The sequence below is a fragment of the Schistocerca gregaria genome, chromosome 1 (assembly GCF_023897955.1).
Source record: "Schistocerca gregaria isolate iqSchGreg1 chromosome 1, iqSchGreg1.2, whole genome shotgun sequence".
In the NCBI taxonomy this organism is placed as follows: Eukaryota; Metazoa; Arthropoda; class Insecta; order Orthoptera; family Acrididae; genus Schistocerca; species Schistocerca gregaria.
In genome coordinates, this window is record NC_064920.1 from 1,101,072,287 (window position 1) to 1,101,216,465 (window position 144,179).

At 41.1% G+C, this 144,179-nt stretch overlaps 1 protein-coding gene and 2 non-coding genes across 7 annotated transcripts; all 3 read left to right on the top strand.

Annotated features, from left to right (window-relative positions):
* The first annotated feature begins 10,762 nt into the window (after positions 1-10,762).
* On the top strand, positions 10,763-87,502 carry LOC126282422 (glutathione S-transferase-like). 5 transcript variants are annotated; one of them, XM_049982090.1, is made up of 5 exons: positions 10,763-10,820; positions 37,611-37,749; positions 55,383-55,550; positions 79,774-79,916; positions 86,517-87,502. In XM_049982090.1, the coding sequence occupies exons 2-5, from the start codon at positions 37,614-37,616 to the stop codon at positions 86,682-86,684; spliced, it is 615 nt and encodes a 204-aa protein (XP_049838047.1). In that variant the 5' UTR covers positions 10,763-10,820; positions 37,611-37,613; the 3' UTR covers positions 86,685-87,502. The 5 variants fall into 5 exon arrangements, with proteins under 5 accessions (XP_049838047.1, XP_049838054.1, XP_049838066.1 ...); XM_049982097.1 differs by having other exon boundaries at positions 10,770-10,820; positions 37,566-37,749; positions 86,517-86,975; XM_049982109.1 differs by having other exon boundaries at positions 10,773-10,820; positions 37,614-37,749; positions 86,517-86,975.
* Positions 67,269-67,343, top strand: Trnal-caa (transfer RNA leucine (anticodon CAA)). Its single transcript has one exon. It is a non-coding gene; the product is annotated as a tRNA-Leu (tRNA).
* Positions 87,503-102,765: 15,263 nt separating the features above from the next.
* Positions 102,766-102,847, top strand: Trnal-aag (transfer RNA leucine (anticodon AAG)). The gene has a single exon. It is a non-coding gene; the product is annotated as a tRNA-Leu (tRNA).
* Positions 102,848-144,179: the final 41,332 nt, after the last annotated feature.

The window sequence follows — 144,179 nt, forward strand, 5'->3', positions numbered from 1 at the left end:
CTGTCATGCATGTATGAAACTGAAGACTATATTTATGTCCAAGATATGACAGAGAAACGGAGTACATCGCATACGTCTTCGTTCGTCTAGTCGAGGGTGCAGAAACAGGTTTTCCATTGATGAATATATTTCATCATCACACATGCGTTGGAAGCCCTCTGATGACTGTGGTATGGAGACGTTTTCTGTTAACAATTGCAGGCAGATTGTGCCCTAAGTCACACGTACAGAACACGCAATTGTAGATGCGTCGCTAGCACACAGTTGATACACCTCCAGAGAACTACGAAAAAAAATCGTTAAATGCGTGATAAATGGCATGCACCAACATCTCCCTCTGCCTGGAATGCATCATCAGTCTACCATTAAATCATAACTCACTGCAACCCATCTGAACCGATCACTCCATCCATTTTGTATCATCCTTTAACACAGGTCCATGGTTCTTTTTCCCAGGAAAACAGCAAAGACAGCAGCCAACTTTCATGTGTCACTGTTACCTCAATAGACATACAGTAGAATGTTGTTAAAAGCCAGCCGCTTGACCGAGCGGTTCTAGGCGCTTCAGTCCGAACCACGCGGTTGCTACGGTCGCAGGTTCGAATCCTGCCTCGGTCATGGATGTGTCTGATGTCCTTAGGTTAGTTAGGTTTACATAGTTCAAAGTCTAGGGCACTGATGACCTCAGATATTAAGTCCCGTAGTGCTTAGAGCAATTGTGAACCATTTTTTGTTGTTAAAAAATCCACCAGCGGCTGTTTGTAAGGTTTCTGTTACCTCACACTGCATGGCTGTGACTAGTGGAGAGCACAGAGAAGCACATTGCAAATAAAGTTTGTTTTGGTTTGAAGCACCTACACAGTCCTGCACAGAGTCAAAAAAGCTATCCATTCTGCAGTTGTATATTGCACTCACCCCAGCTGGTAATACAACGCTCTTTAGATAACGACACTTAATAAAAATTATAAGGCGGTTGCTGGCAACTCTGGGGTCGCACCTGTGCTTGTGTCGCAACGTATATAAATTTATTACTCTACGTTTGGTGGTCATCCACGCTAAACATTTTATCCCAACCGTCTTATCGCTGTGGACAAAAGAATGAGTGTTTCCCTGGTTTCAGGTGCTTTAATGTTAACTTTGTCTCGTATTCCTCTTGCTGTCGTATACTCGTTCCCATGCACAAGAATTTTTATGCACCAAGCATTACCCTCAATTCTCTCTCCCCCCTCTCCCCCACATTTTGGCGTATTTTCCCTCAATTTATAAGTATTTTTCGTCATTTTTGGTAATTTTATCGATTTTATGTCGCTTCTTCCGACAGGATCATGCCATCACTTGTTACCACCTACTCTAAAATTGCTTGTAAATGTAGTACAGTTGTCAACACCTAGTGCAAATGCACTATTTTTCTGGTCGGACGGCATAGTGTAGCACTGTTCTCGAATGCATCCAGTCACCGCCAACCACATATTACATGTTCTGTTTTCTGCATGTTTGTGTCCGTACATGTGTTGTGGATAGATTAGATTAGATTAGATTAGATTAATACTTGTTCCATAGATCATGAATACGACACTTCGTAATGATGTGGAACGTGTCAGGTAATGATGTGGAACCCTTGACCTGGAGTAGACCCGAGTTAGCGTTCGAGTGTGGATCCGCCACGCGTTATAACTGAAGCGACGTTCGGATGCGAATCCACAATATGCCACATCCGGGATAGGGTTTGAAAGTGTATCTGCCGTGCATTATATCTGGAGCCATGTTCAAAGACAGATCCACAATAGGTCACAACTAGGATAGGATTTTAAGGTAGAACCATCACGCATTACATCCAGATTAGATTAGATTAGATTAATTATTCATTGCATATACCCACAAAAAAGGGGATCCTCCTGGGTGTGGAATATGTCAGATAAACACATTACAAAAATGTAATTAGAGAAACTTAAGTTTCATTAATTTTAATGATCCTCAGTCAATAAACAGTAAAATTATGCACATGAATTAAAATATTTGCAGGTTTAATACTTACATCTGCTTTCATTAAATCCATTATTCATAGAGTAGCTAGTTACTTGGCTATTACAACCAAGTATTGTCAAAAATTAAAGTAAATTGTTCAATTAATGATCCTCAGTTAAGAACAGTCAAATTACGTACAAGCTTTAAAATTAAACTTCCACTATTTACTGACTTAAGATTTACATCTTCATTTACCCGACCAATGTAAATAAAGTGCCCTAACCTAACTTTCCTCTCCTGCATCTGGACAGTTTCTATGTGTTTGGGGGGGGGGGGGGGGGGGGGGGGAGGTGCACTTGGGCTTTTCATCCAGGACCAGGGTTCGAGTCCCAGAAAGGGTACCACCATTTTTAATTCCCTGCCACTTCCACTATGGGGGTGGGGTGGGATGTCAGCACAAGCCAGGGACAAAGAAATTCCAACCACAATTCGAAATTCCCGCCGAAAGTCGAAATTCCTGCCATTAGGATAGATGTGGGTGAGGGGGTGGTGTGGAGAGGAGGGGAAAGGTCTGGGACCCTCGTACAGGCTGAGAAAAACACGTGACATCATCTGGGGGCGGGGGTGGACATAGTTAGGCAGTGAGGTAATTATTGGTCAATTTAATTAATTTGCATATCAATTTGATATCAAAATTTGCTCTGATATCGCCATCTCTCCACTACTACCATTGGCTGGTGATATTTGTAGCTCACTCACTATCACGAATGAAGCTTACAAAAATGAAAATTCAGTTACTGAAATACTAAAGAGAATACGAAAATTAACTTAACATATACATTCTTCTTTTGAATTACTATATCTGCTGACATCCCATCCCCCACCCAGGAATTTGCGGGAAATTAAAAATGGCGGTACCCTTTCCGGAACTCGAACCCTGGTTCTACTGGGTGGAAAGCCTTTGTGCTCCCCCAACACACGGAAACTGTCCAGATGCAGGAGAGGAAGGTGATGTTAGTGCACTTTATATATTTTGGTCAGGAAAATGAAGTAAAGATAAGTCCTAATTACGTAATTAATCATAAATATTGGGGATAATTATACAACTCTAGGTGTAGCGCTATACAAGGATGGCCTAAAATCGCAATACAGTCAAAAATGGACGATACCATACAACTGGTGTTATCCTGCTGGGAAAACATTTCGTAATACCACTCAAAATTAGTGACAGACATACTCAAACTCTACCCATCACAAACAAGCTCGCGGGAAAAAGGCAAAGGTGTAAGGTACTATCTTTATTCTTTTTGGCTGGGAATATATTCAACTGACGGGATGCTGGTGTTGGACAGAGAGGAGTTTAAAAAGTGCATTACCTATGAGCATACAGCTGAGGACAGTATCTATTGTTGTTTGATGTCAGAATTGGCTACAGATGCCTGTTCAAAGACCATCCTACAGCCGAGGTAGACAAAGCCAATACATGATACCACAGCTAATGGGAAAAAATGCATCACAGTTCTAATTACACTTCAAAATTGTTGTGGAAAAATCAGCACTCTTAATGAACGGGTGATAATGTAACACGTGTACTGTGGAAATCCGTCCTCCCAAAACATTGTAGTGCGGGTGGTAGTTGAACATTCATTCTCATCAATAGGCGTTTACAAACTGTCGAAAACCGAGGCCCTCTTACCTCCCCTCATGCCTCCCCCTCCCTCTCTCCCTCCATCCATCCACCTACAGGAGGGGTGGGGATATAAAGGCTTTTTCAAATGGCCAACTGCTCTGCCAAGCACATTGTAGTTTTTCTGAGGCCAACAGCCATCTCCTCATGTTCGCTCGGTCTTCCGATATACCCCCTTGGACACTGGCCGCTTTGAGGCGATGCTCCTTCACCGACACAATAGCATGTACAGTCGACAAAACAATAGGACATAAAAGGTCGGCCACCCCAAGCGCAACTTGTTCGTCTAAAATATACCGACGCAGCCCCGTCCCCACACGCAGCCCCCATAGTCAGGGAACGACCACACACAGAGTAGGTACGGTCTCAAAGTTTCAAAAGGTTCAAATGGCTCTAAGCACTATGGGACTTAACATCTGAAGTCATCAGTCTCCTAGACTAACCTAAGGACATCACACACATCCAAGCCCGAGGCATGATTCGAACCTGCTACCATAGCAGCAGCGCTGTTCCAGACTGAAACGCCTAGAACCGCAAGGCCACAGCGGCCGGCCTCCAACGCTTCCATTAGGCCTGTCATTCTGCAACGGAGAACACTTTTATTTAATGTCAACGTAACTCTTTCTTGCAATCTGTTCAGACATTAGTCGACTCCATGCTATGCATGTTGCAGCACTTGTGCATGCTCAGTGGAGCCCTACATGATATTAGGCAGGTCTACCTGTTTCTTTGGCTCTTCAGTGTAAGTCAGCAGTGATGGTTATACCTCGATGAAGCAACTTGTTGTACACCACACCGTCGCTGCTCCACCAGATCCATAAAATTATCTTTTTTGGATGCGCAAAGGTCTTTGTGTGGAGAGATTCTGCTTTTACGTGCTCAACCATTCCTTTCTTTTCATTATATTAGCATAAAGACAACGTTTCTCGTCACCAGTAATGATACCAGGTAGCAATGGCACGTGTTGTTCATGAGCCAATTGATGACGAGCACATAGAGATGCACATAGGCCGGCAGGAGTGGCCGAGCGGTTCTAGGCGCTTCAGTCTGGAGCCGCGAGACCGCTCCGGTCGCAGGTTCGAATCCTGCCTCGGGCATAGATGTGTGTGATGTCGTTAGGTTAGTTAGGTTTAAGTAGTTCTAAGTTCTAGGGGACTGATGACCTCAGATGTTAAGTCCCATAGTGCTCAGAGCCATGTGAACCATTTTTTTGATGCATATAGGGGTACCAGCTGACATTGGCGAGTTTAGCTTCTTCGATCATGCAATACTCACACACCCGATTTTTGAACCTTCCTCATTGCATGCAAATACCGCACAATGGCTGAAATATCACAGTTAATTACTTTTCTAGTTCTCGAGTTCACTGATTTGGCTCATTCTCGATTAATGCGTTTAAACATTGTTTATTAAACCCTGAAGATCTTCCTGAACACCGAGAGTCAATGACATGGAAAGGATCCTACTTAAAGCGAGAAAATGATTTTCTTACCGTTCTTTGTCCAATGGCATTATTCCCATACACGGCGCAAATGTTTCTGGCTACCTCCACTGCTGCCACCCCTCTATTGAACAGAATTAGAATTTGTAAAGGGACTGTTTAGGTTTTTATGTTGGTAACGCCACGTATGGCTCTGTATAAAAATCGCTGACTGCACTTTGTGCAGTCTGTGGCTGGTTGGGCTCATTGTTGGAATATTCGCTTCTGTAATGTTGGGCAGTTGGATGTGAACAGCGCGTAGCGTTGGGCAGTTGGAGGTGATCCGGTAGCAGTGGTGGATCTGGGGAGAGAGATGCCAGAGTTTTAAGAGGTTACTATGAGCGGACGATCTGGATGTCCGTCTGAAAAAGGAAATCTGTAAGACTGGATGTCATGAACTGATATATACCTACCTTTGAACACTATTAAGGTAAATACATTACATCAAAATCTTTCATTTGCTAACTATGGCTATCAGTAGTTAGTGTCTTCAGTAGTTAGAATCTTTTATTTAGCTGGCAGTATTGGCGCTCGCTGTATTGCAGTAGTTGGAGTAACGAAGATTTTTGTGAGGTGATTCATGAAAGGTATAGGTTATTGTTAGTCAGGGCCATTCTTTTGTAGGGATTTTTGAAAGTCAGATTGCGTTGTACTAAAAATATTGTGTGTCAGTGTAGTGATGATCAGAATAAGTAAATAGAGAACTGTCTGAGTACGTCCAGCCGGTCGGTGTGGCCGAGCGGTTCTAGGCGCTTCAGTCTGGAGCCGCGCGACCGCTTCGGTCGCAGGTTCGAATCCTGCCTCGGGCATGGATGTGTGTGATGTCCTTAGGTTAGTTAGGTTTAAGTAGTCCTAAGTTCTAGGAGACTGATGACCTCAGATGTTAAGTCCCATAGTGCTCAGGGCCATTTGAACCATTTTTGAGTACGTTCAGTTTTGCTCAGCTGTTTGAAAATAAAATAACGTAAGAGTTTTTCCAGTATTGTCATTCTTTACATACAAAGGGGAAGTTTCAAATTGTTGAAACGTACCCATTTCTCCACTTGGCAGTCCATTTTCCAGCATCCACAGCTCCATTCACTACCTCCAAACGACAACACATGAACTAAAATACTAACAGTGAACTACAAAAAAAAGTTACAATCAATAAGTAAACCCTTAGAAAACGGAAACCAGCTTGTAAAACAAAAACACAACGAAATTAGGCATCACTACAATATACACTCTGAAGTGACAAAGGTCATCGGATAGTGACATGCAGATATACCGGGTGATCAAAAAGTCAGTATAAATTGGAAAACTTAAAAAACCATGGAATAATGTAAATAGAGAGGTAAAAATTGACACATATGTTTGGAATGACATGGGGTTGTATTAGAACAAAAAACAAAGTTCACAAAATGTCCGACAGATGGCGCTGGACAGCAAAACTTTAGTGACTGCGCATGACAATTGTGTATAAAAGGAGCTATAATGAGAGAGAGAATCAGATGCGCCAGCAGTCGCAGCTTGTTGACGTTACCTGAAAAGACGCTTTTAGTGAAGCTGTATTATCAGAATGGGGAATGTGCTAGTTCAGCGTTACGATCCTTTCGCCATAGGAAGGGGATTCGAACGGGGTAAAGGTCCGCTGACAAATGCAGCTGTGGCGAGAAGTTCGAAGCCACAGGTTGTTTAGACGATAGACCCCGTAGTGGCCGACCGAGCACAAGGCGTAAAGCTCCTCAGACAGTTCAGAAAGAAATGGAGACTGTAGCGAGTTCGTCTATGCACGGGGAAGTCAGCGCTCGTGGAGTCGCACGTCGCACCGGCATTCCATACACTACTGTTTGGTTGGCACTTAGGCGTACCCTCCGATGCTTTCCGTACAAAATCCATCGGCATCATGAACTGTTACCTGGCGATTTAGTGAAGCGGAGGGCGTTTCAAAAGATGGTGGAAGATGACGATTGGCTGAGTAACGTGTTGTGGACCGACGAAGCTCATTTCACGCTCCGAGGGTCTGTCAACACCCACAACTGCAGAATTTGGGCTACCGAAAATCCTAGAACTGTCGTGGAAATTCCATTGCACGACGATAAAGTCACGGTATGGGTTGGATTTACCATATCTACCGTTATCGGGCCTTTTTTCTTCGAGGAAATGCGTTATTCTGGTTTTGTAACTGCTGCCGTGACGGGTGAGAGGTACGCCGATATGTTACAGAATCGCATCATCCCCAGCCTGGCTGATAAACACCTATTGGAACGTACGATGCTTATGCAGGATGGCGCTCCACCCCATATTGCTAGACGCGTGAAAAATCTCTTGCGCGCGTCGTTTGGTGATGATCGTGTGCTCAGCCGCCACTTTCGTCATGCTTGGCCTCCCAGGTCTCCAGACCTCAGTCTGTGCGACTATTGACTTTGGGTTTACCTGAAGTCGCAAGTGTATCGTGATCGACCGACATCTCTAGGGATGCTGAAAGACAATATCCGAAGCCAATGCCTCCCCGTAACTCCGGACATGCTTTACAGTGCTGTTCACAACATTATTCCTCGACTACAGCTATTGTTGAGGAACGACAGTGGACATATTGAGCATTTATTGTAAAGAACATCATCGTTGCTTTGTCTTACTTTGTTATGCTAATTATTGCTATCTGATCAGATGAAGCGCCATCTGTCGGACAGTTTTTGAACTTTTGTATTTTTTTTTGTTCTAATAAAACCCCATGTCATTCCAAGCATGTCTGTCAATTTGTACCTCTCTATCTACATTATTCCGTGATTTATTCAGTTTTCAAATTTATACTGACTTTTTGATCACCCAGTACGTATGACGGTAGCATCACAACACAAGGTATAAAAGGGCGTGCGCTGGCAGAGCTGTCATTTGTTCTCAGGAGATTCATGTGAAAAGGTCTCCGACGTGATTATGGCCGAACGACGGGAATTAACAGACTTTGAACGTGGAACGATCTGGTAGTTGTAGCTAGTTGCATGGGACGTTCTATTTCGGAAATCGTTAGGGAATTCAATATTCCGAGATACACGGTACCAAGAGTATGCCAAGAATACCAAATTTGAGGCATTACCTCTCACCAGGGACAACACAGTGACCGACGGCCTTCACCTAACGACCGAGAACAACGGCGTTTACGTAGAGTTATCAGTGTTAACGGACAAGCAACACTCTGTGAAATAACAAGAGAAATGAATGTGGGGCGTGCTACTAACGTATCCATTAGGCCAGGCTAACAGCATGCCATCGCCTGCAGCGCCTCTCCTGAGCTTCTGTTGGATCCAAGACGACTGGAAAACTCTGGCCTGGTAAAATGAGCACCGATTTCAGCTGGTAAGGGCTGATGGTAGGGTTGGAGTATGGCACAGACCCCGCGAAGCCGTGGTCCTAGGTTGCCATGTCAGCCGGTGGTGACTCCATAATTGTGGGGGGGATGTATTTACATGGAATCGACTGGGTTCTCTGGTCCAACTGAACCGACCATTTACTGGAAATGGTTATGTTCGGCTATTTGGAGGCCTTTTGTAGTCATTCATAGGCGTCATGTTCCCTAACAACGACACCGTGCCACTGGGCCACAATTGGTCACAACTTGTTTGAACAAAATTCTGGACAATTCGAGTGAATGATTTGGCCAATCAGACCGCCCGACATAAATTCTATCTAACATTTATGGGACATTATCGAGAGGGCTGTTCGTTCACAACATCCTTCACCGGCAACACTTTCTCAATTATGGACGGCAATAGAGACAGCCAGGCAAAATATTTCTGCAGAGGACTTCCGACGACTTGTTGAGTCCATAAGACGCCGAGTTGCTGCACTACACCGAGCAAAAGGAAGTCCGACATGATATTAGAAGATATTCCATGATTTTTGTCACCTCAGTGTACACTGTCCGTAATATATAAGTCTTTAAGAAAAGCTATTTTATAGACCATATTCTAAAGGTGGCAGGGGTAAAACATAGGGAACGAAAGGCTATTTACAATTTGTACAGAAATTAGATGGCAGTTATAAGAGTCGAGGGGCATGAAAGGGAAGCAGTGGTTGGGAAGGGAGTGAGACAGGGTTGTAGCCTCTCCCCAATGTTATTCAATCTGTATATTGAGCAACCAGTAAGGGAAACCAAAGAAAAATTCGGAGTAGGTATTAATATTCACGGAGAACAAAAAAAACTCAGGTTCGCCGATGACATTGTAATGTCGGGTGATGCTGAAGGAATTAGATTAGGGAATGAGACACTTAAAGTAGTAAAGGAGTTTTGCTATTTGGGGAGCAAAGTAGAGAGGATATAAAATGTAGACTGGCAATGGCAGGGAAAGCGTTTCTGAACAAGAGAAATTTGTTAACATCGAGTGTAGATTTTTGAGTCAGAAAGTCGTTTCTGAAAGTATTTGTATGGAGTGTAGCCATGTATGGAAGTGAAACATGGACGATAACTAGTTTGGACAAGAAGAGAATAGAAGCTTTCGAGATATGGTGCTATAGAAGAATGCTGAAGATTAAATGGGTGGATCACATAACTAATGAAGAAGTATTGAATAGAATTGGTGGGAAGAGAAGTTTGTGGCACAACTTGACAAAAAGAAGAGACCAGTTAGTATAGGACATGTTCTGAGGCATCAGGGGACCACAAATTTAGCATTGGAGGGCAGCGTGGAGGGTAAAAATCGTAGAGAGAGACCAAGAGATGAATACACTAAGCGGATTTGGAAGGATGTAGGTTGCAGTAAGTAATGGGAGATGAAGAAGCTTGCACAGGATAGGGTAGCATGGAGAGCTGCATCAAACCAGTCTCAGGACAGAAGACCACAACAACAACAAGAAGATTCTTTTTGTATGAAGGCTTCTGAAAGCAATCTATGTTCATAAAATTAGTAAATAAATAAATATGCTTTCAGCATAAAATGAAAAACACGAGCCTTTTTAAGGCGCTCTTTGACAATCGGATTCCCTTCCCCTCCCCCTTTTTTTGACAAAATTCTGGCTGCGTCCTTGGCGTCTTGCATCGAGAAATTGTAAGAACACGCGTTAATCAGACTTACGCCTCGACAAATGAGTGAATTAGTACAAACGTTCACGATCGTGCTGTGCACTGCAGATTAAAAGGCGGATTTCAGCATCTGTATTTTCCTTCCAATGTTAGATTCCACTATTGGCAGACGTGTGCAAATACAAATTATATTACACAGAAAAAACGAGACACGAAATTTGAAATCACCAGTTTATAATAAATATTTAAAAAATACACATTATGTTGATGAGCATTTTCAACTTCTCACGACGTAATGAATAGTCCATTAAATTTCGTGCACATTAAATTTAATGAACACATTATGTTGTTCTTCATATTCACTTCTTTCGCTTTTAGTAGCAGGTATGACGTCTAATTTCAGTTGCTTAAGTACATTAATGTGTCATTTTTGAGAATCTCGCATCAGATTATCTTTTGGTTACGGACATCAATACATAACGCAGTTTCATACACATTTTATACATCTTCTAGACATTCTGAAATCAACTGCGCAATTTCCGGTGAAAAATTGCTCTGAATATGGTTGCTGCGTTGTGGCGTATGGAGGGGCACGCCAAGGCTAAATAAATGAATCTCTGGAAGCGTTCTTCAGTGTGTGCATAGCTTCGCGGCGAAGAGCATTGGTGCTGTTGCTGTTATATTCGAAGGTCTGTATTACGCAATAATCTGTGTTGTATGACTGTCCTGTGTACATACAATGACAGATGAGGATATACTTCCATAATATGCATCCAGGCTTTCTACACTTTCCACTGCAAATCCCTTTCATTGTGTAAGCTAGTAACCCTAAGTTCTTCGACAACTTATAATGCACTTTCACGTTAAAATATTAATGACGTCTGGAAACGAAATTTATGACATAAAGCAGTTAACAATGTGTTCCTGAAATATCATCATAATTATGATCGTCCTGTATAGCGGAGGCGTCTAATTCACGTAGCACGTGTTACGGGGCCCGCAGCTGTACAGCCCAGTACATTGGGCGGAAATTAACTGAATTGAAAACAGTACTTTTCTGGATTATGTATGCGTGGCTGTTAAGCATTTTAAGCACTACATGTAATGTCTTCACATAAAATAGTGCATATTTTGAAATGTTTTGGCGTATGATACTTTAGTTCATCATATTTCACGTATAACAAATAGGCACAAGAATTTTATTTGCATGTTGTGTTCCACTCTGGTCTGCCGAACTTTATTTGAAATTGTATCACAACATTGTCGACAGAAATGGTTCACTAATCATTGTTAAGAAAGCGCACCTAAAAACCATTGATGTATCATCGCGTCTAACGACTTACGCGGCTTAAGCGAAACAAAATAGCTGCCAAGTTTGGCGACTTGTCTTTGGAACTTAGTGTTGATGCAGCTCACTTAGTGTTATTTTTACGTTCCTTCACGGCTTTTACACTAATTGTTCATCCACTACTAGATGTTTCAACACATTTCTGCAAAAAAATTCACGGGTGATTAATGTTTAACCTAGTGTGGTTATTGTTTCCCGTAGCATATCATAGTGTTAGGTTTTAATTTATTATAAGTATCGAGAAATCTATAAAAGGCAGCACGTCTTTTCCATTAATTTGTTGGTCATCCACTACCATAGGTTTCAACATATTTCTGCAAAAGTTTTCATCCAAGCTTTAATGTTTAACCTAGTGTGATTATTGTTCCCCGCAGAATGTCGTAGTGTTAGATTTTAAATTATTATCAGTATCGAGAAATCTGTAAAAGACAGTACCTGCTGCGACGGAGAACAGTCAGTTCCGCTTTCTGGTAATTTGAGCGCTGATAAAAACCTGGAACAGCGGCTAATCCCAGCGGCTAATCGATTCTTTCCACTTAGCGCAAAACAAAAGTAAGAACGTCCTGGTCAGAGCCCGTATATACACTGTCTTAAGTAAGTAGTGGTGTAAAATTTTGTTTTATGACGGAGATATGTATTATTCATAAATGTTAGGCTGAATAAAGTATATGACTTGTGACAGTGCTAGTTCAGCTACAATTGACGTGCCCTAAAACTGGTTCGGTTACAATTAACGTGCCCTAAAATTGTCGTCTCCAACAGCATCTACGTGAGTATCCTATGCGTCATAAATACAGTGCTTAATATTTGCAATACGGCCGTTTTCTGTATAAATATCTTCTTGTTTATGTTTTGTCTTATCAAGGTTACTAATAAATAGATCTTCACGTGGATATATGAGTGTTAAAATCCATCTCTGTCCCATGATAAGGCGGTTTCTCGTATTCTTTCTGTACTTATAAAGAGTAACTGCCCGAAAACAACCTTGAATCTCATCAAGAGGACCAACTTGAAACGACCTGGAGAACTTTCTTATGTCACTGTATAAAAAATTTCTCATTCGAGAGAGGAACAAATGTGGGATGACATTTAACTATTTACTTATTTAAATTCCTTGCTTTGTGAACGAAGCTAATGAACGTCAAATTTTGAATAATATTTCTTATGTTGCTCAGATAATGATTCAAAAGTCAAAATGGAGAACATCTACTGCTGAAATTAAATGTTACTAGACGTTACGTTCATACATTATATGGATATAAAGGGAGTTATATTTAAAAAAAAAAATACTAAACTGGACCCCAGATTCTAAATACACGGTGCACATAAAGTCCGGGAACACTTTCGATTATTTATTGCACAAGAACCAAACACTGTACAGATATCATACATATCTCATTTTGAAGAGAAACCCTGAAAGTTGTTTTTGATGTATACCGCCACGGCGTAGTTAGGTAATTTGCCGATAGTCAGCGCTAGTCGCAAACATGGCGAGTCCAGGTGAGGAGCGAGGTTTCTTTCAGAGTTTCACTTCAAATGGCAATATGTATGACATCTGTCCGGTGTTTAGTTCTTGTGCAATAAATAATTGAAAGTGTTTCCGGACGTTGCATACACTCTGTACAACTGTCATGGAGCGACCTTAAATCAACCATGCTGTATGGTGGGATAGTGCCATTATGTGACTTCTGTATTCAGAAGGCCTGCAAATGCATAGACGTACGTGTAAATTCTCCCGATTTAGGCGGGAGACACTCGATTATTCAGTTATTTTTCCCAATTTTTAGCCATTATCGCCAAACCTGAGACATTCGTTCAAACTCTCGACTTAGTACCGATTACCTGAGATACGCTACATGTACCGGGTATAGAATCAACGTTTTGGGTGGTTCTGCTGTTTTCATTTCTGTGCTTATAGTGGTTATATCGCTTTGTGACGTCATAGACAGACAAATCATTTGTCTCGGACTATACTGAAAATGTGCCGCAGTTCTTGATCATTCGTACCTCCTGATTTTTGAAACTTTATCTCTGATTTTTTGTTTACGTTTGCAGGTGTTCTTTTGTAGTAACTTCAGTCTCGTTGGCTTTTACGTGGTAGATACTTTCAAACGTTTTCACTTGAGTTTAAAAGCTGTTTTTTTTTTCACGTAATCCACTGGCGGCGATGGTTGACACTTCCGAGACTACGTTCTAGGGCGTTGCATGTCGAACCACACGGAGCAAGGTGGTACAGTTGTGCTGGCACTGTAGCTCAGCGTGTTCGCTCAGGGACTGTTCACCTTCTGTAGTAAAAAACTGAGTGAAGTTCTCTTCGACCGAATTTGAGAGTTGTCCGTTAGTCGCTAGAGGCAAATGCAGAGATCGGGCACGGCAGATATGTTCCCTAATCCAAGCTTGTATTCCGTCGCTAAAGACGTCGTCGTCGACGGGGCGGCGCTAAACTCTAACTTTCTTTACTTTTTTGTCGAACCGCTGGTCATCATTTATTTGTTGCATACTTATCCTCTGTTTTGATTCTGAGCTTCGGATATGCACTGAATAGGCGTACTTTTTTCAACCTGAAACATGTGACCACATGTTTTAATGTCCAAACCAGGATATATTTTTGAACTCACTTAACAGGCTTAACTGTGTACTGGAACATTAAATATTATTTATTCAGTTGCACTTTTCAGTAGTCATTACTTTTTTCAGCAATTGTTTGTTTTAATTACATCATAAAATTCATACCAAGGAAGTTCCGAATTAATTTTGACATTTAGAAGATGTTTAACAGTAGATATTGGAAGTCTGTCCCTTTCTGCAGACCACATGTTCCCGATAACTGAAAAAAAAAGCTCTCAGCCGGAGCAGGTGCCCCAGGCAAATACAGCACACTTCAGATTCCTGTTAGTCCCGTCTTTGGATTTAAAAAATTCTTTAACCTTTGGTGAAGGAGTACCATTAATAACACTCTTTTGTTTTCACGTGGTCTTAAGCATCACCTTTCCCTTTATTTATTTTCCAGTCTCACAGTGTACAATAAACCACGTTCATTATTACTGTCAAAGCACAAACTCAAAAATTTGTATTCCTGTTGCAGGTTAACATGAAACGCGCAATTCGTTTGCCCATTGCTCAACGATGAGACCAAAAACGAGTAGATATAAAATGGTGGAAAACGCGTAGACAAGTCACTCCGCATGGTTCAAATGGCTCTGAGCACTATGGGACTTAGCATCTATGGTCATCAGTCCCCTAGAACTTAGAACTACTTAAACCTAACTAACCTAAGGACATCACACAACACCCAGTCATCCACTCCGCATGAGAAAACAAAATGAACACATTGCCCTTGTGTTGCCGAATGACTGAGAATTTGTGGCGGAGCCCAACGAATCACCGCTTGCTCCAAGACCTGCTAAGAGAGCCACGACCGTGTCTAAAAACGCAATGTCGAACATATAGCGCTAAATTTTTTTAAAAAAAAGAAAGAAAGAAGATCCCCGCTGGTCATAGGATTCTCAAACCCTGAACATTTTACAACCCCTGACATTACTCGGACAGCACTAAAAACCGGCACTATCCGGAATAATCACGGACGTGTGGTAACACTATCACTGGGAAACATACGACATTTATTTACAACACTTGCAATATGTACAGAAATGTGTTATAATTTTATTGGATGGGCTTAGAAACGTTTACAATTATGATGTAAACGCAGATTCTCATCTTCATGTCTCAACCTCATCGGTTCCTGGTGAATCGTTGATTGTGGTTCAAAAGCACAACTCTTATTCCTCACAACACTTCTATGCACCGAGCAGAGGTTGAGTTTGCAGAAAACTATAAAGGCTGGCGGAAGAAGTGAGCCGATGGCGGTGACATCAACCAGAGAACATAACTGTAGACCGAAACGTCATATGTTGTGTCTGCAGCATTAGAATGTTAGGCTCTCCGCACACGGAAATACTCAGAAGCAACTCGCCGCTTCCTGTGTAGTTAAAATATGGCTAGTCAGACGGCGCCACTGCTGAGTGACATACCAGTTAACTTACAGCGCGTTGCCAATCAGTTGCCGGCGACTCGGCTCCCGCATTGCCAAGCGATTTGAGTTGCGCTAATGTCCTCGCACACAGTACTGTATTAGTTTCATTTAAATATGAACAAGCAGGTTGTGAACATTAACTTTCTCCGGGATGTCGAAAAACTTTCCATTTTATACAATTGCAAGCTCCCAGGCTACTGCAGGAGAGATTTGACAGAGAAACCGAGGTAGTGAAGTGGGAAAAGAATTTCATATTACATGTGTAGTGTGCAGTTTATCTATAGCTTAAAATAAAATTATCGGTACAGCAACGAAGCGATGTACAAACAACTGTAAATCATACCTATAATATTCTTTTGTATGGCTCAGCTTCTGTCATTCCATAAAACTTCATTGTCGAATGGAAACGAACAGTGAAAAGCTACAAATCTCCGATACGTGTAAATACAGTGGTGTTAACATACAAATAATTTAACGAGCACAAACAACTATCACCACAATTCTATGTATATTAATCTCAGGATATTTGGTTTTCAAAAGAAAGGTAACGATATGTTATGGCGGGAAGAAGTCAGCTGCCCTAAATCACTGTAGCATTGTTTGTTCGTTCTATAAAAAAATACGAATTTCGAATCTGCCTGTTACAGCTCATTGGCGGCTACAAAAGGCCTGCAGTTTATACTTCTTTGGATCTCTGGATGAATCCAGAATTTTCGTTGTTTTTTTTTATTCCTGTGTAATAATAATAAAGGATCGAATCTTCCTCTCGAGCTCGAATATGAACTCGAAAAGCCCATTCTAACCAAAAGAGATTCGGTTGCGACAATCAATACTCCCTCTCCTTCACTCTTGCACACGGCAACTACAGTTTCTCATTTCTGAGTTGCAAGTTAGTCGGCTAGCAGTTGCCGATGTTGATGGCCGTTTGTTGCGTTGCTTTCCAGTCTCCCCGAGTGCGGGCTTCAGGGCTGTCGTTGAGACTTCGTTCTCGTATCATAGACCCTGTCAAGTGTATATAGAGCGGCTTCCCGATGGAATGCACAAACGATAACTATATCGACTTATCGGTGCTGATTGCATCCGATAACCAAGCTGCTGCAGTTGCTCGTGCGTATACTTAACGGTACTTTCAAAAGCATCATCCCGATAAGAATGGTTTTCGTCACCTGGAGCAACAACAACTTCGGGAAACCGGCAACCTTCGTCCAGAAGTAACGGACAGAAATCGTCTAAGGACTAGACATACTCCACAGAGGACGCGATTCGTGAAACCGTTCACCAGTCACTTCTGCGAAGAACCCATGATATTGAAAGGCAATTCAAGATAGCTCAAAGATTGATTGTGAAAGTATTGCAAGATGAAGAATTGCATTTGTATTATTGCATGGTAATACCAAAAGGCAAAATACCGCATTCGAAGAGTAAAATTTTGTGAATGTCTTTTGAACCAAGTGCAAGATAACGAACATTTTATAAATAACGTGATATGTACGGATGGGACGGCCGTTGTGGCCGAGCAGTTCTAGGTGCTCCAGTCCGCAACCGCGCTGCTGCTACGGTCGCAGGTTCGAATCCTGCTTCGGGCATGGATGTGTGTGCTGTCCTTAGGTTAGTTAGGTTTAAGTGGTTCTAAGTCTAGGGGACTGATGACCTCAGATATTAAGTCCCATAGTGCTCAGAGTCATTTGAACCATTTTGTTCTGGTCTCCACGTTACCCGGGGGAGTTTTAATGCACTAGATCTTTATTTCTGAGGACACATAAACGAACATGTTTATAGTGATCCATACGGCCTAAAAAGCTCTCGTGCATGCCGCTTCGGCAATGGTAGATAGAGGCGTGTTACTATGTAAAACACGTTAAGTGCTACTACCATACGTACGTATGACCCAACGAGTGGTGAAGTGTTTGCTAATGCAAGGTGATCGCTTTGAACACCGTCCTGAATTTGGATGAGGAATCGCATGTCGATGGCCCCGAGCGGCATTTTTTTCTTCACCCTGTATAATATATTTGTAAATTGAACTTCCCGAGAGTATGATAGTCCTCTGATTCCCTAAAGAATTTGCGCATTTTTTGTGTAGAAGGACAATATTCCTCGCCCTGCAGATTGAAATGACAACAAATTTTCGGTGCTTACACAATGCCGGCTCGCGATTACTGCTATTGGAGAGCACCGCTGTCAAATCTGATCGTCCCGTTTCGTAGTTGGCGTTTCTGCTACACTGTCTTGACCATATGGTGCGCGCGTATTTCCCCCACTTCCCTACTCCTCTACTCGCGAGCAAGAGCCTGAGCTGGCGCCAGTCAACGCCACCTAGGTGGCGTTGCGCCAGTGCTCATTCCCACATCAGAATCAGCGAGTTGCTAATCTCTGAACTAGAGTTTGTCAGCGGCGCTGCTATCGCCCTCATACTGTAACAGAGTAGTAAATCAATCAGCAGTCTCGAAACATACGCAGCAGAAACCTCCCTTGCGTGCGAATTGCTATAATAGCTGAAAAGGGCACTTCTACAAAGAGAGCTGAAAATGTTTGCGTAGTCTCCCTTCTGCAGTGTGCGTTGCTGGAAGGATATACTGTTTATTTTGTTTGTTTTTACCGAACGGCATTTACTCGCAACTTTTCTTGGTAACTCAAATAAGTAGTTTTAGCTCACTTGTTACCGTCGAAACAGTACAATTAATCCCTATACGAAAACTATGTAACACGACTTTTTTAATTTTTTATTATTTGAAGAGATGCGTTATAGTGCTTGCGTATTCCAAGTTCATTGGATAGCAAACAGCCAATAACAACCCAGTATACGCTACCTGCGCGGGAATTGGACAGCGAACCTGGAATACCAACGCGGTCAGTAAACACGTAGTTGCAGCAGAAGCGGTATTTCAGTGGCGTCTAACTTTGTTTCTATAAAGCACATACCTTCCCAGGAATACAGTGTGCTGTAAGGTATGTATTCAATTCTTTCCTCCCCGGGCCAAAATATTGTTGCAGCTTTCATATGTTAAACAAGCAATTCCATTATAAAAATGTCAAAAAGTTGCATGCCAATGAAGAAAAGTTTGACCGTTCTTCGTCGTTCATCCCTCATTTTTTCTAACAATGGAATTTAAAATCGTAGCTCCTCTGCCTTTAGTGTGTTTCCCAGTGAATAAATCTAGCTGACACATACGCGTCCATAGCGAGCGAGCTTAGTGATCAGTTGCAGAGTAAACAGAATTATCTGGATGGATGACTCTCACTATATAGCGGCTTTCAAACTGTCGCGAAACTTCCTGACGTAGCCACAAAATGTTTTTTAGAATGAATATTTTTCTTCGAAGCGCGTTTAGGAAATTTCACGGCAGCCTAGTCCGCCATACCTTCTTAGCAGTTCTAGACGAGCAATGCCCAAAATACAGTTTGCAAATTCCACACAATTGAAAACAGTGGGGGGTGCGTCATGAGTCGTTTCGTTTGTTTTCATTATTTCAAAACATCTTAACTTCGAAATTAAATTTAAAATGAACATAAAAGGAATTCTTCTCACAACTTTAACCAGTATCATATATTGTAATTGTTATTACTGTCTTTTTCTGTGTTTAATATGATGAAAATAAGTTTCAACCCTTTAACTAAGAAATAGGAAGTTACAAAATATTCTCCAGTCTGAGCAAAAATGTACTCAAAATTACAACATCCTGACTTGTCACACTATAAGAACTAAATTTTATAGGTATTCTAAAGATCTGAATTGTATGAGAATTCTGTAGTTATTTACAACTCTGGGGGACGATGATGATGATGATGTTCCCTCTCGCTCCCCTTAAACCCGTAAATTAGCAAAGTGCTTGAGAATGTACGTCGCACATAATACGGCACACTGTACTAAGAATACAGTATGTTGCAGTGTAGAATAGCCACCGAATATTATTTCTTATGATGTTAATGACTGGAAGTAGGGTCTGTGGTATGGCAACCAACTTCTGAAATTGTGATCCCCAAAAGGAACAAACACACAGGACGAATGTGCTGAATAAATAGATATATTCAATAGCATCTATATCGCCTCTTTTTTTTTTCAGTGGAAGTTCGTATCCAATATGCTCACCAATAAACTGAGAACTTCATTTTACTTTACGTTCTAATGTCGTTGTCGAATTTTTACTCTCTTTTTTCTGTTTCTGTGTTAAGAAGTTGCCTGTTCACAGAGCATTGATTATTTTACTGGAAGCCAATTACTCCTCACAGTATGAAATCAAGGTATACGTCCAACAATAGATTGTTGTCTGACGTTAGTGAACCGTGAGTACTCGATAAATAGATTTTCTCATTATGCGTAATAGGGGCACTTTCCTGCGTTGCACGGTGCCTGATAATTACCAAGTGTGCGTTTATTTTCTCGCATGTATTTCCAAATGATTGAATTTTTCAGTAATTTGTCAGTCCCTTTGGCTCTGGCATAAGTTGTTGGCCGCTCTTGGCTAGTTGCCTGTGGCTAAATGTGACGCAGTACGTAGTAACGGTAAACATGCGTGCTTCAAACAGACGATGGCTGCGCGCGTGGGAGGACGGAGTTCATTCTTGTCGAGCAGTTTAATCTCTGTGCATGTTATCATGCATAGAAGTGGATATACAGGGTGTTGCAAAAATGACCGGTATATTTGAAACGGCAATACAAACTAAACGAGCAGCGATAGAAATACACCGTTTGTTGCAATGTGCTTGGGACAACAGTACATTTTCAGGCAGACAAACTTTCGAAATTACAGTAGTTACAATTGTCAACAACAGATGGCGCTGCGGTCTGGGAATAGTACGATATTTTCCACATATCCACCATGCGTAGCAATAATATGGCGTAGTCTCTGAATGAAATTACCCGAAACCTTTGACAACGTGTCTGGCGGAATGGCTTCACATGCAGATGAGATGTACTGCTTCAGCTGTTCAATTGTTTCTGGATTCTGTCGGTACACCTGGTCTTTCAAGTGTCCCCACAGAAAGAAGTCACAGGGGTTCCTGTCTGGCGAATAGGGAGGCCAATCCACGCCGCCTCCTGTATGTTTCGGATAGCCCAAAGCAATCACACGATCATCGAAATATTCATTCAGGAAATTAAAGACGTCGGCCGGGCACCATCTTGCATAAACCACGAGGTGTTCACAGTGTCGTCTAAGGCAGTTTGTACCGCCACAAATTCACGAAGAATGTTCAGATAGCGTGATGCAGTAATCGTTTCGGATCTGAAAAATGGGCCAGTGATTCCTTTGGAAGAAATGGCGACCCAGACCAGTACTTTTTGAGGATGCAGGGACGATGGGACTGCAACATGGGGCTTTTTGGTTCCCCATATGCGCCAGTTCTGTTTATTGATGAAGCCGTCCAGGTAAAAATAAGCTTCGTCAGTAAACCAAATGCTGCCCACATGCATATCGCTGTCATCAATCCTGTGCTCTATATCGTTAGCGAATGTCTCTCGTGCAGCAATGGTAGCGGCGCTGAGGGGTTGCCGCGTTTGAATTTTGTATGGATAGAGGTGTAAACTCTGGCGCATGAGACGATAAGTGGACGTTGGCGTCATTTGGACCGCAGCTGCAACACGGCGAACGGAAACCCGAGGCCGCTGTTGGATCACCTGCTGCACTAGCTGCGCGTTGCCCTCTGTGGTTGCCGTACGCGGTCGCCCTACCTTTCCCAGTCTGTTGAAATTTTTCAAACAGATCCTTTATTGTATCGCTTTTCGGTCCTTTGGTTACATTAAACCTCCGTTGAAAACTTCGCCTTGTTGCAAACAACACTGTGTTCTAGGCAGTGGAATTCCAACACCAGAAAAATCCTCTGTTCTAAGGAATAAACCATGTTGTCCACAGCACACGCTTACAGCAGAAAGACGACGTACAGAATGTCGCACTCACAGACTGCGTTGTCTTCTATATCTTTCACATCACTTGCAGCGCCATCTGTTGTTGAAAATTGTGACTACTGTAATTTCGAAAGTTTGTCCGCCTGAAAATGTACTGTTGTCCCAAGCATATTGCAACAAACGGTGTATTTCTATCGCTGCTCTTTTAGTTTTTATTGCCGTTTCAAATATACCGGTCAATTTTGAAACACCCTGTACGAGTAGTAGTAGATCACCCCACTTTAATTTCGGTCGGAACGGCGTTCCGGCATCTCCCAGGGAATTTTTATTGGACTCAACTGGAACAAGTCTGCGCCGGAGATTTTAAATAATACACTTGTATGCAATGTAACTATAATTTGCCTCTGTGTCGTCACCAGTGAGCACGACAATGGGTGACCAACGTGATTGGATAGGCAGGCGCTTGGGGCGAGGTAGTGTGTGTGTGTGTGTGTGTGTGTGTGTGTGTGTGTGTAAAATTTGTTTTCAGGAAATATTGTTTATATTAAATCTTGTAGTTATTTGTTATTATTATAAGAAATTGTATTTCAAAATCCTGACTTTTGGAACAGAATTTTGTTAAATTGTTTTTCATTGTAAGTTCTATCACAAGTTTTTAGAAACTGAAACTTGTAATTTTTGCAGCTTGGGGGGTTGTATGATCCAGGAGGTTCTTTCCGCCAGCTAAAAGTTTAGAAATTGGGCACTGTGCCAGTGGACACATCCTGGACAGAAAAGTAAAGGATAGAATGGAACAGATCAAAAAACACGTTCTGAACTCCTGAACTTAGATATTATACTGTTTCATAGAAGAAATGACCCCCCATGAACCATGGATCTTGCCGTTGGTGGGGAGGCTTGCGTGCCTCAGCGATACAGATGGCCGTACCGTAGGTGCAACCACAACGGAGGGGTATCTGTTGAGAGGCCAGACAAACATGTGGTTCCTGAAGAGGGGCAGCAGCCTTTTCAGTAGTTGCAGGGGCAACAGTCTGGATGATTGACTGATCTGGCCTTGCAACATTAACCAAAACGGCCTTGCTGTGCTGGTACTGCGAACGGCTGAAAGCAAGGGGGAAACTACAGCCGTAATTTATCCCGAGGACATGCAGCTTTACTGTATGATTAAATGATGATGACGTCCTCTTGGGTAAAATATTCCGGAGGTAAAATAGTCCCCCATTCGGATCTCCGGGCAGGGACTACTCAGGAGGATTTCGTTATCAGGAGAAAGAAAACTGGCATTCTACGGATCGGAGCGTGGCATGTCAGATCCCTTAATCGGGCAGGTAGGTTAAAAAATTTAAAAAGGGAAATGGATAGGTCACAGTTAATATAGTGGGAATTAGTGAAGTTCGGTGGCAGGAGGAACAAGACTTTTGGTCAGGTGAATACAGGGTTATAAATACAAAATCAAATAGGGGTAATGCAGGAGTAGGTTTAATAATGAATAGGAAAATAGGAATGCGGGTAAGCTACTACAAACAGCATAGTGAACGCATTATTGTGGCCAAGATAGACACAAAGCCCATGCCTACTACAGTAGTACAAGTTTATATGCCAACTAGCTCTGCAGATGATGAAGAAATTGATGAAATGTATGATGAGATAAAAGAAATTATTAAGGTAGTGAAGGGAAACGAAAATTTAATAGTCATGGGTGACTGGACTTCGTCAGTAGGACAAGGGAGAGAAGGAAACATAGTAGGTGATTATGGATTGGGGCTAAGAAATGAAAGCGGAAGTCGTCTGATAGAATTTTGCACAGAGCATAACTTAATTATAGCTAACACTTGGTTCAAGAATCATAAAAGAAGGTTGTATACATGGAAGAATCCTGGAGATACTAAAAGATATCAGATAGATTATATAATGGTAAGACAGAGATTTAGGAATCAGGTTTTAAATTGTAGGACATTTCCAGGGGCAGATGTGGACTCTGACCACAATCTATTGGTTATGACCTGTAGGTTAAAACTGAAGAAACTGCAAAAAGGTGGGAATTTAAGGACATGGGATCTTGATAAGCTGAAACAACCAGAGGTTGTACAGAGTTTCAGGGAGAGCATAAGGGAACAATTGACAGGAATAGGGGAAAGAAACACAGTTGAAGAAGAATGGGTAGCTCTGAGGGATGAAGTAGTGAAGGCAGCAGAGGATAAAGTAGGTAAAAAGACGAGGGCTGCTAGAAATCCTTGGTTAACAGAAGAAATATTGAATTTAATTGATGAAAGGAGAAAATATAAAAATGCAGTAAATGAAGCAGGCAAAAAGGAATACAAACGTCTCAAAAATGAGATCGACAGGAAGTGCAAAAAGGCTAAGCAGGGATGGCTAGAGGACAAATGTAAGGATGTAGAAGCTTATCTCACTAGGGGTAAGATAGATACTGCCTACAGGAAAATTAAAGAGACCTTTGGAGAGAAGAGAACCACGTGTATGAATACAAAGAGCTCAGATGGCAACCCAGTTCTAAGTAAAGAAGGGAAGGCAGAAAGGTGGAAGGAGTATATAGAAGGTTTATACAAGGGCGATGTACTTGAGGACAATATTATGGAAATGGAAGAGGATGTAGATGAAGACGAAATGGGGGGTAAGATACTGCATGAAGAGTTTGACAGAGCACTGAAAGACCTGAGTCGAAACAAGGCCCCCGAAGTAGACAACATTCCATTAGAACTACTGACGGCCTTGAGAGAGCCAGTCATGACAAAACTCTACCATCTGGTGAGCAAGATGTATGAGACAGGTGAAATACCCTCAAACTTCAAGAAGAATATAATAATTCCAATCCCAAAGAAAGCAGGTGCTGACAGATGTGAAAATTACCGAACTATCAGTTTAATAAGTCACAGCTGCAAAATACTAACGCGAATTCTTTACAGACGAATGGAAAAACTGGTAGATGCGGACCTCGGGGAGGATCAGTTTGGATTCCGTAGGAATGTTGGAACACGTGAGGCAATACTGACCTTACGACTTATCTTAGAAGAAAGATTAAGAAAAGGCAAACCTACGTTTCTAGCGTTTGTAGACTTAGAGAAAGCTTTTGACAATGTTGACTGGAATACTCTCTTTTAAATTCTGAAGGTGGAAGGGGTAAAATACAGGGAGCGAAAGGCTATTTCCAATTTGTACAGAAACCAGATGGCAGTCATAAGAGTCGAGGGGCATGAAAGGGAAGCAGTGGTTGGGAAGGGAGTGAGACAGGGTTGTAGCCTCTCCCCGATGTTATTCAATCTGTATATTGAGCAAGCAGTAAAGGAAACAAAAGAAAAATTTGGAGTAGGTATTAAAATTCATGGAGAAGAAATAAAAACTTTGAGGTTTGCCGATGACATTGTAATTCTGTCAGAGACGGCAAAGGACTTGGAATAACAGTTGAATGGAATGGACAGTGTCTTGAGAGGAGTATGTAAGATGAACATCAACAAAAGCAAAACGAGGATAATGGAATGTAGTCGAATTAAGTCGGGTGATGCTGAGGGAATTAGATTAGGAAATGAGACACTTAAAGTAGTAAAGGAGTTTTGCTATTTGGGGAGCAAAATAACTGATGATGGTCGAAGTAGAGAGGATATAAAATGTAGACTGGCAATGGCAAGGAAAGCGTTTCTCAAGAAGAGAAATTTGTTAACATCGAATATAGATTTATGTATCAGGAAGTCGTTTATGAAAGTATTTGTTTGGAGTGTAGCCATGTATGGAAGTGAAACATGGACGATAAATAGTTTGGACAAGAAGAGAATAGAAGCTTTCGAAATGTGGTGCTACAGAAGAATGCTGAAGATTAGATGGGTAGATCACATAACTAATGAGGAAGTATTGAATAGGGTTGGGGAGAAGAGAAGTTTGTGGCACAACTTGACTAGAAGAAGGGATCGGTTGGTGGGACATGTTCCGAGGCATCAAGGGATCCCAAATTTAGCATTGGAGGGCAGCGTGGAGGGTAAAAATCGTAGAGGGAGACCAAGAGATGAATACACTAAGCAGATTCAGAAGGATGTAGGTTGCAGTAGGTACTGGGAGATGAAGCAGCTTGCAGAGGATAGTGTGGCATGGAGAGCTGCATCAAACCAGTCTCAGGACTGAAGACAACAACAACAACAACAACAGAAGAAATGAGTCGAAGTATGATCACCGACTTGTGATTATGTATGCAAATATCTAGGTACAGTGAACAAAGTTTTAACATGAAATCGCGTAAAACTACAAGTTGCTTAACACAAAATAATTTTGCAGACCGTAAAAATTACCGTTTAATTTAATACATTTTACTTTTATTTGAAAGGAAACAAAAATCCTTTAATACGAGGAGACTTCGCTTCTCGAATGAACAAATAGGCTTACATCTGTGGCCAGGGCGTAATCGTGTTACATTTCCGACCGGTGGCTCCCTGTCTCAATAAAAGTATAATCGGTTGTGGACTCTGTCATCTGCTTCAGTTTGATCCCAAAGATTTGAGGCATCCTGTATATGAAGGCAAATCCCAGGAATTTTTACAATGTTTTCATTAACAGGTATAGGGATTCACGAGGAAGCTGGTCTATTCCGTTTATAAATATTTGGTGCAAATTGGCTGAACTATGATGAATTACAATCTCCCGCCACGTTTTTATGCCTGTATGTTAAGACTGCTCTGAGGAAATACTGTACAGATTTTGATGCTCCCAGAACACATGCGCGAGTGCCCCATCGACATATGTTGTTGTTGTTGTTGTTGTTGCCTTCAGTCCTGAGACTGGTTTGATGCAGCTCTCCATGCCTGTGCAAGCTCCTTCATCTCCCAGTACCTACTGCAACCTACATCCTTCTGAATCTGCTTAGTGTATTCATCTCTTGGTCTCCCTCTACGATTTTTACCCTCCACGCTGCCCTCCAATGCTAAATTTGGGATCCCTTGATGCCTCGGAACATGTCCTACCAACCGATCCCTTCTTCTAGTCAAGTTGTGCCACAAACTTCTCTTCTCCCCAATCATCTTCAATACCTCCTCATTAGTTACGTGATCTACCCACCTAATCTTCAACAGTCTTCTGTAGCACCACATTTCAAAAGCTTCTATTCTCTTCTTGTCCAAACTATTTATTGTCCATGTTTCACTTCCATGCATGGCTACACTCCATACAAATACTTTCAGAAACGACTTCCTGACACTTAAATCTATACTCGATGTTAACAAATTTCTCGTCTTCAGAAACGCTTTCCTTGCCATTGCCAGTCTACATTTTATATCCTCTCTACTTCGACCATCATCAGTTATTTTGCTCCCCAACTATCAAAACTCCTTTACTACTTTAAGTGTCTCATTTCCTAATCTAATTCCCTCAGCTTCACCCGACTTCATTCGACTACATTCCATTATCCTCGTTTTGCTTTTGTTGATGTTCATCTTATATCCTCTTTTCAAGACACTGTCCATTCCGTTCAACTGCTCTTCCAAGTCCTTTGCTGTCTCTGACAGCATTACAATGTTATTGGCGAACCTCAAAGTTTTTATTTCTTCCCCATGGATTTTAATACCTACTCCGAATTTTTCTTTTGCTTCCTTTACTGCTTGCTCAATATACAGATTGAATAACATCGGGGAGAGGCTACAACCCTGTCTTACTCCCTTCCCAACCACTGCTTCCCTTTCATGTCCCTCGACTCTTATAACTGCCATCTGGTTTCTGTACAAATTGTAAATAGCCTTTCGCTTCCTGTATTTTACCCCTGCCACCTTTAGAATTTGAGAGAGAGTATTCCAGTCAACATTGTCAAAAGCTTTCTCTAAGTCTACAAACGCTAGAAACGTAGGTTTGCCTTTTCTTAATCTTTCTTCTAAGATAATACGTAAGGTCAGTATTGCCTCACGTGTTCCAACATTTCTACGGAATCCAAACTGATCTTCCCCGAGGTCGGCTTTTACCAGTTTTTCCATTCGTCTGTAAATAATTCGCGTTAGTATTTTGCAGCTGTGACTTATTAAACTGATATGATAGTTCAGTAATTTTCACATATGTCAACACCTGCTTTCTTTGGGATTGGAATTAGCGGCTGCAAAGCCCTGGATGCAAAGCTCACATTGTTAGCAGGTTGCAAGAGGCGCTGCTGTGTGCCGGAAGTGGCGAGTGCAGTTTAAATCATTTAATTTATGGTAAAGTGATAGTATTCAGTTATCATACGTCGTTTTCTGATTTTCAGTCACTACACCGCGCCGTACGCCTTACAAAAATTTACCGCCACACGCCTTTACACACACACACCACTTTATCGGCCAGCCAACCGATAGACCAATTTCGTTGCAGCCTACAAGAGTTCCAATGGGTTTTACCCAGTGTTTACAGCGTTGCGGTGACAAAAGAACTTTTGTCGTGCCGTTGGTCTAGCAGCGCTACACACTGCATAATTTGTTGGTTAAAGTTGGGGGAGGGGGGTTGGTCGGTTGCCCAAAGCGTCTACACACATCCGGTTTGTTGGGTCGGTAGTAATGATTAAAAATATGTAATAAAAGGAAACTTATGCAGCCGTCGTTTCGATGTTGTCACATTGCAATCAGTTATGATCCCACCAGTGGCTTTCGTAGAATACTGTAGACGTGCCAATTCTCCCGATATAAGCGGGAGACTCCCGTTTTTTCCTTCTTCCTCCCGATCTCCCTACCTTGAAGACCGATCTTCCGATTTTCAGAGCAGTTTCAATACTTTCCTTACTATTTGAAAATCCTGCGCCTTCGATATATTGGTGGATGACAAGGTATTGCTGCTACTTGACTATGTTAACTAATATTCTGACTAGCAAAAGTGAACACTTAGATTCAGAAGTTGATAATCCCCACTCTCAGTTCTGTAACTTTCAGCTGGAAGAAACCAACTTGGCAGCAGAGAGAATTGATATTCAGTGGGCGTTGGTAGGTCATATGAAATCGGCTGATGGGGTTCTTCAATATGATAAACTTGCAAAGGTGATGCTGGCTATTTTGTCAAGTCCACATAGTAATGCGGAATGTGAGAATTTTTAACACAGTTACTAAGAGCAAAACTCAGTTCAGGTTTGCTTCCAGAAACGTCTTTGGAGAAATTTTTAATTTTAAAATCATCTCAGAAAGGCAAGTGCTTTGAGCAGAAATTTAGTTCAGGGTTTTTTTAAGAAGGCTAAGTTACCTACGGCTGTGCTGAATAAGTAACTACCGTAATCAGACAAATTCAGACTGATAAACTATTCAGATTATTTACTAAGCCTGACAGGTACATCCTGCATCAAATTGGTTTAAATTTGGGAAAGATGTCTTACGGATATAAGATGCGATGCAAATATGGGTTGCATTATGAAATGAAAACGTGTCTCATTAAACAGTAGCCGGCCGCGCTGGTCCTGCAGTTCTAGGCGCTTCAGTCCGGAACCGAGAGGCTGCTACGGTCGCTGGTTCGAATCCTGCCTCGGGCATGGATGTGTGTGATGTCCTTAGGTTAGTTAGGTTTAAGTAGTTCTAAGTTCTAGGGGACTGATGACCTTAGAAGTTAAGTCCCATAGTGCCATTTGAACCATTAAACAGTGATTTATTCATGCAAAAAGTGTGTTAACGTCAAAACAGAAATCTAATAGACGTTAATTTGTTTTCTCAGATCGTAATTTCGAACTGTAGTTCTCTCGATAGTGCTTCACTTGAATGTGTGTGAACCCAAAGAAGCCTGCAGAGCTCATCATTTATGTTGTTCAGCATGTTGAATGATAAATTATACAGTCTGAAGGCTCAGGTATGTCCATTATTTAGTATTTACATGTAAATAATAAAGCAAATGGAACTGAGTTGTTACAGGTATTGAATTATTGCAACTTTAATCGACAGGGATGTGTTGTAATTCACAGTGGTACACCGCTAAAATTCTCCTGATTTTTAACTTTTAAAAGTTGGCATATCTGAGGTTGTGACTGCAAACAAGGTTGCAGACACAACATCGCCTTTACAGTATCCTACGAAAGCCAGTTCATTGACTATAGCCGCTGATGGGATCCGCTCAGCATCACTTAAATCCCGAAGATGGTGTATTGAGCCACCGAAACGGGGTGCAATATAACGACATCAAAACAACTTCTGCCAGTTTTTCATTTTATTATGTAAGTGAATGAATGATATCCCGCAGACCATCGCCGAGATGGACATAGGAATAATAATTAAAAATAGCCCATATTGCATTCGAGCACGGCTGAAAACGTATGATAACATATAACCTCTAAGATTTATACAGCGTTGCGTTTTTGGTTCAAACTAGCTGGGTTTCAGAACGCTCCGTTATTAGAATCTTATCGAAATGGTGTGCTGGATTTCCTGCAAATCCAGGCTGGCTTTTGAACGTTTCCTGAAAGAGAGTGGCATAGCGTTAACTAATGAACTACTATTTTCAGCAAAGTCATAACCAAAATTTAACGAGTACGACCACAGACTGGCTGCTGACTTCAACACTTGAATGGGAAAGATGTCTTTCGAAACTGGTTAATTTTACTGCTGCCTAGCCAGTAGAACTTCATCGTGAACGGACAGTGTGTTAACTGGAAGGAGCGTTTCTCACCGAGGCAGTATGATGTGTGATGCGACTCAAGATACTAAGCAGAAGCAACCCAGCATTGGTGGAGTGCATAAAAAGGTAGTTGAAGTTACTTAACTGGTTCAAACTGAGACAAGAGCTATACGACACCTACACCTACTAAATACATCTATCGTATCACAACAGAGATTGTAACAATTAAAAATCATGGATGTTAGATTCACTATATCTGAGTGAACTACCGGGCAATTTTAAAAAGTTAGCAGTGAAGACTGTGGTCGTTGTCGAGTTTATGTTTGATGGGTGCTTGATCGTACAGTGCTGTGTACGAAATATACACTACTGGCCATTAAAATTGCTACACCACGAAGATGACGTGCTACAGACGCGAAATTTAACCGACAGGAAGAAGATGCTGTGATGTGCAAATGATTAGCTTTTCAGAGCATTCACACAAGGTTGGTGCCGGTGGCGACACCTACAATGTGCTGACATGAGGAAAGTTTCCAACCGATTTCTCATACACAAACAGCAGTTGACCGGCGTTGCCTGGTGAAACGTTGTTGTGATGCCTCATGTGAGGAGGAGAAATGCGTACCATCACGTCTCCGACTTTGATAAAGGTCGGATTGTAGCCTATCGCGATTGCGGTTTATCGAATCGCGACATTGATGCTCGCGTTGGCCCATATTCTGCTAACTCTACTCTTGATGAATTGTGGTATCGTGTTGAAGCTGCATGGGCAGCTGTACCTGTACACGCCATCAAAGGTCTCGTTCACTCAATACCCAGGCGTATCAAGGCCAGAGGTGGTTGTTCTGGGTACTGATTTCTCTCAGGATCTATGCACCCAAACTGCGTGAAAATGTAATCACATATCAGGTCTAGTATAATATATTTGTCCAATGAATACCCGTTTATTATCTGCATTTCTTCTTGGTGTAGCAATTTTAATGGCCAGTAGTGTAGCTATTAGCCTATATCGAAATTGCATTTAACTGTGCACGGAGAGCAGTACATCTTTCCATTCTTGAGAAATTATGAGAGATATACTGGAGGTTGTCCACCATGTTGCCAGCTGCGCGGCACGTGCCACACGCGAAATGGGGTTGGGGGGGGGGGGGGGAGAGGGGGGGTGAGAGGAGGCTGTTGCCGCCTGCCATGCGGAGTGAGAATCTGACTCGGGATTCTTTTTTCCGTATTCTGACGATAGAGGCTGAAACAGGGTGGTGGGTGATCGTCCGGGAAAAATTGGGTGCCGGTGGTTTCAAGGACGCGCAAGTCACCCTAGTGACATTCAGTTGAAAGACTTGCACCAGGCTGTCATACCACATGACAATTTTTATTATTCTGAATACTTGTCAAGCTGACTATATACTACAAGCCGACTTTATACTACTTTGTGAAAATGAACAGTTGTATAAGTGCTTTTCTAACATAATGAACTCATAACTGTTGTATTCGTGAATGGTGGAACAAGAAATAAAACGAGGCGTGAGTAATCAACGAGGTTTATTCCTCCACAAGTGAAGACAGAAAACAAATGGAAGAATAAAACACTTAAATGACGGAGCTAGTGCTGCCATTGGGACAGTGAGGAGCAAAGTCCTTGGTTGAACCCACTGTCTAGAGTGCCAAGTGGTAGAAATCCATGAATAGGTCAGATCCATCCATTGTCAATATCCAGAGGACTGCTAACTGAACGGTGTGGCGCTGAGGTACTGGCAGCAGTGAAGTCAAAGACGAGACTACCTCCTCGTGCTGTGTGCACCTACAAAGCCCTGGCGGGGTTGGAAGATGCACACTGTCGAAGAGTCTAGGGTCTCATGCCACTGTGTGATTCGTGTGATACCACCGTGCAGTTGTTTGACATGGGTACACTGGCCAGGAGTTGCTCCATTACCGCATAGGCAGCTACATGCATGGGCCCCAATTGCGCTGTTCAACTGGGCGGCCCTATGGTTTAGCCAGAAATAGTTGATTGTGGGTTGTGTGAATCTGACCTGCGACCGTGTGATGGCAGGCGCCAAGGTTTAGACAGTTTTTATACCATAGACTTCCCCCTCAAAATGCCTCACTGTGATGGGCCACAGTGATGTTTGAGAGATCTTGACCAGAGGCAGGATGTTGAGGTCAGACTAGAATCTGGATGTGGACTTGACGGACCTACATTCTAACAATTGTTGCACAGGTATCTGGAAACACTGAAGGCAGAATGCACCTCCTACCTGTCCTGGTGTGGGGAATCCCACAGTGGCGTAGGCAAGTCCAGGTCCGTGGACACCACAGTAGATGTGCAAAGAGAACAGTGGCTGCAGCTGAGATGGAAGAAGGTGCAGCTACTGTGGCAGTGACTACAGCAGCGGCAGCTCCACAGCTTGTGATGACAGAGTGTGCAACGCCAGTGCTGCCGTGGCGAGGGGAGTGGTGCCCTTGGACGAGCTGACCCGGGCTCCAAAGCCTGTGAGAATCCTGCTGGTAGTGCACGACAAGTGGTACGAAACTTGTCGAGGTTTACTGCTGGGGGAGATGATGTCTGCCTGAGCACACACAGGAACAGAAAGACCCACAAAAGGATAGGGAAGACCTGCCCCTGCCATGCAAAAGTTCAGCTGAACATATTTCCCTGAGGCATCATATGGTATGTCGATAAGGACAGAACCACAGCACTTCCCTTTGAGTGTTAGTGCCTTAATTTTGACATTTGCGCTTTGAAGGTATGCACTAATCGTTCTGCTTCACCGTCAACTTGTGATGAGAAAGATGCTGATCTGATCTGGGTGATGCCATTTGCCTTATACAAGATGCGAATTCTTTTGAAGTCAGTTGTATATCGTTAGCAGGTACAATGGTAGTTGGTAATTCCTCTTGTCATGATATAGTTGCTAAAGCTCAAATTGTGCTGGTCAATGTTGTGGAACTTGGAGGGACCTCAAAAGGAACTGAAGTAGCCCAGCTAAATGTATGTGAATTTGTTGCCAGGGGGTGTCTAGTCTTGCCACTTGCAAAACTTTTGGTGAGGAGGAGGCAGGTTCTCAGCACATTCCTTGCAAGCATGATTATGTGATCAATGACTTTGTCCATCCCCAGATAGTTGCAGTGCCGTCTAGCCAAATGTTTCATATGAATGTTGCACCAATGTCCTTTATGAAGTAATTGCAACACCTGCTACCACAGAGATACCAGTATCAGCACCCATGTCTTTTTGTTTGGTGTGTGTAAGATCACATCATTATTTTAGACCGAAAAGGTGCTCTGTTGGAAAACCAATGCAGAAGGGACTGATTCAATAGTGATCAGTTGCAAGGGTAAACACTGTGGCTTCAGTTACCTGGTCAATGTGAAAGCAAGAGCTTCGTCAAAAGAATCAAATTCCTCGTCTGATCCGAGAGGAAGACGAGATATAGTGTCCACATTGGCGAGATATGCCCAGAAACGATAAGTCTCTAATTGGCCAGGGTAAGCGCTCATCATTTGCTTTTTTGTGCCCTCTGGATGGGCACAGTTTTGGCTAGGCTGAGTAAACTGCGAGGCTTGTGGTCCATTAGCAGGAAAAATTTTCATCCCTAAAGATGAAAGTTGGAAATGCCATACAGACAATTGCCAAGGCCACCTCCTCTAATTCACTGTAAGTTGCCTGAGCTATGTTAAGCAGTTTTGACACGAAAGGAATTGGACAGCCCCTGGTACTGATCCTGTGGGATAGCACCAGCTCAGTGTCGTAGGAGACATCCACCACGAGGACTATAGCTTTTACAGGATCACTGTATTTTAGTAAGACTTTTTTTACTGTCTGAAAAGCTGTTTATTGTTCAGGTTACCAGACGAAGGAAACATTTTTCCACCTGAGAGCACATAAAAGTGCCGCAATTTGAGCAATATTAAGTATGAAGTGAAGATAATACTAGATCTTTCCGAGAACAGGCTGGAGATCAGCGAGATTTTTCTGGAAAGGGAGCTTCGAAATAGCCTCCAAGTGTTTGGTGGAAGGGTGGACAAGTTGGAAGTCGTTGATGTGACGGGGGTATTCGATTTGAGCACAGAAAAAAATCACATTTCTCCCAGTTGCATCTGAGTCCTGCGTTAGTGAGGGTTTATAAGAGGCTTTCCAGATTGTGGATGTGCGTCTCTGGAGTACTGCCTGAGATATTGATGATGGCCAGACAATTAGACCAGGATATCAACTCCTCAAAAAAGCTTTGGAAGATGGCCTGGGTAGAAGGGTAGACGCTCATGCTGGAACGGCCCATTGTGAGTGTTGATAATGAGGAAGCGTTTCATTATGCCTTCCAATAGGAGCTTCAAATAGGCGTGCTTGAGATCTATCTTCGAGAAGCACGCACCCCCTCGTAATTTTCCATTAACTGTTCAGGGAAACGGAAAGGGTACAAATCCATGATAGACAAAGCACTGACGTTGGATTAAAAAATCTGCACAAAGGTGGAATTATCTGTTGAGTTTTCTATGACAAGAGATGACACCCACTGTCTGGCAGAGACAGGCATGATAAATCCCAGGTCCTGCTGTGTCTTCTTGAATTGTGTCAAGGGACCTGCTGTGCTTTGATGACTCGTCGTTAGGTGGTATCTTTCAAGTTAATGTTGCCAGAAAAGTCTTTCAGCATACCCAGAGTGTCCTCAAAAAGCTAACTCTTTATCACAGAACTTTGTGATGCTGCTGTTTTTATTATTATAATTTTTTTTTGGGGGGGGGGGGGGGGGGGGATGTGGGATCTATCGTTCCCACATTATCTGATATTTGGAGCCCAAAGATGTCAAAGGCATTGAGGCCAAAAACGTTAGGACTGTCGTATGAGTGAAGCACCTTGACTGGAGTTGCCTTAGATGTAGATCTGTACTGCATCTGTAGAAGACAACTGGCAAGGACAGCTCAGCAATTCCCTTTGTATGTGATGAGGTACTGTGTCAGAGTTCAGAGTTGTTAGGAGCCAGGCTTTTCAAACGTGCACTTATTGATCAATGTAATAGAAGCCCCAGTATCCGGCTGGAATTGGACATATTGAAAGAAAAGTTTTTTGGCTCGTGTACAAGCACAGAGGGATGCTGGGGATGACTGACAACCTTGGAAGATTTATACGTTGTGGAAGTGCTGTAGCAGATTTGAACCAGGAAAGAATCATCAAAAACTGATGGGTTCAGTAGTACGGTTTCATTAATATTGACCTGATGGATAGATATCCATTGCCTCAGAATCATGAGCGGCCATGTTAACAGATATTCATTTAATTTCTGTGAGCAAACATCTTGGATGTGCCCAATCTTTTTAGAAAACAAACATTTGTTTTGGTAGAAGTGACAAGTGTCCCTACCAGAGTAGCGCTGAGGGCAGGATTGCTATTTGCCATCATTATGCGGCTGCCTCGGGTGCATGGTAGGTTGTCTATGGTGCTTGATGTGTGGAAGAAACACAGAACCCTTGTGGAGAAGACCAATGGATGTTAAGAGTGGTCACCAGAGGCGGTGACTTTTCCAACTCAGTGGTGTAAAAAAATTTGTGTACCTCTATTATACCAATTACTTCCTTAGGCAAATTATCAAATATTTTATGGGCTGCTTACCGAAGTCTGGAGTCAGTAACATTTCAAAAAATGATTCCCATAGCATGATGTCCATGTATGACTTAATGTGGGGACATAAAAATTTAAAGGTGCTGGTCATGCCTCTTAACTCTGAGCTATTGCCATTAGGTCTGGGTAGGATGGTGCATAGTTCAAAAGAACTTATACCGTGCGATGACGGCCTGGGAGTTGAAATACTTATCGAGAGGTGCAATGACTTCTGGGAAAGGAATTGATTCAGACTTGAGGGGAAAAAGTTTTACACAAATGCAGAAGGTATCTGTGCCAACTTCAGTTTGTATTAAACTCGCTCCTCTCCGGCAGTGTTGACCTCACAGAACGGCAGAGCCAGTCAGTGTCTGCTGCCTTTCTCAACAGCATGAGTGTCGCCTGTTAGCAGGGCTTTCTGCAGAAGCTGTCACTCCTCCAACAGCAATGTCGTGTTGTCCACCAGTTGAGTGAAACTTAAGAAGCTCCTATAATGACGCAGGTTCCTCTTGTTGGGCAACTACCATAAAAATTGCTCAGCGATCCCATGTTGGAAGTAATTAGATACAGAAGTGGAAAGCAAAGATGTGCCACCATATCAAAAACGGAAACCAACACAAGAACCAGCATGTGTCGCCCCTAACTTGTAGTGGCGAATCGTGGTATGATGAGTCGTGTGTGAGTTGCGTTTGCATGAGAGTGTGCTGGGAGGGGGTAGTGCTGTGTGTGTGTGTGTGTGTGTGTGTGTGTGTGTGTGTGTTGTTGTTGTTGTTGTTGTTGTTGTTGAGGAAAACCTTAGTGACCAAAGCTTTGAGAGATTCTTTTTGTTGTGCCTACCTGCAACTCAGCATCTCTGCTATATGGTGAGTAGAGTAGCAACTTCCCTTCTCATAATACTCATATGATTAATGAATATTAAACCATTATCATCCTTCTTTCCATAGACTTTTCTCATACTGACTGAATTTCTTTTTTTGCTCTACATTCCTGTTTTCAATCTTGATATGTGATTGTGAAAGAAAGTAACAGTGCAGCCGGGAAGTTCATTCTGAGTCTTCATTTACAGGTCAATAACTTCAGAAAGACGGGGTCACATAACAGTGATGTTCACTAGCTGATACCACTTCAGATTCAGATTCTTTATTCATCATTCAGCAGTATTACATGCAGTAGACTTCATTAAAATGTAACCTATCCCTTTGAATAATAAAATTGAAAATTGCATACTGAACCACTAATTCTATGACGGATGTGTGGATGCTTCACACTGTAGCAGTTATCCTGAATAGGTGTTGCAATCTGTGTAGTGATAAAAATGAAAGCCATAAATTTCATGTGGTACCGCAACTGATGACACATTGTATTATGTATTATTATTTTTAGTGTTGATCAATATCCTTGATAAAACCATCACTTTTAAGATTGCCATAATAATAATATGTACAAATAATGCAGAATGTTTTTGTACATTACCATGAATTATTACAGAGTAATTATCATTGAGTAACTGATACTGATGAACCTTAATCCAAAACCAGCTGCTGTTTGAAATAAACTTGTCATAAAATGTGCCAATGATTCGTCGCAACTTGATTGTCAAGATCCCCTTCATTGACAGGTGGTAAAAATTCAACATAATCCAAAGTGAATCAATTTATTTTGTGTTCACTTCTGAGAAGTGTTTTCCATGGTGTACATGTATTATTATCATTGTCATCAGCTTTTGGTTATGAGGAGAAAACTCCAATCAGTTGTAAACATTTCCTTTAATAAGGCGATATGCGAATTTCTTAAAATTTTACAGTCCTTTATATGTCCTTTATATTGCAAGTACATATTTTAAATGTTATACAGTATCAAAATATAAACCAGTTTTGAAACGTTTGTACATAGATCTCTACATTTCAGTTTTTGTCCATGTCTGTACTTGCATAGCACCCTGTTGTATAAAGACTTTCACTCTGTCAGATAAATGTATTATATAAGCTGAGATATAACATTTTGTTTATGTCCTGTTTAACAGTTTACCAGTTTTGTTTTACTTTATTTATATACTGTTTCCTTTGCTATGTAGTGCATAGCCTTTTTAGAGTGTCAATTTGCCCACCTTGCATTCCAGAAGATGGCACCAAAGTACAAGTTGACTTACTATCCCTCCAAGGCAATAGGAGAACCTATCCGTTTGCTTCTGTCTTATGGCAAGATAGAGTTTGAGGATGACCGTTTTGATAGAAAGGACTGGCCTTCAATAAAACCAAGTAAGTTTTAAAATAAGAGTCTCTCATTATCTCACCTTTCTCTTATAATAAGTTGACATACTGTGTATTATTTCTTTTTCTTTCCTTGTTTAGGGAGAAATTTTTTCAGTGGGACCTTTTCTTTTTCTTTTTTTAAATCAGTTGTAGGTGTTTATGTCCTTCATTGATTTTTTTGAGTTCTTGAAACATCAATATATTGAATCTAATAAATTTTATTGTTGAGGGGTTGAAGAAATTGTCAAATGAGTGGAGTGATTTGTCGTTATATGCATATAATATCCAGTCTTAGATTTTTCAGCAATATATTCTGGACATTCGTGTGAAAAATACGCTCCTTTCACTCTAGAAGTCAGTCTTTTGTTAATTTTATTACGAGACTTACATAAATTATCAATTGCTGTAACTTTTTACAGTCTTTTACTTGGAATTTTGTTTTGGTAATCTTGGCTCATTAGTCTTAAATTTCCTCAGGAAATGGAAACAAGTTATTTATTCCAGAATGAAATTTTCATTTTGCAGTGGAGTGTGCAGTGATATGAAACTTCCTGGCAGATAAACACTGCGTGACATCTCTCTTTTTACAGAAGAACTTCTGTGAACTTCAGAAAGTGGGAGATAAAGTACTTGTGGAAGTAAAGCTGTGAGGATGGGTTATGGAGTCATGCTTGAGTACCACAGTCTATTGATCACTTTCGCATGAAAGTCAGGCATCCTGAGTTCGATTCTTGGTCCAGCACATAGTTTAAAGTCATTTATTGTTTTGCATAACTTCAGAAAATATATATTTAGCCAGTGAAATGGATGAATGTGATTGCTGCCTTTGTATTCTATTACATCCTATCTTCATATTAAGTTTTTAAATTTTACCTGTTTTTATTTTACAATGTCTGTATTGTATAGATTGGATTGTATGATGCACTCAATCTGTTCTTGTAGACACTCTGAAGAGGGCATGTTGAATATAAAACTTTGAATAGCATATTGAGATTTTGGCGGTGTTATAAACTTACTGTGCTTTATTTAAAATCCCAATTTTCTGACAGTTCACAGCACATACAAATTTGCTATCAAGCACAGATCATGAGAAACAAGTACAATGAAATTTACAAAATACGTTTCTTAGATGGCAGAAATACTTTTACTGTACCTGCAGTCATTGGCACTATGACAGAGCATTTACACAAATTAAATTTATTATTTTTGTAAGAAATGTGGAAGTGGCTCCACCAGAAGTTGATAAATGCTTTGGGTACAGCCAGTTTAGTGATGCATTTTTTGTCAGCATCAGTGATATTTCATCTGGGTTCTGATGCCATTCTCAAATGCTTCCACCAACTTTTTGAAGTGCTGAAGACAGCTACCTACCATAACTCACAAGATGGGAATGCAGCTCCCAACTGTAGTATTGTTCCTAAACTGACTGTGGTCTTCTGGTTTGTAACTATGTCAAAGGCTCCCATCAGTGCTGTGCTGATCTCATGTGCAAAATACTTGACCTACAAATTGCCATCCACAGGTACCAGAGTATTGACAGCTTGTACATAAATTTATTACAATTTAGAAAAAACCTCTCCACAGCCAGTAAGTGGTTACATGTAGTACATCAAACAGTGAAGATCAGGTCTCCTGTATTTGTTACAAAGGAGAATATACATACTTCAATTCATCATATACTTGATATAGGGGAGAGAGAGAGAGAGCATCATTTATGTTTTCAACAATTAGTGGAAATAACATTTTCTTAATTACACTTTACATATTTTGTCATCTTTTTATGTGCAAGTTGGAAAAAAAAATGTTTATGCAGAAAAATCAAAAGACGAGCACTATCTCTTTAGATACAAAGAAATCCATCAACACTATAGAAAATTCAACCTAATAGTAGCCTCTTTAATTATATTAAAAACAAAGATTCCAAGACTTACCAAGTGGGAAAGTGCCGGCAGACAGGCACAATGAACAAAATACACAAACACACACACAGAATTACTAGCTTTCGCAACTGATGGTTGCTTCCTCAGGAAGGAGAGGGAAAGACAAAAGGATGTGAGTTTTAAGGGAGAGGGTAAGGAGTCATTCCAATCCCTGGAGCGGAAAGACTTCCCTTTGGGGGAAAAAAAGGACATGTGTACACTCGCACACACACACACAAACACAAACACATATGTATCCGCACATACACAGACACAAGCAGACATGTGTATGTGCGGATGGATATGTGTTTGTGTGTGTGTGTGTGTGTGTGCGAGTGTACACCTGTCCTTTTTTTCCCCCTAAGGGAAGTCTTTCGGCTCCCGGGATTGGAATGACTCCTTACCCTCTCCCTTAAAACCCACATCCTTTCGTCTTTCCCTCTCCTTCCTGAAGAAGCAACCATCGGTTGCGAAAGCTAGTAATTCTGTGTGTGTGTTTGTGTATTTTGTTCATTGTGCCTGTCTGCCGGTGCTTTCCCGCTTGGTAAGTCTTGGAATCTTTGTTTTTAATATATTTTTCCCATGTGGAAGTTTCTTTCTATTTTATATATATATAAAGTTTTGTCACCTTTTATTTCTTTTGGTACGGCATTGAACATTATTTTGGGTAGAAACATCACACTATTTTGGTACAGGGCTTTTCAATGGCTGTTTCTAAGTAAATCATGCCTGTTTCTGGTTTGATAGCTGTGTACTTCACTGTTTAGAGGAGAGAATTCTTGAGTTGATTTAAGGAAACATACAGATTCATAGATGAATAAACTAGGGATGATCAAAATTTTCAACTCCTTAAAGAGTCCTCTACATGGATCTCTGTAGGCAACACCCTTCAGAATACAAATAGCTCTCTTTTGGAGCTTAAAACAACTTTTTGTGAAACCTGTATTCCCCCAAAATATAATACCATATCTTACAGGGTGTTTCAAAAATGACCAGTATATTTGAAACGGCAATAAAAACTAAACGAGCAGCGATAGAAATGCACCGTTTGTTGCAGTATGCTTGGGACAACAGTACGTTTTCAGGCAGACAAACTTTCGAAATTACAGTAGTTACAATTGTCAACAACAGATGGCCCTGCGGTCTGGGAAACTCTATAGTACGATATTTTCCACATATCCACCATGCGTAGCAATAATATGGCGTAGTCTCTGATGAGATGTACTGCTTCAGCTGTTCAATTGTTTCTGGATTCTGGCTGTACACCTGGTCTTTCAAGTGTCCCCACAGAAAGAAGTCACAGGGGTTCATGTCTGGCGAATAGGGAGGCCAATCCACACCGCCTCCTGTATGTTTCGGATAGCCTAAAGCAATCACACGATCATCGAAATATTCATTCAGGAAATTAAAGACGTCGGCCATGCGTTGTGGCCGGGCACCATCTTGCATAAACCACGAGGTGTTCGCAGTGTCGTCTAAGGCAGTTTGTACCGCCACAAATTCACGAAGAATGTCCAGATAGCGTGATGCAGTAATCGTTTCGGATCTGAAAAATGGGCCAATGATTCCTTTGGAAGAAATGGCGGCCCAGACCAGTACTTTTTGAGGATGCAGGGATGATGGGACTGCAACATGGGGCTTTTCAGTTCCCCATATGCGGCAGTTCCGTTTATTGACGAAGCCGTCCAGGTAAAAATAAACTTCATCAGTAAACCAAATGCTGCCCACATGCATATCGCTGTCATCAATCCTGTGCACTATATCGTTAGCGAATGTCTCTCGTGCAGCAATGGTAGCGGCGCTGAGGGGTTGCTGCATTTGAATTTTGTATGAATAGAGGTGTAAACTCTGGCGCATGAGACGATACGTGGACGTTGGCGTCATTTGGACCACAGCTGCAACATGGCGAACGGAAACCCGAGGCCGCTGTTGGATCTCCTGCTGCACTAGCTGCGCGTTGCCTCTGTGGTTGCCGTACGCGGTCGCCCTACCTTTCCAGCACGTTCATCCGTCACATTCCCAGTCCGTTGAAATTTTTCAAACAGATCCTTTATTGTATCGCTTTTCGGTCCTTTGGTTACATGAAACCTCCGTTGAAAACTTTGTCTTGTTACAACAACACTGTGTTCTAGGCGGTGGAATTCCAACACCAGAAAAATCCTCTGTTCTAAGGAATAAACCATGTCGTCCACAGCACACTTGCACGTTGTGAAGAGCACATGCTTACAGCAGAAAGACGACGTACAGAACGGCGCACCCACAGACTGCGTTGTCTTCTATATCTTTCACATCACTTGCGGTGCCATCTGTTGTTGAAAATTGTAACTACTGTAATTTCGAAAGTTTGTCTGCCTGAAAATGTACTGTTGGCCCAAGCATATAGCAACAAACGGTGTATTTCTATCGCTGCTCGTTTAGTTTTTATTGCCGTTTCAAATATACTGGTCATTTTTGAAACACCCTGTATATTACTATGTATGTAAAAGTAGTAGGCACATAGTACTGTTTCTTGTGGTTTCCTTAATGTATAGCAGTATTTACTAAGTTTTTTATTCAAGAGTTCATGTTTTTTACCATCATAAGTTATTGTCCAGCCATATAACTGAAAATTTTGTACAAGAAGTTTGTTCTATCAGATATTTTCCAATCTCTACTCTTACGTTATTTTTTACTTTGTTCCTTATGTGCCTAAAATTCATCCAAGTGTTTTTTTGTCATTTATAATTAATTGTCTTTGAACCATTCAGGTGCCTCATTCATTGTTAAAGTTATTTTTCCTTGTAGGTCAGCTTCACTAACTCACTTGATAAAAAGACTTGTATCGTCTGCAGAAAGAACAGATTCTGTTCCTGTTAGATGGTTAGGAAAATGATTAATAAAAACTAAGAAGAGCAGAGGGCCTAGAACAGAACTCATGGGTACACAACAGTTGACTTCTAGATATGTTGAGCAATATTTTGTGCCTTTATGTGTTATTTCAACACTTTGATATCTGTTGAACAGATAAGTTTGAAACCATCTCTATGCTTTTCCACATACTCCATAGCAATACAGTTTCTCTAGCAAAATATCATGACTGATGAAGTCAAATGCCTTGGATAGATCTAAAAATATTCCACAGTTTAAGTCCTCATTATCCATTGCAGTTAAAACCTGTTCCAAGAAGTGATATACAGCTGTTTCTGTAGACATGTTTTTCCTGAAGCCAGTATGTGCATTGGTTAGAATTCTACATTTGTTTAGTAAACTCAACAGTTTCTCATACATAATCATCTCAATTTCTTTACCTAAACCTGACAGTTGTGACAATGATCTATAATTTTGTATGGTATATGGACAGTCTTTTTTGTAAAGTGGCTATATTATTGATTTATTTAGTGCAGAATGGAATTGATATATTAATAATATCAAGTAATTCAGTTATTTTGTTTGCAATATGTTTTATGGCATTATGAGGAATACCATCACATCCATAGCACATTTTATTTTTCAGCTTATTAATTGCATTTATTACTTCTCAATGGATAACTCGGTACAAAAACATTGTCTTTTCATTTGTGGGAACTTTTGACTTACTACTTTCTGAGTTCCCCAGGTTCTTGATAAGATTTTGAGCACTGTTAATGTAGTAGTCATTGGACATATTGGCAACACATCGAGGGTCTTCAACAACTTTTCCTCCCTTTTCTACGATAAGATTATTGTTTGTCACTTTTGATTTACCAATGTTATGGTTTATGACCTTCCAAACTGATTTGGTTTTTTCTGATATTCAAATCATTGTTCAGTTTCTTTGCTGCATGAATAATTTTTCTGTAGACTTTTGTGTAGCATCTGAGATATGGCTTTAATGCTGCATTATGCTTTGAATGCCAACCCAGATTTCAAAGAGTACCTAAAGATTTGTTAATTCCTGCAGTTAACCATGAATTAGATCTTAGTGAGATTTTTACTTTTCTAAGGGGGAAAGCGACATAAAGGCAGTATTTATAATCGGAGAAAAATGGCTCATATTTAGAGTCTACAGCTTTATTTGGGTCTCTGTCCCATTCAGCATTGTACAACATGCTACGAAAATTCCTAAGGCTACTTTCATTAATGTATCTTGTTCTATATAGTTTCCACTGCCATGTTTTTTCCTAGCCATATTTTTTAGTAAGAGCTTGATTGTAATGTGATCAGAGAAACCAGTATCTGTTACTTCAACCTCATAACTACAGGTCTCTTTGTTAATAAACACCCTATTGCTTCTAAAATTGATGTCAAAATTGCCCAGTACCACTGTTGATTTTGACCTAAGTCTCAATTCATAAACTTGTACTAGTACAAGTTTATATGGCAACTAGCTCTGCAGATGATGAAGAAATTGAAGAAATGTATGATGAGATAAAAGAAATTATTTGGGTAGTGAAGGGAGACGAAAATTTAATAGTCTTGGGTGACTGGAATTCGAGAGAAGGAAATGAGAGAGAAGGAAACATAGTAGGTGAATATGGATTGGGGCTAAGAAATGAAAGAGGAAGTCGGCTGGTAGAGTTTTGCACAGAGCATAACTTAATCATATCTAACACTTGGTTCAAGAATCATGAAAAAAGTTTGTATACATGGAAGAATCCTGGAGATACTAGAAGGTATCAAATAGATTATATAATGGTAAGACAGAGATTTAGGAACCAGGTTTTAAATTGTAAGACCTCTCCAGGGGCAAATGTGGACTCTGACCACAATCTATTGGTTATGAACTGTAGGTTAAAACTGAAGAAACTGCAAAAAGGTGGGAATTTAAGGAGATGGGACCTTGATAAACTGACTAAACCCGAGGTTGTACAGAGTTTCAGGGAGAGCATAAGGGAACAATTGGCAGGAATGGGGGAAAGAAGTACAGTAAAGAAGAACGGGTAGCTCTGAGGAATGAAGTAGTGAAGGCAGCAGAGGATCAAGTAGGTAAAAAGACAAGGGCTAGTAGAACTCCTTGGGTAACAGAAGAAATATTGAACTTAATTGATGAAAGGAGAAAATGTAAAAATGCAATAAATGCAGCAGGCAAAAAGGAATACAGACGTCTCAAAAATGAGATCGACAGGAATGCAAAATGGCTAAGCAGGGATGGCTAGAGGACAAATGTAAGAATGTAGAGGCTTATCTCACTAGAGGTAAGATAGATACTGCCTACAGGAAAATTAAAGAGACCTTTGGAGAAAAGACAACCACTTGCATGAATATCAAGAGCTCAGATGGAAACCCAGTTCTAAACAAAGAAGCGAAAGCAGAAAGGTGGAAGGAATATAGAGAGGGACTATACAAGGGCGATGTACTTGACGACAGTGTTATGGAAATGGAAGAGAATATAGATGAAGATAAAATGGGAGCTACGATACTGCGTCAAGAGTTTGACAGATCACTGAAAGACCTGAGTCGAAACAAGGCCCCAGGAGTAGACAACATTCCATTAGAACTACTGATAGCCTTGGGAGAGCCGGTCCTGACAAAACTCTACCATCTGGTGAGCAAGATGTATGACACAGGTGAAATACCCTCAGACTTCAAGAAGAATATAATATTTCCAATTCCAAAGAAAGCAGGTGTTGACAGATGTGAAAATTACCGAACTATCAGTTTAATAAGTCACAGCTGCAAAATACTAACGCGAATTCTTTACAGATGAATGGAAAAACTATTAGAAGCCGACCTTGGGGAAGATCAGTTTGGATTCCGTAGAAATATTCGAACACGTGAGGCGATACTGACCTTACGACTTATCTTAGAAGAAAGATTAAGGAAAGGTAAACTTACATTTCTAGCATTTATAGACTTAGAGAAAGCTTTTGACAATGTTGACTTACCAAGCGGGAAAGCGCCGGTAGTCAGGCACAATAAAAAAACACACACACAAAATTTCGAGCTGGAAAGAGGGAAGGAGAAGGAAAGATGAAAGGATGTGGGTTTTAAGGGAGAGGGTAAGGAGTCATTCCAATCCCGGGAGTGGAAAGACTTACCTTAGAGTGAAAAAGGATAGGTGAGTTTTGTGTATGGCAGAAATTTGAAGATATTATAGGCCACATGCTAGGTGTGCCTGTGCTGTTAGAAGACAGTGAGGAATAACACGGACTCACACTCTCTCTCTCTCTCTCTCTCTCTCTCTCTCTCTCTCTCTCTCTCTCTCTCTCTCACACACACACACACACACACACACACACACACACACCTGGCTGGTAGTATTTTTATTTCTCTGAAGTTACCATATTTATAGATGACAGGACTGGATGCAGCACTTTAAATAAATAAATATGCATAAACAGATGAAAATACTTAATGTTATTTGACTGTGTAATCAGAATTAGTCACAACCAACAAGTATCTTGAAGTATGTGTCTGGGTAATTTAAGATGGAACAATTATGACCTAAATCTAAACACCTGAGATCCAGATGTTAGGTCAGATTTATTGGAAGATTGTGGAGAAGTTTGGTTCATCCACACTTGTAGATCACTTAACAAAAACCTTGTTCAGTCAATCCTTAAATAACATTCATCAGTCTTTGGCCTTTACTAAGGTGGATTAATGGAAAAAGAGACAGAATTTTTGACAATACAGCATGTAAGAAACTGCTTCTGAATGCACTGAAGGCTTCTCACATAATTGTCCTTATGCTTGCTTTGGCTGATCAGGTACTATAACCTAAAAAGAGCTGCATGCTTTATCGTAGGTTCCGTCTAAACAGCAGGTGGATTGCTGATAGCATTACTCTTAACATTGAGTGCCCACATTACAGTATGAGTCAATAACATGTTAATTCTACCCCTGTGAAGCCCAAGTTGGAATATCAACAATATTATAAAAAGCATAAAGAACTGTTAGCCTTAAAAATGACACACTGAGTTGCAGACAGGCACGATGAAAAGACTGTTACACGTTAAGATTTCCACCAAAGCTTCTACAGAAAAGAAAAATGCAGCAAAGTGGAGTGGAGTGGGGTGGGGAAGAGTGTGCTGGGTAAGGGTAGGGGGAGAAGAGCACTGCCTGGTGGAGTGTGCAGGGGCTAGATGGCAGCAGGAGAATGCTGGCAGGTACAATATCAGGTGGCAGTGGGAGAGGGGGCTGAGTGAAAAAGGAGAGGAGCAGGGAAGGGGGGGAGGGGGGGGGGAAAGGAGCTGGTGTACTCATTGGCAGAGTGCAGTGCACAATGAGGATGAGCAATGTGAACTGGGAGAAGGTGATAGGACAGGGGCAGAAATTTTTGGGTGGAGGTAATGAGGATAGTAGGTTACCATAGTTTGAGGCTGGGATGATTTTGAGAACGGAGAATGTGTTATATGGATAACTTTAATCTGTGCAGTTTAGAAGAGTTGGTGGCGGGAGGGAGGTTCCAGATTGGGGGGGGGGGGGGGGTTGTAAAGAAGCTGTTGAAATTGGACATGTTATGTATAGCTGCAAGTTGTAGCTGGTCCACATTGTTCTTGACTGCAGTTTTGTGATGGCCATTAATCCCGGTAGACAGCTAGTTGGTAGTCATACCAGTATAAAAAGCTGTACAGTGATTGCAGCAGAGATGGAATATGACATGGCTGCTTTCTCACTGGCGACCTGCACTTCAGTGGTATAAGTCTTTGACAGGACTGGAATAGGAAGTGATGGGTTTCTGCATTGGATAAGTCTTGCACAGGGTTATGATCCCTGTGTCAAGGGATGGGGTTTGGAGTGGCATAGGGATATACGAGGATGTTATGAAGGTGACCAAAATTTCAGGGCATAATGATAGCTAATGAAAACCCTGATGAAAGACGTGATTCAGTTTTTCCTGTCTGGGATGGAATTGGGTGATGAAGGGAATGCTTCTTTGTGGTTGGTTCTTGGGGATGGTGGGAAGATTGGGGGTGTATGGGGATTTGGCACGGGAAACATGTTTGCAGACTAAGTCTGGGGGATAGTTCCTGCTTCTGAATCCCTTTGTGGAACCTTCAGCATACTGGAGAAGGGAGTTCTTGTCACTGTAGGCACACCAGCTCTGGGAAAGTCATGATGACTTTTCGCGACTGCAGGGAGGCACTGCTCATTATCTTTCTGGAATGTGGTGCCACAGTTAACGACAGTGGTATATCGACACTTTGAAAAAATATAAGTACACCATCAACTCCAAAACACCCAGGAAAGTTGATGGACAGCATCATTGTGTTGCAGAACAATGCCTGCCCACATATAGGTTTGACTGTAGTGCAGAAGTTTTGCTGAGAAGGCCTTACACATCCTCCATAAAGTCACAATCTCTCCCTGTGCAATTCCCATATTTTGGGAGTCCTGAAGAAAGACATTTGTGGCCATTGACTTAACTTTGTCCGAAGAGGTGCATGCCTGGGTACAATAATGGTTCCATAGGCAACCACAAACTTATGAAGGCAGTGACAGTCTTATCTCACAGAAAGGTAAATGTATTAACAGTTATGGTGAAATAATAAACAGTTTACTTACTTTTTTCTGTCTGCCTTGTTTTCATTCGAGAGCCTGTTATACTGTAGGTCAAATTTCTGTCTTGAAAATGAGAAATAGATAGTTCGTTATTAAAATAACTTCCTGAAAAATGTATACTCTATACATAAACATTACTTAAAGTGTGATGACTATGAGATAGAAGATTGAACATATCAGGTAAATGATATTCTCGATGATGTGTTCCCCAATGTCAGAAAATGACAGTTACACTTCCAATTTATAAGAAAGGTGAAAGGAATATGCCAAGCATTTATGGACCCTTATCAGTAGCTTTCATTATATCAAAAGTCGTAGAAAGCAGTATACATATGAAAATTTACATTTATTTTGAAAGCAATAAATTACTGAGTAATAGCCAGTTTGACTTGACATTTCAGCTATCAACCATAAAAGCACCAAAATGTCTACAGCACCAGAATGGCTACTCAGTAACATATATGAAGGATGAAAAAAAAGAAACTCACTTGGGTGCAACCCAATTAGATTTAAGTAAAACCTTTGATTCTGTCACACGACATAATGATTAAAAATCTAGAACATTATGGTGGTGTAGATAAGCCACTACAACTATTTGAGTCATATTTAAGCAAATAAAATAAAATCTTAAGAAATTTGCTTTATTTTAAAGGCATTTAAACCAGATACACAAAGTTTTAAGTTACTGGGATTGCATTTAGATCAGAAACTCACATGGGATAAGCACATGAATTGCCTGTGTGACAAACTTGCTTGTACTCTTTCAAGCTGACAATCATTATTAGTAAACACTTATTAATTTCTTAATACTTTGCTTTCTTTCAATTACAACTGCAGTATAGGGTACTACGTTGTAGTAACTCAGTGAGTTCAAGTACCATCTTCAAATGGCAGAAGAAAGCAGTTAGATGTATATTAGTTCTAGCGACAAGACAAAGCTGCACAAAAAGCTTTAAAGAACTCAAGACAATGACACTGCCTAGTATGTGTATTTACAACTGTTTAATATATGCTAAAGAAAACAAGCAAAAACAAGCAATTCCAAGTCTATGCCTGTAATACCCAAAATAATAACCTAGATCTTCCATACTCAAAACTGACATTTAATGCATAAGATCCATAAATACCTATGTTTGAAATTCTGTAACAAACTCCCAAAGCAAGTGAATGACCTACCAATGAATGGTTTTAATCATACCATAGGAATGTAGTTCAATGTATGCCATACTACTCAATTGATGACTTTTTAAATAGTGAGACACAGGAGATAGACAATAGGCAGCCAGTAATTACATTACGAAGTATTCCTATATGTGTGTGACCATAATGTATAAGCATTTACACTTTTTATCTGCATGGTACTTATTATTATTATTATTATTATTATTATTATTATTACTGTTATAGTAACACACTATGGTACTACTATGTATAGGGGAAATGATAATTAAGGAGAGGGTGGGTTTGGTAGGGATGAATAAAGATATTGATTTGAGGTTGATCCATCATTCTTCATTCTCTTATATTAGTTAATTTTTTTGCAGAATTTATTTATTTATTTTTCTGTGAACTTCTTGGTTTATATGTCTGTATGTACGTGTTTTAGATTTCTGTGTGTATGTGTTTTCTTGTGATGTGTTTCTTGGCGTATGTGGATACGTGATTTTTGTTGTCTCTCAAGGCGAGTTTTGGTTTTTTGAGGAGGAGTTTGCGTATGGTAAGTTTAGTTTTTTTTTTTACATTGTACTGAATTTGTCTTTTTTTTTCATGTATTTCGTTGTTGTATTATATTGTTCTGCATTAAGTAAGAGTTTGTCAGCTGCAGTACGGAATACAAATTTTACAGTTGTCGCTCTTCTTCCCTTCACTATCACTAGCATTGCTATGATTTTTTTTTAGTCCATACTAGCACTACTGAAGGCGTAAAGACCAATATGTGTAAAATTTATATGCCGTGCTTAAGTTGACCTATATGGGTCAACTGACGAATAGGAAACTGGTGCTAGCTAAGATGAAAAAGCGATACATATAATATTGGTATCGTTTACCTATATAGGTCAACTGAGGAACAGGATACAAACGTTATGTTCGTTGCTATTTTTTGTCTTCGCCAGGATCTGTATCGTATTCTTCAGTTGATCTATATAGGTCAACTGAAGTACAGGATACACATGCTATAAATGCCGCTATTTTCCCATTCGCTAGCACCTTAGTATCCTATTCTACAGTTGACCTATACAGCTCAGCTGAAGAATGGGGTACAAATTTTACTGTTGTCAGATTTTTTTCATTGCTAGTAATACTGATAATTTTCGGTCGATACTATTAGTATTGAAGACAAAAAAAATTGTGTCCCATACTTCAGTTGACTTATATAACTAAAGTATTGTATACAAATTTTAGTGTGTCTCTTTTTTTCCCCCGCTTCAGCTGAGGTACAGGATGTCACTGTTACTTATTTCGACTTCTTCATTTTCATTAGCATTGTTGTCCTATTCTTCAGTTGACCTATATAGGTCAACTGAAGTAATGGATACAAATATTATGTATATAGGTCTTTTTGCCTTCGCTTGTAATAGTATCTACAGAAGAACAGAGTGCTAGTAGTAGCAGAGGCGAAAAAAGCAACGCCTGTAAAATTTGTATCCTGTACTATTGAATAGGCTACTAACGTTAACGGAAATGAAGAAATCGACGTATGTTGAATTTGTATCTCATACTGACTCAACCTGTACAGATCGCCCTGAAGTTCAGGATACGACTCGTATGTATGTCAACTGAGGTATTCCATTCTAATGTTACTTCTGTCTTTTTTTATTTATTTTTTACAGAAGTATCCCATTTTTCTGTTCAGCTGTATAGGACAACTGAAGAATGGGATACTAGGACTCAAAATAAGTGATTTATTTAACATTATCTTCGAAACATTAATGGATGTGGTATACGTCTACCATCTGTTTTCTCTCTTCTGCATTCCTTTGTTTGTGAACACTCATTTCACCTGTTGAATCTGTATAAATCTCTGGTAAATTTTGATGTCATTCGTCAAAGCTGACGGGTTGTATCCCATTCTTCAGTAGTCCTGTTGTTTATCGATTGTACATTATGTGGTAGTTTCCTGAATATCTTTTTTTCCAAGGTGCAGAACTCTTATTTGGCAGAGCTTGGTTTTTGTATGGTGGATATTGAGATACATTTTTTGCCTTGTGTTGTGAGTGTGTACATCTTCATTTTTCAGAAGAGTGCAGTACTTTGTCACATGTTGCTGTATGTATACTATGATTTCCTATATATGAAGGCTTGGAAGTGGGAGGATTTGTAGTTTTTTACAGAGCGGCTTACAAGATTTTCTGTGTTTTGCATCTTCTGTGATTCTTAGGATGCTTCTTTTGGATTCTAAATAGCTTGATGGTGTTTGGAGAAGTTCCCCAGAAAAGGACTCCATATTTCAGGATTGATTGGACGCGTGCATAGTACACACTTTATAGGCAGTCTTTGCTACAGTAGCTTTCAAGGAAGCTTATCACGTAGAAGGATGTAATCAATTTTTTGTTGAGATTGTCAATATGAGTTCCCACCTGAGATTATCCTGGATCCAGAGCGTAAGAAACTGTCAAGTCAACTTTATTCACAGCTTTGTTTGACAGCTGGATATTTGTAGTTTGTGGAACTTTTTTCTTGACATCACGGAAGTTGATTGCTACAGTTTTTCCTTCATTTATGATTAACTTATTGTATGTGAGCCATTCTGCTGATCAATTGTCTTTGTTACGTTGTCTTGTAGTAAGTTTTGTTTATTTTGTAGTAATGAGAAAGCTTATTGGCAAACTGGTAAGCATTTTGACAATGTATGTGTGTTTGTAGGTCATTTACATATGAGGCACAGCACTGGTCCCAGTATTGATTCTTGGAAATACCATATTTCATGTCTTGGTAATCTGAGTGATGGTTTGTGATTTCATTGCAATAAATGTGTTGTATTTCTACTGTTTGTTCCTATTCACAAAAGGTATGACTTGACCTAGTCATTAGCTGTGCCTCTGATGCCTAGTTTATTTAATTTCTGCAAGAGTGCTTCATGATCAATAATATCTGTTTCCTTTTTTGTATATGGGTTTCAATTTTGCAATTTTTAGACAAGAAGGGAAAGTCCTTGAGCCAGTGAACTATTGCATAAATATACTAGTCGTTTTACAGTGAGTTCACTATATCTTCTTATGATGTTATCAGGTATACCATCTACTCCTGAGGACTGTTATGTTTTTAAGGTTTTTATGATGGGATCAATCCATACAAAGTGGTCCAAGAAAAAAATAATTGGTTCTTGACCATCTCTGAAGAATTTTGTGTTTGCTGGGTGAATTCCTCGAGTTTAGTATTCACAAAAATATTTTTTTTAAAAAAATATTGTTTATTATTTTGAAATGGTGGCCATATTTGTTCCAGGCTGCATGTATTTGTCATATTTGCAAGCATCTATATTTTTACAATTATTCAGTAGTGGATTGTCCTAAGCCTTTCAGATAAAATTCATTTAGTTAAACACACTGGGCCTACAAATTAACATCATTCTCACTTAGCTGAATGTATTTTTAATATCTCATAGTTATCAGCCACAAATTAAAAAACAAAACCTCAATTTTTGAACAGTAGTTTCCAAAGAAAGATTAATTTCTCAGCTTTAATAATTTTTCTGTTATTTTACACTGTATAGTATAGTTACTTTTTGTAGAGTATCAATGGCGAGCAGCTTACACTTAAAAAAATACGCTATTTTCAAAAAAAAATTTTTTTTAATTTTTCCATTTTTGTGGCCTGCAATATATTTGTTGAGGTACCAAATAAAAATCTGAAAATTTCGCAGTTAATAGACCTTTATAATATCAAACTTCAGTATAAATTTCAACTTTTTCAAACTTAAGTATAATTTTCAACTTTGAGATTCAATTGGAAGTTATGGAAAAAAAGATTACAAACACAAGTGAAAAATACATTTTTTAACATTTGCGAAAAATGTGGTAGGCTAATCAAATAATGTATACAAATTGCATAATGTAACACACCACATTACACTAGCTAATGATTATTTGTCCAGACAGTGCTGTGGTAATTGTTTCAGCAGGCTAACAATTGCATCAGCAAGCCTATACAAGTCTTGATGTTGTCTTCCCCCTTACACCAACAATTGTGTACTCACATTCATTTAGCCAGAAGTTCTTGAAGTGTACAGTTGAAAAATGCTGTCTCAGTGTCCTGTTGGTGTTGTTATTAATGAAGCATGTCATAAAAGTGTGTATTCTGTTCACTTAGGATTAGTTCTTCCTTGACTAATTCTGTTTGCCAAGGTTTTAGGTACTGGTATAGTATGGAAAGCAATATACTGCCCATTATCATCACTTAATCCTGTTTTTATGGTTCTAGTCTGGAAGTAGTTTTTTCTGCATTTATGAATATTTGGTCAATAGGCAACTATATTCATTGTAATCATGCTACACTCCTGGAAATTGAAATAAGAATAAGAACACCATGAATTCATTGTCCCAGGAAGGGGAAACTTTATTGACACATTCCTGGGGTCAGATACATCACATGATCACACTGACAGAACCACAGGCACATAGACACAGGCAACAGAGCATGCACAATGTCGGCACTAGTACAGTGTATATCCACCTTTCGCAGCAATGCAGGCTGCTATTCTCCCATGGAGACGATCGTAGAGATGCTGGATGTAGTCCTGTGGAACGGCTTGCCATGCCATTTCCACCTGGCACCTCAGTTGGACCAGCGTTCGTGCTGGACGTGCAGACAGCGTGAGACGACACTTCATCCAGTCCCAAACATGCTCAATAGGGGACAGATCCGGAGATCTTGCTGGCCAGGGTAGTTGACTTACACCTTCTAGAGCACGTTGGGTGGCACAGGATACATGCGGACGTGCATTGTCCTGTTGGAACAGCAAGTTCCCTTGCCGGTCTAGGAATGGTAGAACGATGGGTTCGATGACGGTTTGGATGTACCGTGCACCCTCGACGATCACCAGAGGTGTACGGCCAGTGTAGGAGATCGCTCCCCACACCATGATGCCGGGTGTTGGCCCTGTGTGCCTCGGTCATATGCAGTCCTGATTGTGGCGCTCACCTGCACGGCGCCAAACACGCATACGACCACCATTGGCACCAAGGCAGAAGCGACTCTCATCGCTGAAGACAACACGTCTCCATTCGTCCCTCCATTCACGCCTGTCGCGACACCACGGGAGGCCGGCTGCACGATGTTGGGGCGTGAGCGGAAGACAGCGTAACGGTGTGCGGGACCGTAGCCCAGTTTCATGGAGACGGTTACGAATGGTCCTCGCCGATACCCCAGGAGCAACAGTGTCCCTAATTTGCTGGGAAGTGGCGGTGTGGTCCCCTACGGCACTGCGTAGGATCCTACGGTCTTGATGTGCATCCGTGCGTCGCTGCAGTCCGGTCCCAGGTCGACGGGCACGTGCACCTTCCGCCGACCAATGGCGACAACATCGATGTACTGTGGAGACCTCACGCCCCACGTGTTGAGCAATTCGGCGGTACGTCCACCCGGCCTCCCGCATGCCCACTATACGCCCTCGCTCAAAGTCTGTCAACTGCACATACGGTTCACGTCCACGCTGTCGCGGCATGCTACCAGTGTTAAAGACTGCGATGGAGCTCCGTATGCCACGGCAAACTGGCTGACACTGACGGCGGCGGTGCACAAATGCTGCGCAGGTAGCACCATTCGACGGCCAACACCGCGGTTCCTGGTGTGTCCGCTGTGCCGTGCGTGTGATCGTTGCTTGTACAGCCCTCTCGCAGTGTCCGGAGCAAGTATGGTGGGTCTGACACACCGGTGTCAATGTGTTCTTTTTTCCATTTCCAGGAGTGTATTTCTGATGTGCAAACCAATGCAGAAATCATTAGTAAGATTGTTAGTTAAAAGAAAATGGTGTCCTGGAGATCTAATAAAATTTCTGCAATTAGAGCAGAAGAGTAATGTAAAATAATTGACAAATAACAATTCACAATCAGTCAGGGGTGTAAACAGGGCTGTGTTTTGAAATTTTTGTGAGTCTTATTCAAATGTTTATCACTCTTATCTACATCAATGGATGAAGCAACTTGTTCCTAGTGAGGGAAGATGATGTCATGTCCTACAGTTAATCATATAACTGTGCGTCATGTCACAGAATAAGTGTGGTGCAGTGATTTTGTTTATTTTTTAAATTTCATTTAGATATGCCATTTGGACAAGTACCAGTTCTTGAAATAGATGGGAAGAGGATATATCAGTCGCTAGCAATAAGCCGTTATCTTGGTAAGCAGTTTGGACTGGTAGGTGACAATGACTGGGAAGATCTTCAGATTGACATGGTTGCTGACACAGCGATGGATTTGAAACTGAGTAAGTTTAGTATTATTGCTATACTTGTCATTTCGATTGCAAAGCATAACTAGTTTTTCCTTGTAAATTTAAATTTAATCTAGTCACATATGCTGTCCCCATTCTTCACACTTGTCCAACCACAGACCTGCACCCTACATTACAATCTTTGTATTTATTTTTTCTTTGGTCTCATTGTGTTTTCATGTATATCTGTTAGTTTTCGCCTTTCACTTTCAGCCTGCTCCCTCGGGTTTCATCTTTTTTCCCCATACTTCCTCCATTTCATTCTTTTTGTGATTTTTTCCCAATGTATTTTGGTGTATTATTCCTAACGTTTTTTGCACATATTTCTACTTTATTTACATATTTTTACACGCTTTTATCCTCCACCATGGATCCTAGGGGATATAAAAATGTAAAAGCTGGCATACTACGCTTACTTCCATTCCATAATGTCATATGGCATTATTTTTTGGGGTAATTCATCAAGCCAAGCTAAAATTTCCTGGGTGCAAAAATATGCAGTACAAGTTATATGTGACATGAATTCAAAAACATCCTGCAGAGGCCTATTTAGGGAACTAGGAATACTAACTACTGCTTCCCTATATATTTTTTCCTTAATGAAATGTCATTAAAAATATATCACCTTTTCAAACCAACTGCTCAATTCATGGAATCAATACTAGAAATAAGAATAATCTTAACAAGGATTTAATTTCATATAGTGTTCATTAAAAAAAATTACAATCATTCCACTTGGGACCTGTGGAATGGTACATTATCTTATTTGTTTAAGTTGTAAATATTTGTCACATATTATTGTTTTTCTGACATGTTCTACATCCTGGAGGACCTCCTCACTATGGATCAATTGGAATGAAAGTAAATCTAATCTAATCTATCTGTGTCAATACAGAAAAGTTTCCTTATCCCTGACCAGAACCAATTTCCACATACTGTTCCTGCATCAAATTACCCATCTCTAGCTGCAACCCCTTCTTCCAAAGTGACCTCTGTCTGTTCAGATTCCACCAGTCTTTAATCCTCACCAGTGTAGTTTTGCAAAACCATGTCAATCAGGCCCAAACCTTCTTGCAATACCTCCTCTCCAACTGTAAAATTCTCCTGCTATGCAATCCCAAATTCATGTATCCCATATCACACATTGAAACTCTTTCCCTCCACGAACTAGAGCATCATGCACAACACCAACTCAAAAAACTCTCCAACCGGTGCACTTCCTACTCCCACCTTGGACTATCACTATCTACTACCTCTACAACAACCTCCAAACCTCTCCCACATCCCCTCATAGCTGATAAACCCTGCCTTGCAGGTGTACTACATTTACCCCACCCTCAAAAAGTCATGAACCTTTCCTCCAAAAGCCTTAGCCCCAAAGAATATTACTCCTTTCCAAAGGCCTCATCTTTTGTCCAATTCCCAAATTCAATAATAACACCTTCTCTCTTTCTCCCAGTCCCTACAGTGGAAACACTTTTATGCTGCCAACCCTACCAATCAGACACAACAAAAGCTCTATGTTGAACACTGTGTGACTCAGTTCACTCCTCCATCCCAAATCCCTCAACATGAAAGCTAACTTTACATATACAGAAAGAACTGCAATTCACTACCTAAACACTGATCCCGACCTTATTATCCTACCTGCTGACAAAGGCTCTGTCACTGTTGTTTTGAAATGCAAGAATTAGCTGGAAGGAGGACTCCACCAGCTGTCAGAGTCATCCTCCTAGAAACCCTGTTGCATTGGCCCCTTTCCAGAAATCCGGCAGAATCTCCAGTCTCTCCTCAAACCATTACGCCAATTCCAGAATCTCTCCCCAGAGTCCATCTCTCTCCTCACCCCAACCACTCCCCACACTCCTATCTTCAAGATCTTTCTGAAGTCCATAAACCCAACCACCCAGGATGCCCCATTGTGGCCAGTTACTGTGTTGCCCACTGAGAGAATCTCTGCTGTCGTAGACCAACACCTTCATCCTATTACCTGCAACATACCCTTGTATATAAAAGATACCAACTGTTTCTTCCACCAACTCTCCATAGTTGCTGTTCCTTTACCACGTGGTGCCCAGCTTGTTACTATTGACACCACCTCCATTTATACTAACATCCCTAATGCCTGTGGCTTTGCTGCTATTGAACACTACTTTTCTCAACCTACAATGTCCTTCCTAGTCACCATGACCACCTATATCCCCCACAATTACTTTTCTTTTGAAGGCATCACCTACAAACAAATCCAGGGTACAGCGATGGGCACCTGTATGGCACCATCATATGCCAACTTATTCATGGACCGTCTAAAGGAATCCTTTCTGACACTCAGAACCGTCAACCCTTCACTTGGTTCAGATTCTTTGATGACCTCTTCGTGATCTGGATTGAGGGCGAGGGACATATTCTTCCATCATCTTCTCCCCTATTCAGTTCACCTAGTCCTCTTCAGGCCAACAAGCCACCTTTCTTGGTGTTGACCTCCACCTCAAAGATGGCTGCATCAGTACCTTCTCCTTATCAAACATTCAACCTCCAGCAATATCTCCACTTGGGCAGGTGCCACTCATTCCATACCGAGACGTCCCATCCATAAGGCCCAGCCACTCATTGCTGTGGCTGCCCCTCATGAAATATACCAAGGGTCTCAAGTGAGGCCTTCACAGACTGGAATTAACATCACAATCTTGTACAGAAACAGATTCTGCCATGCATTACATCTCCAGTCAACCCCAATTCCCCAAGTCCCACTGTCTGGCCACAGAGGAGCAGTCCTCTCATCCGGAACTGGAGTAACTGAACCACATTCTCCACCAGGGTTTCGACTACCCCTCATTGTGCCCTGAAATGAGGAATGCCCTATCCGCTATCCTTCTCATCTCTCCCACAGTGGTATTCCATCACCCACCAAACCAACACATATCCTTGTCTGTCTCTACACAACCCCTGCTTCCAACCCCTTGCCTCATGGCTCATATCCCTGTAATAGACCTAGATGGAAGACCTACCTCGTACATCCTGCCGTAACCACATACTCCAGTCTGTTCACAAACAGTACCTATTCCTTCACAGGTAGGGCTACCTGTGAAACCAGCCATATGATCTACAAGCTCAGCTGAAACCACTGTGCTGCGTTCTACTTTGATATGACATCCAGCAAGCTGTCTGCCCACATGAATAACCACCAACCTATGTAGAAGTAGTATGAGGGACAAGTGCCAAAAAAGAGAGAAATTTCAGGATTTTGAGGGACATAGTACAGCATGAAAAAGAAATCTGTAGCTGAGGAAACACTTTTTCGCCACCAACTCTATCAGTCAGACACAACCAAAGACCAATGTTGAACCATTTGTGACTCAGTTTACTCCTCCATTCAGCCATGATCCACCCCACTCTCCCCAAATCATCCCCTGTTAACTTTCCAGAGTTTTTTAACTTCAAACCGTACATCACTACCATTGCCCAAATCCCTCAACATGCAAGCTAATCTTACATCCACAGAAAGAACCGCAATTCACCACATAAACACTGATCCCAATGTTATTGTGTTCTCTTCCTTCCTACTTGCATAGAAAAATAGTTTCCACACTTACTAACATAAAAATCAATATTTAAATTACTGTAGGATTATAAATTATAAACGTATTTGAGCTGATTCACTTTTAGAAACACGTTACATTATTTCTTGCAATGTAATTCATGCACATAACAAATACTATTTATGTTTAAAAGAATATTTCTTTTTGCTTCTTGCACATGCCAAACTTTCCTTATCATTTAGGACCATATTGGGAAAGTCTTTACACTCTATGTTATAATATGTTTTCACTTGAAACTCTGCTTGGAGTATGTCCATGTGAAGCTTATCTGTCCACAACCTTAGTCCCAGGCTGAAAGTTCTTTCAACAAATGCATTCATTAGTAGAATTGAAAATAAAACTCTAACAACTGAGCCATTCTTTCTTCCACTGCCATCCATTTACTTACACAAGATTCTTTACTTTTGTTATTTACTGTAATGTTAAATGTAGTATCCTTGTCACCACCATAGTGTCTTGTACTGTATGGAACCAAGGGAGAGGATGTTGTTATGAGTGGCCAGTGTCCTCTTTCTACAACACAAATGCACACGTGAATTAACGTGGTTCGTTATTTACTTATACTGGATACTTAACTTGAATAGAGTCTGTGTGTTGTGGTAAAAGTTGATCAGTAATAATCCTCTTGCAGACAATATCGGTAATCTTGCTATTACAAACTTGAGTTTCACTGCTGGGAAAGTACAAGTCCCACTATAGTCACTAGTCAAATCGCTATATACTGTCGCAGCCTGTGACGTGAACTAAGCCTGCTCTGTGATGAACTGACAGACGCCAATTGAATGAGTCAGTCAGTGCTCCTCCAGTCAGCAGCGGCGGCTGTCTAGAGGGTGTGGGTAATGTGTTGCTTGTTGGTGTGTCCCCGGCCCCTCTTGTGATAGGCACATTTGATCCAGTAACTGCTATCGATCTTCGCATTACATCTTTGCCGACCGGTGTGCTGGTCACAGCTTACACCAGCACATTAATTGGGTCCTTTACTACTAAAAAATTTTCATACAATTCATCAACTTCTGTTTTCTAAATTTAATGCCTGAAGCAATTTTAGAACAGAGTTGAAATCAATCTCCTTCTCCAAATAAATAACACTCATTTTACAGGATGCATTATTTACTGAAAGTCAACCTAGTATCAAATGCTCCATTACTGTTTCATACCACTGTATAAACCCTAACTCAGTTTGTGACAAAGAAAGTTTGGCCCCTGCCACCCTATTTTACACTCCTAATTGCAATAGCTAGGATCAATACTAGTTTTTCTTTTCTTGCTGTTATTCTTCCCAAAAATTTTGATTGTAGAATCAGTTATCTGAGCATACATTATATGAATTTACAAGCTGGTGCAAGTTAATTTCCCCTGTGAAACCTATTCAGTCAGATTATGGAATCCACTGTTCTGAACATTTTGTATTAATTAGTTTTGCTGGAGATTATGTGTTTGAAAAGTTATTGTATTTCAATGTTTTCAACCTAGGAGGCATCCATAAAAATCTAGTGAGCTAATAAATAGATTCAAAAAAGTAGATTATCTCAGAACTGTACGCCAATGTTTGCTCATTTCCAAGACATGTTTACTTTAGTTCAAATGTAATCAATTCAGATAATATAATTAATTAAAGATTTCAACCACCCCAAACTTTCAGCTTATATTATGACCAAACCTATAAATTAGTAGCAAATATGTAATTGCCATAATTAAGAATTACATAATTTTGAATACCCACATTTTACTAATCAGTGGGCTGCCATACCTAATAGTCAGGAATTCCCATAGTGTAAGCATAAATTGGTCCTGCTCATATTGATAATTTGATAAATAAAGCCTGACAGTCATTAATACATCTATTTAGAAAACAATAATTTGACCTAGGGAAATTTCAAGTAATAATTAAATAACCAAAATCACAAAATATTCTTGTAAACATGCCACTGTGTCTTAATGAACTATCATCATCATTCTGTGTGCCTTGCAGACAATTTTTTAATCTGCTATAGGAAAAATTACTTTGTGTGCCAATTAAGTTATGATTCTTATTCTTTCAATGGAATATAATTTAAAGTTATCTTTCAAATGTGGATATGAGGAGACCTGCATAAACATTTTGGGTCTGTAATGAGATCTGGTCTTTAGATATAGCAATCAAACTCTGTAAGTAAATATGTGAAGCAGTTGTATGTAAACAGCTGAAAAGAACTGCTCGACTTTTAAGAGATACAATCCTATCACAAACATTTTTAACTAAAAGACTAATGACTCAGCTATTGACAGACAACATTAATCTATAGGTAAGTCCACCTTGTATCTGTACACATTGATTGCATACCTTCTGCTGGCATAATATTGAGAGGGGTCACACTTGGGAACCCAAAGAACCTATCCGATAGTCTTTGCTCTACCTGTTTTTAAGGAATTCCATTATGGAAAACTCTTCAACAGCCAACAATTATCTTTTTCCAAGGTCTCCACAATAACATTGACATTTTTAGACAGTTATGAAAAACAGCAATGTGTTTCAGAAACATCATCATCGCCATTCTGAACATTCTGGAAAAACGTTTGTATGACTACTGAACAGTTCTCCTCCTGCAATACAAACTAACATCTTATGACTCGAAAGGAGTTTAGTAGCCTGTCAACAGCTGCATAAATGCTCAGTCATCTTGTTGGAACATATCTTAAAATTCCCACATATTCAGTATCACAAAATTCAGAAAACTCATTCAAACCCTCTAATATTTTTAAATGGCAGGCGAAATAGTTACAAAATTTTGTAGCAGAACTCTCTAAATCAAAAAGTTGAAATTCATCAGTTTCAAACTTAGATGTGTTGATGCGTTACAGATTTTATGAGCTAAATGACATGCTGGGATTAAAAAAATATTTTCATTTCTTAACAGCAAATACTGAATGTTCGTTCCCAAAATTAATATGTGCACTACCAGCAGAGTATGAAGAAATGTTATTGAGGCTTAAATTGTGCATTGTTAATCTGCCTTTAATTTGATCAAAAATAGCATTTGTCATGATTGTCACTATAATAGTCTAATGACCCATGTACTACACCTTTATTAAAATTTAGATACATAATCATAACTAGAAATGTTTAGAGGTATCACTTGCTGATGAGTAAAACCTATTTCTATCAACAAGGTCTTGATGTTGCTTTCGTTCTTTCCAATAATAATAATAATAATAATAATAATAATAGCTTTATTCAACATCGAATGGTACACTGCACATGTACAAAGAAACGGTAATGATTAAAGTTATTTGTACAATACACAAGACACATTCTTCTGAATACGTCATCAATTTACAACAAAATTACAATAACATGTTTACTGATTTAAGTTGATGTTTCAGTTTAATTGTAGGAAGAGCCATGACTGCACTAGACAGTGCATTAGCTAATTTTATACCTGCGTACTGAGGCCCCCTTTCGTAAAGTGCTGTTCTGTGGCTGCCAATGTAAAATCTTTCTTTATTTCTAGTATTGTACTGGTGGAAATCTGAATAAGTGTTTGGGTGCAGTCTTTTCACAAGCAATATGGCTTTTAGAATGTATGTGTTTATAACAGTTAACACCTCTGTTTTTGGAAACAAGTTGCGACAAGATTGCCTATATTTTGCTCCACAGATTATTCTCACACCCCTTTTTTGAAGAATGAGTAGCTTATCTAGATTAGCTTTGGTTGTTGCCTGCCAAATTTCAATACCGTAGTTCAAGTGAGAGGAGAAAAGAGCATGGTATGCAGTCTTTAGGACTACGGTGTCTCTACAGAACTTGATAACAGTACTGATTGCAAATATATTTTTTGACAACGTAGTTGCTAGGGAGTCAATATGTGTGTCCCATTTCAGGTTACTTTGGATTGTTATGCCAATGAATTTTACACTAGACTCTTTCTTTACCAATTCGTTGCCCATGTATAATTTAATTTCATTATTCAAACTACTTTTGTTAAACTCCATCAAACATGTTTTACTGGTGCTTATATTTAAGTGGCTTTCATTAAAAAACTGAACAATTTATTTTGTCACATTATTGCACTCAGCCTCTAGTTCATTACATGATTCCTTTTTACATACAATGGACGTGTCATCGGCATGCAGAACAATTTTGGAATTTATAGTACAGTATTTAATATCATTTACATAGTTCAAGAACAGAAGGGGGCCAAACACTGAGCCCTGGGGCACACCATATTTTATACACGTGATCTCTGATTTGTAGACACCATTTTCCGTTTTAAGTAGAACAGACTGTTTTCTATTGCTCATATAACACTTTATTAGGTCATAAGCAGCGCCTCTAATGCCCATTTTCTATAGCTTGTCTAATAGGATGTCAACGTTCACACAATCAAAGGCTTTTTCCAGGTCTAGGTATACACCTGCAACATGTTCCTTGCTTTCGATACCCCCTATCACCTCTTCAATTAGTTGAATAGTTGCAGTGCTAGTTGATTTACCTTTTAGGAATCCATTTTGATTTTCGAACATCAGGTTGTGTTTGTTAAGAAAGTTTATAATCCTGTTGTATATAACTTTCTCAACTATTTTGGAAAAGACAGGAAGGATTGACTCTGGTCTGTAGTTTCTATTTTGTTGTTGTCACCTTTCTTAAAAATGGGTGTTACCTGTGCTATTTTGAGTCTGTCTGGAAAGGTGCCTGATTCTATTATATTGTTTACTGCTGCAGACAGAGGTACAGAGACATTTTGGCTACAGGCTTTTAAAACATTAGTATTTAGACCATCATTCCCAGCTGAATTAGAGGGCTTTAGAGAGCTAATGATGCCCATTATTTCTGCACAGTTTGTGGGGGCTAGATATATACTATGGTCACATGTATTACATTTAAAACTGCAGTGCATGTTTTTATGTTTGTCATTTATGGCTTCCCCTACAGAAGAAAAATATTCATTAAAAATATTTGCCATTTCCAGTTGGTCTTTTATGAGCATACCATTGTGGTTAATAGTAAAGTCAATACAGGATTTGTCATTGCAGGTTCTAAAACTGTTTATGACTGCTCAGATGCCAGCAGTTACGTTGTGTGAGTTTTGAAGCTTATTTGCAACATAGTTGCTCCTGGTCTGTGAGAGTAAGTCCTTATAGTATGCTTGATATATTTTGAAGGCTTCCTTTACCTCAGGAATCTCTCTATTATTAAGCATTGCACTGTGGAGTAGTTTTAATTTTTCCCCCTCTTCAGTGACATTACTATTTACCCAAATATTTTTGTTTATATTTTTTGTTTGTTTCATTTTTGTGATTACAACTGGGCATGTGGTATCAAAGCAGTAATAGAAGTCAGCAGCGAAGGTTTCATATGAAAAGCTATTATTTTCAAACCATTTTATTTGTGCTAGCATGCAGTTTAGTGTATTTATATTGTCATTATACATTATTCTTTTAGTTACAAAATGTTGCTTTTTGGTGACAGTGGGAGCCTCATGGAGCTCCAATTTAAGCTGTACTGCATGGTGATCTGAGATGGCTAGTTTTAAAACCGATGCACCGTGGGATAGGTGGGTCATGTTTGTTGTTATGTTGCCAAGACATGTTTTATTATTGCCAATTTCTCTAGTGGGTTCCCGAATGAGTGGAGTCAGGTTAAATTCATCACACAGATGATGTAACTTTTTGGTGCTGACATTTGTTAATAAATCTATATTTATATCCCCTGTAAGTATAATATTTACTTGACCATTTCGCCTAGAAAATGTTGTGTCTATATATACAAGCAAGTCAGAAAGATTTACAAAAAAGGTATCTGTATTTGCTGCAGGTGGCCTGTAAACACCGATAACTGTTATGTTATCTCTACCCCATTTTAGGTTTATTGTAGCAAATTCTGAGACTCCTTCCAAGCACGTCAATAACATTAAAATTACTTTCATTTACAGTGAAAATTGCTACAGCTCCCCCAGTCTTGTCTTTTCTACTGAAGGCTGTGCAGAATTTCATACACAGTGGTTGACTAATGCTAATCAGAGCTTCATTGTACCTATGTTCAGTTACAACTAATATATCGGGTTTGTCAATCCGTGAAATTACATCTAGATCATTATGCTTATTTCTAAGGCTACCAAGATCCTGGTGTATTATTTTAAGGCTGAGTTTTACCTGCTGGACCTTAGAGGATAATTTTGGACAAGCAATGAGGCCTGCAAGCTTTACAAGTTTCCCTGGCTTGCCAGCGGTGGCTGGTGCTGTGCCAGATTTTGTTGAGGTGGGTTGTACCACCCCATGGCAATGGACTTCTTTTCATCACTTTGTGAACAATGCCGCCTGACTTCCTCAATAATTTTGCTACTAACAATCTTTTTGCCTCTTTTGTTCATGTGTAGACCATGAGATGTGTGCAGCTCCCTTTCTAGATAGCTGACATCTACTAGAGACACATTCTGAAATTTACTACACAGAGCTTTAATCCTGTCATTTGTTTTATGAACTTCCCAGTTCACAATAGACTGTTTCATAAAATCATGCCTCTGCGGAATGTTGACAACAATTGTTTTAGTGTCATTTACCATTTTCATATGTCTAATTGCATCATTTGCTTGATTTCTTGCTACATCATATGAACCTCCCATAATAATGACACAGTCATTGGATGGGAAGGAGTCACAATCCTGCATGCACGGCTTCACTACAGCAGAAAGAGGGGCTCCAGGCTGGATGTGGCCTGCCGCTGCAAAGTTGTCTTGCATATTTGCGATGTTTTGCGCTATTTCACGTCCATGGCTGTCTCCATATAATAGAATCCGGCCCTGCTTGTGTTTCTGATTGTCGTCGTTTCTTCTATTTTTCTCTAGGGACAATTTCTTGCATGTAATTTCACAGATTCCATTTCCTTGGACGGTTTGTTTACATTCAGTTTCACGTTTTGCACATGAGTTTGGGACTTGGTGTTTTCTGAACTTATCACTGACAGTTTTTTTGCTGCTTGAAGGATTACTTCTAGTTTGCACAGACTGAACTTGTTCTTGTTCCACTATTTCGTCGAGAATTTGAAACCTGTTTTGAGTAATGACGGCAGGAAAGCTTTCCTTGGTTTTTAGTTTAGGCCTACATTCGTTCATCAGGCACTGTGGTTCAAATTCACACAACTTCTTATTTAAGAGAGTAACTTCAGCCTTTAGGCTCTGGATCTCACTTTCCATATCGCCGACTAGTACAGATAATTCACACCTTCACTCACAAATTTTTGCTTTATGGTAGTTATCTGAATTCTGAACGCAGCACTGACTACAGTTCCAGCATGTCATAAATTCAAAATGCTTGTAATGATTTCTGAATTTGGAAGTGTCATAGGCACCAATTTTGTGCCACGATCATAATAATGGTAAAGCACATTGTGTTAACATTGATACACCTTGGTCAATTCAGAAGTTGTAACATTATCGTGTTGCATGCTGTTTTAGAATTTGACCCAAATAATGAAGTTGATACCTTATTCTTGATTGAGAGGCTCACATTTGTTTGTGTTCTTGCCCATTTGCAAGTTTAGTAATGTAATTAGAGCCTCCATGACCGACACTAAATGTCTTATTAGACATTTTTCATGTGCCTTTGAACCTGTTACTTGCGCATGATGCCAAGAATAATGCATTCATTTCCCATTCCATACACAAAAAACGTTTTAGTTCTGGAGTTACTTACCAGTTTTCTCCTTCTTTTTGTCACTATCTATTTGTGGATCCTATTTATTTCTGAAGTCTCCATTTTCATATACAACCACAGATTACAGAATGAGATTTTCACTCTGCAGCGGAGTGTGCGCTGATATGAAACTTCCTGGCAGATTAAAACTGTGTGCCCGACCGAGACTCGAACTCGGGACCTTTGCCTTTCGCGGGCAAGTGCTCTACCAACTGAGCTACCGAAGCACGACTCACGTCCGGTACTCACAGCTTTACTTCTGCCAGTATCCGTCTCCTACCTTCCAAACTTTACAGAAGCTCTTCTGCAAAACTTGCAGAACTTCTTGCACTTCTTTCAGGAGTGCTAGTTCTGCAAGTTTCGCAGAAGAGCTTCTGTAAAGTTTGGAAGGTAGGAGACGGATACTGGCAGAAGTAAAGCTGTGAGTACCGGACGTGAGTCGTGCTTCGGTAGCTCAGTTGGTAGAGCACTTGCCCGCAAAAGGCAAAGGTCCCGAGTTCGAGTCTCGGTCGGGCACACAGTTTTAATCTGCCAGGAAGTTTCAACCACAGATTACATTAATGTGTGTAGAGTAGCCTACAATATAACAACTGAACCAACAATTGAAAAGTTGAGATGAATACCATAAGACAATCAGTTACCTGAAATTTAAATACATGTACAGAAAAAATTGAAGTAAGTCTAAAACACATTGTTTGTGACAAACCTGATCCTGCTCTGGATAGTTTAAAATGTATCTAAATGCGGGATTGAATTGCAAAATTTGGGGTGGGCGGTCACCCTGCCACCGACGTACTGTGGTCAAGAAACAGCTGGACCACCCGGTTGCTGAGTGCACTACTGCCCGATGCAGTGTTCTTCATTTTAATGATTGCTTCACAGTCTGTGCCATCTGGATCCTTCCTACCAACACTAGCTTTTCTGAATTGTGCATGTGAGAACTCTTCCGTGCAATATACCCTACATTCCTCTGGCCCTCCCGTGTCCTTGACGAAGGCCTTGCTGGCCAAAAGCTAACGTTCTGACAGTCTTTGTGTTGCGCCTTTCTGCAATTCAGCATCTCCACTGTATGATGGATAGCAACTATCCTTTTCACTACATTGTTACATTCCATCCTGGATTTACCATTGTGTGTATGTATATGTTGCCTAATTCCAATGAAGACCTTTTCAGCCAAAAGCTAATTTGTTTGACAGTCTTTTGTTCTAACTATCTGTGACTCATCATCTATGCTATATGGTGAGTAGCAATCTATCCTTTACATATTATTGTCATTATTCCATCTTCTATTTTCCTATGTTAGAATTAAACAAAAATTTCCATTATTATTACCTTAATTCTCAGTTTAAATAAATGAAAGTCAGTAACATAAGGTGTGAAGGTTTCTGCTTGTGTGTTTCAGGATATTTGCATTGTCAAATGAATTGCCAGGGGCCACTTTAAGCATTCTTATGTAGTCACTGAAAAGAATAGTTAACGTGTTTCTGTAATTTTCTTGTGTAGATTGTGACATTTATCATTTTCCCCGATGCTGCTGTGGTTCACCATAGTTAACAGCAAGTGTAACGCCACCTTCTCTTTTTCTGGTAGAATGTACAGTATGTTAACACTGGATTGATGGTCGCCTATTATGTGCTGGCCCTGCTAGTGAGCTCCAACTTGACTTCTTGCCCTGCTTGGTAACTCCTTTTTTCAAGTATGAATGCTTCACTGAAAGAGTGTAGTTTCTGCTATCTTTAGCTATGTAAATTATTTCCAACGGTGACTTTGGTTTAAGCACTGTTATTTTCTTGCATAAGCTTACACAATTGCATTTTACAACTATATGACAATAACTCTTAATCTGGGCCTTCATCCAGAATCAACCAGTCTCTCTTGTGTCTTTTCTACTTCTATTGACATTTTTGGAGTGGTCTGCAAAAACTGACATTTTTGGAGTGGTCTGATTGCATATTCTATGCAGCTCCTCCAAAGCACCTTCAACTGGTGACAGCATGGAACAGCATGCTCCATCCGCAAGCAGAGATGTCTGCTCAGCGTTCAGGCTGCACACACAGGTAGTGTTGTACCTCACTTGATTCTGAACAACTTTTCCAGGGATAGTTACTCTTTCCCCCTTGTGAACAAGCTTGATGTGATGTGCACCCCTCAACTCATTCTCCCATTGCCCTAAAAAATGCAGTTGGGCCATCCCTCCTTTGAGTCCACCCTAACTTGACATAGGTTCTCATCTGTGGGGTAACCTACTCTATAAACTTCCCTTCTCTATCTCTCCTCACAGAGTGCATCAGGTATCATAACTACCACTGTGAGGTATCCTAAGTCTTACACCCCCTGCGGGTTCAGGGGTAAGAATAGGCCCGCGGTATTCCTGCCTGTCGTAAGAGGCGACTAAAAGGAGACTCAAAAGTTTCGGCCTTATGTGATGGTCCCCTCTTGGGTTTGACCTCCAATTTTCAAAATTTCCGTTGTTAGTGCGTGCCATTTGGGGAAGGATGCCTTACATGGTGTTTTTCTATTGGTCCATTGTGCACCACCATCTTGCATGCTATCTATTGTCGTGTGGTGGGATTTACATTCAACGTTTTTTGGGTTACCTCCTTCTCGTCTTGTGCGCAATCCCCTTCTTAGCACCCACAACTGTGGACTACTTCAACACCTAAAATCCAGCACGGTAGCCAGTCCGTTGTGGTGGGGTCGTCATGTACCCTCTTGGTGGTAGCCCCCTGACCACGCAGGGATCGCACTACAGATGCCAGAGCTGTTTCCTCCCCATGCTTGCCAAGGAGTATGTGCCCATCTTGTCTGGGGCACGGGGACTGTGGGCAATGGGATATCGGCCAGGTACCCGTTGCTTTGGCTGGGTGGCACCCTTGGGGAGAGCCCTCGTTCGGAGTAGGTGGCATCTGGGCGGATGTGGCGCAATGAAGCACAATAAATCACACCAAGCTGGTGGTCGCACGGCCACCAGCGTCTCTAAGCGAGGCAGAGTTGACTTTGATGCTGCGCAATATGACCCTCAGTCGTTCCCCTCGTTGGCTGCGCCGTGGGAGGTACGCAGATCTAGTGCCAAGCCGGAGTCTTATGTACCACAATACCTTGTCTGCAGCAGGACTGATGGTGACTTCTTTCTTACGACGAAGCCTCAGTTTTTTGTGGAGCACCTTGGAGGATAAGTTTGGGTGAAGTGGCGGGATTGTCTAAAATGAGGAATGGGTCCGTCCTCCTCAAGACGTCCTCCCCAGCCCAGTCACGGGTGTTGCTGTTGTGTGATAAGCTGGGTGACGTCCCTGTTACCGTCACTCCCCACAGTAGCTTAAATATGGTCCAGGGGATTATTTACCATCATGACCTATTGTTACAATCCGACAACGAGCTGAGAGCCGACTTGGAACGACGTGGTGTGGATTTTGTCCGTCGTGTACATAGAGGACCCAAGACTAACAGGGTGGCCACCGGTGCCTTTATCTTGGCCTTCGAGAGTGCTGTATTGCCCAAGAAGGTCAAGGTAACGGTTTACCGTTGTGACGTCAAGCCATACGTCCTTCCCCCGATGCGGTGCTTCCAGTGCTGGAAGTTTGGGCATATGTCCTCCCGTTGCCCGTCCAGCACCACATGTCGAGATTGCGGATGCCCCTCTCATCCCGATTCTCCATGTGCGCCTCCGCCTGTATGTCTCAACTGTGGGGAGCACCACTCTCCATGCTCGCCGGATTGCGCCATTCTTCATAAGGAGCGGAGGATAATGGAATTTAAGACCCTGGACCGGCTTACTTATCGTTCCCCTTCGAACATCTTATGCTGCAGCCACGTTATCATCGCCCTCGTGGGCGGCAGTTGTCGCCTCATCTGTGCCACCTTCAGTGGGCCCTCGGGGCCGTGCATCTCTGTCTGCCCCCCCTAGTGTCTGGAGGCAAGCCTTCCTCTGTTGCCTCCTTCACTGTTGGGGGCAAACCTTCCTCTGTTGCCTCCTTCGCTGTTGGGGGCAAACCTTCCTCTGTTGCCTCCTTCGCTGTTGGGGGCAAACCTTCCTCTGTTGCCCCCTTCACTGTTGGGGGCAAACCCTCTTCTGTCGCTCCCCCCACGCTTACTTCGGGAGTGACATCTGCTCCAAAACCAGGGGGCTCGATCCCTCCCCCTCCTTCACCGCCGGCGTTACCTCTGCCGGTTCCTCTCTCACGGAAGGGGGCCCTCGGGGCTCTCCCTTCCTCCGTTTCTTCTCCTACCCAGCCGGATGTCAGCCAGTGTCTGAAGGTTCCACCACCTGCTGGTCGTAGGACTTCTGCATCATTGTCAGCCTCCGACGCTCCTTCAGAGAAGCTCTCCCATCCCTCTAACCTTAAGGACAGATGTGAGAAGAGCGGAATGTGTCCAAGAAGAAGGACGTTCCGGCGCTTTCAGTACTGCCTGCTGTCAATAGTTCTGGCTCCGGGGATGAGGTGGAGATCCTCGCCTCCGCGGCGGATCTCGCCCTCATGGAACCCTCGGGGACCTTTCCTATGGCCGCAGCTGACTCTCCCCCGGTGGCAGCCGTTGGCTCTGAGGCGCCGTCTGCCTCTTAGTCGCCTTCACGCCCTCCCAGTCCCTTCCTGCTTCCATTCTCCAGTGGAATTGTGGCGATTATTTCCGCCACCTGCCTGAGCTCCGGATGCTTCTGAGTGTTTCCCCTGTTCTCTGCATTCCTCTTCAGGAAACTTGGTTTCCAGCTTTGTGGACCCCCGCCCTTCATGGTTATCGGGAATACTATAAGAACCGCGCTGCCTGTCAATAAGCGTCAGGTGGAGTTTGCCTCTTTGTTCACCACTCTGTCTGTAGCTCGCCAGTACTCCTTCTGACACCTTTAGAGGCAGTCGCTGTCAGGGTTGAGCTCTCGCCGGCTATTACTGTTTGCTCTGTTTACATTCCTCCAGATGGGGAGCTCCCCCGACGTGTCTTGCCTGCGCTGCTGGCTCAACTCCCGCCACCATTGCTGCTTCTGGGCGATTTCAATGCCCACAACCCTCTATGGGGTGGGACTGTCTCCGATGACTGCAGTCATGCCGTGGAGCATGTGTTGGCTCAGCTCGACCTTAGTCTTGAACACCGGTGCTCCCACACATTTCAGTGTGGCCCATGGCTCGTACTCGGCCATCGATCTCTCTCTTTGCAGCCCTGGACTTGTCCCATCCCTCCACTGGAGAGTGCATCCTGACCTGTGTGGTAGTGGCCATTTTCCCATCTATTTGTCACTGCCCCAGTGTCATTCTTCTGGGCACCTGCCCCGCTGGGCTCTCAACAGGGCTGACTGGCCGACTTTTACTTCCACTGCCACCATTGCTTCTCCCCCACAGGGTAACATTGACGAGGTGGTCCGTGTCTTGACCACGTCAATTATTTCTGTGGCCGAGGCTGCCATCCCCCCCTCTTCTGGACTCCCTCAGAGGAAGGCTGTCCCCTGGTGGTCGCCGGAGATTGCTGAGGCTGTTCGCGACTGTAGGCGGGATCTTCAGCATCATAGGCGGCACCCGTCTCTGGAGACCCTCATCGCCTTTAAGCGACTCCATGCCTTGACCCGTCGTCTTATTGCACAGCGTAAGCAGGAGTGCTGGGAGAGGTATGTCTCATCCTTGGGCTCCCATGTCTCCCCCTCACTCGTGTGGTCCCGCATCCGGCGGATTTATGGATATCAGACTCCTATGGATGTCCCTGGAATCTCCCTGGACGGTGCTGTCTGGACAGAGGCTGCCGCCATTGCTGACCTCCTTGCCACAGACTTTGCAACGAGCTCTGCGACTGCAACTTACCCCCCCCTCCCCCTCATTTCGCTCTCTAAAGGACCACGCCGAGCGGACGCCGTTATCATTCCGCACGCGTCGTTCTGAAAAATACAATGCTTCTTTCAGCGAGAGGGAATTCCTCGCTGCCCTCGCCAATTGCCCTGATACAGCACCAGGACCAGACTGCATCCACACACAGATGCTGAAGCATCTCTCCAGGGACTGGCAGAGACACATCCTCACCATTTTTAACCGCATTTGGAGCGAGGGCGTGTTCCTGTCGCAATGGCGAGAGGGTGTTATTGTCCCCATCTTGAAGCCCGGTGCGGACCCTCTGGCAGTGGACAGCTATTGTCCCATTACCCTCACCAACGTTTTGTGCAAATTGCTCGAATATATGGTGGGGCGGCATTTGTGTTGGGTCCTTGAGTCGCGCGGTCTCCTCGCTCCATCCCAGGGTGGCTTCCGTCAGGGCCGGTCTGCTGCGGACAATTTGGTGCGGCTGGAATCTGCTATCCGTACGGCCTTTGCCTGCCGTCAGCATCTCGTTGCTGTATTTTTTGATCTGAGGAAGGCATATGACATAACATGGAGGCATCACATCCTTGCTACGTTACATGAGTGGGGTCTTCGTGGTCAGCTCCCAGCTTTTCTTCAAAACTTTTTATTGCGTCACCCTTTCTGGGTGCAAGTCAGTGCCGCCTCTAGTTCATCTTATATACATGAAAATAGGGTCCCGCAGGGCTCGGTGTTGAGCGTCTCCTTATTTCTAGTGGCCATTAATGGTCTGGCTGCAGCCGTGGGGTCGTCGGTGTCTCCTTCTTTGTATGCCAACGACTTCTGCATCTCATTTAGCTCAACGACTACGGGAGTCGCCGAATGCAGGCTGCAAGTAGCCGTTCGCAAGGCAGCATCATGGGCTCTGACTCATGGTTTTCAGTTCTCTGCAGCCAAGACTCGAGTTATGCACTTCTGTAGGCGTCGGACTGTCCACCCTCATCCTGAACTTTACCTCGACGGCCACCTACTTGAAGTGGTGGACACTAGCCACTTCTTAGGACTCGTCTTTGATGCCCGGCTCACATGGGTTCCTCATATTACTCAGCTGAAGCAAAAGTGCTGGTGGCACCTCAACTCCCTCCACTGCCTGAGCCACGCGTCTTGGGGTGCAGATCGCTGCACGCTGTTGCGATTGTACAGAGCCCTTGTGCAGTCCAGGCTTGATTATGAGAACCTGGCCTATGGAGCATCACCCTTAGTGTTGACGTTGTTGGACCCCATACACCACTGTGGGGTTCGGCTTGCAACTGGCGCTTTCCGTACGAGCCCTGTGGATAGTCTACTGGTGGAGGCCGGGGTTCCCCCACTGCGGATTCACCGCCACCGACTGCTCGCCGGCTATGCTGTCCACGTGCATTGCTCGCCGGGCCATCCCAATCATCGCCTGCGATGGTCCTCCCTCTGCCTGAACGGCGACCTAGGTCTGGGCTTTTCGCTGCTGTCCACGTCCAGTCCCTGCCGTCAGAACTGGGGTCATTCCCTCTTCTGCCTCCCTTCCGGGTCCGTGCACCCACGCCTCCCTGGTGTATGCCCCGGTCGTCCGTCCGTCTGGACTTGGCACGGGAACCCAAGGACTCGGTTCCGCCTGTGGCCCTCCGTCGCCGTTTTCTTCCGCTCCTCGCCTCATTTTCAGGCTGTGAGCCTGTCTACACAGATGGTTTCCTGGTAGATGGTCGTACTGCCTACACTTTTGCTCACGCTGCCCATGTTGAACAGCACTCCTTACCGGCTGGCTGCAGTATTTTTACTGCAGAGCTGGTGGCCATATTGCACGCTCTTAAGCATATGCGTTCCTGCTCAGTTACATCCATCGTCATCTGCAGTGACTCCCTGAGCAGCCTCCAGGCTATCGACCGTTGCTATACCTCTTCTTCTCTGGTATCCTTTATTCAGGAATCTGTATTTACCATTACCCGCTTTGGTCGTTCGGTGGTCTTTGTTTGGATGCCAGGTCACTGCATCCCGGGGAATGAACGTGTCAACAGGCTGGCCAAAGGGGCGATTGACACTCCCGCTTTGGAGATCGGCCTCCCGGCTCGTGATCTGCAGCTGGTGTTGCGCCGTAAGGTGCTTGGGCTGTGGCATGATGAGTGGCGTAGCCTGACATCGGCGAATAAACTGTGGGCTGTTAAGGAGATGACCGATGTGTGACAGTCCTCCCTGCAGGATTCTCGCAGGGACTCTGTCATCCTGTGTCAGCTCTGCATCGGCCATACCTACCTGACGCACGGACATCTTTTGTGTCAGGAGGATCCCCCCCGTGTGTCTGTGTGGGTCCCGGTTGATGGTCGCCCACATTTTGTTGGAGTGTCCCCGACTGTGCACCCTCCGGCAGTCTTTTAATCTCCCGGGCACGTTGCCTTTGGTTTTATGCGACGATGCCTCCATGGCGGACGACGTTTTAAATTTTATCCGTGGTAGTCCTTTTTATGGTCCCATTTAGGGAGGTCCTGCACCTTTCCCTTTCTGTGTCTCTTGTCCTCGAGTCTCTCATAATTGGTTGCAGATTTTAGTGTGTATTCGGATGGTTGACTCTTTCCCTTTTTTGTTATCCTGGTCAGTCAACCAGTCTCCGGCCCTCTTCTTTTCTTCTGTTTCTTTCTGTCCGGTGTTCGTCTGTACTCTTCCTGTCTCTAGTGTTCGCTGCCACATTTGTGTTCTTTCAGTGACTGGGAGGAGTCTCCTCCCCCTTGGGGTTTTACCAGCTCCATAAATTTTCGTCTCGCCTGTTTTTGGAATGGGGGACTGATGACCTTAGCTGTTTAGTCCCCCCTTAAACATCCCAACAAACACCACCTAAGTCTTCCATTGCTCTTCAACCTTCTTGCCACATCTGCTGGTGCCTCCCTACCAGACCTTTTGACTTTCTGCTGTAGATCTTGTTCATGTATTCCATTTGGTTTCAACATCTCCTTAGCTTTTGTACAGCACATTACCTTCCCATCTCCCCACGTGTGTGACTGCATTCCCAAGCACTCCAGTGTTAGCTTGCTATCTCTTTCTTTGTCTCCTTAGGAAGGTCCCAAGTTGTAACCCCCCCCCCCCCCCCCCAACCCTTCAGCCCCATATCCCCCAGAAAAACGTGACTAAGCTAACATTCAAGATGATGAGTGTGTTCATATCACTGTGTGAACCCACCCTTAGTTCCGTGCGTAAATAAAATTGTCACTTTCCTATAATTGTATTTCATGCATAGACATTGCTTCCAATTTAGGCCACTTAAACATTTTTAGTTATGGTTCCCCAATAAATAGTTTGTCCATCATTTCCACAGGTGATAAGCTCGTTGTCCTGTGTAGTTCATTGATGATAATATGGAACTCAGGAATTTATTGTGCCCAAGAAGTATGTTTAGTAGGACAATAGATTCCACATAGTCGTAAAAGCTTCATAATTCATTCAAAAGGGCTACTCTGTTGATCGTATTTTGAGATAAATAAATGCTTAACTCTTTCCCATATCAAAAACCTCTTAAACACGTTGACTGAAAAACTGTGGATCATTATCTGTTAGTAATCTGTGTGATCTTCCTACACTTCCAAAATGTTTTCTCAAACAGTGACTCACTATTTCTGTATTTGCATTTTTTATGGGATACCATTTCACATATTTCGACCAGCACTCAGGTAGAACAAAATTATGTTATTCCCCCTCTGCTCATTGGAAGTTGACTGAAAAAGTCAACTGCAGTAAGGTTACGTAAACATTTGCTATTAATAGCATACAATTTATAACACACAACTTTATCATCTTTCATTTTCTGGCATATTTCACAGGATCTTAAAACTAGTACTACTTTTCTACTTAAACCCACAAAGTAATTGAATTTGACCATGTGCTTGAAGCACTTAAGTACTCCAAAGTGTTCATATCACTTGTGGATAAACTTAATAAGTTCTGTCTCCACAGTCATTATTATACATACTCTCCAGAAAGTCATATAATTCTTACTCTCCAAAACAAAGCATCATCATGTATTATCAATTCAGCTGTGTTATTATTAACAACCCCACCTTGTTTCATGGTTAACCACTTATCTTTAAAATATGGATCCTCAGGTATATCTTGCATTATTTTCACTGCCACATTTTGTACGTTGTTTTTGGTGTAACTCGAGGCTAAAAAATGTATATTGAATGTAGGCTTACGCATTTACCTGACAGAACATTTTTATACATACAAAATTATCTTTCTGTATCACAAGAAGTGACAAATGCATATTTAGGTGAAGAAATTTCAGACAATTGTGATATAATCTTTTGCATTCTTGTCAGAAAACATTTTTTTTTTTTATCTACTTCATAAACTCAGAATCAGGATTTGATTAACTTTGTTCACATTACCTTTTGATGCAACACCCACTTGCACATAGGATGACTGCAAAGGTTTTTCAGCATCTTAAATAATTATGAAAGTTTTCACCTATTGCTGGGGTGTGGTTTTCAACTTTTGTGTTGCTGCAGAAAAATGTGCAAAGCGTAATATGATGTGAATCAGGTCATGCTTCAAATCCATTTTTTTGAATGTCACTTGTACATCTTTAATGCAAGTGCATGAGTGGCTTCGAAAGTGTCTACGACCTAAGTGTGAGAAAAAATCGGGGGCAGTAACTAAATGAAGTGAATGGATTTGTGTGAATTTACGATCTTTTACAGACCTAACTTCATCAAATTTATTATATTAAAAGATAGCAGCATTTATCAACATAATGAATCAAGTTAAAATAAATTGCGGTGACCAGCTAAATTTGGCAGTATATCTCTAAAAGCAGCAACACGGGCAGGTGTTTTCAAGAATACAGGAAACAAAAGTCAGCATATGATTTAATTAATGCTGTTGGGCTTACCAAACCTTTGTATTTTATGTGCTTATTTATCTTCGTTGTGGAGGATACCAGTGTATTCACATTGCCATATACTAGATATATTGTTTCAGTTGCATGATGCAGCACATGTACTGTGCTTTAGGTTACGATAAAATATTTTAATTCCATTTCTGGCCTATGTTATACACAGGGCACAATTACATAACAAGAAGACCTTTTTGCATTTGAAATTATTTGCTAACAGTATTCCTAAGAAACAACAAAAATGTCCTGCTACATTTTAAAAACACAATGTTCAGTCTGTAAGCGTTTTAGCAAATCCAGTCCTCTTGGTTTGGCGGTAGAAGGAAACTAGCATCCAGATTATCAAAAGGTGAGGAGTGGTGTGGGAAGAATAAGTTCTCATCGCTTAGTGCAACACTGACAACACGCATTTCATACCAATCATCTGCTTCAGTAGAAATGTCGCTGGGAACCCTGAAGTAACAAAGTAACATGGAAGCACTTAATAAAGCAGCTCTTGATTAGTCTGGTATTTAATTGACAATACAATTAATATGGATATCAGGATGAGTTTAAGTTATAAAATTAATTTTTATGCTCGTGGAAGAAAATCATTCAAATTGTCCTCTTTCAAGAATTATTAAAAGATAAAATCACTGCATTATTAAATGGGTGCAAGTGGAATCTGAGTTTAATATTACTTTTCACATACTTGTGCATATGCTATTTGAAATAAAATCTTCTGAAAGGTGGCAAGATCTGAGATATTATGTTTTATGGATATTATGTTTTATGTACTGTTCTAAAAGTAAAGGGCATGCAGGATTCACCAGTTTCGGAAGCTGTGTGCTTTGCTGCCGCCAAAGCATCACATAAATCCACAAAAACTAGATTTTGCATTTGCACTAATAAAATGATTGCACGCTTTATACTTTTATGTCTTTTTGTAATTTCACCTTTGCTGTATGACATGCGGAAGTTACATGCTGATCTACTTGAAACCTATTTCAGCATTTGATCTGCAAATGAAATATAGCCTGTATGAATACACAGAAGAGAGTAGTTGCATAGAGGGAAGTAGATCATACAATGGTGGCAGCTTACATTCCATGGCATACACATAAAGTCCAATAATTCGTGCTACACACAGTAGATATCAAGGATTGGCAGCAGTGTAAGAAGGCATGAAATATGTTGACTCCTGTCAACATCTTCCAAGCTGAACTACGGTGCTTTAGCTGCCTATAGAGTTAGCAGACTGTAACAAAATTCACAAAATTACTCATGTTCTGCATTTTGGCATAATTAATATGAAAAACATCAATAAAAGGTGCTGTCTTGCAAGTTATTGTAATAAATGGACTCAAGCCAGAACAATGATGTAACATCTCTTATAAATGTCCATGTTGCATGTCTGAATCTCTTGTTCTTCGAGGGTTTCTGATAGTATTAAAATGTCAGTGTGGAATCTTGTAGCTATGTGGCCTAACTATTTGTGCAGTTCCCATGAGTACATGTTCTTTTATCGAAAAACAAAGTGCCAATAGGGGGTGACTGTCTGGCTTTGCTGAGCACTGTTAGCAAGCAGGATGCATACAGCCTTTGTGAGGTGAGTGGTGGAGCTTTCTGACTTAGAAGTAGTGGCTCTGGTCTTAAAAGCTGACAACAGTTGGGAGAGCTGTGTGCTGACCAGATGCCCCTCCATATCCGCATCTAGTGACACCTCTCAGCTGATGATGACATGTTGGTTGGTTGGTACCATTGGACCTCCTGATGCCTGTTCAAATGAGACTATAAAAATAAAGTACATACACACATATAATTATGAACGCCTTTGAAATGCTCTGAATAATTGGCTTCTATGAGAGTTACATTACTTTACCTTGCTTTTCTTATTTCTTTGTAACTCTGTTCTGCCTCAGTTAAATTTAAAGTCGAGTCCTCATCCCATCCATTCCAACAATGTTTTCATTATTTAAAACATTTCTTCAACTCCATATATCTGTTGAAAAGAGCATTTATGTTTCTTCAAGTACGTTCTATTGTAACTTCATGTAAAGAGAGGAACATCACTCTGCAGTAAAAAAATCATTAAAGTAGCAATACCATTGCATTTAAGTGCCCTGTTCCTGTTTGTTACATTAATTTAGGTGGTTTTTCAAAGCTATTTGTAAGTGGAAGAAACTGAGCAAGAAGCTTAAAAAGATCGTTAAGAACCATGGAATAGTCACTTTCAGTTCTGTGACAACAAATATCTACCTGTTTGATGGGCATTTTGTTAAAATAATCATTCTTTTATGCAGAGATAGACAAGTTTTTCTATGAACCTGATGAAGTTGAAAAGGAGAAGAAGAAGACAGCAATTCTTAATGAACTGGAGACAATAATTATGCCAAGACTTGATAATTTGGCTAAGGAAAATGGTGGTTATCTTGCAGCAGGCAAAGTAAGTATAAATATGTTTGCTTGAAAGCAAAGGACTATACATGCTACTCGAGTATAGTTTTTGATAGGCTTAATTTATTTCCATTGCACACTTCCAGATTTTCTGCTGAGGTTCGGTAATCCCACAGCTATAGTGGTGTTAAAAATACACAATATAAAAATACACAATATCTTTTGTTTCATTTTATCACAAGAACAAATTTTCCTTGCACTACCAAGTTACAGTTGTAAGAAGATGTACAATAGACATAAATTCATTGATACATTACCATGCTTTTGTGATCACTTACTTTGTCCACTTTATGTAATATTATTAGTGCATCTGTATCCAAACAGACATGCATTTGAACACTCAAGCTTTTGATTTATAAATTATGATGTGACCTGTGCTGCAGCAGCAGCAGTAGTAACAATGTCATCATATACCATACAATGGAAAATCCAGGATGGAATGTAACAATATAATGAAAAGTATAGTTGCTACTCAACACATAGTGGAGATACTGACTCGCAGAAAGGCACAGCAAGAAGACTGTCGGAAAGTTAGCTTTCAGCCAAGAAAGCGAACACACACACACACACACACACACACACACACACACACACACACACACACACAGAGAGAGAGAGAGAGAGAGAGAGAGAGAGAGAGAGAGAGAGAGAGAGAGAGTTTTTGATAAAGGCCTTGTTAGCTGAAAGCTAATTTTCCGATAGTCTTTGTGGTTGTTCCCTTCTGTAACTCAGCATCTCTACTATATGGTGAGTAGCAACTATCATTTTCGTTATACTCTACTGGTCATTAAAATTGCTACACCATGAAGATGACATGCTACAGACGCAAAATTTAACCAACAGGAAGAAGATGCTGTGATATGCATATGATTAGATTTTCAGAGCATTCACACAAGGTAAGCGCCGGTAGTGACACCTACAACGTGCCGACATGAGGAAAGTTTCCAACCAATTTCTCATACACAAACAGCAGTTGACCGGTGTTGCCTGGTGAAACATTGTTGAGATGCGTGTAAGGAGGAGAAATGTGCACCATCACGTTTCCTACTTTGATAAAGGTCGGATTGTAGCCCATTGCGATTGCGGTTTATCTTATCGCGTTGCTGCTCACGTTGGTTGAGATCCAATGACTGTTAGCAGAATATGGAATCAGTGGGTTCAGGAGGGTAATATGGAACGCTGTGCTGGATTCCAGCGGCCTCATATCTCTAGCAGTCAAGACGACAGGCATCTTATCTGCAAGGCTGTAATGGATCGTACAACCACGTTTCGATCCCTGAGCCAACAGATGGGGACATTTCCAAGACTGCATGAACAGTTCGATGATGTTTGCAGCAGTATGGACTATCAGCTTGGAGACCATGGCTGCAGTTACCCTTGACACTACGTCACAGACAGGAGCACCTGTGATGGTGTATTCAACGATGAATCTGGGTACACGAATGGCAAAACGTCATTTTTTTGGATGAATCCAAGTTCTGTTTACAGCATCATGATGGTCACATCCGTGTTTGGCGACATCACATTGAACACACATTGGAAGCATGTATTCGTCATCGCCATACTGGCGTATCACTCGGCGTGATGGTATGGTGTGCCATTGGTTACACATCTCAGTCACCTCTTGTTCACATTGACAGCACTTTGAACAGTGAACGTTACATTTCAGATGTGTTACAACCCGTGGCTCTACCCTCCATTCGATCCCTGCGAATCCCTACATTTCGGCAGGATATTTCACGACCGTGTGTTGCATGTCCTGAACGGGCCTTTCTGGATACAGAAAATGTTTGACTGCTGCCCTGGCCAGCACATTCTCCAGGTCTCTCACCAATTGAAAACGTCTGGTCAATGGTGGGTGAGCAACTGGCTCGTTACAATATGCCAGTCACTACTCTTGATGAACTGTGGTATTGTGTTGAAGCTGCATGGACAGCTGTACCTGTACAAGCCATCCAAGCTCTGTTTGACTCGATGTCCAGGCATATCAAGGCCATTATTACAGCCAGAGGTGGTTGTTCTGGGTACTGATATCTCAGGATGTGTGCACCCAAATTGCGTGAAAATGTAATCACATGTCAGTTCTGGTATAATATAATTATCCAATGAATACCCGTTTATCATCTGTATTTCTTCTTGGTGTAGCAATTTTAATGGCCAGTAGTGTATTGTCAACATACACCATCATTCTCATGAGACAGATGTTGGTAGTCAGTGGCTTGCATTGCTATTAATCCGGCAGGTACTCCACCAATAATCAAATTTGATTGTTGTGCTGGTGGTCATCACTGTAGACCAATGAGCTAGGGTGATAGGTCTATGCACTTAACCATTTACAGCCATTCATATATACATACATGCAGTTTGAAAAGTGTCAGGGTACTCTCCAGTGCCCAGCGACCCTCTGTGTGCCTTATAGTTTAGCACTGTTCTCCAGTTTCAGTTAACAGTGCCTGTCATCGACTGACATCAGTCTGATAAATTTTCCAGTACTTCTTACATTCTGGTTTCATTGTTTTGCTTTCTTAGATCATAATTATTTCATTTTGCCATCTAAAAATGCTTTTTTATGTTTTTTTTTTAATTGTCAAATGTGAGTGCTATTAATGTGCCATATCATACAGTGCTGCAGTGCTGATACATAGTGACTACTTATACACACAAGATCTGTACTCAGTGACGAGAACATATTTCAATACAAACTTGTTGGCAAAGGAGACAGGAACATCTGAATTTATGTAGTTTTGAGGAAATGGTGATTTATTACTTGTAAAAATTGTTGAAAAATCATGATCGCACATAGTTACATAAGTCAATTTATTTCAGAACTGGTTTGTCACTAACAGAACATCTTCAGGTATCTGCATGCAACAAAAAAGCAAAACAAGACACAGCAAGTTACTATAAAAACTATCATGAAAATAGTATGGAACCAACTGAGAATGTACACTGTGAATTTGTAATGAGATGTGCGACACATCGTAACCACTATTTACTACCACGGCACAAGCATAAATCTCCATTTAAGTATAAATCAGGAGCACATACAATACCCAGTAATTCTGTACAAGGCATTTAACAATACTCATGTAACATATAATTATCAGTAATGAATATGTTAGCACATGTTGTAGTGAGGACAGCCAGAACCTAAATATATCATTTTGCAAAGATAAGACTGCTTCAGCTTTAATTCCTGTATTTATAGGCATGATCAGTTTCACATAATTTTAGCTGTATCATCTGGTACAATAAAATAAAGTCATGTTCCTTTCGAGAAAAGAGACTGGGATGATCCAGTGTTCATAGTCAGCAATTTTTCACTAAGTAGCACACATCAAGCATAAAACAGGATAAAGTAACATATAGCGCTCCTGTGATAAGCTGCCAGTTATAGGTGTAACAGTTGTAAATTGTCGTAGCTGTGTTGGGGAAGTACCAGAGCTCCAACCACTAATAGAAAGCATTGATGCCCAAATCGTTATAGGTACTGAAAGCTGGCTAAAGCCGGATATAAGCTCAGCTGAAATTTTTGTGAAGAACCTAACGGTATTCCGAAAGGATAGGCTAAACACGGTTGGTGGTGGCGTGTTTGTTCTGTCAGTAGTAGTTTAACTTGTCGTGAAATTGAAGTAGATACTTCCTGTGAGCTAGTATGGGCAGTGGTCATTGTTGGCAACCAGAATAAAATAATAGTAGAATCCTTTTATGGACCTCCCAATTGGGATGATACAGTTGCTGAAAGGTTCAAAGAAAACTTCAGTTTGCTTTCAAACACGTACCCGACTCATACAATAATAGTTGGTGGTGTCTTTAATCTACCCTTGATATGTTGGTGAAAATACGTGTTTAATACTGGAGGTATGCATAAAATATCATCCGAAATTGTGCTAAATGCATTCTCTGAAAATTATTTCGAGCAGTTAGTTCATGAGCCCACGCGAATAGTAAACGGTTGTGAAAATGCACTTGACCTCTTACCAACAAATATTCCTGAGTTAATAACGAGCATCAAAACTGATCCAGGGATTAGTGAAAATAGTGTCATAGCAAGATTGAATATTGTAATCCCCAAATCCTCCAAAAATAAGCGAAAAATATACCTATTCAAAAAAGCAGATAAAAATTCACTTGACACCTTCCTGAGAGACAATCTTCACTCATTCCAAATTAATAATGTAAGTGTAGACCAGACGTGGCTTACATTCAAAGAAATAGTATTGGCAGCAATTGAGAGATTTATATCAAATAAACTAACAAACGATGGGGCTGATCCTCCTTGGTACACAAAATGGGTTTGAATACTGTTGCAGAAACAATGACATAAACATGCCAAATTTAAACAGATGGAAAATCCCCAAGATTGGCAATCTTTTACAGAAGCTCAAAATTTAGTGCGGACATCAATGCAAGATGCTTATAACAATTTCCACAATGAAACTTTGTCTCAAAACCTGACAGAAAATCCAGAGAGATTCTGGTCGTGTCTGAAGTATGTTAGCAGCAAGACACCATAAAAGCCTTCTCTGCACGATATCAATGGAGATACTATCAAAGACAGTGCTGCCAAAGCAGAGTTACTAAACACAGCTTTCCAAAGTACCTTCACAAAAGACGAAGTAAATATTCCATAATTCGAATCAAGAACAGCTGCCAACATGAGTAACATAGAAATAAATATTCTCGGAGTAGTGAAGCCACTCAAATCACTTAATAAAAGCAAGTCTTCTGGTCCAGACTGTATACCAATTAGGTTCCTTTTGGAGTATGCTGATGCATTAGCTCCATACTTAACAATCATATACAACTGTTCACTCAGTGAAATTTCCGTAACCAAAGACTGGAGAGTTGCACAGGTCACACCAATATTCAAGAAAGGTAGTAGGATTAATCCACTAAATTACAGGCCCATATCGTTAACGTCGATATACAGCAGGATTTTGGAATATATATATTGTGTTAGAACATTATGAATTAACACAAAGAAAACAGTCTAGTATTGGCAGACAGTCAACATGGGTTTAGAAAACATCATTCCTGTGAAACACAACTAGCTCTTTATTCACATGAAGTGTTGAGTGCTATTGACAAGGGATTTCAGATCGATTCCATATTTCTGGATTTCTGGAAGGCTTTTGACACTGTACCACACATTCAGCTTGTTGTGAAACTGCGTGCTTATGGAATATCGTCTCAGTTGTGTGAATGGATTTGTGATTTCCTGTCAGAGAGGTCACAGTTCATAGTAACTGATGGAATGTCATAGAGTAAAACAGAAGTGATTTCAGGTGTTCGCCAAGGTAGTGTTATAAGCCCTTTACTGTTCCTTATCTATATAAACGATTTGGGAGACAATCTGAGCAGTCGTCTTCAGTTGTATGCAGAAGATGATGCCGTCGTTTATCAACTAATAAAGTTATCAGAAGATAAAAACAAACTGCAAAACGATTTAGGAAGGATATCTGAATGTTGCAAAAAGTGGCAGTTGACCCTAAATAACAAGCAGTTGACCCTAAATAACAAAAAGTGATAACAATAACAAGGTCATCCACATGAGTGCTAAAAGGAACTCATTACACTTTGGTTACATGATAAATCAGTCTAATCTAAAAGCCATAAATTCAATTAAATACCTAGGTATTACAACTACGAACTACTTAAATTGTAAGGAACACAGAAAATGTTGTGGGGAAGACTAAACAAAGACTGTGTTTTATTGGCAGGACACTTAGAAAATGTAACAGATCTACTAAAGAGACTGCCTACACTATGCTCATCCGTCCTCTTTTAGAATACTGCTGCGCAGTGTGGGATCCTTACCAGGTAAGACTGATGGAGTACATCGAAAAATTTCAAAGAGAGGCAGCAGGTTTTGTACTATCACGAAATTTGGGAGAGAGTGTCATAGAAATGATACAGAATTTGGGCTGTAAATCATTAAAATAAAGGCGTTTTTCGATGCAACAGAATCTTCTCACGAAATTCCAATCACCAACTTTCTCCTCAGAATGCAAAAATATTTTGTTGGCACCAACCTACATAGGTAGAAATGATTGACATGAGAAAATAGGGAAATCAGAGCTCATACGGAAAGATGTAGGTGTTCATTCTCTCCGCGCGCTATACGAGATTGGAATAATAGAGAATTGTGAAGGTGGTTTGATGAACCCTCTGCCAGGCAGTTAAATGTGATTTGCAAAGTGTCGATGTAGATGTATATGTAGCTAATGGGGTCCCAATCCCCCATTTACTTATACCAAATGTGCACATTGGATTTTTGTACTAACAGGTGGTGTGTCAAGATGCAACTGTGGAAACACCAGATAGTGACATGGGGAGAGAGAGAGAGAGAGAGAGATGTCATGTGGAGTGTGTGTGTGTGTGTGTGTGTGTGTGTGTGTGTGTGTGTGTGTGTGTGTGTGTACTGTCAAAATTTCAGAAATATAATCTGTCTTTCCATGAAATTTTGAAACAACCTGGCACATGCTGCACTCACTTCTTGCGAGTTTCTGTTGATAGGACTAAGATGTTTGAATTTGCAACTTTGAGTGTCTCATACATGATGTTAATGCAGTTGTATTAATTCCAGCTCTCATGGGCAGACTTCTATTTTGTTGGTATACTTGACTACCTCAATTATATGGCTGGGTTCGACATCACAAAGGATTGTCCAAACCTTATTGCACTGAGGAAAAAGGTCCTTGAATTACCAGGTGTCAAGGAATGGGTGGCTAAAAGGCCATATACGGAACTATAAGTTTTACTGCTTACTTTGTTTTGTACGGCCTACAATGATGAAAAAAATTATGACTTGTTGAACAGAAAGTAATTCTGCTTAGATGTATGTTTCTTATTAAAATACTGCTGCAGAAAACTTTAAAGTAATGTTTAATGCTAAAGCTTAGTTTGACTGTTACCCTTTGAATATGTTAAAAGTTTATAAAGAAGACTGGTGCAATGTGTCATTTTCTCGTGTGTAACAAATGTAACACTTTTTTTATGTTCTAATTTGTTCAGTAAAATTTGTATGTACAAAAAAGTAGTCTGGTATTTGGTACCATATTTATTTTAATTAATCTTCTGTAGGTCCACTACTACAACAAGTCTCGAACAAATATTAAGTGAATAATCACTAAATACAGTAACAGGGAGTTACTCAGGCAATCCTTGATATCATTAACAGTAGAGAACATTATAATTGCAGTGTCACAAAACTTTTCAGTTTTCAATCTTAATCACAAGAGTGACTTTGATTACCTCTTGCTACTGAACACTACACCATTAATACTTGTCTGATTACCACTTTTTACTGATTATCATCATCATCCTACCATACAGCAATCATTACTGCAGTAACATGTTGGGAATATTATACACCATGTTGTACATCAATAGAAAATTAGTTTCTAGTTACATGTTTTACGCATTATACATAAACATTACAATGTGGAATGTGTCAGCTGACTAAAATTTGGACATGCTTCTTAGTTAAGTATATATTTGTAGTTGTTTGTAATTGGCTATTTATATCTATTTAATTTCTTTGCAGTTTAAAATGAAGTTAAGTAAAAAAAACCTCAGTTGTTAGCAATTGAATAGAAGGTGTGCGTGCATGTGTGTGTTTTTCCAGTTCATGCTTTTATCATTGAACACACAAGAACTTTAAACTCCCTTGTTGATATAGTATATTAGCTGGTGGTAGTGTATTTCTGTCAGTATAAAACTGGATAAGCTGCCCTGTGCCACAAGTTTGAAGAGCTAGTTCATTTGTGCAAAACTAGTTAATAACTACCACAAAGCATTATTTAGTATTTTTCATTACTGTTGAGATTTACCCAATTTGACAGCTGTACTAGTATTGTCTGAAAAACAGACAATTCAAATAAAATTCACAAACACGACATATCTCCATGACCTGTATAAAGCAGCATAACTAGCGCGTTATGTTGAGCTTTGGTTTTGGTGGTCTCCCTCTTTACCTGAGTGCTACTTGCTGATTCTCACAAACTGATCAAGGAGAAAATCAACTCAACATTGACTGACCTCTTTAAATTTGTGCTCACACCAACAATATTATTATTATTATTATTATTATTATTAGTAGTAGTAGTAGTAGTAGTAGTAGTAGCAGTAGTAGTATGAACTAGCATATTGCATTGCCATAGCGTGCCCTCTACACAGGTAATCATGAAGCATTTTAAAGAAAAATCTCTCTAAATAGCTGCACCAAAGCCTACGTGCTTTTACAGATATGTTGATGACATGTATGTAGTGTGACCACATGGAGTGAAAGGCTTCGGGAGTTTCTCCAACATCTGAACTCTATACCACACTATCAAATACATTATGGAGGTGGAAGAGAATGGCAAATTCTGCTTCTTGTACTCATAGTCAAGCACAAAGCGGATGGCTCTCTGTGACAAAGTGTGTAAAGGAAAACCAGCCACACCAGTTTATATCCATGCCTCCAGCTGTCATCATGCACCACAGTATGAGGCAGAACAACATAAACTGGTCTGCAGGGCACATGCAACATCAAATGAAGAAATTGTATCAAGGTAGCTCAACCATCTTCAGGATGTATTAGAGAAAAATGAGTATGTTGGGAGACAGGCAGAAGGTACAGGCCCAGAAAATAGAACACAAACCATCTCCATAAATGCATGCACTATTAGGTATGGTGAAACATGAAAGGGGGCTCTGTAAACTGAGGTCTGTCATATTCCACACAAATGTGGTAAGGCATACATCAGGCAGACATTGTGGGCAGTCGAAGAAGTGCAGGACACACCCGTAATTTAAGAAACCAACAAAATCTGTGGTTGCAAAACATTATTTGCCTACCAAGGAATGCAATAAAATATGAAGAAACGAAAGTGCTGAGATGGACCATGTCATTTTGAGACTGTCTTCTAAAGTAGACTATTGAAATGGGTGGCCAACATCCTGGTCAACAGGGACAGTGGCTTCAGTCTCAGTAAAGCATTGGAACCCAGTGTTCAGCCAACTGTAGTTATAATGTCAACCATGTGTGTCTTCTGCAACTGATAGGTAGTATGAGAAGCACTAAGGGGCAAGTGTTTGCACATATCATTTGGCAGTCATTCCCCCCTCTGTGTGTCCCCCCCCTCCGCCACCACTCCACCTGACATGACATGCAAATGGGTAGTGACAGAAGGGATGGGAAGTAAATTAGTAGAAAGGAGGTGTGATGTACTGAAGATACTCATTCTACAGGTATCACCTGAAGATAACAAGGTGTGCTGTCGAAATATCGTGTTTCATAAACAACTGCATCTGGCTGTACACCTGAGAGTAATGAAAACAATTTAAATAAAGTATAAAATCATTAGCATAGAGCAAGAAAAGTTGTGAGCTCATGATTGAAATCTGCAGTATGCCCACTGTTACTTTTCCCAAGGCAGGTGATATTTAGTGTTTTTGTGAACTGAACAGCCTAGTGTGCCTTTCAGCATAAATAAAATAAATAACAGGAAGTTATACAGCATAACTTGATATCATATTTATGGAGAACATTAGAGTTGGAGTGTCACACAACTTATCAGTTTTCGGTCTTGATTGCAAGAGTACTTCGATTACTACACTACACCATTAATACATGATCTGATTACCACTTGTAATTATCATTATCCTGCCATACAACAGTACTGCAATAACATGTCAAGAATATTATATGCCATGTTGTGCGTCAGTAGAAAATGAGTTTCTTAGTTACATGTTTTATACATTGTACATAAACATTATAATATGGACTGTGTCAGCTGACTAAAACTTGGACATGCTTCTTAGTAAAGTGTATTTCTGTAGTTGTTTGTAACTGGCTATTTATATCTATTTAATTCCTTTGCAGTTTAAAATGAAGTTAAATGAAAAAAGCTCAGCTGTTAGCAGTAAAACAGATTTCTGAAAAGACACTGATGTCTACAGCCTTCCAGGATTTATTTGAAGACATTGTCGTGTTGCATTTTTTTAAGGAGCAGTGAAGGGAGACGGGCACGAACTTATTGACAAATATTCGTCTTTAAAACTAGCATGTATAAGTCATAAACTTCATTGCAGTTAATATTTTTAAGCTTTCTCTGAAATCAAATTTTGATAAATGATTAAGCAGGATATGCTTTTTTTAAGTGTCTCTGGTCTGTGTATGCAATATATATAATAACTTACAGCATATCATATTTCTAACAACACACATAAAACAGAATAGCCTTGTGTTTAACTTCCACTTGGAAAACACTATCTGACTGCTACTATCTTGAGTAACTCAAGTATTGATACATATGACTACTACATAATTTCAATGGCCTTAAACAGCATCTCTGGATCATGTTTTCCATCAGATTCATTCATGAAATTTACAATGAAATCTCCACAAGTTGTCAACCTTTCTGATTTGCCTGACTGGACAATAAGTGATCAAAATTTATCATGAAAATATCTCTTTGACCTGGTGGAACTTGTATACTAAAACATTTACAAATATTTCTTTTTCAAATACAAAATGACACACATACACTTCCTTACTTTTATCTCTACCTAAGCTACAGTTTGTTAGATTTGGTTACATAAATGACGTAATAAACTGTAGAATTACTGATAGTATTGGTAGCATTGCTAGCGAAAGAAACATAACTGAATAGGGAAAGAAACATAGTTGAATGTGTAAGAGACAAACTAGGAGCCAATGATTTTATTTAGTTTTTTGTTTGTTTTGCAGATAATTAGAACTGCTTATTGTTCTGTGTTAGTCCATTGTGTATTCACAGTTTCAATGTTGCTATAAATATTGTATATTTTTAAGTTACAAACAGGATGATAATTACATAGAACAAAAATGTTCTGTAGATTATGTGGCCCCTTTTATATCCTCAGTTTGTAGACAGTTCATGGCTTGCAATTTCTAGGTGAATGTGGTAAAATTCTTATCACATATGCAAACAAAATGATCAAAATGAGGTAATGCTCATTAGGTATGCAACACACTTAATTTACAGGTAACACAGTTATGATCTTAACTGACGAATGCTTCTAGGAAAACTACCATAGCCCACACTTACTTATGGCAGTCTAGAGTAGCCAACAGTAGTTTTGTAACTCTACTATTACCTATACAGAATTTACACCTGCATTACTGATTTAATTCTTATCTTTTTAATGAATGTGACACCTTCAGTGTATTCTTACCATCAATACAAGACAATTTTTTACAGTTTCTGTCACCACTTATGTCTTGGTAGCCAGTCATATCTTTTCTATCCTGCAGTTCACAGCTTCCAATTTCTAGGTGAACCTAGTAAAACACTTATCATATATGTGAACAAAATGATCAAAATGAGGTAATGCCCATTAGGTATGCAACACACTTAATTTACAGGTAACACAAAACACATTATTAACCACACAAATTCATAATGACATTTGTTAAGAAACAAATGATATATCATTCAAGACCACATGAAATAAGAAACACAATGTTTACTGGCACAATACCAGAGGACCCACACCACAATGAGTAGCATAGGCACAATGATGATGCAAAGCACAGCAGATCATCGTTGCTTGTCTCGATGAGTTCCGTTAAATGGACAGTGAGGTAGATGTTTCCTGGCCCGACACTGCTGGAGCAACTGTATTAGAACTGGAACTCGAGCTGCAGCTGCAGCTGGTCTACTGGAGGCTGTGTCTAGCCTTACACACCCATCAGGCCGAACTATTTTTTGTTCATGTGATTTGTGGGACATGTTGTTTTTTGGTAGCAATGCTGCCGGTTTCCTGGTGCGCGCACTTCTCAGAAGTGTAGTTTGTGCCCCCTGGTGGAGTGTGGAACAAATGGCATATAACCATAATGTTTTTATGCAACACAATGTTGTGACATGCAATACCCATTTTATATTAATACACAGGCGGACAGTGGGTAGGAAACTCCGCATGGCCGAGACATTGGACTGGCAGTGGATATATCCAGTCTACGGATGATACACAATATCCTTCCCACTTAAGAAGGAGATGGCAAAGCCATCTTGGAAGAGGCTGGCCATGGCTGCTGCATTGTGGTGAAGGTGCAGAACCGCATTGGGCGCAGCTAATTTAGAGGGAGCATGATGGCCGGGCAGGACAACCCAGTTGAACACCCTTTGAGTTGCAGCTTTTGGATTCAAACAGATGCTGGCACAAGAGCCATTATAGGCACTGGAGCCTAATGTTGCAAAGGAACCTGACTGGAAGGTGCTGGACCAGCCCAGAAACATGGGCTGTGGACAGGATCCCTTGACTGGACATAAACCTTGAAGTAGAAGATGCAATGAACAAGACTTCTGAGCTTGAGGTGTAGGGCCCATCACTTTGGAGAACAAGAATAGCAAAAGTTCATAAAACAATGCATAACAACTTCAAGAAGCTCAGTGTAATTTGCATGAAAAGATAGAATTGAACCATTAAGTACCACAGGAAAATGGTCCAAACAAAACAAGCATGCCTTGTCCGTGTAGGGGAACATAAATGACCATTGCAGGAAGTGACGTGGAACACTGGGTGTCGGGAGAACTTGTAATGAAACCCCAAAGAAGCCACAGCCCAGACCCTGCATGAACACGCAATAGGATCAATGGCGCATTCTGGGATGGTGAGCAGGTGGCAAGACTGGCAGCAACAATGGGAGCAGCCACGTGGTCGACCACAGCAATGCCAGTGGAGACGACAGGACTGGCTATAGCAATGGTGGCGATACAACCAGCCATGGCCAGGCCAGTGATGAATACATTGACAAGACAGCTGGCATCAGCATCTACAGAGCTGCTGATGGCTGGTTGAAACAGGGCCGGCAGTCTGAGGATTGTGAGTTAATGAGCATTTTGCTCTCATTTCAGTATATGGCAGAAAGTCAGGCTTCAAGAATTGTGAAATGAACTCCGTCATCCAGTACTGTCTGTCACAGAGGGTGCAGATTCACCACGAGATGGGGAAACCCACAGGCGTCTGTTGTCTACTGAGGCCTAAGCGCTGTAGTGTGCAAGTGAGACAGATGAGAACCTACGTCACAGGGAAACCCAGTAGAAGGCATTTGTGGCCAGGGAGACGTAGCAGACCTAAGATCGGCCATAAAAGGAAAAATTTAGGGAAACTATTTAACTCCGTAATAATTCAGGGAATGAAGCCACAGTAATTTTAATCTGCCATCCTCCATAAATTTTCATGGTGATCCCAATAAAAGTTGAATATTGATCCTTTCTATAATAGTTTAGGATTTACTGTTAAAGTGAAATTATCAAGTTTTGTAACAAATACCTTAATGCTAAAATCTGAACGCTTCAGTCAGTCTTACCGATCGACATTTCCTATAGAAGTGCATGACTAAAATGACAATTGTTGTGAATATCAACTCAGTAACTTTATTTGTTTAAAAGATAATAGTAAATTTAAATTGTCAGTATTTTCAGTGAAGCATCAAATCATCATTTCCTCCACACAAAACACATTGAACAGTGGCAGAATGACACCTCATTGAATCATTAGGTAATAGAATATTTGTTGTAAAGTTGAATGCATAAAAGTTACTTTGTTTGTTATTTATTTATTTATTTATCAGAAAACACATTTGTGCAAGACTGCCACCCATGACACTCAAAGTTAAAAAGGAAATTGTATTGGCTTTATGTAAAAGAATGTAAAGTTTATTATGTAATGGGTATTGTTGTTACTTTATGTAGAACGTGAAAGATCAAGCTTGGATAAAATGTAAAATAATGTAGAATAAGGTGAAGCCCATCAGATGGACAGCCTTAGGAAAGGGAACTGCCCTAGTCAGTTAAGTGAGGATGTTTGGCATTGGAAAAAGTGGCCGGTGACGGGCAGAGGGACAGTTCAGATTGAGATACAAAAGTGGACAGTCGGTCTTTAGGCAGCTAGAAAGGGAAACGCTTTAGAATTTTGCGTTGCATGGTATTGTGGGACTTAGTCCCTGAGCAGTGAGCAGCCGCGTGCCTGGTGTGAGCTCTAACTTTTCATGTAAATATTGAGTTGGAGTATTGGACTTGTGTTTTGCGATGAGATTGTGAATGATCGAACTGTGTCAAATGGATATGCCCTCAAGTGTAATAGTAATTTTAAATGCGACCACTTTTGCTATTTGTTTTCTTTCTGAATAAACATTATTCTAACCAAATTGCAGCTGTGTGACCTATATCATTTATGGGTTGCTAATTTAGTTCCCGATGTTGTTATTACTTGTTACATTAACTTTGTTTCATACAATTTCACAAACTTGCCATTAGCCAGACAATTTAACCAAAGGGTCAAAAGAGTCTAATTTAGGGCATGTAATGCGACACATGTGGTTCAACCCCTAGACAAGTTTGAGCCAAAACATTTCAATGAAGAGGAAGCGCATGTGAGCCTGAACATCTTTGGGATGTTAGCTCACAGGATTTACAACAGGACAAACATTGTTGTGACAGACATGTCAATGACTAAGAGAGTTGGCTGTGACAGGGCTGGTGATGCGCAGACTGACTGCATGACTGATTTCATTGCAGGCAGACTTGCTGATGCTGGTGGGCTGACTGTGACAGGGCTAACGATCTGCGGACTGTGGACAAGTCTGATGCCTCTGGCGACAGGCTTGGCTACAAGAGAGACTGCTCTAATTGAGTGGGCAATGACAAGACTAAAACCAACGACGAAAGAGGTGCCATCTGACGGTGTCACAAGCAAGGGCTGGGCTGAGAGTGGTGGGACTGCTTTCGTGGAATTCTGTCAACATGAAACTGAATGTTGCATGATACAACAACATAGCAAACAACCTGACTGAAGGTGGTCCAGTATGCCACTTCTGGACACCCCACCCAGACAATGTTCATGAATACTCATTGGAACACTTTGCTGAAGACTGGTATGCCAAGACACCATGTCGAAGTGTGCACATGTTGCATTTGTCTGTCACTACAATTAAAATGCACATCTAAGCGTTTCTCCAACAAGTCGCAGTCTACATCTTCCGGACGAGAGTCCAAGAAAACCCAACAACACAAAAAAACAAGAAAGTGACCACTGCACTGCGAATTTGGCATGCCGTAAGCTATGAAATTCAGTCCCAGTTGTTGATGGTACATGACCCTGTCCTCCTCCTGGCTCTCAAACACCTGAAACTTTTTTGCAGAAACAGGAGCAGCATGCTGTGAAACTGCTGCAGCCAAAATCTATGTTAACCCCTGCAGCAGTTTCTGAATTTGCTGCTCCTGTCAGTGAACAACATGAGATAGAGACGACTTCACCAATGGGGTAGACATCATAATGTAAAAGGGCACTCAAACCAGAGACAAAAATACACTGCCAAGTCTGGGACTTGAACTGTCACAGAAATACAAAAAAGGCACTAATTAACCATTGTAAACAATACAGACCAACAGCATCAACTAAGAGAATTTCTTTGGCAACAACACATGAATGGAAGACAACCAGTGGGACACAAAGGTACCATCAAAAGGTTTGCAGAATGCAACTAAAGCCACTGAATACAGGCTAAGAGAACACCAAACACAGGAAAACACTGCCCACTCAAAACAAAGCAGCACACAAGGAAAAATCCATTTGCTGAAACTTCATAACCAGTGAGAAAAAAATAGACAGCTACTCCAGCAAACAAACTAGCACACAGCAAGAGCCATAGACAACATGAAAAAAATCTTGTCACCAATGGGCTCTATGGCGAACAAGGCAAGTGTACCAAAACACCACAGTAACAATTCTTTACTAAATGGTGGATGAGGGGAGAGAAAAGAACTTTGATAAAGTACTTTAACACAGGTGGACACGGACTTGTTGCCAGTTTCCTGTCGTACACTTTATAGGCAGTTGCTTTCTGTGTTAAAAGATGACTCTCAAGTTGCATTACAAAACACTTTATTGACTGCACAAATTCACAATGATGTTTGTCCAAAAACAACAGCTAAAAGATCGTTAAAGATCACTTGAAACAACAAAGACAGAGTTTACTTGTGTGATACCAGATCTTTGGGTAGCATCGTCCTGTATTGCTGTACAGCAGCATCTGTGAGGACCCGCACTGTATAGCGTAGAGTACCATGGCTTGTCTCAGAAAGTTCCATTAGGTGGACTACGAGGGTAGCCAGTCCTGGCCTGGAACTACAAGAGCAACTGTACTGCAACTGGAATTCGAACTGCAGCTGGCCTGCTGGAGGCTGTGCCTGGCCTTACATACTGGCCTGCTGGAGGCTGTGCCTGGCCTTACATACCTAGCAGGTGGAGCTGTGTTTGCATCCAAGTGGTATATGAATGACATTTGTTCTTCAAAAGCAATTCCATTGGTTTCCTGGCGCGAGTTGCTTGGAAGCACATCTGTTGCTGTCTGCTAGAACCTGGAACAAATGTCATATAAACATACTGTCAGGACATGGGATGCTCATCTTGTATGGATGCACAGTCACAGGAGAAGAGACACTTGCGTGCAACAGTTAGGCAACTCTTCAGAGCAGAGATGTTGGAGTGGCAGTAGGCATATGTGGCCTACTGCTTTAGTAGTTATTTATTCTGCTAAGTATTCGTGTAAGTTACAACTTTATTATTTCTTGAGATACCCACTACTCATTTCCTTAGCCTCCAACTAGAATGTATTCTCTCTTCTCTGCATTCATTACTAAACTACAGTTCTCATTCTTTGTTTTGTACATAATGCACTTCAAAAACTTCTGTTACGAATAATGGAATTGGCAGCCAACTATAAGCCATTGCATTTCCTTCTCCAGGAGGACAGACATGTTGTATACACATGGTGAAGAAAAAAAATGCCACACTTTGAGGTCGGCATGTGATTCCTCCTCCATGTTCAAGAGAAAAATTTTTATTGCAGCATTGGAGTGGGTAAATTTTGAAAACACGTGTATGAAAGTGAGGAGCTGGTAACTGTCACAGGGTGCAGCACATTGGAATGTAAAAGAGGAATGTATATCGCCCAATACTCCCATACTAGCCATCATAACTCACTGAGTAGACTGCTGGGACATCAGACTCACATCCATCATGGTGCTATGGTTCAAACCCTTATTAGATTCCTTTTTTATTTCTTAGATGTCCTTTACCTTTACAAGCAGGACATCATTTTGTCACGTGACAGTGGTGTGTCACATGATAGTGGGATCCATTAAACTACATGCATGTGTCTACTGACCGCACAGTGCACAGCCGTAACTGGTCCCGTCAAATACATGTAAGGCAGCTACTCAAGATTGCACACCACATTAACAACCATGGAGATCACACGCCGTACTAACAACCATCTTCCACCTTTTGTAACGTCCAGGAGACCATCATAAAGCACAGTGACTTAAGTGCAATTATTGTCTTTGAATATGTCTATATGCTTTTGGCCTTGGGTGCATCTGATAACCAAGTCGCCGCTGCTGATTGTGTTTATGCTGCACGGTACTGTCAAAGGCAACATCTCGACTATAATGTTTTTCATCACCAGTAGCAGTGCCTTCGGGAAAACAGTAATCTTCGTTCGCAAGTAGTGGAAAGAGGTCGTACAATGATTGGATGTACTCCGCTAACAGACAAAACGATTCTTGAAGCTGTTCACCAATCACTCCAGCAAAGTACCTGTGATATTGCAAGCCAGTTCCAGGAACCTCAAGTACTGGTTGTTGACGTGTTGCACGATAAAGAACTGCATCCATATCATTCCATGTTAACACGAGCCAGAAGACCACATCCGACGAGTACTCTTTTGTGAATGATTTAGCACCAAGTGGAAGATAGTGAACATTTTATAAATAGTGTGGTAAGGACTGACAAATCTAGCTTCACTCATGAAAGTATTCTCAACCTCCACAACAGCCATTATTGATCGGAACACAGCCCACACCATCTGTGAACTCTACTTTCTGGGACACTTTGGCATAAATCTGTGGCCTGGAATCCTGAGAGGAGCACTTTTGGGCTTACCTATTGCCAGATGAATTGAATGCACCCCTGTATCATGTGTGTCTTTGCAATACTTTGCCTGACACATTATAAAATGTTCCACTTGTTTTTTGGTGACAACTGTGGTTTCAGCATAATTGTTCATTGCCATACTTGGGAATGAATATGTGTAACTATTTAAATTAAGTGTTTCTGGGGAAATGGATTGGTCATGGAGGTCCAACATTCTGGCCTCCATATTCCTCAGACCGTAACTCAATAGATTTTTAGTTGTGGGGATACTGAAAGGAGCAAGTTTATATTATGCCAGCATTGGATGCACATGACCTAATGACTTGTGTGCCTGACACTTCAGCAATGGTGGATGCAGGTGTGTTGCATAGGGTCTAGCGAAGCATGATGCAGCGTGCAGAGAATGTTTTCAGTTGCAGTACACTCACTTTTGAACAGCTTCTCTAAGGTGAATTTTGCTTGTAATTGTATGTATCAGCTCTCCAAAGCTTGTGTAAATAAGCCTGGACTTCAGACATACAGAATGGAAATATTTTGTTGAGGATGAACAGCATTCTTGCCTAAATAACTTAATGACTTGAATAAGTTCACAAAGTTCTTGTATCTGAATGGAATGTTTTACTATCTGTTTGTGAGCTATAATGTTTAGTAATTAGGCTTTATGCTATTTTTGAAAAGTAACTGTTAAATCTATTCTGGCCTGGGATGCTGGGGTTGATGGTCGTGTGTGTATGTGTGTGTGTGTGTGTGTGTGTGTGTGTGTGTGTGTGTGTGTGTGCGTGTGTGTGTGAATGCTGTGTCTCTCTCTCTTTTACTGATGATAAGTTATGGTCGAAAGCTATATGTAAGAGTCTTTTAACTGTGCCTGCCTGCAACTTTACAGGCTTTATGGTCGGTAGCAATCTGTCTTTTCCTACATTGTTGTTTATTAGCCACTTCTGTGGGTCTGTTATTTTATTGTTATTTTCATGACATTCTGTGTTGTTCTGGTCTAATAATGTAGTACCTGTTATTTTTTTTTTTTTGATGGTAGTCCATAGAAATTCAAGATCATGAACTGATATGTCCTGTATGATTTGAGATGAAATTGCCCTAATGATATTCCCTATAGCTTCTTAAGTCTTCCCTGTCTCATTTTTATGTGTGTGGACTATTAATGATTCTTTCGGTTCTGTTGTTATGGTCTCACTTTCCCAGATTACAGTATGTGTATCAGGTGAAACAAACTTCTATGCAGTGCTTCTCCTTCATATTTTAGTATTTCAGCTGGAAAACGTCCCATTTGTCTTACCATGTTTAGGCATTTAATACTTCCCAGCACATGTTCATATGTTGTTTCTGGAATGTGATCATTTTAAGAACTGCTGCAGGAATTTGTAATTGGTGAGTCTGGATCAGAACAGTCAACTAGACTGTCAAAATATTACTTGCTTGTTGATAAAATTTTGCTTGGTTCAATGGCATATCAAATTACCATCCTTATACTTCATGGCCTTATGTTTGTGATTAAAGCTTCTTTCAGTTTTGTTGACTGCGTCATACATTTTTAATTTTATTTATTTATTTATTTGGTCCTGTTGAGTACATATTATACAACCTGTGTACAAGTAATATAGGTCAAGTCAATTGATACAATGCAATAGTACATGAACATTTATACATCACATTGCACAGACATTTGTTTATTTACCAAGAAGAATTACCTACATGCAGGATTAAAGCCTGCCTTATGCCAAAAACAGTTTAAGTGACTGTTTAAAATAGTAGAATAAGTGATGGTGCATATTTCTATGCTACTAACATATATAAGCAGGTAAATTTGCTTCATGGTCATGGTTTGGATTGAATACAAATTTTAACTGCATTCCTTAAGAAGAGGTTTGAGTGAATGCTCACGAGTATGGGATACATGGGAGTTCACATTCTCTTAATGACATAGATAAATTTAAATTTTATCACCACAATTTCAATTAAACTACAAGTAACAGCACCACACTTTATCTTTAAGGGAGTGCTTTCCTTAGGCAGTTTCCCCAACTCTTATTCCTTATAACTGTAAGTATTCATTCATTTTATAGAAAGTTTGTTTGATGATGAGTAATTTCAGTTTCCTTTTGAAACCCTATACATTGTGCACTTCCCTTTTTATATTGATAGGGAGCTTATTGAAGACTTTTATATCTGACTCAGTAACTCCCATTTGTAATTTAGTGAGAGTTTCAGAGCCTTGGTGAAAATTTTTCATCTGTCTTGTGTCATGGTTGTGGATGTCACAATTTTTCTGAAGCAATTCCCTATTGTTGGCTATAAATAACATGAGTGAGTATGTATACTGACCTGTGATGGTAAGTATCCTGAGAGATTTGAAGAGACCTCTGCAAGATGCCCCATTAGCGCCCCCACATATTAGTCTCACTGCTCGTTTTTGCATTTTGAAGACTTTTCAACAACTGCAGCATTTCCCCAGAAGATTATGCCATAAGAGAGAACAGAAAGGAAATGTGCAAAATATGACAACAACATTATTTCTCTGTCCACTAACTGATGGAGAGCTCTTAGTTCAAAGCACAATGAGCTAAGCTTCTTGACCAGCTGATCAATTTGTTCTTTCCATCTTACGTTACTGACTATCTGGATACCTAGGGATTTTGTATGTGTTGTTTCATTAATTTTGTGATTGTTAACATGTATGTCAGGAACTTTATTTTTATTGTCAGAAAGTGTATCATATTGGTTTTCGAAAGATTTAAGGTTAGGCTATTCACAGTGAACCATTTGTGTACTTGAGTAGAGACTGTCATGGCTGTATCCTGCATTGTGGAGTTGGGTCCTTTTATGAGGATACTTCTATTGTCGACAAACATTGCTATTTTTGTTCTGTTATTAATTGTGATTGGTAGATCATTAATGTAGATTAGGAAAATTAGTGGCCCAAGAATTGAGCCCTCTGGGACTCCATACTTTTTATTTCCCCAGTCTGATTTTAATACTATACCTGTCCCTCTTAAGACAACCCTTTGCTTCCTGTTCTGTAAGTATGATTCCAACCAAGTCAAAGATTTGTCTTTAATGCCATAATGTGGAAGATTTTTTAAGTGTGTGTTGTGATCAACACAAATCAGAAGCCTTTGCAAGGTCACAAAATATCTCCATTTGATACCTTTTGTAATTTAGTTCACCCAAAATTTCATCTGTTTGGTTAAATATAGCTCTGTCTGTGGAGGAGCCCTTACAAAAGCTGAACTGTGTAGGAGCCAATAAGCCATTTTGTGTAGTGAGACTATAAATCCTATCATACACTATTCTCTCAAAAACGTTTGAGAACATAGGCAGCAGAGAGATGGGCTGATAGTTGGATATATCATCCTTTGCTCCACTTTTGTGGATTGGTATCACTCCTGCATGTTTTAATCTATCTAGGAACACACCAGTTTCTGTAGGTTGTTTGCGCAAATAGCACAATATATACTGAATAAGTCTGCACATGATTTTAAAATCCTACTTGATATGCCACCGTATCCACAGGAATATGAGTTTAAAGTCATTTTATGATTTTTTCAATTTCTTTAGGAGCTGTACTTCTGAAATGAAGTGCTACTTTAGATGTTTTTTTTGCATGTTGTTAAGTAGTTCAATAGCTTCTGTGTGAGACTGTTTATTATGGTTCACTGTTTTTTTCAGCTATAGTGAGAAAAAAATTGTTGAAATCTGAGGCTGCAACTTTGTGGTTGATATTGCCAGGTTTTATGTTCCTATTTGTCTCATTTTTTGTGATGTGCCGTATGGTTTTTATTTTATTGTTTGAGTTGCTAATTTTTTTGTGCGTAGTGCAACTGTTTGGCCTTCTTGATTGCTGATTAAAATGTTATTATTTTGGTAATATTTATGAATAGTTTCAGTGAGTTGTTTTAGGTACCAGTATTGTTCCTCTCTCTTGCAATTTATTTTATTAGCCTGTTTTAGTGTCTGCAGATATGTCAGGATTCTTATTTGCTTGCAGCCATTTTCTGCATAATTTGATAACCTTATTTTCAGCTTCCTCAAATTCTTGGTCAAACTACTTATTCCTGCCATTTTTCACTTTTCGTATGTTATTACTTGCGGCCGTGACGACACTTATTGCTGGCACTTATTGCTGGTCATTTCATAATTTTCTCCCATACTACTTAGAATGTCAAATCGGCCTGAGACTTGACCTTTGTATTTTAGTATTTCTTCTGTTACAATTACTTTTTACAGCTTAATTATGGTCTTGTTTCCAGATCACATTTTTGTTTTGGTTGCTGCTTTCACCCTGACTCTCATCATACTTATTACTAGGGGTTGTCCGACCACATTTCCTCTCGTCGAAAGTATCGTACATTTCTAATTGCTTTTTATGTCTGTTGTCTGCGCGGACAACTGGAATGGATCTGATTGTGACCAGTAGATAGTTGATGACGGTTAAATTTACCATAAGATGTCATTTTGAAAGGCAAATGCATAAAAAACTTATGACGACGTAAACCTGTATCAAACTTACGGGACATGTGGTATGATTAGACTACCACATTCAGGGGTTCAGATCTTCTTCGTATATGACAAGTTAGAAATGCAATCGGACCCACAGACGAAAAACTAACCAAGTCCACCTACAATTAATTGGACTAACGTAGGACGCGGCCTCATACAGTGACGGTTAATATACCTATGAGCGGTGTTGGTAAACCCTACGGCAGCTAACATACAATTTAGGAACGAGTACTACCTAACTGGCAGTACTGCGTAATGCGTGTATGTATTACAATACGCACAAAATAAAAAAAGTATTTTGTAAGTACTCATAACCCGCTGATTTCTACACATATTGGATCCCTCGCACTCTTGTGGGTAGCGTGGCCGAGCGGTCTAAGGCGCTGGTTTAAGGCACCAGTCTCTTCGGAGGCGTGGGTTCGAATCCCACCGCTGCCATAATTTTAACATTGATTTCATGTACTAAAATCCTACTATTTCAATGTATCGATGTTTGCTCCAGATATACCCAATTGATTTTGCGGACAACAAAGTATTTACAAAAAAGTTGTATACCTTTTTTTTCGGAAAGCAGAATAATTCCTTACGATGAAACCTCGAAAGAAGTAACGCTTCATCATCAGGTGTCGGGGAGTACCACCTGGCTACAAAAATGTGTGAGTCACAGAACACAATAGTTTAAAATGTGGTGCGCTTTTTGGTTCTTCTTCAGTGTAACTGTAATATGACAGGTTCCAACTGGAACCTCTACATCGTTGTCTGATCTGACCATCTTACTTAATCTGTTTGTTTGTTCGTCCATTTCTATTGTCGTCTATCATTCCCGTTCTTTTCGTACCTTTCCCCATTTCCTCTTTCTGATCACTTTCAGCTATTATCTTTCTTCCCCTGTTTACTTCATTACGGTATTTCTACGTTTATAAGTGTGTAGTCCACTTGAGATTAAGCATTGTTCTTAACATCCACATTTCAAAACTTCCCAAATGTCATTCCTATTGAGCCGGTTCCGGTTCGACACCATTCTTCCACACAATCCACAAATGACATATCAACCCCCCCCCCCCCCCCCCACCACCACCACCACCACCACAGTCGCCTTTCTTTGGGCTCCTGGTAAGACCTTTGAATGTATATTATGTAGTGCTGGTGAAATTGAATTGTTTATTTCTTATAAAATAAGCTTTACATAGACATTATAACAGAAACAAATCCATAATTCTTATTGCAGCGCTAAACGGTGAAAGAGAAACAATACATTTCCGTTTAAGGTGATTCCTGAGATCTTTAAAAGCTTTTAATAAAAAGCAGAGAGACGTAGATCTACTGAATTGTTGTAGTTACATTAAAAATGTGCTCTGTATTAAACGAAGTGGAATGAATGACAATATAATATTTCGATTATTTTTTAGTTTTGCAAAGCTACGTCTTAATTCTGTAATTTCCAAATTATTTCATTATCCATCAGGGACAGTAGAACATAAATACAAATAATCTCTTCTTCTTTTATACTGCTGCGATAAATATAAAAACTGTTTAACTGTGTACGTTCTACTGGTATGTTACATCTGAAGAAAACTCGCCTCTGAGCACTTTAATTCTAGAAAATTTGCCGTGAAAGTCGTTTGAAAATAACGAATATGGTCAAAGTTTTTATATATGCAACTGAAAAGAAACGCAAATTTACGTTTGATACAAATGAGTAGCAGTCCATCAGTAAATTAATGTATAATTACTACAGTTGTTCAACATATCTTCTGTCAATTTTTCTATTAGACAAATACATATACCAGTAATAATAATTTTTTAAGTTAGGAAGTTCTCTCAAAAAAGAATCTGAATCTACAGATTTCAGACATCGCTTTCAGTTGATAGTCGACACCCTATTTATGCACCTAACTTTTGTGCTATATGTTACTATGCCTATTTAACTACAGTACAGGTTTTTAATAGTTTTAGTAAAATCAACCAAGGTGTTTCGCTAGCTTTCATTTTACTCGTATGTACAGAAATACAAGTCGCTGAGCAATGAAATAAATAGGAAGTGCAGGGAAGCTAAGACGAAATGGCTGCAGGAAAAATGTGAAGACACCGAAAAAGATATGATTGTCGGAAGGACAGACAAAGCATACAGGAAAGTCAAAACAACCTTTGGTGACATTAAAAGCAACAGTGGTAACAGTAAGAATGCAACGGAAATTCCACTGTTAAATGCAGAGGAGAGAGCAGATAGGTGGAAAGAAAACATTGAAAGCCTCTATGAGGGTGAAGATTTGTCTCATGTAATAGAAGAAGAAACAGGAATAGATTTAGAAGAGATAGGGGATCCAGTATTAGAATCGGAATTTAAAAGAGCTTTGGAGGACTTACGGTCAAATAAGACAGAAGGGATAGATAACATTCCATCAGAATTTCTAAAATCATTAGGGGAAGTGGCAACAAAACGACTATTCACGTTGGTGTGTAGAATATATGAGTCTGGCGACATACCATCTGACTTTCGGAAAAGCATCATCCACACAATTCCGAAGACGGCAAGAGCTGACAAGTGCGAGAATTATCGCACATTCAGCTCATGCATCGAAGCTGCTTACAAGAATTATATACAGAAGAATAGAAAAGAAAATTGAGAATGCGCTATGTGACGATCAGTTTGACTTTAGGAAAAGTAAAGGCACGAGAGAGGCAATTCTGACGTTACGGCTAATAATGGAAGCAAGGCTAAAGAAAAATCAAGACACGTTCATAGGATTTGTCGACCTGGAAAAAGCGTTCGACAAAATAAAATGGTGCAAGCTGTTCGAGATACTGAAAAAAGTAGGGGTAAGCTATAGGGAGAGACGGGTCATATACAATTTGTACAACAACCAAGAGGGAATAATAAGAGTGGACGATCAAGAACAAAGTGCTCGTATCAAGAATGGAGTAGGACAAGTCTGTAGCCTTTCGCCCCTACTCTTCAATCTGTACATCGAGGAAGCAATGATGGAAATAAAAGAAAGGTTCAGGAGTGGAATTAAAATACAAGGTGAAAGGATATCAATGATACGATTTGCTGGTGACATTGCTATCCTGTGTGAAAGTGAAGAAGAACTAAATGATCTGCTGAACGGAATGAACAGTCTAATGAGTACACAGTATGGTTTGAGAGTAAATCGGAGGAAGACGAAGGTAATGAGAAGTAGTAGAAATGAGAACAGCGAGAAACTTAACATCAGGATTGATTGTCACGAAGTCAATGAAGTTAAGGAATTCTGCCACCTAGGCAGTAAAATAATCAATGACGGACGGAGCAAGGAAGACATCAAAAGCAGACTCGCTATGGCAAAAAAGGCATTTCTGGCCAAGAGAAGTCTACTAATATCAAATACCGGCCTAAATTTGAGGAAGAAATTTCTGAGGATGTACGTCTGTAGTACAGCATTGTATGGTAGTGAAACATGGACTGTGGAAAACCAGAACAGAAGAGAATCGAAGCATTTGAGATGTGGTGCTATAGACGAATGTTGAAAATTAGGTGGACTGATAAGGTAAGGAATGATGAGGTTCTACGCAGAATCGGAGAGGAACGGAATATGTGGAAAACACTGATAAGGAGAAGGGACAGGATGATAGGACATCTGCTAAGACATGAGGGAATGACTTCCATGGTACTAGAGGGAACTGTAGAGGGCAAAAACTGTAGAGGAAGGCAGAAATTGGAATACGTCAAGCAAATAATTGAGGACGTAGGTTGCAAGTGCTACTCTGAGATGAAGAGGTTAGCACAGGAAAGGAATTCGTGGCGGGCCGCATCAAACCAGTCAGTAGACTGATATAAAAAAAATGTACGTCTATAATTTTATAGTCTATTTAAGCAGAATAATGTTTTTGTTATAAGGATGTGTTGATACGAATGACAAGATTTTGTATATGATGTAAATATATAATATTGCATATTATTTTGTACTTTGACAAATCCAATATAATGAATGTAATTATTATGGGCGCCAAATAAATAAGTGTGCCTGTGTCAGACAACACTATTAGTTGCCAAATATTCGATAGGCTGACGACATTAACAATCACTTGGTTGAAATACTGAAAGGTAATGGTCATTTCGCTATTCAGCTGCGTCAAGCTACTGGCTACCCCAATAATGTGATCCAATTTATGTGCCGCTTATACGTGTCAACAAATTTCATTAGGATCTTCTTATCTGCAGGAAAATAACTCCTAGAACGAAATCAACAGATATTGTTCAAATATTGCACCATTTTATGTTTAAAGACAATATTAATTTGGAAAGATGGTGTGATATCCATGTTTACTCATGGATATTGTAGTATGGCTGGCTGTTACACGCGACTGAAGACTTTTGTAAAGAGGCTCACCACGCTATTTGGAAACACTGTTTTATTTGCCGATAAGCTCTCTCTGTCATGACGTTCTTCAATCAGTGATCGAAGAGAATCATTAAAAGTCGACCACTTTAGTTAAGACGTTTCCAAGAAATATGCACAGACTTGGGAATTGAGCACACGTCCCTAATTTTTTACAGTAACTCTACCTGACTCTCGCATGCGAATATCTTCAAAAATGGGTATGAGCTTGGCAATGAAATTTTATTTTACTCTTACCTTGTTCAAGAGAAACATTTGAGTTCCGAGAAGTTCGTAGACAGTGACGATATTCTGATATGCATTATCTTTGTGGCATCCTTTAAAAATTCAGTTCATTGTATGTAACCGATCAAGGTAATAATACCAATATTCTGCAACTTGTCAAACAAAATTACAGCCTTCAGAAAGAAACCGCTATTGTGAAAGAAATATTATATCACAAAGATAAAATATTAAGTTTTTCCTGCTCTTCCCATGATTTTTGAAGACAGAGAACTTCAGTTGAGTGAAGAAATTAAGTCTGTTTTTTGTGGATCATTTAAGTGAACTCTGTGATTACTTTCGGAAGTAGTTTACCGAAGAAGTTGATCAACATGATTGGGTCAAAGCCGCTTTCAGTGCAGAACTTCCATCAACACTTACCACTGAGGTACAAGAGCATTTTATTAATACTTCTTTAGACCCCAAATCGAAATCGAAGTTTGTTTCCACATAGCCAATTTAGGAGGTTTATTGCACCGATCAATACCACAACTTATAGTTCATTTAGGGCACGTAATAACCTAGACTCCAGTCAACAGAATAATTCTCTCAGAACAAGTTTTGAACCAGTAATCTCTACCTTCTACATCCGCATCTACATCTGTACTCTACAAACCACCATTAACTGCATGGTAGAGGTTACGTCCCATTGTACCAATTATTAGCGATTCTTCAGATTCAATTCTCGTATGCAGTGCGGGAAGAATAATTGTCTGAATACCTCTTTGCATGCTATAGTTATGCTAACCTTGTCCTCACGATATGTGAGCGCTATGTAGGGGGTTGTATATTCTTAGAGTTGTAATTTAAAGCCGGTTCTTGAAACTTGGTTATAGACTTTCTCAGGATGCTTTACACTTATGTTCAAGAGTCTACTAGTGCAGTTCTTCAGCATCCCGGTAACATTCTCCCATGGGTCAATCAAACCTGTGACTATTGATGCTGTTCATCTCTGTACGCATTGAATATCCCCTGTTGGTCCAATTTGGTACAGGTCCCATATACTTGAGCAGTATTCTAGAATTGATTGCATGAGTGATTTGTAAGCAATTTCCTTTGTGTAGACTGATTGCACTTCCCCAATATTCTACCAGTAAACTGTAGGCTACCACCTGCTTTACCAACAACTGAGCCTATGTGATCGTTGGATTTAATATCTCTACAGACTATTACACTGAGGTATTGGTATGACTTGGTCGATTCCAGTTGTGACTCATTGACATTATAGTCATAGTACACTACATTTCTTCGTTTTGGGAAGTGCACAGTTTTACATTTCTGAACATTTAAAGCAAGTTGCCAATCTTTGCACCATGTTGAAATCAAGATCTGTCTGAATATTTATGCAGCCTCTTTCAGACAGTACTTCATTATAAATAACTGCGTCATCTGCAAAAGTCTGATGTTGCTATTAATATTGTCTGTAAGATCATTAATACTGTGTACAACACGGACAGCACAATATAAATAACTATAAAAGATCAATACATCATTATATGAATCGATTGATTGGCAGCGAAACTCCTGAAATTATCTTACTGTGAAATAACGTAATAGAGTGTTACTCATTTCCTGTGTGTTATCCAAAAATACCTGAAACAGAATATGGAATAACTCATAAATTGTTACATCCAACTCTTTATGAAAGGTATGCAACCAAAGTCACTGATTTTCAAAGTAATTAAGTTAATTTGCAGTATTATGCCAATCAAAATATGTCAACAGATCACCAAAACGTGCCTTTTGTATAAAGGACGGCATCGCCGTTAATACGTTAAAAATGCTCTGACGAAATATATATCGGAAACACGTTATGATAGTGATGCTCGAGTTCGTCTTCATGTAATTACGAAAATTAATAATTTAATTGTTTCTATTTATATATTTGATGTAAACGTATGTAGTAACATTGTAATTTGGCTGGATTGTGTACCTAACTCTTGGGCGGTTATTGGAAACTATTATTGTATGCGAGTCCGTTCATTTGGATGTAATTATTTTTGATTGTAATATCGAAAATCTCTAATAGCAGTAATGGAAACCACGCTTGGAATGACATATAAGGCGAAAATCAGCTCACTTGGAGTCATATCGATCAGAAGGTTTGTGGCGCACAGACTATATCACTGTGTGCAATAAATATGCATTGAAAAAGTATAAAGGCGTATATTTCATGGGGTATTCTAGTTCTGTCGTTTCAACTACAAAAATGCGTGTTTTTTTCACCAGAAGCGTTTCGCTGTATTAAGGTAAAGCATCATCAGTGGTGGTGATTTTCGCTTGATTTCTCGCTTACATCGTGAAATGCCGTCTGCTAGCACATAGTTTCGGTTTTTCTTCTTTAGACACTGGTAATTGTGGTCTAATTTTTAGTTGTTCTGCAGCGCTATGCATTTCTTATGTTTTTCACAACACACTTTTTCGCACACCGCTGTTTACTGTGCACAGTATGCGGAAAAGTGTGGTGTGAAGAACATAAGTAATGCGTAGCGCCGCAGAAGAACTAAAAATTAGACCTCAACTACCGGTGTCTAAAGAAGAAAAACATCATGGCTGTGCTAGCAGACGGCATTTTCCGATGAAAGAGAGAAATAAAGAGAAAATCACCACCACTGGTGATGCTTTAACCCAATAAGGCGAAACGCGTCTGGTGAAAGAAAACACGCATTTTTGCAGTTGCATCGACAGAACAAAAATACCCTCAAGAATTGTAAAGCAACTGCGGACAACATGGCTAAATGTTGGTGAATTTAAAGGTGTATATGTTTGTTAATACATATAGAACACTGAATGGACCTAAAATGTGAATCCAGTTCTTGGCGAGAACTCCAGGACAACGAGCAGATACCAAGTTACGTATCCTGAGACACACCAGCTACACAGCTTGTTCACATTTCGCCGAATTTCACCTGTCGCAAGTTTACATAGATTCATTTCTATTTAAAGAAAAAGATGTTACGTAGCAAAGGTGATTTGGGATATTTAACAGTTACCCATAAGAGAAAGCAAAGTTACAGGAAATAACGTGACAAGGGCTTAATTTTGGCCGAAACGGTGTTCCGGCACCTCCCAGGGATTTACTTTAACTCACTGTAACAGTACCTGAGATTTAAAATAGTACACGTGTAATTAAATCGGAAGATAACTACAATATGCCGCTGCGCCGCCCCAGTGAACGTGACAATGGGTGATCAACGTGATGCGATGGGCAGGGACATGAGGCGAGGTACTGTGTGTATGTGTGTGCGTGTGTACACAGTAAACTCAAGATAAGTTTAGCATCGTTCCAAGGTTGTGATCGTACCTATCGGTAACCTTCGTGTCGACTGTCTTTTGTTTACGGCCGCCAGCATCCCCAGAGAGCTACAGTATAGGCAAGATAAGTTGATCTTTGTTCCGAAGTTGTGGTCGGTACACACTGCCTTTTGTTTACTACTACCAGCATCCTCAGCAACCTAGCAGCACGGCGACTACTCCTATTACGTGTGTCAGTGAGAAACAAATAACGTAAGGAGTCTCTAAACGCAAGCGTCTGTATAACGTTCTTTCACGGAATCTTGCTTCTTCCGTGTCGTAAGTTGATGCCATAGCTTCTGATTAGCTGCGCGCGGCGCACACAAGGCTGAAATTGGCAGCCTTTCGAGCCGATGTGTAAACAAACATCCTTTGCCTCACATCCCCTTGCCCTTGGCGCCCGAGATCAGTTCCTCTTTCCTTGCCCCCATACCCCTGTTAGAACATAGGTCGACGCTCAACTCATCCTGGATTACCTATACAGCAGGGGCAGACGGTAGCATCTGTTGTTTATATTAATTCTTGTCGTTTATTGCTTTGATTATCGGGACGCAAGTGACAGCAAGCACTACCTAATATATTCCAAAAAGCCGCGCATAAAAATGGGACTCTTCCGGGTCTCCTATCTCGGGTTCCATTGGTGATAGAAGGGTAGGTTCAACTGTTTTGGATACCCTTGGACTACAGACCATTTGTATACCTAACAGAAGGATCGTCGTACTGTCACTATCCTACAGTATGAATATTACGCTCTTCTTCCTGCTTAGGCAAACGGAGCAAATCAGGTGGTTCTTTTGTATTTAGTGTGGTCTACGGTGAGGCTTAAAAGAATTTTGGAGGCATGTGGGTGGTTGCATAGAAAACCACAAAAATGGTTTTTACCAGTTTTCATACCAAAACTGTGCCACAGATTCCAAGACGGCTATGCGTAGCAAAAGGTTGAAATTTTTCTCAACCAACCTTAAAATTTTTCTAGATTTCTTTATTGGTATTCGACACACAGAGGTTCAAAGTTACTAGCTCATGTGAGGTTCGTTAGAGAACCTTGAAAATTTTCTTGATATCCTTATCCGTTTCCGAAAAACAAAGGCTGAAATTTACCCTACTTGCACACGTCAAATACGCTCATAATATCCGCTGTGAGGCGAAAATGTAGTTCGCAAATTGACGGAGCGCGGAGAAATGTGCTGTGATGTATCTCCGTTATCATCAGAACGGCTCTGGTAATCGATTGTTGCAGTGCTGAAGCACAAGCAGAATTTCTGTGTACGTAAAATCCTGTCTGAGATGTAAAATTAGTTTTCGGTTATTTCCATTTCACATAAGTAAACTATCGACATTTTACTGACCCATAATTCTTTTAACATGAGCGACATGCCTGGCTGTGGCAGGGAAGAGAAGGGAACCAGAGGAAAAATTCGAATATCATTCGTCTAAAAGAGTCCGACTGAAAATTGTGGTACCAGCTGCCTCATTCTACCCTCCTCTACTCCTTCTTCAGGCCACAAGTGGCCCATGGGGACCGTCCGACCGCCGTGTCATCCTCAGATGAGGATGCGCATAGGAGGGGCATGTGGTCAGCACACCACTCTTTCGGTCGTTGTGATAGTTTTCTTTGACAGGAGCCGCTACTATTCGGTCGAGTAACTCCTCAATTGCCATCATGAGGCTGAGTGCACCCCGAAAAATGGCAACAGTGCATGGCGGCCCGGTTGGTCACCCATCCAAGTGCCGGCCACGCCAGACAGCGCTTAAGGTCGGTGATCTGACGGGAACCTGTGTATCCACTGCGGCAAGGCCGTTGTCTTACCCTCCCCTACACCCTTAAAATTTCCCCATAAATTTTGTCATGCGAAGATATTCATGAATTTCTTTTGGTGAGAGGGAAGGAGACATTGACAGTGGGAAAGACGGAAAAGTAATAAATCCTAGAAGATATCAGACATTGGTTGTGGTATAGAAAGAGCGAAGGAGACCATAGGAGTGTGAGGGAAAGAGAGGCAGCGGCAGTGGAACATACACTGGTATTCAAAATTAAAGCAAGAAACGGAAAATTTTGTAAGTTGTCTTTATTTTGCCACAAAGCAGTATAAATTCTCACTTTGCTGAAACCTTCTGTACGCCGTTTGCCACGATACACCACGTCCAGTGAATGCTGCAAGATCAGATGCCACTTGCCGTGCAACACTAGGCGGTACTCTCGTACCCTTACAGCCAAATAACGGTCCACTCTGTCTGGTGTCACACATGGTCTGCCGTGTCCTGGTCTCCGGGATGCAGTTTTGGTCTCTGTAAACTGTCACCTCATCCGAGAAACAACAGAACAGTTCGCGTTAAGCCATCGGACCACGTCAGTTTGCAACTGTCCTGCTTCTATTCTTTCTACGCCCCTCCATTGCATAGAGTCTGGCAGGCGTCTTCTCTGTGCCATACTGTTCGTGTTTCAAATTCTCGAATGGAATATTCCAGAATTTGAAACACGAACAGCTGCTAGGATGAGTTTCTTAGAAGTAGATACCTTAGGGGTTGCGAAGCAACTCAAATCGCTTGATACAGGCAAGTCTTCAGGTCCAGATTGTATACCGATTAGGTTCCTTTCAGATTACATTGATACAATAGCTCCTCCTTAGCAATCAAATACAACCGCTCCCTCACCGATAGATCTGTACCTACAGATTGGAAAATTGCGCAGGTCGCACCAGTGTTTAAGAAGTGTAGTAGGAGTAATCCATCGAACTACAGACCTATATCACTGACGTCAGTTTGCAATAGGGTTTTGGAGCATATACTGTATTCAAACATTATGAATCACCTCGAAGGGAACAATCTATTGATACGTAATCACCATGGTTTTGGAAAACATCGTTCTTGTGCAACGCAGCTAGCTCTTTATTCGCACGATTAATGGCCGCTATCGACAAGGGATCTCAAGTTGATTCCGTATTTCTAGATTTCCGGAAAGCTTTTGACACCGTTCCTCACAAGCGACTTCTAATCAAGCTGCGGAGCTTTGGGGTATCGTCTCAGTTGTGCGACTGGATTCGTGATTTCCTGTCAGGAAGGTCGCAGTTAGTAGTAATAGACGGCAAATCATCGAGTAAAACTGAAGTGATATCAGGTGTTCCCCAGGGAAGCGTCCTGGGACCTCTGCTGTTCCTGATCTATATAAATGACCTGGGTGACAATCTGAGCAGTTCTCTTAGACTGTTCGCAGATGATGCTGTAATTTACCGTCTAGTAAGGTCATCCGAAGACCAGTATCAGTTGCAAAGCGATTTAGAAAAGATTGCTGTATGGTGTGGCAGGAGGTAGTTGACGCTAAATAACGAAAATTGTGAGGTGATCCACATGAGTTCCAAAAGAAATCCGTTGGAATTCGATTACTCGATAAACAGTACAATTCTCAAGGCTGTCAATTCAACTAAGTACCTGGGTGTAAAAATTAAGAACAACTTCAGTTGGAAAGACCACATAGATAATATTGTGGGGAAGCAAGCCAAAGGTTGCGTTTCGTTGGCAGGACACTTAGAAGATGCAACCAGTCCACTAAAGAGACAGCTTACACTACACTCGTTCGTCCTGTGTTAGAATATTGCTGCGCGGTGTGGGATCCTTACCAGGTGGGATTGACGGAGGACATCGAAAGGCTACAAAAAAGGGAAGCTCGTTTTGTATTATCACGTAATAGGGGAGAGAGTGTGGAAGATATGATACGCGAGTTGGGATGGAAGTCATTAAAGCAAAGACGTTTTTCGTCGCAGCGAGATCTATTTACGAAATTTCAGTCACCAACTTTATGCGAAAATATTTTGTTGACCCCAACCTACATAGGTAGGAATGATCATCAAAATAAAATAAGAGAAATCAGAGCTCGAACAGAAAGGTTTAGATGTTCGTTTTTCCCGCGCGCTGTTCGGGAGTGGAATGGTAGAGAGGTATGATTGTGGTTCGATGAACCCTCTGCCAAGCGCTTAAATGTGAATTGCCGAGTAATCATGTAGATGTAGGTGTACTGCATCGCCTGTGACTATATACACCGTGATTGTGGATGCAGAACTACCCGACAAATACTACGCCGTTTGATAGGTGGTCGTAACTGGCGTGGTTGTCCATTGACCGGAATGTCATCTTCCGTGCAGAACACGACCGTACGGACATCTGTTGACAGTTGGTATGATTATATCGTGACTTAGGCACAGGACGGAGAAATCGCGGTTAGTTGCTTTAATTTTGGACCCCAGTGTAGTTGACAGTGAGCGAACAGTGCTGGTAAAAGAGTGAGGGAGGCAGTGCCAGTGGCACAGGAACGAAGAGGAGGACAAAGTGGAAGTGGGTGAGAGCCAGTATCAACAACGTGGAGGAGAGAGATAGTGAATGTAAGAAGAGACACAGCAATGGTAAGGAATGAATGAGACAGTAGCAATAAGAGAGAGAAAGAGGGAGACAGTGGCACTGAATGGAGACAATAGTAGCAGAACGGAACGAAGGCGACTGTGGCCGTGAAACAGGAGACAGTGGCAGTTAGAGAGACACAAAGAGATAATGAGGATGAGTTGGGCTGAATGGAATGACAGAATGGACAAGTGGGAATGGATGGGTATGGTCCACTTACAGCAATGGATTAGCGGGTGTGACCGAGTTGCGGTTAGTGACACTTGTGGAAGTGAGAGAGAGGTGAATTGCGTGTTAACCAGAGCGCGAATATGTTCGCGAACCTACATTTTTGAGATTTTTTTTTAAAGGCGCTGAGTAAGGTAGAATGAGGCATCTGCTACCGCACTTTTCAGTCGGAGCCTTTTAAACAGCTGCATATTCGCCTTTATTGTGCTCCAGCAGAAACATTTTTCCGCTGGCAAGAATTACGTTTTAAAAACCTGAATATCAGAACAGTATTTTGTAAAAATGATTTCTCATTGTTTAACGAGTTTCCAGAAATAGAAACTTGCGATTTTTATGGCTGGAGGGAGTGAGGAGGGGGCAGGGGGTTGTGTGATTAGAGAGGCACGTTCCCTAAAATTTTGGAATTTACGCACTGTGGAACAGGAGTATCCACAAGTAGGTAACAAGAACCTACGATTTATGATAGGCCCTACTTTTCGCATCATCCGGCTTATGTGACGTAGGTTTTTCAGCACTGGTTGTCATCAACACGAAATATAGATCGGCAATGAATGTGGAGAAAGAGATGCGAATTGCACTTTGTAGCCTTCTGCCGAGGTTTGAGGAATTTGTGCCGAAGAAGCAAGATCATCCTTCCCACTGATTTTGTTGCAAGGCAGCCTGCAATAACATTAAAAGTTGATTAAAACGTGTTATGCAAATAGTTAATAAATAAGTAACAACTCTTATTCATTTTTAGGAACTTCTACATCTATATCTGCGCACATACTACGCAACCCTCCCTACGGTGATTGGAAGAAGGCATCCTGTACGACTACTAGCAGTTTTCTTTCCTGTTCCACTCGAAAATTGAGAGAGAGAAAAACGACTGTCCATATACCTTCAAATGAGTACTATTTTCTCTTATCTTCGTGGTCCTTACGTGAAATTTATCTTGGCGGCAGTAGAATCGTTCTGCAGTCGCCTTCAGTTCTCGGTTCTCAGATTTTCTCAATTAGTGTCCTTCGAGAAGAAACGTTGGTATTCTGGCAGGAATTCCCATTTGAGTTCTCGATACATCTCTGTAACGCTTGCTTGTTGATCGAACCTACTAGTAAGAAATCTAGCAGCCCGCCTCTGAATTGCTTCGATGTCTTCCTTCTGTCGGACATGGTACGGATCCGAAACATTCGAGTAGTACTCAAGAATGGTCGCGTTAGCGTCCTATATGATATCTACTTTACAGACACTTTCCTAAAATTTTCCCAATAAACTGAAGTCGACTGTTCACCTTCCCTATCACAATCCTCACGTGCTCGTTCTATATCATATCGCTTTTCAGTGCCTAGATATTTTAACGAAGCGACTGTGTCAAGCAGGATACTACTGATGCTGTGTTCGAACATTACGGTTTTGTTTTTCGTACTCATTTCTATTATCTTACATTTTGCTACGTTTAGAGCTAGCTACCATTCACCACATGAACTAAAATTTCCGTCTAAGACATCTACATCTACATGGATACTCTGCAAATCACATTTAAGTCCCTGGCAGAGGGTTCATCGAAACACCTTCACAATTCTCTATTATTCCAATCTCGTATAGCGCGCGGAAAGAATGAACACCTAAATCTTTCCGTACGAGCTCTGATTTCCCTTATTTTATCGTGGTGATCGTTCCTCCCTATGTTGGTCGGCGTCAGCAAAATATTTTCGCATTCAGAGGAGAAAGTTGGCGATTGGAATTTGGTGAGAAAATTCCGTCGCAATGAAAAACGCCTTTCTTTTAATGATGTCCAGCCCAAATCCTGCATCATTTCTGTGACGCTCTCTCCCATATTTCGCGATAATACAAAACGTGCTGCCTTGCTTTGAAGTTTTTCGATGTACTCCGTCAATCCTATCTGGTAAGGATCCCACACCGCGCAGCAGTATTCTAAAAGAGGACGGACAAGGGTATTGTAGGCAGTCTCCTTAGTAGGTCTGTTACATTTTCAAAGTGTCTTGCCAATAAAACGCAGCCTTTGGTTAGCCTTCCCCACACATTTTCTGTGTATTCCATCCAATTTAGGTTGTTCGTAATTGTAATACCTAGGTATTTAATTTAATTTATGGCTTTTAGATTAGACTGGTTTATCATGTAACCAAGGTGTAATGAGTTTCTTTAAACACTCATGTGGATGACCTTGTTATTGTTATCACTTTTTGTTATTTAGGGCCAACTGTCACTTTTCGCAGCATTCAGATATTTTTTCTAAATCTTTTTGCAGTTTGTTTTGATCTTCTGATGACTTTATTAGTCAATAACGACAGCGTCATCTGCAAACAACCGAAGACGGCTGCTCAGACTGCCTCCTAAATCGTTTAAATAGATAAGGAACAGTAAAGGGCCTATAACACTACCTTGGGGAACGCCAGAAATCAGTTCTGCTTTACTCGATGTCTTTCCGACATTTACGAAGAACTGTGACCTCTCTGACAGGATATCACATATCAAGTCACATAACTAAGACGATATTCTGTAAGCACGCAATTTCACTACGAACCGCTTGTGAAGTACAATGTTAAAAGCCTTCCGGAAATCCAGAAATACGGAATCGATATGAAATCCCTTGTCAGTAGCATTCAACACTTCATGTGAATAAAGAGCTATTTACGTTTCACAGGAACGATGTTTTCTAAACCCATGTTGACTGTCTGTCAATAGACCGATTTCTTCGAGGTAATTCATAATGTTCGAACACAATATATGTTCCAAAGTCCTGCATCATATCGACGTTAACGATATGTGCCTGTAATTTAATGGATTACTCCTACTACCTTTATTGAATATTGGTGTGATCCGTGCTGCTTTCCAGTCTTTGGGTACGACTCTTTTGTCGAGCGAACGGTTGTATATGACTGTTAAGTATGGAGCTAATGCATCAGCATACTCCGAGAGGAACCTAATTGGTATACAGTCTGGACCAGAAGACTTGCTTTTATTAAGTGATTTAAGTTGCTACACTACTCCGAATATATTTACTTCTACGTTACTCATGTTGGCAGCTGTTCTCCATTCGAATTCTGGAATATTTACTTTGTCTTCTTTTGTGAAGGCATTTCGGAAGGCTGTGTTTGGTAACTCTGCTTTGGCTGCAGTCATTCAACTTTGACACCTTCCAGTACACCGCGGCATAATCAGCAAACAGCTGAAAATTACTGCCCACGCCATACGCCAGTTCATTTAATTACACAGAAAATTTAGCAGCCCTATCACACTTCCATGGCCACTCCTGACGATTCCCTTGTCTCTGATGAACACTCGCCATCGAGGACAACTTACGGGATTCTATCACTTAAAGCAGTTTTCGAGCCAATTACATTCTAGGAAAATATGCCACATTTTCGTACACTCGTTAACACTCTGCAGTGGGACACTGTGACAAATGATTCTCCGAAATCTACACAACTCTGCAGTAGGACACCGTGCCAAATGATTCTAGGAACTCTACACTACTGGCCATTAAAATTGCTACACCACGAAGATGACGTGCTACAGACGCGAAATTTAACCGACATGAAGAAGATGCTTTGATATGCAAATGATTAGCTTTTCAGAAAATTCACACAAGGTTGGCGCCGGTGGCGACACCTACAACGTACTGACATGAGGAAAGTTTCCAAGCGATTTCTCATACACAAACAGCAGTTGACAGGCGTTGCTTGGTGAAACGTTGTTGTGATGCCTCGTGTAAGGAGGAGAAATGCGTACAATCACGTTTCCGACTTTGATAAAGGTCGGATTGTAGCCTATCGCGATTGCGGTTTATCGTATCGCGACATTGCTGCTCGCGTTGGTCGTGATTCAATGACCGTTCACAGAATATGGAATCGGTGTGTCCAGGAGGGTAATACGGAACGCCGTGCTGGATCCCAACGGCCTCGTATCACTAGCACTCGAGATGACAGGCATCTTATCCGCATGGCTGTAACGGATCGTGCAGCCACGTCTCGATCCCTGAGTCAACAGATGGGGACGTTTGCAAGACAACAACCATCTGCACAAACAGTTCGGCAACGTTTGGAGCAGCATGGACTATCAGCCCCGAGACATGGCTGAGGTTACCCTTGACGCTGCATCACAGACAGGACCGCCTGCGATGGTGTACTCAACGACGAAACTGGGTGCACGAATGGCAAAACGTCATTTTTTCGGATGAATCCAGCTTCTGTTTACAGCATCATGATGCTCGCATCCGTGTTTGGCGACATCGCAGTGAACGCACATTGGAAGCGTGTATTCGTCATCGCCATACTGGCGTATCACCCGGCGTGATGGTATGGGGTGCCATTGGTTACACGTCTCGGTCACCTATTGTTCGCATTGTCGGCACTTTGAACAGTGGACGTTACATTTCAGATGTGTTACGACCCGTGGCTCTACCCTTCATTCGATCCCTGTGAAACCCTACATTTCAGCAGGATAATGCACGACCGCAAGTTGCAGGTCCTGTTCGGGCCTTTCTGGATACAGAAAATGTTCGACTGCTGCCCTGGCCAGCACATTCTCCAGATCTCTCACCAATTGAAAACGTCTGGTCAGCGGTGGCCGAGCAACTGGCTCGTCACAATACGCCAGTCACTACTCTTGATGAACTGTGGTATAGTGTTGAAGCTGCATGGGCAGCTGTACCTGTACACGCCATCCAAGCTCTGACTCAATGCCCAGGCGTATCAAGGCCGTTATTATGGCCAGAGGTGGTTGTTCTGGGAACTGATTTCTCAATATCTATGCACCCAAATTTCGTGAAAATGTAATCACATGTCAGTTCTAGTATAATATATTTGTACAATGAATACCCGTTTAACATTTGCTCTTTTTGGTGTAGCAATTTTAATGACCAGTAGTGTATTATCATAAACACCTACCTTGACACCTAAAAAAATTATGGAGTCTAATGATTCGCCGATTACTACACTTCAATCGACTTCCTAATACATGGACGTTTTTATAAGTGTAATTACTTTTTCTTCAAACGCAAATGTGTTGAAGTTTCTTCCCCTTTGTTGCTTTTGATTATTTATTATCAAGCCTGTGTGGTTTCTCCTTAAGCTAAAGGTATGGTGGCTTATTTGATGCGTTATATAAAGTTTGAGTTACATTCTGTATAGGTTGCCTACAATCCACATTCACTGATTTGGCTAAAAATGTAGCGAACAAAACTCTGCTTCGTTATGTAGGTATACGATTTTTTTTCTGCAAAAGGTCAGGTCTTCTGGTGTTTAACAGAATTTTTTGTTATTAAAGGAAAACGATGTTACTCAGTAAAAGTCCGTACATTACAAGAGAATCTCAAATAAACTCTTCTGTGATGTACCGTTTCGTAGCCCCTTTGGACTTAGGAAACTAAGTAATGACAAACGTGGTGTCTTTTATAGTTACTGTCGAATTTTATGGCAATGCATACACTCCTTATTGTAAATACTATCTTACAAATCAATACAAACATTAGTATTTGCACTCATCCGATATCGTATTGAGAATGTCGCTTGATGGCCGCTTGGGTGCTGGGGCGCTGCTATTACTGTGACTAAATTAAACGAGACGGAGTGCCGCAACTGTAGGCTATGGTGCAATTGACAGTCATCTGGCATCATGGTCCCACACTTTAATTCACTGACACCAAGTAGTTAATAAGGTCTGGTACATTATTTATATCATCTTCAAATTTTGCAGAACAATATATATATATATATATATATATATATATATATATATATATATATATATATATATATATAATTTCAGATCGAAGTAAAAGGAAAACCAGCTCCAAGCAGATTCTGTAGGTGTATTCACTCAGCCCTGAAGCATCTCCTGTTAAGCTGAATCACAAGAAAACGGTGGGACACTTTGGGATATATCTAGTTACGAGTGTTCAGTTGTGACCTCTCTGGGCACTGGTGTACTGATCATCTACCGCAGTCTGCTGACCTTTTACTATGAGCGCATTACAGACAGTTAGTGAAAGTATTGGGATTCATTATCTTGTTACAGAAGGACGTTTTCTAGCTTTCATCAGAGCGTTTCGAACTTATTAAAAAATTTTAAAACTGTTTTAAGTATCTCAGCACATTAACATGGCAGGTTGTTTAGTTAGGATCATTTCAACACGTTGTACCAGAAGTTATGGAAAAGGTGACATTTACTCTTTGGACACAGGGTGCACAGTTTCACTACTAGTATTATTTTCCATGCCATTTATTAGTTTAATGAATCTCATTAGGTGCTATATGCCTCCGCTAGGGTCAGAGAGGTGGGACGGTTGGGTGGGGTCGCATGAAGAGATACTTCCCCCTCCCCCTCCTGCAGTCTGGAGTACAAGTTCATTATTCATTATAGAATTCTCATACACTTCTGGAAATGATTATACAACTATCCTGAGGGATGTAGTAAGGTTTTGATGTCACCTATAAAATTTAGTACTTATGGCATGACAAGAAACTGATCAACTCATTTATATAAAAAACGAGAATTTTGGAGTATGCCGACCCCCATGCTGGGTGCAGTGATTTTTTCGGGCACTACCTTGTCTGACGTTACCTCTATATCATTAGATGTGATGTCCTGATCCCGCAGTTCAGTTGTCTCATGTTGAAATGTGTGTGAAATCTTATGGGACTTAACTGCTAAGGTCATCAGTCCCTAAGCTTACATACTACTTAACCTAAATTATCCTAAGGACAAACACACACACCCATGCCCGAGGGAGGACTCGAACCTCCGCCGGGACCAGCCACACAGTTCATGACTGCAGCGCCTGAGACCGCTCGGCTAATCCCGCGCGGCAGATGTCACATAATGCGACTTTTGTCTTTATCCCTTGTTCAGGGTTAATGTCGGAATTCTATTAGCGGGCGTTTTTATATATTCGGCAGGATTTTTCACTTATTTTGTGAGGGCTGTAGCTGTAATAGTTAGTTGCGTTTCCATAAATAATATTCACGATAAATGTTATGTTGCGTGACTTGTCATGTGAACAAACATACAACACATAAAAATGAATATATATTTCCGTTATACTACCCAGTGTACACACACACACACACACACACACATATATATATATATATATATATATATATATATATATATATATATAGAAAGAAACTTCCACATGGGAAAAATATATTAAAAACAAAGATTCCAAGACTTACCAAGCGGGAAAGCGCCGGTAGATAGGCACAATAAATAAAACACACAAACACACACACAGAATTTCTAGCTTTCGCAACCGACGGTTGCTTCTCCAGGAAAGAGGGAAAGACGAAAGGATATGGGTTTTAAGGGAGAGGGTAAGGAGTCATTCCAATCCCGGGAACGGAAAGACTTACCTTAGGGGGAAAAAAGGACAGGTGTACACTCGCACACACACACATATCCATCCGCACATACACAGATGTGTGTGCGAGTGTACACCTGTCCTTTTTTCCCCCTAAGGTAAGTCTTTCCGTTCCCGGGATTGGAATGACTCCTTACCCTCTCCCTTAAAACCCACATCCTTTCGTCTTTCCCTCTCCTTCCCTCTTTCCTGAAGAAGCAACCGTCGGTTGCAAAAGCTAGAAATTCTGTGTGTGTGTTTGTGTGTTTTATTTATTGTGCCTATCTACCGGCGCTTTCCCGCTTGGTAAGTCTTGGAATCTTTGTTTTTATATATATATACGAGGTATGTTTAAAAAATTCCGGAACGTTTATAATTTCGCGCCAATGGTTTGTTGGAACGAAATGCGGTTGACATCCCTGCACATGTCTGTATTCAATGTGTAACTGCCGGAAGCTTCATTGTTGTAGATTTGTTAGTTATTGTTGAGTACTGTACTTCGTAGAACGTTGTGCGGCACAGTTTTGCGAAATTCGAAATGGCAGAGTCAGATGAGCAACGTGTCTTCATTAAATTTTGCGTGAAACTCAAGAAAACATTTAAATACAGTGACACACCAAATGATGCAGGCAGCTTGCGGTGGTGAGTGCTGAGGCCATAATCGGTGTTACGATAGGTTCACACGGGTTAAAAATGGCTGGATGTTAGTTAAGATGACCCTCGTTTAGGACGCCCTTCGACGTTCTATCGGCGACGCTCATGTCAAGAACGTCAATGAAATTGTGCGTGCCAAATGAAGGCTGACTATCCGAGAGATTTATGAAAATGTCATCTTGGTTCGTCCCACGGCTCTCGACTTACGACCAGAAAGACCTTCGCCTTGCAATCTGCGAACAGCTTTTGGATCGCACAAATGAAAACGAGATGTTCGTTAAGAGAATCATAAGTGGTGATGAGACACGGCTCAACAGTTATGATGATGAGGCCAAGGTTCAGACTTCACAATGGGTTGGGAAAGATTCTCCAAGACCAAAAAAAACCTCGTTAGGTCAGGTCAAATTTCAAAGCCATGCTGATAGTTTTCCTTGACTTTTAAGGATTAGTTCATCACGTATTGGCACCACAGGGACAAACTGTTAATCGGTGGTAATATCGTGACATCTTGCGACGCCTGCGAGAAAATGAAAGAAGGGGACGGCCTGAAAAATGGCGAGACACTTCACGGCTCTTGCATCACGTTAATGCACCTGCACATCCATCGCCGTTGGTGCCTTACAATTGCACAAAAAATCAAATTCACTGTGCTGCCTCGTCCTCCGTACTCTCCAGACTTGGCCACTGCGGACATTTTTTTATTTCCAAAGTTGAAAAGCTCGGTTACAGGGGGAAGATTTGCAACGACAGACGACATAAAGGAAAATTTGCAGACTGCGCTTCGTGCAATCCAAGAAAAGTGCCAAGACTGCTTCCGGAAGTGGAAACAACGTTGGGAGCTGTGTACCAATTGTGGAGGAGAGCATTTCGAAAGAGACCATGCACAATAAGTAAAAGGTAGGTGCTGGAAAATTTTATGGATCAAGTTCCGGAATTTTTTGAACAGATCTCATAATATAGGATAAGTCTGGAGTAATGTTACATAATTATTCAGGTGGTTCTACATATGAAAGTAAACCGAAAAAGTCCTATGAACATGTGTACGATTTTCGATTGTTACAGAAGTGGAGCAGGTTGAAGGTTACACACATCCATCAATGGATATGAAGGCAAGTGTGAATATTACTTACTAAAATGCTTTGTAGGCGCCATGGTGGACAGAATAATGGTGGGAAAGGTGACTAATCCATCCTACAAGAGGTCTGGGGGTTCTTCAAAAGGCGACAGCACTGTGACGTCATACTGAGGCAACTTCTGCAAGTATATCCAGTGTTGAATTGTGGATTGGATCAGTGAGCAGTCGTGAGGATGTGGGCATGTCATGCTTGAGTGTTGTTTAATCGATCAAGTACATCGTCTCCAAGAATACCAACATGCCGCGTAAGTTCACCTATGCACAATATAGAGATGTATTATTTGTGTATGGGTACTGTAGTGGCAGTTTCCATGCGGCTGAGACAGGATACCAGAGATGTTTCATTGATCAACGAACCCCCTGTATTTCCCAAGGTTTTTCTCGTGTTACATGGATGCGGAACACTACCCAGTGAAGTATTTTATCCACCTTCAGCAGCTGTAGTCGCATATAATGAAATACTAAGCAACCAGTCGCATAAAAGAAATTTAATTTCTACACCTGTTTCGGGCAGTTAGTGCTCTTCATCAGAAGGTTATGCCTATTTTATTATTTGCAACACTCTGAAGAAGGACACACATTGCCCAAAACCGGTGTTGTTTGTTGTTGTCTTCAGTCCTGAGACTGGTTTGATGCAGCTCTCCATGCTACTCTATCCTGTGCAAGCTGCTTCATCTCCCAGTACCTACTGCAACCTACATCCTTCTGAATCTGCTTAGTGTACTCATCTCTCGGTCTCCCTCTACGATTTTTACCCTCCACGCTGCCCTCCAATGCTAAATTTGTGATCCCTTGATGCCTCAAAACATGTCCTACCAACCGATCCCTTCTTCTAGTCAAGTTGTGCCACAAACTTCTCTTCTCCCCAATCCTATTCAATACCTCCTCATTAGTTACGTGATCTATCCACCTTATCTTCAGTATTCTTCTGTAGCACCACATTTCGAAAGCTTCTATTCTCTTCTTGTCCAAACTAGTTATCGTCCATGTTTCACTTCCATACATGGCTACACTCCAAACAAATACTTTCAGAAACGACTTCCTGATACATAAATCTATATTCGATGTTAACAAATTTCTCTTCTTCAGAAACGCTTTCCTTGCCATTGCCAGTCTACATTTTATATCCTCTCTACTTCGACCATCATCAGTTATTTTACTTCCTAAATAGCAAAACTCCTTTACTACTTTAAGTGTCTCATTTCCTAATCTAATTCCCTCAGCATCACCCGATTTAATTTGACTACATTCCATTATCCTCGTTTTGCTTTTGTTAATGTTCATCTTATATCCTCCTTTCAAGACACTGTCCATTCCGTTCAACTGCTCTTCCAAGTACTTTGCCGTCTCTGACAGAATTACAATGTCATCGGCGAACCTCAAAGTTTTTACTTCATCTCCATGAATTTTAATACCTACTCCAAATTTTTCTTTTATTTCCTTTACTGCTTGCTCAATATACAGATTGAATAACATCGGGGAGAGGCTACAACCCTGTCTCACTCCTTTCCCAACCACTGCTTCCCTTTCATGCCCCTCGACTCTTATTACTGCCATCTGGTTTCTGTACAAATTATAAATAGCCTTTCGCTCCCTGTATTTTACCCCTGCCACCTTTAGAATTTGAAAAAGAGTATTCCAGTCAACATTGTCAAAAGCTTTCTCTAAGTCTACAAATGCTAGAAACGTAGGTTTGCCTTTTCTTAATCTTTCTTCTAAGATAAGTCGTAAGGTCAGTATTGCCTCACGTGTTCCAACATTTCGACGGAATCCAAACTGATCCTCCCCGAGGTCTGCATCTACCAGTTTTTCCATTCGTCTGTAAAGAATTCGCGTTAGTATTTTGCAGCCGTGGCTTATTAAACTGATGGTTCGGTAATTTTCACATCTGTCAGCACCTGCTTTCTTTGGGATTGGAATTATTATATTCTTCTTGAAGTCTGAGGGTATTTCGCCTGTCTCATACATCTTGTTCACCAGCTGGTAGAGTTTTGTCATGACTGGCTCTCCCAAGGCCGTCAGTAGTTCTAATGGAATGTTGTCTACTCCGGGGGCCTTGTTTCGACTCAGGTCTTTCAGTGCTCTGTCAAACTCTTCACGCAGTATCGTATCTCCCATTTCGTCTTCATCTACATCCTCTTCTATTTCCATAATATTGTCCTCAAGTACATCGCCCTTGTATAAACCTTCTATATACTCCTTCCACCTTTCTGCCTTCCCTTCTTTGCTTAGAACTGGGCTGCCATCTGAGCTCTTGATATTCATACACGTGGTTCTCTTCTCTCCAAAGGTCTCTTTAATTTTCCTGTAGGCAGTATCTATCTTACCCCTAGTGAGATAAGCTTCTACATCCTTACATTTGTCCTCTAGCCATCCCTGTTTAGCCATTTTGCACTTCCTGTCGATCTCATTTTTGAGACGTTTGTATTCCTTTTTGCCTGCTTCATTTACTGCATTTTTATATTTTCTCCTTTCATCAATTAGATTCAATATTTCTTCTGTTACCCAAGGATTTCTAGCAGCCCTCGTCTTTGTACCTACTTTATCCTCTGCTGCCTTCACTACTACATCCCTCAGAGCTCCCCATTCTTCTTCTACTGTTTTTCTTTCCTCCATTCCTGTCAATTGTTCCCTTATGCTCTCCCTGAAACTCTCTACAACCTCTGGTTCTTTCAGTTTATCCAGGTCCCATCTCCTTAATTTCCCACATTTTTGCAGTTTCTTCAGTTTTAATCTACAGGTCATAACCAATAGATTGTGGTCAGAGTCCACATCTGCCCCTGGAAATGTCTTACAACTTAAAACCTGGTTCCTAAATCTCTGTCTTACCATTATATAATCTATCTGATACCTTTTAGTATCTCCAGGGTTCTTCCACGTATACAACCTTCTTTCATGATTCTTAAACCAAGTGTTAGCTATGATTAAGTTGTGCTCTGTGCAAAATTCTACTAGGCGGCTTCCTCTTTCATTTCTTAGCCCCAATCCATATTCACCTACTATGTTTCCTTCTCTCCCTTTTCCTACACTCGAATTCCAGTCACCCATTACTATTAAATTTTCGTCTCCCTTCACTATCTGAATAATTTCTTTTATTTCATCGTACATTTCTTCAATTTCTTCATCATCTGCAGAGCTAGTTGGCATATAAACTTGTACTACTGTAGTAGGTGTGGGCTTCGTATCTATCTTGGCCACAATAATGCGTTCACTATGCTGTTTGTAGTAGCTTACCCGCATTCCTATTTTCCTATTCATTATTAAACCTACTCCTGCATTACCCCTATTTGATTTTGTGTTTATAACCCTGTAGTCACCTTACCAGAAGTCTTGTTCCTCCTGCCACCGAACTTCACTAATTCCCACTATATCTAACTTTAACCTATCCATTTCCCTTTTTAAATTTTCTAACCTACCTGCCCGATTAAGGGATCTGACATTCCACGCTCCGATCCGTAGAACGCCAGTTTTCTTTCTCCTGATAACGACATCCTCCTGAGTAGTCCCCGCCCGGAGATCCGAATGGGGGACTATTTTACCTCCGGAATATTTTACCCAAGAGGATGCCATCATCATTTAATCATACAGTAAAGCTGCATGTCCTCGGGAAAAATTACGGCTGTAGTTTCCCCTTGCTTTCAGCCGTTTGCAGTACCAGCACAGCAAGGCCGTTTTGGTTAATGTTGCAAGGCCAGATCAGTCAATCATCCAGACTGTTGCCCCTGCAACTACTGAAAAGGCTGCTGCCCCTCTTCAGGAACCACACGTTTGTCTGGCCTCTCAACAGATACCCCTCCGTTGTGGTTGCACCTACGGTACGGCCATCTGTATCACTGAGGCACGCAAGCCTCCCCACCAACGGCAAGGTCCATGGTTCATGGGGGGAGGCCAAAACCGGTAAAGAAATTAAATTTGTTTTATGCGACTGGTTGCTTATTATTCCGTTATATATTACCCAGTCTACACATAACGTCAGAACATGAGACCGCCCAGTCAGTTGAGGAAAAGGAAGACATTATCCCAATTGTACAATGGAGTCCCACCACAATACATGGCGCATTAGCCATCAGCTCAGTAGTTCACGAACGCAAATGTGCCATACATTACACTCTGAGGGCTTGTTCCCATTCTATGCACAGCCCGTGCAGCATCTGATTCCATGTGACTCAGTAAACAGACAACAAGTTCGTGAGTGGTTGGCTGTGCACAGATACGTCGTGCAACACACCTTATTTACAGGTGAGACTACATTTACACGCAATGGTGTCATGAACACCCGCAATTCTCATACATGAGCAATGGAGAACTCACATGACACTAGGGAAACAAGATTCCAAGTTAGGATCTCAGTGAATATATGGTGTGGTATGATTGGTGACCTAGTGATAGGGCCTATGATCCTGCCAAATCACATGACAGCTGCAGCAACATACATTTTCTGATGGAAGACCTACCTGCACTTTTGAAAGACATGACATTAGAGCAACGATGGCAGATGTACCTGCAACAGGATGGATCACCGATCTGCAGTAACAGACAGATACCTCGGTATGTAACACATATGCTCAACGGTGAATTTGCTGTGGCCGACCCGTTAACTGCCCTGCCAGATTACCCGATCCAACCCCATTACCTTTCTGCTTATGGGGCTGGTTAATGCGGAACGTGTACGCTACGAAGGTGGATACACGTGAATAACTTGTTGCTCGCATCACCGACGCAGCTGCCCGCGTTAACACCCGCTGAAATGATTTTCGACGTGCAACACAACACACCCTCCGATGCGTTCACAAGTGCATTGAGATTGGTGGGGGCCTTTCCGAAGACCTCTTGTAGGATGGATCAGTCATCTGTCCCACCATTATTCTGTCCACCACAGTGTCAAAACAGCATTTCCGTAATACTCATAATTCTTCGTAATCATTCATGGCCGCGCGGGATTAGCCGAGCGGTCTCAGGCGCTGCAGTCATGGACTGTGCTGCTGGTCCCGGCGGAGCTTCGACTCCTCCGTCGGGCATGGGTGTGTGTGTTTGTCTTTAGGATAATTTAGGTTAAGTAGTTTGTAAGCTTATGGACTGATGACCTTAGCAGTTAAGTCCCATAAGATTTCACACACATTTGAACAATCATTCATGGATGTGTGCAGTCTTCAAACCACTCCAGTTCCGTAATGATCGAAAATCGGACACATGTTCATAGCACTTTTTCGGTTTATAGCATCATCTCACAATTTATGTGACATTCCCCTTGAATCACCCTATGTATAGACAGAGTGAACCAACTGAAACTTACCGAGCGAGGTGGCGCAGTGGTTAGCTCACTGAACTCGCATTTTGGAGGACGACGGTTCAAACCGTGAGGCCATCCTGATTTAGGTTTTCCATGATTTCCCTAAATCGCTTCAGGCGAATGCCAGGATGGCTCTTTCATCATCCTTCCCTAATCTGGTGGGACCGGTGAGCTCGCAGTTTGGTCCCTTCCCCCAAACCAACCAACCTAAAACCTGCACCGCAGATATTGCAGAAATGGAAAGTGTTGTTGATGTGCGATTTTCCCATTACAGTTTAGTAGTCAGGGACTCATATCGTTAGCCAATAAACAGACTGCAGTAATACTTCGAAAGTGTATTGTTTGTGAAAACATACACTTTTGAAATGGAACAATGCCTATTGACATTAAAAAACTAAAAGGAGGGTAAATTAGAATGTCAGTGGTGTTTGTTGCAGGATTACATTGGGAGTAGTTAACGAGATATCGTATTGTGGAATGTTTCCTCACCTACACTTGTTTGTGCTATTCAACCTGTGTCCGCAGCTCGTGGTCGTGCGGTAGGTAGCTTTCTCGCTTCCCACGCCCGGGTTCGATTCCCGGCGGGGTCAGGGATTTTCTCTGCCTCGTGATGACTGGGTGTTGTGTGATGTCCTTAGGTTAGTTAGGTTTAAGTAGTTCTAAGTTCTAGGGGACTGATGACCATAGATGTTAAGTCCCACAGTGCTCAGAGCCATTCAACCTGCGTAGTTGTTGGTACGACACTATTATGTCTGCTTACAGTGTGCTTGTGTGTTCCTTGAGTGCATTGCGACTTGCTAGTCAGTGCGTGACAGTCCAAGCAGAAAGTCGTGAATGGACGGCGGGATTCACCAATGCAGAAAAAGCCGACATACACATAGTGTATGGAGAGCATAGGAAGAATGCGGTTCATTCTTGTATGGTGTATGCGGCAAGATATCCCAATAGACATCAACCATCTCGGCGAATATTAATGGACCTCTTCAACCAGTTACGTGAAAATGGTATTGTAATCCCTAGACAGCCTAATAGAAACAAACAATTGACGACAGAAGAAGTGGAAGTTAATGTTCCTGCTACTGTTGCAGTTGATCCGTGCGTAGCTCCCGTGCAATCGCACGAAGCATGAATCAGGTAAGTCTCCTACGCACTCCCCCTCCCCTTCACATCTATCTCCATCATGACCTAGTACATAGTGTCGGAAGTTCCATGCGGCTTTTCGCGGATGATGCTGTAGTATACAGAGAAGTTGCAGCATTAGAAAATTGTAGCGAAATGCTGGAAGATCTGCAGCGGATAGGCACTTGGTGCAGGGAGTGGCAACTGACCCTTAACATAGACAAATGTAATGTTTTGCGAATACACAGAAATAAGGATCCTTTATTGTATGATTATATGATAGCGGAACAAACACTGGTAGCAGTTACTTCGGTAAAATATCTGAGAGTACGCGTGCGGAATGATTTGAAGTGGAATGATCATATAAAATTAATTGTTGGTAAGGCGGGTACCAGGTTGAGATTCATTGGGAGAGTCCTTAGAAAATGTAGTCCGTCAACAAAGGAGGTGGCTTACAAAACACTCGTTCGACCTATACGAGTATTGCTCATCAGTGTGGGATCCGTACCAGATCGGGTTGATGGAGGAGATAAAGAAGATCCAAAGTAGAGCGGCGCGCTTCGTCACAGGGTTATTTGGTAACCGTGATAGCGTTACGGAGATGTTTAGCAAACTCAAGTGGCAGACTCTGCAAGTGAGGCGCTCTGCATCGCGGTGTAGCTCGCTCTCCAGGTTTCGAGAGGGTGCGTTTCTGGATGAGGTATCTAATATATTGCTTCCCCCTACTTATACCTCCCGAAGAGATCACGAATGTAAAATTAGATAGATTAGAGCGCGCACGGAGGCTTTCAGACAGTCGTTCTTCCCGCGAACCATACGCGACTGGAACAGGAAAGGGAGGTGAGACCTGAGCTTCTCCTGGCGTAAACTATGTTCAAAGTACTTACGGGCATTCAACCAGGTTGAATTTTCGACAACTGCCGATATTTCGGAGGATGCACCCTCCGCCATTTTCAAGGCTTAACTGCAACGACCAGACGAAGTGCAGAAAACACGAGAGCTCGGTTCTGCGAGTCTAACAGAAAAGATAACACACACCTAAACAAAAGCCACCAAAGATGAACGAAGTCAGAGCTATCGATAGTAAGAAACTATGGACTGGTAGTTGAGGAAACGTTAACTCTGTCCCTATGTTTTTTAACAAGTGAAAGAGCAGGATTCCAGGCCGAGTTTAAACAAAAGCCTCCATCCCTATTCACAAGGTTCCTAGCCAATTTAATTTCAACAGACTCCTTAATCACACTATCCCAATAGCCGGACGTCCATGCTAATATCTCGGTATTATTATACCACATGGGGTGACCAGTGTCCAAACAATGTTCGGCAATAGCAGATTTGCTAGGCTGCTGTAGTCGCGTGTGCCGTTTATGTTCAATACACCGGTCCTCCACGGTCCTGATGGTCTGACCAATGTATGCCATGCCACAGCTACAAGGAATGCGATAAACACCTGCCTTACGTAAACCAAGATCATCCTTAACAGACCCCAAAAGCGCTTTAATCTTAGATGGAGGTCGGAAAACACATTTCACATTGTATTTCCGTAAAATACGACCTATCTTGTTTGAAGTGCTTCCTATGTAGGGCAAAAAGGCAATAGATTTAGGAGTCAACTGAGAATTATCATCAGTCACCTGGCACACAGTTGGTTGATATCGCAATGCCCGTTCAATCTGTCTTTCACTATACCCATTGTGGCGGAAGGTAGCCTCAAGATGGGCCAGCTCAGCAGACAAAGTCTCAACGTCGGAGATGACATGTGCCCTGTGTACCAGGGTACGAAGTACCCCTTCACGTTGGGCCGGATGATGACAACTGTCCGCCTGCAGATACAAGTCAGTGTGAGTACGCTTCCTATAAACTGCATGTCCCAACGATCCATCCACCTTCCTCCTAAACAAAACGTCAAGAAAGGGAAGGCAACCATCCTCTTCCACCTCCATGGTAAAACGAATGTTGGGGTCGATCGAGTTTAGATGTTCTAAAAAGGCATTCAAATTCTCCCTGCCATGCGGCCAAACAACAAAAGTATCGTCAACGTATCTGAAAAAACAGGCAGGTTTCAATGGCGCCGACTCCAATGCACGCTCCTCGAAGTCTTCCATGAACAGATTTGCAATCACAGGAGATAACGGGCTACCCATCGCAACTCCATCTGTCTGCTCGTAATACTGTTTGGACACTAGTCACCCCATGTGGTATAATAATACCGAGATATTAGCATGGGATAGTGTGATTAAGGAGTCTGTTGAAATTAAATTGGCTAGCAACCTTGTGAATAGGGATGGAGGCTTTTGTTTAAACTCGGCCTGGAATCCTGCTCTTTCACTTGTTAAAAAACATAGGGACAGAGTTAACGTTTCCTCAACTACCAGTCCATAGTTTCTTACTATCGATAGCTCTGACTTCGTTCATCATTACAATGTCATCGGCGAACCTCAAAGTTATTATTTCTTCTCCATGGATTTCAATACCTACTCCGAATTTTTCTTTTGTTTCCTTTACTGCTTGCTCAATATACAGATTGAATAACATCGGGGAGAGGCTACAACCCTGTCTTACTCCCTTTCCAACCACTGCTTCCCTTCCATGTCCCTCGACTAATATAACTGCCATCTGGTTTCTGTACAAATTGTAAATAGCCTTTCGTTCCCTGTATTTTACACCTGCCACCCTTAGAATTTGAAAGAGAGTATTCCAGTCAACATTGTCAAAAGCTTTCTCTAAGTCTACATATGCTAGCAACGTAGGTTTGCCCTTCCTTAATTTAGCTTCTAAGATAAGTCGTAGGGTTAGTATTGCCTCACGTGTTCCAACATTTCTACGGAATCCAGACTGATCTTCCCCGAGGTCAGCTTCTACTAGTTCTTCCATTCGTCTGTAAAGAATTCGTGTTAGTATTTTCCAGCTGTGGATTATTAAACTGGTTGTTTGGTAATTTTAACATCTGTCAACACCTGCTTTCTTTGGGATTGGAATTATTATATTCTTCTTGAGGTCTGAGGGCATTTCGCCTATTTCATACATCTTGCTCACCAGATGGTAGAGTTTTGTCAGGACCTTCTCTCCCAAGGCCGTCAGTAGTTCCAATGGAATGTTGTCTACTCCGAGGGCCTTGTTTCGACTCAGGCCTTTCAGTGCTGTGTCAAACTCTTCACGCAGAATCGTATCTCCCATTTCATCTTTATCTACATCCTCTTCGATTTCCGTAATATTGTCCTCAAGTACATCGCCCTTGTATAGACCCTCTATATACTCCTTCCACCTTTCTGCTTTCCCTTTTTTGCTTAGAACTTGGTTTCCATCTGAGCTCTTGATGTTCATGCAAGTGGTTCTCTTATCTCCAAAAGTCTCTTTAATTTTCCGGTAGGCAGTATCTATCTTACCCCTAGTGAGATAAGCCTCTAAATCATTACATTTGGCCCTTAGCCATCCCTGCTAAGCCATTTTACATTTCCTGTCGATCTCATTTTTGAGAGGTTTGTATTCCTTTTTGCCTGCCTCATTTATTGCATTTTTATATTTTCTCCTTTCATCAATTAAATTGAATATTTCTTCTGTTACCCAAGGATTTCTGCTAGCCCTCATCTTTTTGCCTACTTGATCCTCTGCTGCCTTCACTATTTCATCCCTCAAAGCTACCCATTCTTCTTCTACTGTATTTCTTTCCCCCATTCCTGTCAATTGTTCCCTTATGCTCTCACTGAAACCCTGTACAACCTCCGGTTCTTTCAGTTTATCCAGGTCCCATCTCCTGAAATACTCTCCTTTTTGCAATTTCTTCAATTTTAATCTACAGGTCATAACCAATAGATTGTGGTCAGAGTCCACATCTGCCCTGGAAATGTCTTACAATTTAAAACCTGGTTCCTACATCTCTTTTGTTTAGGTGTGTGTTATCTTTTCTGTTAGACTCGCAGAACCGAGCTCTCGTGTTTTCTGCACTTCGTCTGGTCGTTCCAGTTAAGCCTTGAAAATGGCGGAGGGTGCATCCGCCGAAATATCGGCAGTTGTCGAAAATTCAACCTGGCTGAATGCCCGTAAGTACTTTGAACAGGAAAGGGAGGTAATGACAGTGGCACGTAAAGTGCTCTCCGCCACACACCGTTGGGTAGCTTGCGGAGTATAAATGTAAATGTAGATGTAGAAGAGCTGCATGAAATGATTATGAGATTCGTGTTAACTTCCATTCATGGGCATTAAGATAGGATACTCCAGATGTATCACATATCTTGATTAGGGATGATGCCAAATTTACCAATCATGGCCAGGTAAACTGCCGGAATAAGCACAATTTCCCTGTTGATAATCCATGATGGCTGCGTTAGGTGGAACGTAAGCGTCCATGGAGAGTAAACGTGAGGTGTGGGATAGTGAAACAGCAGCTCATAGACTCGCGTTTCATCAACAGAACACCGAATGCGCATTAGTATTGCAGCTTCCTAAAGGAGCAGCTTCCACGGACACAAGAAGACTTAACTCTGCAGGCTAGAAAAAAACCTGTGGCACAAACTTGATGGCTGTCCAGCCTGTTGTTGTTGTTGTTGTTGTTGTATTCAGTCCTGAGACTGGTTTGATGCAGCTCTCCATGCTACTCTATCCTGTGCAAGCTTCTTCATCTCCCAGTACCTACTGCAACCTACATCCTTCTGAAGCTGCTTAGCGTATTCATCTCTTGGTCTCCCTCTATGATTTTTACCCTCAACGCTGCCCTCCAATACTAAATTGGTGACCCCTTGATGCCTCAGAACATGTCCGACCAACCGATCCCTTCTTCTGGTCAAGTTGTGCCACAAACTTCTCTTCTCCCCAATCCTATTCAATACTTCCTCATTAGTTATGTGATCTACCCATCTAATCTTCAGCATTCTTCTGTAGCACCACATTTCGAAAGCTTCTATTCTCTTCTTGTCCAAACTATTTATCGTCCATGTTTCACTTCCATACATAGCTACACTCCATACAAATACTTCCAGAAAAGACTTCCTGACACATAAATCTATACTCGATGTTAACAAATTTCTCTTCTTCAGAAACACTTTCCTTGCCATTGCCAGTCTACATTTTATATCCTCTCTACTTCAACCATCATCAGTTATTTTGCTCCCCAAATAGCAAAACTCCTTTACTACTTTAAGTGTCTCATTTCCTAATCTAATTCCCTCAGCATCACTCGACTTAATTCTTCGACATTCCATTATCCTAGTTTTGCTTTTGTTGATTTTCATCTTATATACTCCTTTCAAGACACTATCCATTCCGTTCAACTGCTCTTCCAAGATCTTTGCTGTCTCTGACAGAATTACAATGTCATCGGCGAACCTCAAAGTTATTATTTCTTCTCCATGGATTTCAATACCTACTCCGAATTTTTCTTTTGTTTCCTTTACTGCTTGCTCAATATACAGATTGAATAACATCGGGGAGAGGCTACAACCCTGTCTTACTCCCTTTCCAACCACTGCTTCCCTTCCATGTCCCTCGACTAATATAACTGCCATCTGGTTTCTGTACAAATTGTAAATAGCCTTCGTTCCCTGTATTTTACACCTGCCACCCTTAGAATTTGAAAGAGAGTATTCCAGTCAACATTGTCAAAAGCTTTCTCTAAGTCTACATATGCTAGCAACGTAGGTTTGCCCTTCCTTAATTTAGCTTCTAAGATAAGTCGTAGGGTTAGTATTGCCTCACGTGTTCCAACATTTCTACGGAATCCAGACTGATCTTCCCCGAGGTCAGCTTCTACTAGTTCTTCCATTCGTCTGTAAAGAATTCGTGTTAGTATTTTCCAGCTGTGGATTATTAAACTGGTTGTTTGGTAATTTTAACATCTGTCAACACCTGCTTTCTTTGGGATTGGAATTATTATATTCTTCTTGAGGTCTGAGGGCATTTCGCCTATTTCATACATCTTGCTCACCAGATGGTAGAGTTTTGTCAGGACCTTCTCTCCCAAGGCCGTCAGTAGTTCCAATGGAATGTTGTCTACTCCGAGGGCCTTGTTTCGACTCAGGCCTTTCAGTGCTGTGTCAAACTCTTCACGCAGAATCGTATCTCCCATTTCATCTTTATCTACATCCTCTTCGATTTCCGTAATATTGTCCTCAAGTACATCGCCCTTGTATAGACCCTCTATATACTCCTTCCACCTTTCTGCTTTCCCTTTTTTGCTTAGAACTTGGTTTCCATCTGAGCTCTTGATGTTCATGCAAGTGGTTCTCTTATCTCCAAAAGTCTCTTTAATTTTCCGGTAGGCAGTATCTATCTTACCCCTAGTGAGATAAGCCTCTAAATCATTACATTTGGCCCTTAGCCATCCCTGCTAAGCCATTTTACATTTCCTGTCGATCTCATTTTTGAGAGGTTTGTATTCCTTTTTGCCTGCCTCATTTATTGCATTTTTATATTTTCTCCTTTCATCAATTAAATTGAATATTTCTTCTGTTACCCAAGGATTTCTGCTAGCCCTCATCTTTTTGCCTACTTGATCCTCTGCTGCCTTCACTATTTCATCCCTCAAAGCTACCCATTCTTCTTCTACTGTATTTCTTTCCCCCATTCCTGTCAATTGTTCCCTTATGCTCTCACTGAAACCCTGTACAACCTCCGGTTCTTTCAGTTTATCCAGGTCCCATCTCCTGAAATTCCCTCCTTTTTGCAATTTCTTCAGTTTTAATCTACAGGTCATAACCAATAGATTGTGGTCAGAGTCCACATCTGCCCTGGAAATGTCTTACAATTTAAAACCTGGTTCCTACATCTCTGTGTTACCATTATATAATCTACCTGATACCTTTTAGTATCTCCAGGGTTCTTCAATGTATACAACCTTCGTTTATGATTCTTGAACCAAGTGTTAGCTATGATTAAGTTATGCTCTGTGCAAAATTCTACCAGGCGGATTCCTCTTTCATTTCTTAGCGCCAATCCATATCCACTTACTACGTTTCCTTCTCTGCCTTTTCCTACACTCGAATTCCAGTCACCCATGACTATTAAATTTTCATCTCCCTTCACTATCTGAATAATTTCTTTTATTTCATCATACATTTCTTCAATTTTTTCGTCATCTGCAGAGCTAGTTGGCATATAAACTTGTGCTACTGTAGTAGGTGTGGGCTTCGTATTTATCTTGGCCACAGTAATGCGTTCACTTTGCTGTTTGTAGTAGCTTACCCGCATTCCTATTTTCCTGTTCATTATTAAACCTACTCCTGCGTTACCGATATTTGATTTTGTGTTTATAAAACTGTAGTCACCTGACCAGAAATCTCGTTCCTCCTGCCACCGAACTTCACTAATTCCCACTATATCTAACTTTAACCTATCCATTTCCCTTTTTAAATTTTCTAACCTACCTGCCCGATTAAGGGATCTGACATTCCACCCTCCGATTCGTAGAACGCCAGTTTTCTTTCTCCTGATAACGACATCCTCTTGAGTAGTCCCCGCCCGGAGATCCAAATGGGGAACTATTTTACCTCCGGAATATTTTACCCAAGAGGACGCCATTATCATTTAATCATACAGTAAAGCTGCATGCCCTTGGGAAAAATTACGGCCGTAGTTTCCTCTTGCTTTCAGCCATTCGCAGTACCAGCACAGCAAGGCCGTTTTAGTTATTGTTACAAGGCCAGATCAGTCAATCATCCAGACTGTTGCCCCTGCAACTACTGAAAAGGCTGCTGCCCCTCTTCAGGAACCACACGTTTGTCTGGCCTCTCAACAGGTACCCCTCCGTTGTGGTTGCACCTACTGTATGGTCATCTGTATCGCTGAGGCACGCAAGCCTCCCCGCCAACGGCAAGGTCCATGGTTCATGGGGGGGAGGGGGAGGGGTCCAGCCTATAATGCACGAAATACTACAGCAAGTTCCCACGAATTATTTCATATCGTTAGATTGTGCACAGAGGATCTGTATCTTGGTCAGCCCATTGCCTGGACCTGACGACTGTAGACTTTTGCTATGGGGAAAGCTGTCTACAAGGACATGCCAGATTAAAACTGTGTGCCGGACCGAGACTCGAACTCGGGACCTTTGCCTTTCGCGGGCAAGTGCTCTACCATCTGAGCTACCCAAGCACGACTCACGACTCCTTCTCACAGCTTTACTTCTGCCAGTACCTCGTCTCCTACCTACCAAACTTCACAGAAACTCTTCTGCGAACTTTGCAGAACTAGCATTCCTGGAACAAAAGGATATTGCGGAGACATGGCTTTGCCACAGCCTAGGGGATGTTCCCAGAATGAGGTTTTAACTCTGCAGCGGAGTGTTTGCTGATATGGAACTTCCTGTCAGATTAAAACTGTGTGCCGGACCAAGACTCGAACTCGAGACCTTTGCCTTTCAAGAGCAAGTGCTCTACCATCTGAGGTACGCAAGTTCGACTCACGACTCCTCCTCACAGCTTTACTTCTGTCAGTACCTCGTCTCTCGTGTTGTGGATATCTTCCGCTCTCAAACTAATATGGATTGTTGATAGCATATTTCATCCGTTCATATAATGAAAATGGATGGATGTTTGTGTGTGTGTATCTTCTATACCTCCTAATAAACCGCAGTACTGATTTCAACCAAACGTAGTACACATATCCGGATATCCCTTACTGTCAGGCAACAACAACTATGGGAGTAAGAACCACCTACCTGTTGCAGTTCAGGAGATCTGACTTCATAAGCATTCAGATGCATGAAAAATTCCCGCATCACGACATTTAAATTCATTACTTTTTTGCTACTAACTCTGTTCGCAACTTATTACGCAGACAGTATCCACGTGAACCGTTGACTATACCTACCAATTATATCGTTGTACGACACATAGTCCAAGAGATATGAAGCCATAAACATTGAGATGCGTGAAAAAAATACCGCATCATGCGTAAAGTTTTAATAGATTTATTCTGTACTACTAAGACATTCCTACAGTCGAGTCAGCGTAAGGAAATATCTGACATCCTGTAGCGCTTTTGACAGCTTTCTACTGCAAAATGCAAACCGCTATAGGCAAAAACAGTGGCCGTCTATAGAGCGTCTATAGGCGTTGGAAAATAGATGTTTACAAAATCGCGTTGTAGATACGTGAAGCAGCTGTCCCCAGCGCACAGAAACTACCCCTTCCCAACAAAAAATTGACAAAATGAATACATTGGCAATACCGCGTTTGTCTGCTAGTAAGCTCTGTGAGGCTAGGGTTACCAGTCTCCGGTTGCTTAAAAAGATGCCTGCAGACTGTGCGTGTGTGAATCCTACGTGTAATTCGAATTGCTTTCCTTTTGTGGAATGAACATACGAGGTGCATTCAAGTTCTAAGGCCTCCGATTTTATTTCTAATTAACTACTCACCCGAAATCGATGAAACTGGCGTTACTTCTCGACGTAATCGCCCTGCAGACGTACACATTTTTCACAACTCTGATGCCATGATTCCGTGGCAGCGGCGAAGGCTTCTTTAGGAGTCTGTTTTGACCACTGGAAAATCGCTGAGGCAATAGCAGCACGGCTGGTGAATGTGCGGCCGCACAGTTTGTCTTTCATTGTTGGAAAACGTCGAAAGTCACTAGGAGCCAGGTCAGGTGAGTAGGGAGCATGAGGAATCACTTCAAACTTGTTATCACGAAGAAACTGTTACGTAACATTAGCTCGATGTGCGGGCGCGTTGCCTTGGTGAAACAGCACACGCGCAGCCATTCCCGGACGTTTTTGTTGCAGTGTAGGAAGGAAATTGTTCTTCAAAACATCTTCGTAGGATGCACCTGTTACTGTAGTGCCCTTTGAAACGCAATGGGTAAGGATTACGCCGTCGCTCTCCCAGAACATGAACACCATCATTTTTTCAGTACTGGCGCTTACCTGAAACTTTTTTTGGTGGCGGTGAATCTGTGTGCTTCCATTGAGCTGACTGCCGCTTTGTTTCTGGGTTGAAAAATGGCATCCACGTCTCATCTATTGTCACAACCGACGAAAAGAAAGTCCCATTCATGCTGTCGTTGCGCGTCAACATTGCTTGGCAACATGCCACACGGGCAGCCATGTGGTCGTCCGTCAGCATTTGTGGCACCCATCTGGATGACACTTTTCGCATTTTCAGGTCGTCATGCAGGACTGTGAGCACATAACCCACAGAAATGCCAACTCTGGAGGCGATCTGTTCAACAGTCATTCGGCGATCCCCCAAAACAGTTCTCTCCACTTTCTCGATCATGTCGTCAGACCGGCTTGTGCGAGCCCGAGGTTGTTTTGGTTTATTGTCACACGATGTTCAGCCTTCATTAAACTGTCGCACCCACGAACTCACTTTCAACACATCCATAACTCCATCACCACATTTCTCCTTCAACTGTCGATGAATTTCAATTGGTTTCACACCAGGCAAATTCAGAAAACGAATGACTGCACGCTGTTCAAGTAAGGAAAACGTCGCCATTTTAAGTATTTACAACAGTTCTCATTCTCGCCCCTGGCCGTAAAATTCCATCTGCCCTACGGTGCTGCCATCTCTGGGACGTATTGACAACGGACGCGGCCTCATTTTAAAACAATGCGCATGTTTCTATCTCTTTCCAGTCCGGAAAAAAAAATCGGAGGCCTTAGAACTTGAAGGCACCTCGTATTTTGCTTAACTCGGGGGTACACCAGAATGTTATCCTATACAACATTAGTGAACGAGAATATGAAAAACGTTAACCTACTGACGCATATATAAACAAAGTTTGCAATTATTCTCACGGCAAAAGAATCCGAAACTAAACGTTTTAGGAGCTCTGTTGTATGGTTTCCCATTTCACACTAAGGTGACAAAAGTAGGATACCTCTTACTATATATCGGATCCCCTTTTGCGCGGCTTGGTGCAGCAGCTCCACGTGGCAGGGGGTCAACAGGTCGTTGAAAGTCTGCAGAGGTATTGAGCCATGCTGCCTTATAGCCATCCATGGCAGCGAAAGTGTAGGGTTTTGTGTACGAACTGACCTCTCGATTATGTCCTGTTAACGTTTAATGTCCCCCCCTTGAACCATGGACCTTGCCGATGGTGGGGAGGCTTGCATGTCTCTGTGATACAGATAGCCGTACCGTAGGTACAACCACAACGGAGGGGTATCTGTTGAGAGGCCAGACAAACGTGTGGTTCCTGAAGAGGGGCAGCAGCCTTTTCAGTCGTTGCAAGGGCAACAGCCTGGATGATTGACTGATCTGGCCTTGCAACATTAACCAAAACGGCCTTGCTGTGCTGGTACTGCGAACAGCTGAAAGCAAGGGGAAACTACAGCGGTAATTTTTCCCGAGGGCATGCAGCTCTACTGTATGATTAAATGATGATGGCGTCCTCTTGGGTAAAATATTCCGGAGGTAAAATAGACCCCCATTCGGATCTCCAGTGGGGGACTACTCAAGAGAATGTCGTTATAAAGATGAAAAAAACTGGCGATCTACTGATCGGAGCGTGGAATGTCAGATCCCTTAATCGGGCAGGTAGGTTAGAAAATTTAAAAAGGGAAATATTTAGGTTAAAGTTAGATATAGTGGGAATTAGTGAAGTTCGGTGGCAGGAGGAACAAGATTTCTGGTCAGGTGACTACAGGGTTATAAACACAAAATCAAATATCGGTAACGCAGGAGTAGGTTTAATAATGAACAGGAAAATAGGAATGCGGGTAAGCTACTACAAACAGCATAGTGAACGCATTATTGTGGCGAAGATAAATACGAAGCCCACACCTACTACAGTAGCACAAGTTTATATGCCAACTAGCTCTGCAGATGACGAAGAAATTGAAGAAATGTACCATGAAATAAAAGAAATTATTCAGACAGTGAAGGGAGATGAAAATTTAATAGTCATGGGTGACTGGAATTCGAGTGTAGGAAAAGGGAGAGAAGGAAACGTAGTAGGTGGATATGGATTGGGGCTAAGAAATGAAAGAGGAAGCTGCCTGGTAGAATTTTGCACACAGCACAACTTAATCATAGCTAACACTTGGTTCAAGAATCATAAACGAAGGTTGTACACATGGAAGCCCTTTGGAGATACTAAAAGGTATCAGATAGATTATATAATGGTAACACAGAGATTTAGGAACCAGGTTTTAAATTGTAAGACATTTCCAGGGGCAGATGTGGACTCTGACCACAATCTATTGGTTATGACCTGTAGATTAAAACTAAAGAAACTGCAAAAAGGAGGGAATTTAAGGACATGGAACCTGAATAAAATGAAAGAACCAGAGGTTGTACAGAGTTTCAGGTAGAGCATAACGGAGCAATTGACAGGAATGGGGGAAAGAAATACAGTAGAAGAAGAATGGGTAGCTTTGAGGGATGAAGTAGTGAAGGCAGCAGAGGATCAAGTAGGTAAAAAGACGAGGGCTAGTAGAAATACTTGGGTAACAGAAGAATTATTGAATTTAATTGATGAAAGGAGAAAATATAAAAAATGCAGTAAATGAAGCACGCAAAAAGGAATACAAAAGTCTCAACAATGAGATCGACAGGAAGTGCAAAATGGCTAAGCAGGGATGGCTAGAGGACAAATGTAAGGATGTAGAGGCTTATCTCACTAGGGGTAAGATAGATACTGCCTACAGGAAAATAAAGGAGACCTTTGGAGATAAGAAAACCACTTGTATGAACACAAAGAGCTCAGATGGAAACCCAGTTCTAAGCAAAGAAGGGAAAGCAAAAAGGTGGAAGGACTATGTAGAGGGTCTATACAAGGGCGATGTACTTGAGGACAATATTATGGAAATGGAAGAGGATGTAGATGAAGATGAAAAGGGAGATACGATACTGCGTGAAGAGCTTGACAGAGCACTGAAAGACCTGAGTCGAAACAAGGCCCCCGGAGTAGACAACATTCCATTGGAGCTACTGACGGCCTTGGGAGAGCCAGTCCTGACAAAACTCTACCATCTGGTGAGCAAGATGTATGAAACAGGCGAAATACCCTCAGACTTCAAGAAGAATATAATAATTCCAATCCCAAAAAAGCAGGTGTTGACAGATGTGAAAATTACCAAACAATCAGTTTAATACGTCACAGCTGCAAAATACTAACACGAATTCTTTACAGACGAATGGAAAAACTAGTAGAAGCCGACCTCGGGGAAGACCAGTTTGGATTTCGTAGAAATACTGGAACACCTGAGGCAATACTGACCTTGCGACTTATCTTAGAAGAAAGATTAAGGAAAGGCAAACCTACGTTTCTAGCATTTGTAGACTTAGAGAAAGCTTTTGACAATGTTGACTGGAATACTCTCTTTCAAATTTTGAAGGTGGCAGGGGTAAAATACAGGGAGCCGAAGGCTATTTACAATTTGTACAGAAACCAGATGGACAGGGTTGTAGTCTCTCCCCGATGTTATTCAATCTGTATATTGAGCAAGCAGTAAAGGAAATAAAAGAAAAATGTGGAGTAGGTATTAAAATCCATGGAGAAGAAATAAAAACTTCGAGGTTCGCCGATGACATTGTAATTCTGTCAGAGACAGCAAAGGACTTGGAATAACAGTTGAATGGAATGGACAGTGTCTTGAGAGGAGTATGTAAGATGAACATCAACAAAAGCAAAACGAGGATAATGGAATGTAGTCGAATTAAGTCGGGTGATGCTGAGGGAATTAGATTAGGAAATGAGACACTTAAAGTAGTAAAGGAGTTTTGCTATTTGGGGAGCAA

Coding starts and splice junctions, on each gene's coding strand:
- LOC126282422 (XM_049982090.1), top strand. CDS start 37,614: ATGGCACCAAAGTACAAGTTGACTTACTATCCCTCCAAGGCAATAGGA. Junction 55,551..79,773: donor AGCGATGGATTTGAAACTGA/GTAAGTTTAGTA, acceptor TCTTTTATGCAG/AGATAGACAAGTTTTTCTAT. Junction 79,917..86,516: donor GTTATCTTGCAGCAGGCAAA/GTAAGTATAAAT, acceptor TATTAATTCCAG/CTCTCATGGGCAGACTTCTA.